The sequence below is a fragment of the Aethalodelphis obliquidens genome, unplaced genomic scaffold (genome assembly GCF_003676395.1).
Source record: "Aethalodelphis obliquidens isolate GAN/ISIS:26980383/991018 unplaced genomic scaffold, ASM367639v1 scaffold20, whole genome shotgun sequence".
NCBI lineage: Eukaryota > Metazoa > Chordata > Mammalia > Artiodactyla > Delphinidae > Aethalodelphis > Aethalodelphis obliquidens.
In genome coordinates, this window is record NW_020837964.1 from 4005551 (window position 1) to 4112350 (window position 106800).

The following is a 106800-nucleotide window of genomic DNA, read 5'->3' on the forward strand; positions in this document are numbered from 1 at the left end:
GGGCTGCCCTACTTTGCTGTGTTATGAAGGGCTGACCTTGAAGGAGGGGCTGCAGGACAGAGCCCTAACTTGGAGATGAAATTGAACTCGGGTACCTTTTCGAAACTTCTTTGCTCAGGGGTCAAGTTGGGAAAAAAATCAAAATGTTCACAGGTCACTCTTTCCCTCCCCGCCCCTCATTAACAATAAAAAAAAAATAGCTTTAGGGCGTCTCATGGGCAAAACATGGGCTTTTTTTTTTTTTTTTTGCGGTATGCGGGCCTCTCACTGTTGTGGCCTCTCCCGTTGCGGAGCACAGGCTCCGGACGCGCAGGCTCAGTGGCCATGGTTCACGGGCCCAGCCGCTCTGCGGCATGTGGGATCTTCCCAGACCGGGGCACGAACCCGCGTCCCCTGCATCGTCAGGCGGACTCTCAACCACTGCACCACCAGGGAAGCCCTACATGGGCTTTTTTAAAGGAGCTCTTTTGGGATATAATTCACACGCCACACGATTCACCCTTTGAAAGTACACAATTGGGTGGGTTTTGGCATATTCAGAGTCTTGTAACCATCAATACAATGACTTCTAGAATATTCCATCACCCCTAAAAGAATCCCTGTACTCTTAGCCATCCCCTCTGATCCCCCCACCCCCACCCCAGCCCCAGCAACCACTAATCTGCTCTCTGTCTCTATGGATTTTCTTCTGGACGTTTCACATACATGGAAGTCTACATGCCGTGGTCTTCCGTGTCTGGTTTCTTTCACCCGAGCATAACGTTTTCAAGGTTCATCCACGTTGCAGCCTGTGTCAGTGCTTCATCCCTTTTTATGGCCAAAATCCTATTCCATTCTGTGGAGGGACCACGTTTTGCTTATCCATACATCCGCTGATGGACATTTGGGTTGTTTCCACTTTTGGGATGCTGTGAGTAGTGCTGCTATGAACGCTCGTGTGCAAGTTTTTTTGTACTTGAGTTTTCATTTCTCTTGGGTGCATAAGTAGAATGGCTGGATCATACAGTAACTCTATAACTTTTTAAGGAGCAGCCGGACTGACTGGGAAACCATAGAGTTTTACAACTTAAACGACCCATTTATTAAAAACTCACTAACACTTGTTGAGCACTTACTCTGGCCAGAGTGTCACATGAACTATCATATTTCGTCCCCACAACAAGCTTATATGGTGTGTACTGTTGTCATCCCCATTGTATAGGGCAGGAGCTGGGGATCAGTGAGGTTGGATCACTGAATAGGGTGGCCCAGCTTCTAAATGTTGAGCAGGGATTTGAACCCAGGTAAGGGGTTCCCCTCCTTCCTGAACACCCCTGATGGGCAGCCTCTATTCTAGTGTCAGGAAAAGGACTGGGCTTCCTTTTTAGCTGTAGACGTTCTCATTTTGGAGAACTGACAACCCGAAGACCACTTTCTAATTCCTCCTCCCGGGAGTGGATTAGGGACTGGGTCACGATGCTGTATGACCATAACTGACCCACTCGCCCTTCACATTAACCACCCACCTGGCCCAGCGCGGGCCGAGTCCTGCCGGGCTGGATCCCTGCTCCAGAACAACATCCTTGCAGCAAACTGGACCAAACTGGGCTTTTCTTCCTCGGAGCAGTATTGACACGTGACTGAACACGAATCAGTGTTACCATCTTGCCTGCTACATTGAAAGCAGTGGTTCTCAACCCTGAGCTGATCAGGATGCCCTGGAGGGATGTTAAAACCCAAATTGCCTAAACAACCTAAATGTCCATCAACAGATGAATGGATAAAGAAGATGTATGTATCCACAATGGAATACTACTCAGCCATGAAAAAGGACAGGATAATGCCATTTGCAGCAACATGGATGGACCTAGAGATTATCATACTAAGTGAAATAAGTCAGACAGAGAAAGACAAATATCATATGATATCACTTATATGTGGAATCTAAAATATGACACAGGGAATTCCCTGGTGGTCCAGCAACTAAGAATCTACACTCCCAATGCAGGGGGCCCGGGTTTGATCCCTGGTCAGGGAACTAGATCCCGCATGCCGCAACTAAAGATCCTGCGTGCTGCAACTAAAAAAAAAAAAAAATGACACAAATGAACTTATCTATGAAACAGACACAGATATAGAGAAAACACCTGTGGTTGCCAAGGGGGAGGGGGTATGGGGGAGGGATAAATTGGGAATTTGGGATTAGCAGATACAAACTACTATATATAGAATGGATAGGGCTTCCCTGGTGGCGCAGTGGTTAAGAATCCACCTGCCAATGCAGGGGACACAGGTTCGAGCCCTGGTCCGGGAAGATCCCACATGCTGCAGAGCAACTAAGCCCACAACTACCGAACCTGCGCTCTAGAGCCCATGAGCCACATCTACTGAGCCCGTGTGCCACAATTTCTGAAGCCCATGCACCTGGAGGCTGTGCTCCACAACAACAGAAGACACCGCAATTAGAAGCCCGCGCACCGCAACGAAGAGTAGCCCCCACTCGCCTCAACTAGAGAAAGCCTGTGTGCAGCAACAAAGACCCAACCCTGCCAAAAATAAATAAATAAAATAAAATAAAAATGAATAAAATCTATCTTAATAAAAAAAAGAATGGATAAACAAGATCCTACTGTAGAGCACAGGGAACTATATTCAATATCCTATGATAAACCACAATCGGAAAGAATAATGAAAAAGAACATATATACGTATAACTGAGTCACTCTGCTGTACAGCAGAAATTAACAAACACTGTAAATCAACTATACTTCAATAAAATAAATAAATAAATAAAACAAAAACAAATTGCTGGGCCTACCCTTAGAGAGTCTGATGCTGTGGGTCTGGGGTGGGACCTGAGAGTCTGCATTTCCAGCGAGCTTCCAGGTGAGGCTGACTCTGCTGGTCTGAGGCAATAGGAAGTCAGCAGTATTAGGGCTGGTCCGTATGACTTGAATAAGGTGTAATGTGCTTCTTTCTCTAGTTGGGCAAAACTGCATGTGAGGAATGAGGTTCCTGATTCATTTGGGACCATTCTGGACTTCCACCTGGGGGATGCTTGGAGAGAACGTGGATTCACTTGGAAGGAAGAAGAGGGGCTGCCTAGACGGGGTGGGCAGGAGTTTCACAACTTATCAAAGTACCAATTCAGACCCCTCCCTTTGTATTTGTAAACTGATCCCTGGTGCTCTGCTGCCCCCTAGTGGTGGGCAATTCTGTACCGCCTCCTTTGGGAGGTGCCCCTTGTAGGTGGGGGTGCCTGCTCCCCCGACCCCAAGGCCAGGGTCCTGGTACTTGCTCTTTCTTGGGAACTGATCTGCTGTCAGTCATTTACACTTTAGTAAGAGTCAGTTCAAGTCCTTGAGCTCCGTGCCACTTAAATCCCAAAGCTTATGCTGGAGGACAGGAAGGATTCCCCACTGGCTTTAAGTTTCATGCAACAGAGAATAAAGGGAAGGGTCCTTCCAAGAACCTTGGAGAGCAGCTGCCTCCTCTGAGCTGGGAAGGTGGGAGAACCTGGCCGAGGCCCTGATTCCCAGCTCTGGGCACTCCAACCTGGAAGGGCGGGTGTGCATTTTACATCTGCCTCGTGAGATGCTCACCTCTGATTCTGGGCGCCTGCCCTGTGCTTAGCATTATTGCTGCATCTTACAGCAGCCCTCCAAGGTCACGGTTACTAGCAGGGGCTCAGATAGGCTCAGAGGCTTGCTACCTTCATAACCGGAAAGCCAAGTGTCTGGAAGACATCTGAGTGGGCAGGCCAGTGGGTGGTTGGCCCTGGAACTCTATGGACCTGGAACTCAGGGAGGCAAAAGCTGAAGGGGGATGTGGGGTGACCTGCACGTTAATGGCACTTACAGCTTTTCAGGAGGGTCGGTCCAAGGGGGAGGGAAGAGGCCCAGGGTCAGGCGTCAGAGGGGAAGGAAAGGAGCTGGCAGGAGACGCCAGGAGGGAGGGGAACGGGGCGGGGGGTGAGGACTGTAGGTGTTGACAGGCAGATGCCAGCTGGAAATGTGTGGTCTCAGAAAAATCTGTCGTATGATCAGCCACTTTGCTGGCTGTAGGGCAAAGCCTGACTGCTTTGAAGAGGGGCCAGGGACCCAGCCTGCGGCTCTGTTCCTGGGGTGGAACTGAACTCAGGCACCTTCCCCATCCTTCTGTTTGAAGTCCAATTTGGAGGGATGCGGCCACAAGCCAAAGAAAGTCTGGGGCCACCAGCAGCTGGAAGGATCTTCCCCTAGAGCCTTCCGAGGGAGGTGACCCTGCCAACACCTTGATTTCTGGATTTCTGGTCTCCAGACTGGGAAAATATATATCTGGGTTTCTTTTGTTTTTGTTTTAATTAATTTATTTATTTTTGGCTGTGTTGGGTCTTCGTTGCTGCATGCGGGCTTTCTCTAGTTGCAGCAAGTGGGGGCCATTCTTCACTGCGGTGCGTGGGCTTCTCATTGCAGTGGCTTCTCATTGTGGAGCATGGGCCCTAGGCACGCGGGCCTCAGTAGTTGTGGCACACAGGCTCAGCAGTTGTGGCTCACGGGCTCTAGAGCGCAGGCTCAGTAGTTGTGGTGCACGGGCTTTGATGCTCTGCAGCATGTGGGATCTTCCCGGACCGGGGCTTGAACTCATGCCCCTGCAGTGGCAGGCGGATTCTTAACCACTGCACCATCAGGGAAGCCCCACGTCTGTTGTTTTAAGTCACTCAGTTTAGGTACTTTGTTATGGCAGCCCTAGGAAATTAATATAATAAATATCGAAATATCTGTATACATATATAGATATAAAATAGATAGCCTCCCTTGCCTATATATATGATATATTGTACAAAATGAGAGTATACCGGCTGTGTCAGTGTTTTTCAATGTGTGGTCTGAGGAACCCCTGCATTGCCTGGGGACCTCATCAAAAGTGAAGAACCCCGGACCCCTCCCAGACCTACAGGACAAGGCTCTCTGGGTGCAGCCCCCAAATGGGCATTTTAAGCCAGCTTCCCAGGTGATTCTGAAGGACCCAGAAGCCTGGAACTCCAGTGGTCTCCTGGATGTGGCCGTGAGGGTGACTTGAGGGCAGGTGGGAGGAGATTCGTCACTGAGGGCCCTGGAAAGCAGAACAGGAGGGACAAGGACAGAGTGTTCTGCTGAGGGGAGGTGGCTGGCGTGCCTTCCGCGAGGCTGGTGTGTGCTGGGGCCAGATGTCCGGGGTCACAGGGACCCAGCTCTTCCCCGTTGCAGCTGCCTGTGGGAGGAGCCAGGAGCACAAGGCCTGCTTGACACGCTCCCTCTGCACGCCTGGCCTTCCCAGACACTTCAGCAGCTGCTGCATGTCAGGATCTTCCAGGAATTCCAGGGCCCAGGAAAGAGGCCGGGGCTGACATCCCAGAAGCAGCTGGTGGGATGGGCCACAGGCCCATCTGGAAGTTTCCGGGCCTCAGGGAACACTTATGTAAGCAGTTCAGAGGGGACGTTTGGACGGTGGATTAGCTCGGGGGCTGAGGACAAAGGAGCAGCCCACACGCTGCGCGGAGGGTCAGGGCAGCCCCTCCCCCTCCCATCCAGTCCGTGTAACGAGGACCATCCCTTATCCTCAAGTGGGAGCCAGGGAACCCGGGAGAAGCCCTTAGCCCAGCCCTGGGAAGAGACCGTCCTTTATCCCGCATGACCCCCGCGTGCTCCACGCTGCCGGGGGAGGAAGGGCGGATGCACGCGTGTAAGCTCTCCTTTTGCTTCATCGCTCAGTTGCTGGAGGGCTTGGCACGCGGTCGGCGTTCGCTAGAGTTTGCTGAGTGAATGCACGGACGCATGGACCATGTTTCTGCCCGGGAGGTGGGATCTGGGCCGAGCAGGGCTTCTCAGAGTGGGGCGCCCGGCCAGCGGCATCAGCATCCCCTGAGAACTTAGTAGAAATGCAGGTTCCTAGGCCCCACCCAGACCTCTTGAATCAGAAAGCCGATGGGTGGGTGATAAGCTATATAACCTTTGTGGGTCCTGCTGCCTCCCCGACGGAGAGAACTAGTGTGTAGCGTGGTGACGGTCAACCCTGGCTGAGTGCCAGCATCCCCTTGGGAGCCTACGGCACGAAACCGGCACCAGGCTCCCCGCAGGCCGGCAGATCAGAGTCCCTGGCACGGGGCGGGGCCTTAGCCGCGTCCCGTGATTCTCTTGGGCAGCCGGATTGCGAACACACACCGGGCCTGGGAAGTGACACGGGTTTGGGTGCAAATCCTGGCCCTGCCTCTTAACAGCTGGGAGACTTTGGGGAAATCAGTTTCTTCATCTACAAACAGAGGACAGTAGTAGCAGAACCCTTCTCATAGGTGCCACGGAGAGTAAGGTGTTCATTTCTGTCTCGTGCTCCCAGCAGCGTCTGGGACAGAGCGACTAGTAAGCGGGAGTTGCTATTATTGATAGTAGTAGTATGACGATGCTTACTATTCCTCCTGCTATATTATTACTACCATGATTACGATCACTACTGTTACTACTGCTACTATGACTCCTGCCATCACTATTAATACTATTACGACCATCATTACCACTGCTATGACTATGGTTACTCTTGCTACCAGTATTCATACTATCATCACTGTTATGACTACCACTGCTATTACTACCATTACTAGCATTGTTATCATTGCTACGATTAATACTATTACCATTATTACTACAATCAGTAGTACATTGCTATTGCTACAGCTTCTATCATTACTGCTGTTAGTATTATTACTAGTAGTATTATTGCTACGATGACTCTTACTACTGCTGCTTTTTGTCAAGGCGGAAGAACGCTGTCTTCCAAAGTTCTTTAAGGAGGGACAGTCACCTCTCATGCAGGCTCAGTTCTGGACTCTCGGATCAGGAACGCAACTAAAAGTCCAACCCTTTGCAGAACCAAAGGGGTCAAGGTCTTCCCGGGCCTCCAGTGCTACAGCACCTGGCTGCACCCACGGTGGGGGAAAGCCCTTTGGCAATCACTGGCTGGAGGCCGCAGAGGCCTGGAGCACGGCCTCCTTCCCCTGCATTTGCATTTGGGGGGTTCATCTCCCCGGAATGGGGCCGCGATCTTCCCCAGACGGTCGGCAGGGTCCCCCTGTGCCAGACTCAGTCCTTCAGACTCACGTTTTAAAACGTTTCAACCTTTTGTCCTTCCTGAGCAAACAGATAGGATTTACGGGGGAGGTTGCTTCCGAGTGGCTCTTCCCCACCCAAATCCTATCTTCTTGGGGTCAGGCGGGAAAGACAACAGTGCACCTCTCCACGTTTTTGAAGCCAGGGAAGGGAACACCTCACTTTTTTAGAAAGGCCCAAGTAGCGCAGGAAGATGTCAAGCACTTGGGGTGTGGTGTGCTTTGCACGTTTCTTTGGGAGAGCAAGGGAGAAAATGTGACACTGAACTCAAAAAAGAAAACTCTTTTAGAATTCAGAATACAATCCACACACCTGGATTTAACAAATGGAGCAAAAATTTCTTGCAGAGATGGTGAGGACAGAGACTGGCTGGCAGCTCCTGGTGGAAATGGGTGAGGTTAAACTATGGAGTCCCAACTATGGGACTTTTCTCTCCCTGCTCTGAGCAGCCAGACTTACTCTCTGGAAAAAACTGAAAAACGACCTCCATCAGAGGCAAGGATTGTCCTAGAATTGATCGAATGCATATCGATTTTCACTTGTGGTTTTCCCTAATTATTGTATTAGTACATGGTCATTAGCGATCATTTGGGAAACAGAAGAAGGTAGAAAGAGGAGAATCCCGTGTTCAGAGAGAACCTCTGTTGATCTTTGGTGAATTTCCTTTCAGTCTTTTTTTTGTACATTTTAAAACAAGGATATTGTACTGCAGATTATGTTTTGTATTTTTTAAATTTACCACGACAAAGATTTTTCTTTCCCCCTCCCACCTGAGTTACCTGGCCAGGCAGACACCACCTGGACCAGTTTCTCTAAGCCAGTCACCTGGAGGTGACTGTGACCCTGCCTTCTCCCTCTGCCCAAAGCCCATGAACCCCCAAGTCCTGTCAGGGTGGCCCCCTCAGTATCTCTCAACCCACCCACTTCTCTCCATTCCCTTGGCCACGCCGCCCAGAAGTGGAGGGAAGCACTTTAGAAATATTTGGCTGTGGGCCTCTCACCAGGGCTGGGCTAAGGTCTCCTCCCGGGTTCCCTGGCTCCCACTCTGAACTCCAACCATCTATTCTCCACACTGTAGCCAGAACACACTTCCAAAATGCAAATGTGATCATATCCCCCGCCCTGATTAAAACCTCAATTGCTGTAGCCCACTGCTCCTAGGATACAGACCGGATTCCTCCTCCAGGAAGCCTCCCTGACTGCACACACGAACGCGCCCACTTCATGGCACCGCCCGCCCCCGACTGCCATTCTCGAGGGTGTTGGCGGGTCCACTGCCCAGCATCCCTGAATCACGGCACCTTTGGGAACCACTCCATCGGCGGTGCTCAGCGAAGAGCAAGCTCTCTGAGAACGCATCTGTGGATGAACAAGCGCCATCCATAAACAGTGTTGGAGCAGCCTTATTATTCACACTGCGATTCCTTAAGTGTTGCCTTCTTGCCGGAAGTTAGGATACGTGGTCACGCGGTGTGGGGCATCTCTACACAGCCACAAAATTTTGGCATTGCCATCTTAAATGCTGAGGATGGTGTGATCACTCCAACTTCATCTGGTTCTTAGTCTATAGACTTTCTGGGGAAATAGCTCGGCAAAAAAGTGGAGACTAGAGACAGTGGTCCCTGAAAACCCTGTTAGTTACCTGCATCCTTGCCTCCCAGGCATGGAAGGAGCGGCCCCAACCTGGGATGTCCCCTCTCCTGGGGTCAGGAGATGCAGTTGTCCTGTGACCATTATACTAATCACTGAAGACCACTGTCAAAGAGAGAGCCTCCTGGGGCCATTCTGAAAGGCAGCCGCCCAGGTGAGCTGAGGCCACACAGGTCCAGCCCAAATGAAAACACTGTTGGAATCTTCCCAGGGGCCAGCTTCTGAACTGTCTCTCCTCGACTATACTTTGGGGTGAGGTCCCCAAGCCCCTGGGGCCCATGTAGCAATGACACAGGAAGAGGCTACTAAGGGGTGAGACGTGGAACCTGAGGTTTGCTGGCACCCATGCCTGCTGACACTTTAGGGTTTTCCCAAGGTCCCCTAAGGTTTGCCATCGCTGTTCTTTTGGTTAAAATAATAATTCTCTTCCAAAGGGGCAGGTGGTGAGGTTTGTGACTCTTGCTCTTGGCAAAGAAACAAGGGGAAAAACAAACCCACACAGTCTGGAAGGAAAGGAGCTGGCCAAACAGTGAGATTTGGACGCAGTTCCTTAGCATCTGGGCCACGAATGGAGAAAATGAAGTGTTTCAGCCTCAAAATCATCGTCATTCTGATCAACATTGCCGCCATCGTCATAAAGTTTGTCCAGCCCTGAGCCAAGGCTGTGGGCACTATTACTGTCTGTATTTTAGGGACAGGAAGGTGGAGGTTTAGACTCAAGATGTCAGGGCTCCTGAGTGGCAGGGCTGGGCCTGCCCCGCACGCAGATTCCTTACCTGGGCGTCCTTGTCTGCGGTGTTCCCCTGCTTCCCGGACATCCAGGCAGCTCCGGCAGGGAGACGGCTGAGAAGTTGAAAGATCAGGTTGAGTGGGGACCTTGGGCCCAATTTTCCCATTGGTGTGATCACTCCAATTTCATTATCAGGGGGAAGAAATCTGGCTTTTATAGAAATTCTTATAGAATTTCTGGGGAAATAGCTCAGCAAAAAGTAGACACTAGAGACAGTGGTTCCTGAAAATCCTGTTAGCTGTCTGCATCCTTGGCTCCTGGGGATGGAAGGGGTGGCCCCTCTCCTGGAGTGGGTTCTGGTCTCCCCATAGATGTCACCCCTCTTGCTCTTAGAAGGGTGTGGCATTGCTCCAGTGTGGATCCCAAGGCCACCATGTCCTAGCCACAGCACCTCGGGCAACTTAATTACACGCCTGGAGCCTCAGTTTTCCCACCTATAAAATGGGCTCAGGGTACCTAACTCACAGATTTGCCGGGAAGCATTTTGCCCCCTCTCCTCCTTTGGGCCTTGGTGTAAATTATTTCCACCTGGAAGCCTTTCCGCTCCCACCCTGCTCCGTACAAGTAGGTTCCCGGAGCACCTCTCCTTGGACCCTCCTCACCCTTGAAATTCCTGTCCTGCGTCTGTTGCTTCCCTGAGGGCGAGGGCGGGGGCGGGGTCTGCCTCGTTGACCCCGGAACCACCAGGGTCAGCTCCAGTGCCTGGCACGCAGTGGGTGCTTTTGGCATCTCTGGAGCTGGGAGGGAGAGGCGAGGATGTCCAGGGCAGCCGGGGCCTCTCAAACAATCCGAGCAATGGGCCACCCCCCTGAACGTGGTAATCCGCGGCAGCCACTGGGGGACTGAGAGTGCACAGGTGTGTTTCAGTGTCGGTGGATGTCGAGAATCTGAAAGACAGGTGCCGGGCCGCGCTGCGACATCACAGATTTGGGGCTACTTCCTTTTTTTTGTTATTTTCTGTAACTTTTTATTTTGGTATAATTACAACAGAAAAGTTGCAATAATAGAGGGGATTCCCGTGTACCTTCACCCAGATTCATTTACAGTTTACATTCTTTCCCTATATACGTTTTCATGTAAATATAATAAATACGTAAGTTGCAAACATCAGCCACTTTTCTCCCTGAACACTCTGGTGTGTGTTTCCTAAGAACACGACTTTCTATTACCTAAATACAATAAAATGACCCAAATCAGGAAATTTAGCATCTTACCAGAGTATAATACAGCCGAACCTCAGAGATGTTGCTGGCTCGATTCCAGACCACTGCAATAAAGCAAATATTGCAATAAATCTCCTGAATTTTTTGTTTGTTTTTTTTTTCAGTACACGGGCCTCTCACTGTTGTGGCCTCTCCCGCCGCAGAGCACAGGCTCCGGACGCGCAGGCTCAGCGGCCATGGCTCACGGGCCCAGCCGCTCCGCGGCATGTGGGATCTTCCCGGACGGGGCACGAACCCGTGTCCCCTGCATTGGCAGGCGGACTCTCAACCACTGAGCCACCAGGGAAGCCCTCCTGAACTTTTTGGTTTCCCAGTGCATATGAAAGTTATGTTTACACTATACTGTAGTCTGTTAGGTGTGCAATTACATTAAGTCTGAAAAAACAATGTACGTGCCTTCATTTAAAAATACTGCATTGCTAAAACATTCTAACCATCATCCGAACCTTCAGCGAGTCGTCCTCTTTTTTGCTGGTGGAGGGTCTCGCGTGGGTGTTGATGGCCACTGACTGATCAGGGCGGTGGCTACTGAAGGATGGCATGGCTGTGGCAATATTTTTTTTTTTTTTTTTTTAAGAGAGCAGAAAAATAATTTATTCCAAAGGAGGGCAGAAATAAGAAACTCATCCTGAAAATATACTCTGGTATAATTCTGATGGGACAGATTTTCCCTCTGAACATGTTCTCCTACTGACTGCCCCCCTGGAGTCTTATTGTCATGTAACAGTTTTTAAAAACTTCGCTGATTCTCACGTTGTGAGCAGGCGGGAGTCATCTTCACATCCACAGTCTCCAAGGAGGGAGTAACGTTATTTCTCAGAAGAACAGCATTTTCTATCTCGGAAGAGTACGTAAACATTTTATAGAGGCAGCACAGTTTAGATTCAATACGCACATCATTCATCAAAGTGCAAAAAAGGCGACAGGAAAAAATACTGCATTGTAGAATAAGATATTCAAATGTGGTGGGAACGTTTAAGGCAGCTGACGGCCAAAGTGGGCGAGGCAAGGAAGGTGGTCTGGGTACGGAGGTGATTTTGCATCTAGAGGAGTTCTCTTCGTGACCTCAATGCCTGAGCCCTGGCGAGCAGGTCTTCTTACTCAAGGCCAATGATGCTTGAGGTACCAGATGGTTTCATTTTTCAACTGTGGTCCAAAGAGAGGGTTGAGTTGGGCCAGAATTGCAATCAGCCAAAAGAGGTAGCCGCAAACGGAACAGGTCACCAACATGGTGATAACTCCCCGGCTGGGACCCTGAGGGATAAACCAGGGCACCGGGAAACCGACGAAGCCCCAGAACACGCTCATCACGATGAGAGGCACGGTGAGGCCGGTATACGCCGTGGTTGCTGGGGGAGGGGCCAGCCCTGCCCCGCCGCCTCACTCACGGCAATTTCTTAAAATAAGAGAACGGTCAAGTGTGCCGCATCGATTGACTTTGGTGACCAATTTCTCTGTAGCATATCGTGCTGTGTGATAGCACTTGACCCGCAATAGAACTTCTTTCAAAACTGGAGTCAGTCTTCCCAAACCCTGCTTTATCAACTAAGTTAATATAATATTCTAAATCCTTGGAAATCCCTGGCGGTCCAGTGGTTAGGACCCCGCGCTTCCACAGCAGGGGGCGCAGGTTCCATCCTTGGTTGGGAAACTAAGATCCTGCGTGCCGCTCAGCGTGGCAAAAAAAAAAAAAATCTAAATCCTTTGTTGTCATTTCAACAATCTTCACAGCATCTTCACCTGGAGTAGATTCCATCTCAAGAAACCACTTTCTTTGTTCATCTGTAAGAAGCAACTGCTCATCCATTCAAGTTTTATCATGAGATTACATCAGTTCAGTCACGTCTTCAGGCTCTACTTTTTTTTTTTAAACGTTATTTCCAGTGCACTTTTGTTTTCTTAATTAATTAATTTATTCTTGGCTGCCTTGGGTCTTCGTTGCTGCGCACGGGCTTTCTCCAGTTGTGGCGAGCAGGGGCTACTCTTCGTTGCGGTGCGCGGGCTTCTCATTGCAGTGGCTTCTCTTGTGGAGCACGGGCTCTAGGGGCGCGGGCTCAAGAGTTGTGGCACGTGGGCTCAGTAGCTGTGGCTTGCAGGCTCTAGAGCGCAGGCTCAGTAGTTGTGGCGTGCGGGCTTAGTTGCTCCGTGGCATGTGGGATCTTCCCGGACCAGGGCTCGAACCTGTGTCCCCTACACTGGCAGGTGGATTCTTAGCCACTGTGCCACCAGGGAAGCCCCCAGGCTCCACTTCTAATTCTAGTTCTCTTGCTGTTTCCACCACATCTGCAGTTCTTTCCTCCACTAAATCCTGAACCCCTGAAAGCTGTCCATGAGGGCTGGAATCGACTTCTTCCAAACTCCGGTCAATATGTGGACCTCTTCCCATGAACCATGAATGTTCTTCATGGCTGTTTCCTCTGCAGTGATCATCTCTTGCTCAGTGCAGCCAGGCATTGTCTTCCCCTCTCCAGCTCGGAAAGTCCTAGAAGGCATCTTCTTCCGGTAGCAGGCTGTTTCCTCCGCAGTGATCATCTCTTGCTCAGTGCAGCCACCTTCATGGACGACCTGAGCCGCAGCTTCCCCCTCAGCACCTGTGGCTTCACCTGGCACTTCCGTGCTACGGAGGCAGCTTCTGTCCTTCAACCTCATGAACCGACCTCTGTTTCAGACTTTCCTCCTGCAGCTCCCTCCCCTCTCTCAGCCTTCGCGGAACTGGAGAGAGTTGGGGGCTTGCTCCAGATTAGGCTGTAGCTTCAGGGAATGTGGCTGGTTTCATCTTCTATCCAGACCACTCAGACTTTCTCCATATCGGCAGTAAGGCTGTTTCCTCTTCTCATCCGTGTGTTTACCGGAGCAGCATTTTAATTTCCTTCAGGAACTTTCTTTTGCATTCACAACTTGGCTGACAGTTTAGCAAGAGAGGCCTCGACTTGGGCCCGTCTTGGCTTTTAACAAGCCTTCCTCACGAAGCTTCATCGTTTCTAGCTTTTGCTTTAAAGTGAGAGATGTACGACTCTTCCTGAAACACGGAGAGGTTGTTGCAGGGTGATTAATTGGCCTAATTTCAATATTGCTGTGTCTCGGAATAGGGAGGCCCGAGGAGAGGGACAGAGGGCAGAACGGCTGGTCTCTGGATTGGTCAGAACACACACGACATTTATGGATTAAGTCTGCCTTCTAACATGGGTGTGGTTTGGGGCGCCCCAAACAATTACGAGAGTCACCTTAAGATCACTGATCCCAGATGCCCACAACAAATATAACAACAATGGAAAAGTTGGAAAGACTGTGAGAATCACCAAAATGTGACACAGAAACAGGAAGTGAGCAAATGCTGTTGGAAAAATGGCGCTGGTAGACTTGCTAGACACGGGGTCGCCACGAACCAGCAATTTGTAAAAAACACAGTATCCACGAAGTGCAGTAAAGTGCAATACAGCAAGGTTGGCCTGTACTGTTAGGGCATCGTAGTATATTCTGTGTACTCTAACATGTCACAATACTACTGTGTAAGCCACAGCTCACTTTCAAGGTCAGCCCAGGGAAGCCTCTAAGAAGGCTTTATTTCCCGGGTCCAGGACCCACGTCTGTGTAGTTACCCCGTTCCTTTGTCTCCTCCGATTTGGAACGGTTTCCTGGACCGTCTTTCTTTCTTGACTTGCTTTTAAGAGTGTCCTTCTTGGACTTCCCTAGTGGCACAGTGGTTAAGAATCCACCTGCCAATGCAGGGGACTCGGATTCGAGCCCTGGTCTGGGAAGATGCCACATGCCGCGGAGCAGCTAAGCCCGTGCACCACAACTACTGAGCCTGCGTGCCGCAACTACTGAAGCCCGTGTGCCACAACTGCTGAGCCCGCACGCCTAGAACCCGTGTTCCACAACGAGAAGCCAACGCAATGAGAAGCCCATGCACCGCAACGAACAGTAGCCTCCGCTCGCCGCAACTAGAGAAAGCCCGCGCACAGCAACGAAGACCCAACACAGCCAAAAAACTATATAAATAAATGAATAAATTTATAACAACAACAAGAGTGCCCTTCTTGTTTTGACACGTAAGTTGGGAACTCTGAAAGCCATTCAGAGCCAAGTTTGGAGAATTAAGTGTGTTACGAGACTGATGCCCACCTTTCTGGTCACATCCTATCACGTGGCCCTGAAATGTGGCTGTGAGCGACCCTGGGTCAGGGATTCCCTCTGAGGGAAACACAAGACCTCCTTTTCTCCGTTCATTTTCTAAGCCCAGAACACCAGGCGGGAAGGACATTCAAACTGTCACCTGAAGCTCCCAGCCTCCAATCCACTGCCTTCCGAGACTCTGGCTGGAAAAGGATTGGTCGCCACTCCCCAGGCAACTCCGCAGGAGTATTATTCCCCTTCACTGTTTTCACTATTTTATCTAGAATCGCTGAACGAGGCGGGCAGGGTGAACGTGGGGAAGGGGGCCTTGCAGAAACAAATCCTCTTCTTGTAGGGCTGGGGAAGCAGCCTGCGGATCCAGCTCACAGGTTTCCTGCACAGGGAAATCAAAGTCTCCCCCTTCCATCCGTGTGGGCTTGGGTTACAACCACACACATCCTCACCTACAGCCCAGGGCTCCTGACACCGGAAAACAGGGCCCGGCTCCCGTGGGCTTCTGCTGGTCTAGTCTGGTCAGTTTCATGTTCATTCATTCACTCATTTGTTCATCCATGTGTTGCTGGTGTGAGCACTTTTGGTTGCTCAGCTATTTTTATAACCATTCACTTATTATTGTGATGCAATCTGACACATTTGCAGGGCTTCCTTTGTTACTGTATTATTCATCAGCCTTTATTAAATAGTCCAGGTGTTGTTTTAAACACCTTACACACACTATCTCATCGACTCCTCGTGACCGCTCTATGAGATAGGTACTATTATTGGGCCCCTTGTACAGATAAGGAAATGGAAGCACAGAGAAGTTAAGGAATTTGCCCAAGATCACACAGCCAGAAGGGACCCCACAGGGACTCTAACCCGGGGGCTCCTCATTCTTTAGTTATACTCCCTTGCTTGATGATACCAGAGATGAAAAAGATTTTTGAGACGGTGAGAGAAGCTGATGGGCACGTGGTTTGAGGATGAAGCCCAGCTCAGGCCTATGAGCTGTGGGACCAGTCTCCAAGGCGGGTGGGTCTCCCACTGGGGCTCAGAGAGGGACCTCAAAGCCCGCCTACACTCAGCAAGTGGAGCGGACCTGGGATCCAGCGCAGGTGTGAGGTGCTGGCTGTGCACCTGGGTGCTGTGTGCCCCGGCGTAGCGGCCAAGGTCACAGAGGGGCAGCTGGGTCTACGGGAAGGTTCGGCTAGCATCTGGTTCTGCCTCTTGTCTGCATGACTTTGGCCCAATGATTTAACTCGGGCCTCTGACAAGTGGGCAAAATAACAATTCTTATGTCACGGGGCTGATGTGAAGACAAGATAAAGCATTTGAGCACGCTCAGCTCAACAAGGAGTAGGAAAGAAGGCCCTTCACTGGGACACTGCACTGTATCTGTTACCTTGAAGCCAGCCAAGGGAAAGCTCCGCAAAGGCAGGAGTGGAGGGGGTGGCAGTGTGGTTTGAATTAAGCTGTTTATGTGCACCCTCGTCCAGTGACAAATGGCTGTAGTGACGGAGCAGCGTGGTTTCAATTTTCCATCTGGGATCAGACGTCTCGTGGCTCTGCCAGCCTTGTCCGGAAGTGGGCAGGTCGTCCTAGCAGCCCTGGGAAGGGGGGAAGGGGGGTCTTGGTCCTCCCGCCTGCTCCAGGCCTGGCCTGCCTGCGCCACCAGACCAGCCGGCGGGGGAAGACAGTCCTCGCCGACCTCGCCTGGGCCTCTCTGGGACTTGCGAGCTGTCCTCGCCGCTGTGTCCACAGGCACCCCTGCGTGACAAGGCCATCTTATTTGGGGGGCAAAACCGTGTTAGCCCAGGTCCACGCCCATCAGTAGAGATGCCTCATCTGAATCCACCCATGGGCCAGGGCTGGTGCTTCCGGGCCAGCCCAGCAGGGAGGGTCGGGCCGTATCGGCAGCCGGAGGGGCAGGCTGGGCTTCTGGTCATTTCTGTCTTGATTTCCGTAGTCCCACGGAGTGCAAGCGCTGGCCAGAGGCAACTCAGGCTGGAAAGAAACTCGTGATCAAGGCAGGTCTGGGACTGAGCTCGGGACAGATAGGCCTGGGCGGGACCCGTGGCCCTGGGGGCCTGGGCAAGGTGCTCGGCCGCACTGGGCCTCGGTTTCCCCATCTGTAAATGGGGTACTGTGGGGTTGTGGCGAGGAATAAATAGGGGATGCCTGTGAGGTGCGGTGAATTTTCCAGCCACCCACACCTGTGAGGAAACTTGACCTTTAGATCTCAAGTCCCCCCCGCCCCTCCCCCCCAACTAATGAACTTGGTAGAATAAAACTGGTCATTCAGGGAAAGGCATCCTCGTTTTCCTTGTTGTTTCAAGTTTAAATCAGTTCATTCGGAAGGCCCTCCTTCCCCCCTTCTCCTTGAGGTGGCTTTTAATGGCCTTTAAAAACAGAAGTCAGAGCCCAGCCCACCATGGCCCTGGACCCACCTGTGGCCTCCATTCCCCTGGAGTCAAACCCCAGTCCTTCCCACTGCCCGATGGCTGTCCCCAGTCTGTCCTCAGCTCTCGCCGCCCCTGCCCGTGCTCTCCCTCCCCGTGGCCTCCGTTGGGCCCTTGGACCAGGCGCGTGCTCTCCCCAGCACCTTGGGGCTCGCCGCTCCCTCCACCTGGAACTCTCTGCCCTCTGACTGCCACTGGGCTCCTCCCTCACCTCCATCCCCCTTTTCAAATGTCACCTTCTCAGGGACCTGACCTCACTTCCTGACCTCTCAGTGTAAAATACCAACAGCCCCAGCCTCGGCACGCCCTGCCCCCTTCCCCGTTCTCTGACCTTTACAGCACTTCTCACCAACTGACATAGAACGTGTGGGACTTGTTTTGTTTAATGCCTGCCTCCCCCACATGAATGTAAGCTCCATGTGGGAGCAGACACACTTGTATCTATTGGTTTTTTTCATCTGTAGTGTCTCTAGGACCCAGACAGTGCCTCACACACAGTAGGTGTTCAATAAATGTCAGATGGATGGAGGGAGGGATGGATGAATGGATGGATGGGTGGGTGGGTGGGTGGATGGATGGATGGGTGGGTGGGTGGGTGGATGGATGGATGGGTGGGTGGATGGATGGATGGATGGGTAGATAGATGGATGGGTAGATGGATGGATGGGTGGATGAATGGATGGGTGGATGAATGGATGGGTGGGTAGATGGTAGATGATGGATGGATGGACGGAGGGATGATGGATGGATGGACAGATGAATGGATGGGTGGGTGGGTGGGTAGATGGTAGATGATGGACGGATGATGGATGGGTGGGTAGATGGATGGGTAGATGGGTGGATGGAAGATGATGGAGGATGGAGGGATGGATGGGTGGCTGTCTTCAGGCTGCAGGCTGGGGAATCCTGCAAGTTCTGGAAGGAAGTGGGGAACTAGCCCCTTCTACTCTCCAGTTTCCTGGAACTGACCTGGGGGATTCCTCCTTTTGTCCCCACCTGACTCCAACACAATGAGAGGCAGGCACAGGTGGCCCTTCACAGCACCCTGTACTTATTTAAGCAAAAAAGGGACTTGTTACAAGAACACTGTGGTTCCCACAGAATATCAAGGAGGGCTGAAGGACCAGGCAGGAGGGTTCTGCAGCCAGAAATGACACCCAAAATCACTCTGCAGAATGGTCTGGTGGGACCTACCTGTGGTGGCTGCCATACAGCCCGCCGGGGAGGGAGTCCAGACTCTCCTGTTATCCCATGCCTAGGGTTGCCAGATGAAACAGAGGTGAGCCAGTCCACTATGAACTGCACAAAAACAATAGTATTTTAGTAAGGGTATGTTCCATACAATATTTTAATGTTATTATTATTATTCTACTTTGTCTAAATCTGGCACCCCTGCCTGCTATCCCTGAAGTCCCACTGCTCCCCCGAGAAAAGTCTCTGGACACCACCTTCCTTGCACCAGGGGCTCCCAATTGGAAGTTACAGAAACACGTCCCATGCATGCACCCTAGCTGCAAGGGATTCTGGGAAAGCAAGTGTCTCCAAGTTTCTACAGCACGAGGTGGGCTCAGCCTCCTGGGGTTGGGGAGCCCCTCAGACCATGGCCGGCAGCTGGGTTTAGGCTTCTGCTCTCCTATTATCTGCAGAGGCTGGGCAGGGTGAAGAACCAGATTCTCCCCAAATCTGCTGTGTGGTCCATGAGATGTGGCTTTTGAGATCTGAGCATCCTTTTCCTCAACCTATTTTCTCCACCAGAGAGTTTCACGTATCTGTTTAGATACAGTCTCCACCAAAAGGAAGTAGGGCTCCTTGGAGAAATGACTGATTCCAAGACTAGGGGAAGGAAAGTACAAGGCGAGCCAGGAGCACCTTGTGCCAGGAAACTGAGCCACAACCGATGGGCTGTGTGAAAAGGACACGAGCCAGCTGGAAGGGGTTCCCACCGCTCAAATCTGGGATGATTTGAGCATCAAAAAAAACAACAACAACATTGTAATGCACTGCATAAAATAAGAATTATTGAGTCCACAACAATAAATGCCTGTGTGTATACATATTTGTATATAACATGTGTGTATATATATTGTATATAACATGTATATTCCAAGTAATACACTTGGAATATACGTTTATAAAATACAACGTGTGTGTGAATAAATAAACGAATACGGGAGAAGGGAAACCTCTTCCTTAGAGGAAAATGCCAACCGATAAATGTGGAAGGTGTAGCATAATTAGAGCAGTCACCATGTGACAGCCGTCATAAAATACTTGTTCCAGGGAAGAGGCATCACTAGAGGGTAAAACCGGTGAGTGAAGGTTTTCTGAGGATAGGAGATTTACATAGTTCCAATATATCTCTCTGCAAGATCATTATCTATTACCAAAAAATATAGGAACTTCACAGCGGAAAAAGCTGGCAGACGCCGCCTTAATCAAGATCTCAAAACTGACATCAGAGCCCACAGCAAATAGACACATGCCCTTGGTATGAGGCACTGAGCAGCTTACAATGTCACTTCTGTGAGATTCCTTCCAAAAACGTGTCATCTGAATCTCATAAGGAAGAAACACAAGACAAACTTGATTTGAGGAACGTTCCACAAAACATCTGGTCAGTAATCTTTTAAAAAATGTCAACATCATAAAAGAAGAACATAAGTGAGGAGTTGTCCAGATTCAAGGACACGAATTAAGACACGAAAACTGAATGTGACTCATTAGCTGAGAGTTTCTTTTGCGATAACGGACATTCCTGGGACAATCGGCAAAATCTGAATAAGGTCCGTAGATTAGATCCCATAATGCATCCGTGTCAACTTCCCTGATGCAGACAATTATACCAGGTGTTGTAAGAAAACGTCTCCTTCCTCAGAAGAGAGTGTCCTTGTTCTTAGGAAATACTGAAGCACTGAGAGATAAAGGGGGGTCTCATGTCTGCAACTCCCTCTTAAATAGAAAAGAAAAAAGGCAAAGAAGATGATCACGGAAATGCAGTAAGTGTTCACATCTGGGGACGCTGCATGAAGGGTAGAGGGGAATTCTTTGGAGTATTTGTGTGGCTTTTCTGCAAGTCTGAAATGACGTCAGAAGAAAAAATTTAAAAAACCAGAAATCTGTCTAGTAAATCAACAGCTAAATAAAATGTACCTCTTTGTTCCTCCTGTTCTGCTGTGGTCTCCCTTCCCTGAGAACAGCAGGGGCTGCTGCCTGAAGGCCCAGGGCAGGGTTTTAGATGGAAAAAAAATGCCAGGAACGCACAACATATTTGTTAAAATAATGGTATCCAACTAACGTGTATACAGCATTTATTATGCACCAGGCTTCCAAATGCTTTAAAAAAACTGTACTAACTTCTTGGAATCTCGTAACAACCATACAAAGTAGCTGCTATTACAGCACTATTCACAATAGCCAAGACATGGAAACAACCTAAATGTAGACAGATGAATGGATACAGATGTGCTACATGTAAACAATGGAACACTACTCAGCCATAAAAAAAACATAATGCCATTTGCAGCAACATGGGTGGACGTAGAGATTATCATACTAAGTGAAGTCAGACAGAGAAAAACAAATACCATATGATATCACTTATATGCGGAATCTAAAATATGACCCAAACGAACTTATCTACGAAACAGAAACAGACTCACAGACATAGACGACAGACTCGTGGTTGCCAAGGGGGAGGGGGAGTGGGGGAGGGATGGAGTGGGAGTTTGGGATTAGCAGATGCAAACCATTATATAGAGAATGCAGAAACAACAAGGTCCTACTGTAGAGCACAGGGAAATATATTCAATATCCTGTGATAAACCATAATGGAAAAGAATATGAAAAAAATATATATGTGTATAACTGAGTCACTTTGCTGTACAGCAGACATTAACACAACATTGTAAATCAACTATACTTCAATAAAATAAATTTAAAAAAAACACAAAGTAGCTGCTATTACTGTTCCCATTTTATATATGAGGAAACTGATGCATAGAGAGGTTGAGTAACCCGTCCAAGGTTTCACAGAGTATAAGTAGTAGAGCTGGGATTTGAACCCAGGCCCACTGGCTCCAGATTCTTTTCCCACCCCTCAAAAGTGTCATATTGGGGCGATTTAAAGGTTCAAACTATGAGGGGCTGAAAAGGGAAAATGGGACACAGGGCACAGACTGGAGACTGGAGCCCCAACACTCACTAATTCCCAGAGTGCTGCCCCAACAGTGAGCTACAGAGGGGCTGGGGCAAAGACCCCAAAGATTGAATGGTGGCAGATCCAAGTGTCCAGGGAGATAAGCTATCACGTGGACAGCCAGCTACCACTGCTCAGCCTGCAGGACTGGTGTCTACCTGTTAGATTGGGTTGAACAGTATCCCTCCCAAATTCATGCCTTCCTGGAACCTCAGAACGTGACCTTGTTTTGAATTGGGATCCTTGTAGATGTAATTAGTTAAGGATCTTGAAATGGCCACGTAAGCTGGGGCAGAGTGATTGGAGTGATGAGGTCATAAGCCAAGGGATGCCTGGGGCCCCCAGAAGCTGGAAGAGGCAGGAGGGACACTCCTCTGAAATCTTCAGAGAGAGCGTGGCCCTGCCCACACCTTGATTTCAGACTTCTGGCTTCCAGAACTGTGAGAGAATACATTTCTGTTGTTTAAGTCACGGGACCTGTGGTCACTTGTTACAGCAGCGCTAAGAAACTACACCTGTGGAAGTTCCCAAGTGAGCTGCATCTTAACTACCCAAGGTCCCTTCTCCCATTCTTCTCCATAGGACCCGCTTTACAGTTGGATTTGCAATGTGCTCAGGAAAAAACATGCACCTCTCCCAACTTCCTTGCAGCTAGGAATGGCTGTGGGACCCAATTCTGACCAACAAGTTGTCAGTGGAAATTTACCGGCTGCGACCTCTGGGAAAGCTATGCTTCCGTTGTTTTTCTGGGTGAGTTAGACTTGGTTTCTACTCTCCCAGTGATGGCAGAGTAGCTACAATCAGACCAACCATTCTATACGTGGCAACCATAAACTCCAGACTAAATATAAAATACAAGTCTCTGATGGTTATTGGGAGAAGCAAAGGCGGGCAGAAACTGCATGGGAGTCAACACTTGGAGAAAGGGGACTGCACTGTGTGAGTCTCCAGTGGTTTTCAACTTTTTGCCTGAACACAGCCCTAGTCAGCATCCTATAGGAGTGGCTAAACGTCTAAAAGAAGCCTTAAATCTTGAAGAACCAGGGGAGGCAGCAGCTGGAAAGTGAGGAGGGAACCTCCAGAAAGGAGAGAGTTGTAGAAGAGGAATGCCAAATTCTGGGTACAAGCTCTGCCCAAGTCTCTGGCTGACCCCTGAACCATGCATGCACACAGCAGACTCCCAGCAGCTCAGCAAAGGCCAACAGCACCGAGAGTGATTTCAGTTACAGGCCACTGCAGTGGAGTAGCGTTGGAGTCCAGACAAGTTAATTCCCTGCTCAAACAAAATGTAACAATCTACAATCTCCAGGATGCCTTACTGACAATGTCCAAGATACCATCTAAAATTACTAGACATACAAAGAAATTAACAAACCAAAAAATGTGTCCATCCTCAAGAGAAGAGGTCAGCACACTATGGCCCAGGGGACGGCCGTCTGCTTTTTCTTTCTTTTTTTTTCTTTTAAAAATGAAGTTTTACTGGAACACAGTCATGTTCATCCACTTACATATCGCCTATGGCTGCTCTCAGACTACAACCACAAAGTTAAATCGTGACACAGATGCTACTACTCACAACCCTAAAATATTTATCAATTGGACCCTTTAAGAAAAGGGTTTGCCAACCCCTGTTCAAGAGAAAAGACAGTGAACGGTGACTGGTCCAGATACACGGATTAGCTGATCTATATCTATGTTGAAGTCATAAAGAAAAATACATTCGAAATAAATGAAAAAATGAGAAATTTCACCAAGAATTAGAAAAGTAGGAAAAGAACCAACTGGACATTCTAGAATTGAAAGATACAATATCTGTAATAAAAGGGGGCAACATCACCTGCCATGTGGCTTCTGCCTTTTGAAACGTCTCTTCCTTTCCGGAACGTCTATGACTTGCTGGAGGTGAACCAGTCATCTTCCTTTTTTAAAAAATTAACTGATTTATTTATTTATTTTTGGCTGCGTTGGGTCTTTGTTGATGCGCGTGGGCTTTCTCTAGTTGCGGCGAGTGGGGGCTACTCTTTGTTGCAGGCATGGGCTTCTCATTGCGGTGGCTTCTCTTGTTGCAGAACACAGGCTCTAGGCGCACCGGCTTCAGTAGTTGTGGCACGCAGGCTCCGTAGTTGTGGCTCATGGGCTTAGTTGCCCTGTGGCATGCGGGATCTTCCTGGGCCAGGGCTCGAACCTGTGTCCCCTGCACTGGCAGGCAGATTCTTAACCGCTGCGCCACCAGAGAAGTCCAAAGCAGTCATCTTTCAACCACAAGGACACATGCCATGTGCTGTGGCTGGCAGAGCAGTAAGTGGGAAGGAACCTGGTCCTTGAGAACTTCCCAAGCACTGCACCCTGCTCATCTAGGAAATGGAAATTTCTCACAGCATCCTCACCCTCCTACCTTCCACTGTGGTTGGGTCTCTGTTACATGCAGCCCAACACATTCCTAGCTGACATTTTGACAAAGAAAATCTAATGAGGATGTGAATTATTATATTTGACAAGTGTATTGAATTAGCAAGTTGCTGATGGAGATGTGTGCTTATTAGATGAGACAGCATGTGTCTGGTGCCCATTCAGTCCTGGCACATAGTGGCACTCGGCACAGGTGAGTTCCTTTGCCATCTTCCTGGGTCAGGTAGGGGCGGGGCAGTGGGCCTGGGCTAGTGACAGCAGGATGGAGAGGAAATATCCTTGGGACCACAGCCATGTTTGGAGTAAGAAGGTGAGAGCAGGTGAGCTGGGAGCCTGCTGCCTGATGAGCCAGCCCATCCCCGTCCAGCGTGGTGGCAGCCAGGTCCCACAGGGAGGCCTTCTGCCCACCTCGGAGGCAGGCCAGGCACTGACAGAAGAATTGGTTTAATGGTCTGTCTCCCTGGTCCTTGGGTGAAGGCTGCTACCAGTTTAGTTGGCCAAGATGAAAGAGTCAAAGGAATGCCATGAGGTTTTCAACACCTGGGCCTTTGGCAACAAATTAATTTTTTTAAGGGGCTAAAAGACTTTTTTAAGGCCCAGTGGTCAGCTAGGACAGGTTTTGGTTTGGTGTGAAAAACTAGAAGGACAATGGATAAAACAAACAAAATCGAACCCGGTAAGACATAACGGCTTCAGGACCACCTACAAAGTTGTAGGGTTTTTGTTTTTCCTTTATAGAATGAAGGGGCCATGGTTGGAGGAGCCAGGATTCCACAGCTCATGTCACCCCTTCCGTGGGTCCCCAGGGCCCTCTGGGCAGGGCGGAGGAGGGAAAGGCAGGTCTCTGCTGGGAGCCAGAATCCGGAAAGAGGATTTAAAGTAGATCTAGTCTGAGGATCCTCCAGCTTCTGCTTGCATTCTTCCAAGGATGAGAAGCTCACTCCCTCTTCACAAGGGCCATTTCATCTTTGGAAGTTCCACCAATTTGAATCTTCTTTTTTGTATTTGGTAGAAATCTGTCTCCCTGTGGCATGTAACCACTGGCACTAGTTCCATGCTGCAAAGCAATACAGTGATCAAATGTGGCAGCTGTGTGTGCCCACCAAGGGCTGAGCATGTCTCAAGTTTGACCTCACTTAATCCGCATAACCACCCCTTGGAGTAGACACTGTTATTATTTCCCTTTAATGGAGGAGGCCACTGATGCTCAGAGAGGTTGAGCGACTTGCCCGGCATCACACAGCTGGTGGAGAGCTGATGTGGGAGTCAAACTCCGGCGTGTCTGCGACCTAGCTCTTAACTCTTACACCGCGTGACCCCTTCTTGGCCCCCGGTCAGCCTCTCTTTACTCTAAATCTTCCTGTTCTATCCCGATTTCTCGTGATAAACCTAGGAATGGGCACGTGACCCATCCGTGATGAAAGGGATTTAGAAACAAGTCTGCTGGGTGATCCCGGGAAAGATCTTCTTCCCTGAGAAAGGAGAGAATGCTGTGAGGAGGACCCACCCCCTCATCCCTTCGTCCCGTCTCAGACTCAGTGTGGGGACAGTTTGCGGCCGGTGGCCGTCCTGACCACAGAGGATGGGGCGAGGTTTGCTGACCAGGTGTCCCGACATCTCTGAGCTGCTGTCCCCAATCATCTCCCTCCTGACTTCTCACGTAAGATATCTGAACGTTTTTCCGAGCAATGATTCTGCAATTGAACCAGCAGCAGAATCCCCCTGAGGGCTTGTTAACTCCCAGAGGTCTGACTCACTGGGTTTAGGCTGGGGCCTGAGAATCTGTCTTTCTGACAAGTCCTGGGGCTGTTAGATGGGGTCTGTGTTACCTGCAGCCCCAAAGCATGCCAACCAGTACGCAGAGTTGCCATTATTAGTCAAGCACCTTTCAGCCTACAGCTCCCCTGTAATCTCTGCACTGCGGTGAGGATGCTGCGAGAAATTCCCATTTCCGAGATGAGCAGCCTGAGGTCCAAAGAGGCAAGAGTGACTTGTCTGAGGTCCCTCGATTGGTAAGAGGTGGAGCTACCCAGGGACTCCCAAGTCCGTGCTCTGTCCCTGTGTCACCTTGTGCCGGCGCCCCCTCTGTCGGGGGTTCCCAAGCAGTGTGGCGCTGGCATTCAGCCCGCTTACAGCACTCCTGCAGACCTTCGCTGCGTCTCAGACGGATTCTGCAAGAAGGAAGGGCCAGCTCCCTCCTCAGCTGCCAGTACATCGTTTGTATGTTGGAGGTTTGGGGCCCAGAAGTTTGGGGCCTGGGATTGTGGCATCCTGGGAGGTCAGAAGAATTTCCAGAAACAGGAGAAAGAGGCACACCAAGGAAGGCTGCAGATTCTGCGGGAGGAAAGCTGGAAGGAAGGCTCCCGATGCCCTGGGGTTGCTGTCAGTGGGGTTGGGGAGGGCATTTCCACGGCCTTGACAATGCATCGTCAGAAACCAGTATTTCCCAAACATCAGTCACTATTCCCCCATCTTCGTGGGTTCTGCGGCCCACCTGCACACCTGCTTATGTAATATTTTAAAATCAACATTTAAAAAGCCTTAGATATACTTAGTAAAAAGGAAACCTGGGAGGGCTTCCCTGGTGGCGCGGTGGTTGAGAGTTCGCCTGCCGATGCAGGGGACACGGGTTCGTGCTCCGGTCCGGGAAGATCCCACATGCCGCAGAGCGGCTGGGCCTGTGAGCCATGGCCGCTGAGCCTGCGCGTCCGGAGCCCGTGCTCCGCAGCGGGAGAGGCCACAGCAGTGAGAGGCCCGCGCACCGCAAAAAAACGACAACAAAAAAAAGGAAAGCTGGGAATCCCATGGTGGTCTAGCAGTTAGGACTCTGAGCTTCCACTGCAGGGGGCACGGGTTCGATCCCTGGTCAGGAAACTAAGATCCTGCATGCCATATGCGCAGCCAAAGAATTTTAAAAACTTAAAAAAAAAAGGAAAGCTAACCCCGCCATCAATGAAAATGAGAAGCACGTGTTATAAACAGAAGGCCCATGAAAGCAAAGGCGGAGGGTGGGTGGCGGGAAGGAAGTCAGCCAGGAGCTCCCTAAGTCGCTCGTAGCTGACAGCGTTCGGAACACGGGGACACAAGACTCAACTGGGCACAAGGGGGCTGATGCCTGGGAAGATGGTGACCGTTAAGGACTGAATTGGGCTCCCCCCTCCCTAAATGCATATGTTGGAAGCCTTAACGCCTGACATGACTGTATCTGGAGATGGAGCCTTTTAAGGAGATAATTAAATGGAGTCTACAGGATAAGGCCCTGATCCTATAGGACCCGTGTCCTTATAAGACGAGAAAGAGACACCAGGGATGCTCGAACAAAGAAGAGGACACAGTGAGATGGTGGCCATCTGCAAGCCAAGGAGAGAGGCCTCAGGAGAAAGCAGCCCTGCGGCCCCTTGATCTTGGACTGCCAGCCTCTGGAAGTGTGGGGAAATAAACCTCTGTGGTGTGAGCTCCCCCGCCTGCGGTGCCCAAGCTGACTAGGACAGTGCTGGAATGAGGCTAAGCCTGTCGTACTCACCACGCAGAGTGTGACGTGGAGGTCAGCAGTCTCAGCGCCACCGGGAGCCCGTGGCAACTGCAGCCCCTCAGGCCCCAGCCCAGACCCGCCACACCCGGAACCTGCGTTTCGACAAGCCCCGCCCCCCGCCCCACGTGATTCGCGCACATCTCAGGTGAAAATACTGCAGCAATTAGCATCTGGACGCCCCGGGCGCCACGTTCCTGGGAGGAGTGGCGTAGAAAATAGTAACGAGCCTGCAAGGAGGTTTCCATTGCTTTATTCCACAGACTGTTGAGATGTGTCCGTAAGAGATACGTCCCAGAGACGTTTTAGAAATCAAACCAGTTTTATTGAAACGACAGCAACGTGGTCCCTGTTCATGCGAAGCACACACAACATTTACAATAAACTTTTGTACATAGGAAGTAGTAAAATACATCATTTTTCATAGAAAAAAGCACACACGTAAACTGCGGGCTGAGTGAGCCTACAGACAGTATGAAAAATCAGAACACGATGGGGAACAAATCAGAAGGACACCAAAATTTTTCATTTTGGGGGGCCCAGTAACACTGTTGGCCGGAGTTATGTTTTTATGGGTTTAGTGCTGAGGGCATGACGGCCCTTTAAACACGCTAAATTAGAAGGGGGTCCCTGATTACAAGGTCTTATACTTTGTAGCACTGTGTCCATTTCCAGAAGATAAATGGTTCCAGTTTCACAATGTCTGTGAAGGTGAAAAAGACAGCAAGGTCTGGTTCTGGGCGAGGAGTTTCCAGCCCATTAGACGGCCGGTTAATGAGGCGTTCAGGAACTCGGGAATTTGATTTCAAAATGAGAGCAGTCCACTCACCCTGGACGTTTCAGATTCTCCCTCCGGCAGGATGCTTCAAAGGCAAACCTACTGAAATTCCCCAGGACCGTCACTAATTCTAAAAACCCAAGCTTGCAGTCTGGACGTGGCCACAGACATAAGGGCCTGGTGACAAGCAAAAGTCCGACAGCGTAATACCTAGCATCCGGACGGTTCCAAGGACTCAGATCTTTGGCAGGAACTAGACGCGGTATCGGACAGTCTGACCAAATTCTTCCGCACTGACATTTGGAGTCGAACAGTCAGTACTTACGCATTATAACAAGCCCACAATGCACGAAGCAAAAACACAGTCCGCGCATCTCAGCTCTGTCAAGCTAAGAGTTTCATTACTTTTACAAACTTCTTTGGGGTGGGGGTGGGGGGAAGCTATCTACCTTCTGTTTCTTCACTAATTAGGGTTGCCCTGAAACAACACACCAACGTGGTTCCCCAGGTGGAGTTCCTTGTCCAGACTATGTTAGGTTTTGTTTGTTTGTTCATTTTAAACTTTCTGCTGGTTCTTCTGCCTTTGAAATATTCTGATGGAGACTGAAATCAACTTTGAAGTCAGCATTCACGAAAGTGATCTACTGGCCAGCCTGGTGGAGGAGGGTGGAATTTTACCTTCTGCAAAGAAATGCTATTTACAAAAGGGTATTTTATTTCACTGTGGGTTTTGGGTCTAGGCTGCTGAAGAAGTTTTGTACAGCGACGGCAGCCAGAGAGCACCGCACTCCTCAGAGCCTCAGGAACATTTGGCAAGAACTGTTTCACAAAAATAGGAAGAGAAATCCTTCCAGTGTGTTACCATCTCCTGTTGTTATGCCGCAGGACGGTTTCATAACTGCAGGCTGTCCCTCTTCCCAGAGCTGCTAACCTCGGCGAGGAATGTACTGAGGAATGAAGCCATTCCTCTCATGGCTAAAAAAATAGGTCATCCGACGGACGGGAAATCTGCACAATTCAGTGCCGTTTTTTAAAGGCAGCAACAAAACAGCCCTACTTTGGCTGTTCTTAGACATCTCAGTGGAACCCACAGAGACAAGGAGTTGGAAAGAAAAAAGTGGGCTTCAAACAGAATTGTTTGCCAAGCAGAGACCCTGGCGGGAGACACAAAAACCAGTCTGGGCAGGGCGTGACCCACAGCAGGGAGGGGATCAAGAAAGGGTCCTGGTTCATTAGTCCTCAGTGAGACCAAAGGTCACGGCAGCAAACAGACGGGCCACGTGGACGAAGGGAAGGACCAAGACAAGACACATCTCTGGAGTTACGGCTGAACTCGAAGGAAACCAGCACTGCTGTGTATAGAACCAGCCTGCACAGAGCAGGACGGGAAGAGGACGGGTGCCAGGGCAGAGTCCCCTTGTTCCGGCCCATTTGTCTGACCAGCAAACATGAAACCCATTTTTCTCCATTGGTAGGGACGGCCTGTGTTTTTTAATGTTTTAAATAGCTACCTTCTACTCCATCCCTGAAACTCCCCCGAGCGTTCTCAGTACGCCCCTTCCCACTCCCCTGAATGCCTCGCAGCGTCAGCTCCACATCCTTTGGAATGCTCTCTGCATCCACAACAGAACACCTCCCAGGGGGAGACCCCCGGGCCTCAGCAGGACGGCCACCGGCTGTCTGCTCAGGACCCCAGGGATGCTCCCCTGGGTGGAGCTGAGACCAAGGCACGACGGATGGGACACGACGCCAATCAAAGGAAGTTTCCCCGGCCCACCCCCCCAATGACAAAATAAAAATAAAAAGCGAACCCCCGAAGCCCTCTTGAAGACGCCCCCTTCTCCCCGACCCTGCAAGCTCACGGCCTGACGGCAAAGATCCGGAAGGCCTTTCCGTCTCGAGGGGTCCTCAAGCTGAAAAAGAAGGGAGAGCACACGTTACCGAAAGATCTGCAGGGATGGAGCGGGAACGGAGTGGGAACGGGGTGTCCCCAAGTCCCCGCGGTGGAGGAAGCATGGCCGAGGGACAGTTGGCGAAGCTGTTGGGAGCAGAGCATGCCCCAGCCAGGAGGAGCTGGCAAAGCCCTCTGCCTCTGCAGACGCGCCTGGGTCTCAACTGAGGTCAGGGTTGTTAACTTGGAATTTGCTGGCCCCTGTCTGCCTGAACTGAACCCAGCCTCCAAGACTTCTGCCTGGTTTTTGGTACCACCTGTCAACCCAGAGAGTGGCCACCTGCTTGACCGATGAATAGGACGGCATTATAACAAGAATGCACGTGCTCCTGTTACTAGAATGGGCGCACCGATCCGACTGGGCTCAGATATTGTGCAAAGGATTTTCTATACGCCTTTACCGCCTTCCGATGAAGACCCATTAGTATCCCTATTTTGCAGGCAAAGGAGAAATTAAGCTTCTGCCAGGTCACACAGCCAGTAAAAACCACCCTCTCAAGATAGGAGCTAAATCCTTTAGCTAACTGAATGCCTTTAAAAACAACAAACAAACAAACACAAACTTCATTAAGATATAACATGCCATGAAATTCACACTTCTGAAGCGTACAATTCGATGATGTTTAGTGATGGGGGGGCGGGGCTTGTGCAATCATCTCCACCATCCAGTTGTGGAGTGACCCCGGCTGCCCTGCTCGTTTCTCGAAAGCTCAGATTCCAGGGCCCTCCTCAGGCCTCTGGGCTACAGGACTTCCCTGGATCCTCTGCCCAAATGACTAGTCTGGGAGAGTCACCCGGAGCTACGAGGCACTCAGCTGTTGGACGTGGTGGGTAAGCCGCACTGGGGACCACTGCCAGGCTCTGTGATGCTGACTCACTACCAGCAATTCTACAGACGGGGCAGTGGGTGCCTCCACGCACAGGGCCCCCCGACAACCCAGGGACAAGGGGCCACTCAGGCTGTCGTCCAGGCAGGTACCCTAAGGTTCCTGGAGGTCCTCCTGCCCAGTCCTACCAAGCATCCCCATTGAACAACCGGCCCACCCGGAAGGCACGAGCGGCCCCGCTGAACCGGGTGTGAATTTCTCAACGCAGCACACAGCTGGCCGACTAGGTATCATGTGACACCAGCTGTGGTCCCTTCCACTGCTTCAGGCAAGGGGGGGGGGGTTCCTATGGTTCAAGCTTCAAACATTTACTGAGCTCTAGTTCTCCCAGGAAAGCTGCCAGTTGTGTGCGTCTGATGAAAAACAAGTGTGATCGGATAAATTATAAAATAATCTCCTTTTCTAAATCTTGCCCTCTGACTCTTTTTAGCCTAGTTTGTAGCTCCCACAGGTATACGAAAAGGAATGTAAATTGGTACAGCATTTCTGGACAATTTTCACAAAAGGTACTGGATGAATTTTCTAAAAGATATTGAACAATTTTCGTAATGGGCATTAAAACTCCTACAAGCACTTCTGAACGAAGAGCTGAACTCAGCGTTTTGTCTGTCATTCAACCAGTGTTTACTGAAGATCTACTACGCACAGGCATCAAGTTGAGTGTCAGGGACACAGGGTTAACCAGACCGATGGGATTCTTGCCTTCATGAAGCTTATACAGTCTGGGGGGTGGGAGATCAACAGCTAACTATGTGTGAGAAATACAATAATTTCAGACAGTGGTGGGTGCTGGGAGGAAAACAGTACAGGGTGACGGGATCAGATTAGATCGGGGAGGAGGGCTACTGGAGACCCAACAGCAGGAGGACGCTTCCTCGGGCAGGTGGCATTTGTATGTCGGTCTGAACGACGTGCGGGCCCAGCCATGGGAGGTATAGGAGCTGGGAGGGTCTGGGGTTGGATACCGGCAGGTGCAAAGGCCCTGAGGCGAGATCTTGGTATCCAGGAACAGAGAGAAGGCTAGTGACAGGCACTGCTGTGACGAGGAGGGTGACGCACCAGGAGGGTGGAGAAGTGGGTGGGGTGGTGGTAGGTGTGCACTGCCCGTAAGGGGTAAGGGGCAAGGATTTTATTCTCAGCCCTAGGGGGCAGGGTACCAACAGGAGAGAGGCACACTGTGCCTCCCAGAAAGAAGTCGATTTGGTAGCTGTGGGTACTCTGATAAAAGGAAGTTACCTAAGAAAAGCGTGGGGAAAGCACATGGGCTTGTGCAAAGATGTTCTTTGCTGTGTTGTTTACAAGAGCAAAAGAGAAAAAGAAACAACCCAGATGCCAGTCAGCTGGGTAAAGAAATGATGGTCTGGCCACACAATGGAATAGCGTGGAGCCACAGGAGTGACGACGTGGCTATGTCAGGCATTGGAAATTTCGGAAAGACACTCACAACCTGTTGCCGATTGAAAAAAAAAAATGAACCGAATGATGCAGAGAGTCTGATCCCTTTTTTTTGTAGAAACAAAAACAAAAAAACAAAACAAACACATAAGAAATAAGTTGTTAGTGTGTAAACAGGAAAAATCTGGAAGGGAACATACCAGAATGTTTACAGTGGGTGTTTCTGGCTATGGGGTTTTCCATGATAGTAATTTCCATGATAGTAATTTCTTTCCTCTCTTTTTTTTTTAATTTAAAAAAATGTTTTGGCCACACTGCGCGGCACGCGGGATCTTAGTTCCCCAACCGGGGATCGAACCCACGCCCCCTGCAGTGGAAGCGCAGAGTCTTAACCACTGGACCGCCAGGGAAGTCCCATGATAGTAATTTCTTAATATTATTTTCGCTATTTCTTGAAGTTTCTCTAATCTTATTATGAAAACTAGGGGGGAAAAAAGGAAGGAAGGAAGGGAGAAGGAGAGAAAGGAAAAGAAAGAGAGAGAGAGGAAGAGAGAGGGAGGGAGAGAGGAATGGAGGAAGGGAGGGCGGGATGGATGGAAGGGAAGGAAAACCAGCACAAAAATCCCCTCGCAGAACTGGGAGAGAACCTCAGCTGGACTGAGAAGCTTCTGGGGCATCCCCTTGGGCTGACTTAGTGCCCAAGGGTCGCTGACCTATTGGATGAGCTGGGATGGGTGCTCTGGGAAAGGTCGAGTGTCTGCAGCCTCGGGCGGTGTCACCAGCCCAGCTCCAGTGAGTGATTCCAGGCTCCTGACGGCCACTCACCCTGCCCTCGGCTCCAGGGTTCAGCTCTTTGTGCCAGCGGCTGTACCCAGCACACACACCACCATACCCCAGACGCTGCCTCCATCCTTTAAGTAATCTTACCCCGTCCGTGCCTCACAGCCCCGCACGAGATCTCTAGGGTTCCTCCCACTTACAGAGAGGGAACCAAGGCTCTGAGAGGGGATGTGATTTGCCCCAAATCCAACACCTGTTCCAGGTACAGCTGGGAGGTGGATGCAGGTCTGTCGATGCTCTGGGACCCTTTCCTAACCCTTATCCTAAATGGGTGGGCTGTGGCCACGCCATCCCTGAGGACCACACTGGCCAAGCCCGCATGGCAGTGGGGGGACTCAGAGGCTGGGAGCCCCTCGCAGGCGGGAGGTCGCAGGTCCTGCAGGAGCCGCAAGCATAAGGCTGCGTCCTGGAGGCTCACTCCTGTCGGTGAAAATTACTCAGGCAGGAATTGATGCGGCAGCACACAACACAGACTGGATTAAAGAGAGAGGACAGCCAGCCATCTGTCCTGGGAGGGACGGAGGGGTTGTCCACCAGTTGGCCGCTGACCCCATGGAGTCACGGAATCCAGCGATAAAAGGATGGCGGAGTATTGCTCTTCTGGCTTTTAAATGTGCAATATCTTGTTTATTATTAATATCACTTATATGTATACACGTACGTCTTTGTATTTATATATGTGTGTGTGTTATACATATATATACAATTTTTCTTTTGAAGATTCTAACCCTACTCTCCCACAGTTGCACCCTCTACTGACCTTCCAGGAAAATTCAAGAGTCAGACACAGTTTCAGATCTTATCTGTCGGACCTTGGGGTGGTCAATCTGTTTCTCTGAGTCTCAGTTCCCACATAGGTAAACAGGGTCCATAAAAGTACCCCCTCCTCAGGGACCCTGTAGGAAGTGAATGAGCTTATCCAGGGAAAGCATCTGAGTCAGTGCTTCGCAGTTAGCAGGCGCTCAAAGCCATGGGCCGTGGATACCGTCACCCTGCTAGGTTTAAGCCTCATTCTCCCATCGGGAGAATGGTGGGTACATGCACGGCGATGAACAAGTTATCCACACAAAAGCCCAATCCCCAACGAATCAGCAAACCTCTTCATCTTATTTCATGAACTATGAAATATTTTTTAAAGAAAAAAATTTCAGAGCAGGGTGTATACACAATCTCCATTTTCATTTTTACGTGTGTTGCCCGGGGGAAAAAAAGGCCTGGAAGAGCTATAAGTAAGCAGTTAACAGAGGTTAATGGGGTGCCTGCGGGAACTCTTTTTTTCTAATCCCTAGACATATTATTTAAATAATAAGTATGTATTTCTTTTCTAATAAAGATTTTTAGGGTTACAAACAAGTATACCTTAGGACTGTAAGGCTCACCCCAACCCCTTCTGGGAAGGGCCTGTGCCCCAAGGTCAATGACTTGTCTGCAGTGAGGAGTCACGTGTGCTGGTTATAAGCATGGGTGCTGGAGCAGGCGTCCTGGGTTCAAGTCCTGGCCCTGCTGCTTGCTGGCTGAGTGACCTTGGGCAAGTTGCTTTACCTCTCTGTGCCTCCCTTTCCTTACTGATAAACTGTCGTCCCTGCCTCATGGGGCTGTTGGGAGGACGAGATGAGCTAATGTGTGTACAGATCTTAAGAGCGCTGGGAAGCGGGAACAGGCAGGGAGGGAGACGGCAGAGGAAACCAGTTCAGCCTTGGTCCAGCTGGCTTGGGGGAGAGTGCTAAGCTCATTCGATCTGGAAATAACGGCTCAATGGTTTCTGCTTCCCAGAGTTTCTGGACATGTCGAGAGATTTTCAGACGTCCAACGCTTGAAACTCCCAGAGCTCACAGTGGCTACCGAGTGCTTGAAATGCAGCTCGCCCAAACTGAGACGTGCTCTGTGTGCAAAATACCGGGTAGGTCTCCCAGCTCTTATGAATAAAGGAGAGTGCAAGTTTCTCATCAATACTTCTATTCATACGTATTGAAGATAATATTTTTGATACACTGGATTAAATGAAATATACTCTAAATTCTCCCATCTGTTTCTTTTTACTGTGATTACTAGAAACTTCAAAATCCCATATGTGGCTCGCGGTACGCGTCTGGGACATGCCGCAGTAAACAGAGGCCCCTGAGGATTCTCTTCCGTCCCTGCCATGGCTCCGGCCCCGAGGACAGTGTCCAGCACACAGGAGCTGCCCCATAAATGCTAGTTCAGTGAGTCTACTATTTGGATAAAGGTCCATCCACATACATACCATCAACCTCTATAAACAGGTTATATCTGTTAAAACCAAGTAACCACGGATGTTATCTGTCATTGGTATATTTCCCAATCTCATTGTAAAATCTGTCTTAAAAAATGGTCCTGGGGGCTTCCCTGGTGGCACAGTGGTTCAGAGTCCGCCTGCCGATGCAGGGGACATGGGTTCGTGCCCCGGTCCGGGAGGATCCCACATGCCACGGAGCGGCTGGGCCCGTAAGCCATGGCCGCTGAGCCTGAGCGTCCGGAGCCTGTGCTCCGCAACGGGAGAGGCCACAGCAGTGAGAGCCCCGCGTACCGCAAAAAAAAAAAAAAAAAAAAAAAAAGTGGTCCTGGTCTCAGAAAAAATCCTGAACTGATATCCATCCAGATGTCCAGCTTCTTTCCGAGAACATCTGGACAAACCCTGGTCCCAACATCTGAAGCTCTTCCACACCCCTCTTCCTTCCCTTCCTTCATGGGCACGTGCGGGAGAGAGAAAGTGCCCGTCCTCTTACATTATCCCAGTTCTGCATGGTCATCTTTCAAAACTTTCAGGAAATCCTCTTCTAAAAACAGACAATTGCTAAACCAAAGCCACTCTGAAGCAGAAACAACTTTTGGCCCGTGTCCTGAGAATTCTGTAGAGGAGGTTTTGTTTGTTTGATGGATTGAAGGATTCCCTAAATTTAGAATGCAGCTTGCTGTGAACGGGTTGCTATATGTCCAGTGTCCACATCTCCCTTGGGACTGCTGTGACCACTCCACGGTCCCAGCAGACACTGGGGACAGAGCCACCCTCCGGTCCCAGGCTGGGTTCCCAGAGTTCCTAATGGGAACAGGCTCTGGGGAAATTTCTCAGCCCTCGTCTCTACGCAGAGGGCCACCGAGGTCCCATCTAAACAAGGGGAGGATGGAGCATGGCCCTGCCTGGGGCATCCAGATATCTCTGCAGGAGCCACGTCACCAGGGAGGCACCTCCAGATAGTAAGGTGGGGCCCCGCTTGGTGTACTCGGCTCCCTGGTACATCCCTCCACAGCCATGATGCCTGTGCCCTGCTACAGATGATGTTGTTATTTCTGCATGGTCTGTGCCCCAACTAGATGATAAGCCCCACCAGGGCAGAGGTCCCAGTGCCTGGGACATCATAAGGGCTCACCACGCATATGCCACCTGATGGGTGAGTGCAGGTGGAAAGGATGGATGCCAGGGCGAAAAAACAATTCCTGTAGGATGCTTTTGTCCTTGTCCAGAAGATAATCCATGCAGGCTATTTCCTACAACCGAGTTACCTGCCCCTACGTGACAAGAACCATAGCGTCTTGAGGTTTGCAACAGGCCTTAGAGGTTATGTCATAGCAACGAGGCCAGCGGATCCATCAGACACTTACTCAGAGCCACTGGGTGAGTGCTTTGCCCATACTGTCTCATTTAATCCTCACAGTAGCCACTGACAGAGGAAGGGACCGAGGTGTGGGGAGACTGCCTGCCCAAGGACACCCAGCTGGTGAGCAGTGCGGCGGGGTCGCAAACGCCATCGGACCCTGTGTGCCCTCCTGGCCTGGTCTCTTCCCTCTGTACGTGCAGGGCGGACTCTATCATGCTGGTGCCCACGGATCCCAGCACCGGTCCAGGCCACCCTGAATACGTAGGAAATCAATGACTCTGCATCACAAACTATCAGAATCATGGGCGGTGCTGACTGTGTGCCAGGGACGTGGTCACCCTGGCGTCACCCTCACAGTAGCGGCTCTCACCCTCCAGTGGGCATCAGGACCCCCAGAGGGCAGGTCCACGCAGCCTGCCCAGCCTGTTCCCCGAGGGTGTGTCCGAGGGGGGCCGGAGAACGTGCTTTTCTAGCAAAGCCCCCGTTGATCTCGATGCTGCTGGTACGGGAGCCACTTGGAGACCCACTGTTTTACCAGCACCCCAGGGGGCAGGTGCTATCATTTTCCCCTCTAAAGCTTGGGAAACTCACCCACACATCACCACAGATTTCAGCACGCAGGACCTACTCAGGGGAAAGGGTTCGAGAAGGAACGGAAGCAGAATCTCCACTTGCTAAAACTTCTCTGAATAGTGTGGTGGGCATCAACCACCCCGGGGCCTAGAAAAGGCTGCCTGGAAGAAGACACAGTCGGCCTCCCGCATCCGCAGGCTCTGCATCCGTGCACCCACGATTCAACCATCCGCGGCTGCGGAGTCCGTGGATGTAGACGGCCTCCTGTACCCTGACACTGTAGGTAAGGACCTGAGCATCCGCAGATTGGGGTATCTTTGGGGGATCCTGGAACCAAGGCCCCACGGATACCAAAGGGCCACTGTACTTATAATGACGGCGCAATTTGGGCGGGTCCTTTGGGCAGAGAGAACTACGGGTGGCGGGGGAGTTAACAGTGGGGAAGAAGATACTTTGGGGGAGCCCCTCTCAGTCCCTAACCCTCCCCAGACACCCACCTGTGTCTCAGCCCTGGGATGGGGGTGGCGGCTGCTGGGGTCTTTTCTCTCTAAGGTGGGGAGAGAAAACAAAGCCCAGCCTACCAGCTTCTCACCAAGACGGTTTCTCCTAAAGGGGCACAAAGAGCTCAAGAGATTGGGGTCCTGGCATTTCTTTCCAGCCTGGCCAGGAAATTCCACCTAATCAGCTGCTTCATTTCCCTCCCATTAAATCAATGGAATTTCCCTTCATTACGCTTTTCCCAAACAGAGGTTGCAAACTTTGCAGGAGAAAATGCAGAAGCTCTTAACTCTAGCTCAGAACCCTGGGATTCTGCGTCACTTGATTCTGCAGGGTCTTCCCATACCTGGGAAGCACCATCCTGGGGCCCAAAGCGCCCCAGGGGGCTGGGAGGGTGGGGACAGCCGAGAAGTTCCCTGGAGCCGTGAAAGCCCAGGCTTCAAGGGACCCGACATATTTTGTATTCTTGATTTAACATTCCTTTTCTAAAGCGCTCCCTCAAACATAAAATCTTCAGCATTCCCCTCTGCTATGGGCTGAATCGTGCCCCCAAGTTTATCTGTTGAAGTCCTAGTCTCCGGTACCCTCAGAATATGACTGTACTTGGGAGACAGGGACTTCAAAGAGGTGATTAAATTAAAATGCGGTCATTAGCGTGGGCCCCAATCCAACGTGACTGGTGTCCTGGCAAGAAGAGCTAGGCGGGCTACTTCTCTGGTGGTGCAGTGGTTAAGAATCCGCCTGCTGATGCAGGGGACACGGGTTCGGGCCCTGGTCCGGGAAGATCCCACATGCCGCGGAGCAACTAAGCCCGTGTGCCACAACTAATGAGCCTGCGCTCTAGAGCCCGCGTGCCACAACTACTGAGCCCGCGTGCCACAACTACTGAAGCCCGCGCGCCTAGAGCCCGTGCTCCGCAACAAGAGAAGCCACCGCAGTGAGAAGCCCGTGTGCCGCAAGGAAGAGTAACCCTCGCTCACCGCAACTAGAGAAAGACCATGCAGCAGCGAACACCCAACGCAGCCATGAATAAATAAATAAATAAATTAATTAATTAAAAAAAAAAAAAGCAGAGCTAGGCAACATTTCCACCAAGCCTCCCAACAGTCCCCTAAAGTGGAGACTATGGTTATACCCATGTCACAGGCGAGGAAACGGAGGCTCCGGCGCCCTGCTCAAGGTCACAAAGCTGGTAAGAAGCAGGGCCTAGGTCTGCCGCACTGCAGACTCAGCTCTTATTTATGTAACGAGATGCAACTACATTCTGATGCAGCTATACATAACCATTGTGTGACTACAATTTGATCCCACTGTTTTGTTGGGGACGTGGGCGGGGGCCGCACACACACATATAGAAAAAGGACCCTTTTTTGGGACACACACCAAAAATCTCAGCAACTCTCCCAGGTGACGGGTAACAGATGCTTGTTTTCCTTTGGGCTTATCTGATGCCTCTAAATTGTCTATAAAACATGTGCTGGTCACAGAGAAAAGTTCTTATTGTGAAAAAAAAAAGGAAGAGAAAAGAGAAGGACAGGCTTGTCCTGGGCGTTCTGATTATTTTAAAGGGCACTGTCTTTGGCCCTCCTCCAATGCCCCTCACTGGCCTTGGGTGTCGAGGGTCCGAGGACGCAGCCGCCCTACCTTTCAGACTGAACTCCGTTCCTGAGAGAGCCCACGTAGATCTTCTTTTTATCCACGGGCATCACGTCCACGTAACCCCCGCTCTTGTTTCTGATGACTCCTGCGTGCACGGCGGTCTTACAGATGCTTGAAGTCTGAAAGCCCAGGAAGAGCTGTGATCAGTGTCAAGGGCAGGTGCTCGGGTGAAGAAGCCCTGCTGGGGTCAACCGTTACTTGGCCTCCTGGCGGGTGGCCAAGGAACCTCTAGGAAGTAACCGCGGCCTAGGAAGTAACCATGGCTACCTCGATTCCTCAGTGGTCTCTCCAGGGAGACCTGGCCTCATCCGTCCATTCATTCATTTGTTCATTTTATCAACAAATATTTTCTGAGCACCTACTATGTGCCGGGCACTGTACTGGATATAGGAGGATTCGGCGGGGAACAAAATAAAGACTGTGCCTTCATGAAGTCAAGGGAGACGGACAAACAAGGGACTCAGGCTATGAAGAAAACAAAACCAGATCACGAGAAAAAATGACTGGTGGAGGGAGCTCTTTTAGAACGGTTAACAAGGAAAGACTGCTCTTGACGTGACATTTGAGCTCAGATCAGAGTGACAACACAGGAACCAGCCACAGCCATGGGAATATCTCTGGCCAGAGCGTCCCAGGCAGAGGGAGCAGCTCGTGCAAAGGCCCTGGGGTGGGAATGAACTTGTCATGTCCAAAGTACAGAAGGAGCGACAGGGTGGCTGGAATACAGTGAGTCCAGCAGAATGTGGTAGGAGAGGGGGAGAGGTGAGAAAGGGCCAGTCACATGGGTGTGTGAGGGCCACAGGGTGGGGTCTGGGTTCATTCCAGGTGCCAAATGAGCCACTGGGTTTCAAGCAAGGGTAGGATGTGTTGTTTTCTACAGTCATCAAATCATCTAATTCCTGGGTAACAAAATTGTCGAGTTAAACTTTCATTAGGGGCTTAACTTATCCAATAGAAAAATGGCCCTCAGATTGGACTGTCTGAGAGTAACTAATCAACATTTCCCAAAGTTGGGGAAATTCATTCAGGGGTGCGATGGCTGGTGCCCGCTAAAGATGCAGCCTCCTGGGCCTCCCCCTGACCTACTGACTCAGAACCTCCTCAGGTGAGGGCCAGGTGATCCTGACACACACTCAAGGTTAAGAACCAGGTAGGTAGCACCCTCCTGCCTCTTCCGCGGTCATTGCATCTGGCCTGTGCTGGAACCTAACACTGGCCCTGGCAGTGACTCCCCACCCTCACTGCAGCTCAGAGCCACCTGCAGCATCTTTATGTGAAGACGATGCCCAAGTCCCCGCCCTTCCCATCCCTCCCACCCCCAGATTCACTTGCTCCGGGGTGAAGCCCGAGACTGAGTATTTTATTTTATTTTATTTTATTTTTTTGACTGAGTATTTTAAACACTTGCTGGGTGATTGTCAGGTGCAGCCGGGGCTGCAGACACGAGCAGAGCTAATCCATCTGTGGGGTGAACAGCCTCCTTCATGGTAAGTGGAGCTATCGTCGACTCTGAGCTTATTAAATACCAGCCTGGGCTGCCTTTTGTTTGTCATCTCATTTAATCTTCCAATGACATGGGTGACTACTGTCATTCCCACTTTACAGGCCAGAAAGCACAGGGTCAGCAAGATTAGAGGACGTTGCCAACGCCCTGCAGACAGTTCAGGGTTTGGGAGTGATTCCAAATGAGGTCTGGCGGACGGCAAAGTCTGTGCTTCTATGGTCGGCAGAATAAAGGGCCCCCAAAATGCCCATCCTCGTCCCTGGAACCTGTGGATATGTGACCTGACATGGCACAAGGACTTCACATGCAATGGGAGAGGATCCTGGATTGCCCGGGTGGGCCCAGTGGAATCTCAGGGGTCCTTACAAGAGGGAGGTGGGAGGGTCAGAGGCAGAGAGAAGCAGCATGAGAAAGACCCAACAGCCTTTCAGACTGTCAGCTCCTGCCACGTCCCTTCCAAATCCAGGTCATTCCAGACAAGTTACTGGTTTTGCAGAAGAAGGAAAAAATGCTCACAGCAGAAGGCCCCGCCCTGCCTGCTCCCTGGGAAGTTAATACTGCTGTTAAAAGGTGGAGAGGCTCAGAGTTGAAAGGCACCCTCATGCTAAAGACGGGAGAACTGGATTTCTCGGTTTCCACCACTAATCAACTTGAGTAACTGAAGGCCAGTTTTTCTAACCCCGCACAAACATGTCTTGTCTTCAGTAAATAAATTAAATGGATGAGGGCAGGGTTCCTTAGCCTGAAGTGGGCTCTGGGGTGGGGGTGGGGCGGTCTGTGAGGCCCTGAGGCTACGGGCATAACTCTGTGGACCTACAGGGTCAGCAAGAACTTTCGAGGTTTTAGCACCGAGCCCAGGAAACCCCGCATCTCAGGCAAACTGGGATGGTTGGTCAACCCTGTCGGCACAAGGAAGCCTTTTTATCCCCCTGGAGGAAGGATCCACAGCTTTTCAGTTCTCAGAAGGGTTTGTGCCCCCAGAAGATTAAGAAGCAATAAATCTGCTGCCATCTAAAAGAGAGGCAGGGAGACCTTGGAAATGAAATGATCATTGTAGAATCCTTCGAAGTTCGCTGCGAGCGGGGCTGAGCTGTGGAAGCGAGCGTGGGTGGGGCTTCTCACCGGCAGGCAGAGCTGGGGTTTTTTTCTGTCTCCCTCAGTATTGCTCACCCTCTGAGTTACCAGCCCCAGGGCCTGCCTGGGGAGGCACATCCTCTGATGGTAGCTGCCAGGAGGTGGGCGCTTTGGTGTTGCGGCCTCTGTGACAGTCCTTTGCCCCGTCCCCGGAGGATTTCTGGGCAGCAGAGGCACAGAAGTTTCCCATGATAACATCCAGCCGTGGGAATGGGAACCACACACGCACAGCCTGATCCTTCCCGCACGGGCCCAGCGATCACTGCACGCGTCTTCCACCGCTGATGCTGGACAAACCCTTTCCTCCCCTTGCCCCCTACCTCTTCCCACCCCTCTCCTCTCCCTGCTTCTTCCCCAGAGGTACAAGTTATCTGCTTTCTCTCCTCAGGACCCAAGGCAACACCGATATCTGAATATTTATTAACCACCACCATCAACAAAGATCTGGTCTCAGCAACACTGTCCCCACCACTTGTTGGCTGTGTGGTCTTGGATGACCTATTTTAACCCCCGGAGCCTCTATTTTCTTAGTATAAAGCGAGGATCAGGGGCTTCCCTGGTGACGCAGTGGTTAAGAATCCGCCTGCCAGTGCAGGGGACATGGGTTCGAGCCCTGGTCCGGGAAGATCCCACATGCCGCGGAGCAACTAAGCCCGCGCGCCTAGAGCCCGTGCTCCGCCACAAGGGAAGCCACTGCAGTGAGAAGCCCGCGCACCGCAACGAAGAGTAGCCCCCGCTCGCCACAACTAGAGAAAAAGCCCGCGTGCAGCAACGAAGACCCAACGCAGCCAAAAATAAAATTAATTAATTAATAAAGTGAGGATCATATTGGTAACCCTTTTGAGCATTTACCAGGGTGGGCCCAGTTCTAGGTGTTTCACATGATTGATATGGTAATCTCCCACTAACCTGCAAGGTAGGTATTTATTATTATTATTATCATTATTCCCTCTTAACAGGGGTTAAATGACTTGCCCCCAATCACTGGGCTAGCAAACAGCAGAGCTGCGACTGCTACCCAGACCGGCAATCCACATTACTGCTCCACAGGGGTCAGTAAGAACCTAAGAGGGCCTATCGAGACGATTAAGTAAGACCAAGGGCTAAATGCAGGCTTGCACACAGTAAGGGCTCGATAGATGTTCGTTAATAAGACAAATATCACCATAATCATCATTCTCACCACCACCATTATCGAAAATTCTCAAGGGACTGTCCTCTCTAACCCAGTGGTCCTCAACGTGCAGTCCCAGACCAGCAACATCAGTGTCACCTGGAACTCGCTGGAAATGCAGATGCTCCGGCTCTACCTCAGACCCCGTGAGTCGGAAACACGTGGGGTGGGACCCGGAACCGTTTGAACAGCCCTCTGGGGGATTCTGATGTATGCACGAGTGTGAGAATTTATCCAGCCACCGAGGGAGAGAGGACAGATAAGAAAACTCAGGTTCAGAGCAGGGAAGAAGGCTGGTCCACCATCCCACGACTGGTGAATGGCACAGCTGGGGTTTCAGTCTGCATCTTCCGACCCAGACTTCATTCGTAGGCTATACCCTGCTGCTTCTCCCGCCTGCAGCTCACCACAAAGCACGGGCTCTGCCAGCCAATGCAGTCCGGGGGAGCAGGCAGGAACTGCAGGCACTGTTAGGCCCTTCGAAGGTCTGGAGACAACGCTCCCAAAATAAATCTCTCCGCGAAACAGACATTTTCCAAAAGGCATCATCATTTCCCAGAATACAGAGTGACCTAGAAACCAAGGCCAGAAAAGAACCTCTGATACGGAGGTAGCTTTCTCTTTCTCCTTTCTTGCTTCCTTCTTTTATTCTCGGAAGCGCTGTTTAAGCACTGACTACTGGAGTATTTTTGCTCATTTGTTGTTTCAACAAACATGAATAGAACAATTATTGGGTGCCAAGCCCTGTCATGAGCACAGTGCTTCCAAAAGCTCAAAACCCTAGTGAAGAAGAGACTGTATACAGGATTTCACCAACAGGCCTGTTCACACCTGTGCATTTACGAGGGTGGGTGCGTTCAAACAAGGCAGAACAGGGTAGGGAAAGAACAGACCCTAAGGCAAGATACACCCTCATTTGCATCTCGCCGTTGCCATGTACTAGCTGGGTGATTTGGGGCAGGTTATTCTGAGCCTCACTTTCCTTGTCTGTAAGATGGGGATAACAATACCTAGAGATGGTGTTTTTTTAAGAGCCTAAAATACAGTAAAAAGTAGCCTTGTAATATTACTAAATTTTCATCAAGTTCTTGTATTTCTAAATATTGTTTCTTTTTCTCTTTTCTTTTTCTTCTTTTTTTTCTTTATACGTTTAGCTGCTACACTGTTTGGAGCATACAGATTTGATTTTCATATCTTCATGAATTGTACCTTTCGTGCCACTGCATAACGAACTGTCATGTCCCATTCAGTATGTTTAACTTTAAATTCCACTTCCTCCGATAGCAATATTGCCACTCCTGCTTTATCTATTTGTTTCTTTGTATTTGGCTGGAATCATTTTGCTCCTCCCTTTACACTTCAAGCACTTGAAAATCGAAGACGCTGTCTTTCAGTAGCAGATTTGGGTTCAAACATTTACTATAACAATGGATGTACATTATTTTACTCCTTCATTAAACTTTTAGAACTCAATTTTGAATTAGCAGCTTTCAAGGAGAAAAAAAAGACTCATTTAATCGGGAAAGAAAAAAAGATGGGGGTGGGGGGCAGGTAGCCACGAAGGTTGCTTTGACTTGGCAGAACTCAATGACCTCCCATTTACAGGACTCCAGCATAAATGAAGGCAGATGGGGGCGAAGGTGATGGTCGTGGGGGAGGGAGAACGGTACAAATGAAGGCTGAGTAAAAATGTCAGCTGGGGATGAGCGATGCTGATCTCATCATGGACTTTTAAACCTAGAAGATTTCCTGGACTAGAAAATCCCAGCTCTGGCTCGTTCTACGGAGAGATAAACAACTTGGCAAGAAGATCAAATAGTCTGTTGGGCAGAACTGTGACCACAGTCACATCTTCTGGATCACCATGTCCCTAAAGCCTGGACCACCGGAGGGAGCAGACTACTTTTTGAAGGCCTCACTTCAGAAAAATCAGCCTAGGCAAACTAAATTATTATATATGGGACGGATCGACAACCAGGTCCCACGGTGTAGCACAGGGAACTATATTCAATATCCTGTGAGAAACCATAATGGAAAAGAGTAGGAAGCTATATATGCGTAACTGAGTCACTCTGCTATACGAGAGAAATGAACATAACACTGTAAATCAACTATACTTCAATAAAATTTTTAAAAAAGGAAAAGAAAAAGAAAAATCAGGCTAAAGCTTCCTTGCTACAGTTAGGAGGGAAAAATGGAAGAACAGGCTCCAATATAATAAGAGTGGTTATTGACAAGTAGTAAATTGGAGGTAGCTTGTATTTTCTTCCATGTGCTTTTAGCTCCGTGTGTACACAGCCACAAAGAAATGCAGTGAGTACAGTGGACGAGCAGCTTATAAATGCATCAGGAGAGCCAGAAGGGTGGTTAGGTATCTGGGGGAATGATGTGTGTGATGCATGGGAGCCTTCATATGAAAAAAGCACGTCAGTAGAGAAGCAGAATTCAGTTCACCAAACTCTGAAGCCCTCTGTGTAAGAGGAGGTACACCTGTGTCCGTATTCATGAGCACACATTGGTGGAAGTTCAAATATTTCTGTAAATGGAGAAACTAGGGCAATGGTAGCAAAAATGAGTGATCTAAAATTAGCCAGAGGCACAGGAATGGCATCTCAGGTTTCCGGTGTCCAGACCTTGGAATGTGGTTTCTGTGGGGTGGCAGTGGCAAAGGCCAGAATACTCACGTCTGCATAGATGTTGGTGCCAAGCACGGGAGCCCAGTAGGACGGCTCATCTTTGCAGTGCGCCGGACAATGTACTCTGGAAAACAAGCAGCATTTAGGTGATGGTTAGAATCAGCAGAAAACAAAATTTCTTGAGAAAAGCAGCTGGCCCTCTGTATTTGAACATCAAGATTTAAGCACTTGGGTGAAAGGCAACTACCACACGGTTTACTCTTTAAGAAAAAGATATGCCTCTCCTACCCTAGCAGTGATAAAGATATTCTTCCTTAAAAGTGCATATAGAATTTTAAAACCCCGTATGGGGAGGCATAAATTGGGAGACTGGGATTGACGTATATACACTGCTATATATGAAATAGATAACTGATAAGGATCTACTGTATAGGGAACTCTACTCAATACTCTGTGATGGCCTATATGGAATAGAATCTAAAAAAGAGTGGAGATAGATGTATGTATAACTGATTCACTTAGCTGTACACCTGAAACTAACACAACACTGTAAATCAACTATACTCCAATAACATTTTTTTTAATAAATAAATAAAATTTTTAAAAGCTGTAACTAAAATGAAAGGAATGAAAGGTTTTTGGGTCATTTGCTGGTTGATTACTTGATTAAAGTTGCCGGTTTACTCAGTGTACCTTAGTAATGCATGCTTTCTGTTTCTTTTTTCTGACCAGTCACTTATTAATAAAATGGAATATATTTATGGGGAAAAAACCTCCATACAACAAGATATGTACAAACGGCAAAGGTGAAAGGAAATAAAAATCTAAGAGAGGCGAGTATGGGATTGTAAGGGGTTGTGCCTCCCATTCTTGGATGTTGGCTGGTTCATACTGTGGCTACATTATGGAGATTACAATCAATAGATTTTTGGAAACGCCACTTCCCTGTGTAGGGGAGGAAAGGGTGGAGGCCTTCACCTCCGTGAGTCACAGAATATTCCAGGCAGGGGGCACTGATAACCCGGGGCAGGAAGGGTTGGCTCACCGCTGCGTCAGTCAGCACATCCCTGCCATAGGGGATGAGGAGAGTGCCTCCAACTGGAATCTCTCACACCGGGAAAGAACATGAGCTTTACTTAAACAAAGGTCTTTTGTCTTTAACCGGAACAGGTGCACCATGGGCTGGAGCCCAGGGACCAAGGAACCAAAACGACATCTGGAAGTCCTCTGGCTTGTGAGTAGCAAAGGGGAGGATTCAGGAACCCCATCTGGTCCCCTCACTGGCCCCCTCCCGGGGCTCTTCCCTGCTCACACCTCAGGGTTCTCCACCTGTTAGATTTTTGTTTTGTTTTTGTTTTGGCCATGCCGCACAGCTTGTGGAATCTCAGAGCTACATGACCCAGCTTCTGACAGGATCTAACGGGTACTTTGGAGATACCCCTTCTTTTGTTCTGATGCAACATCCTCCCAAAACTCAGCCAATTAAGGTTTGGGCAGATGCATGTGAAACCCACTCCTTAGACAAACACATTGCGGTACATCCACAGAGTGCAACGCCCACCACTCGGCAACATGAAAGGATAAAGCAAATCACCGATTCCCTCCACAACACGGATGAATCGCAAAGCACTGTGCAGAGTGGAAGAAGGCAGATACCCAAGGCTCCGTGCTGTGACGGCTCCACGTATATGAGATTCCAGAAAAGGCACGATTACAGGGACAGAAAGGAGGTCAGTGGTTGGCAGGGATGTGGGTGGGAGCTGGAGGGAGGGGTGCGGACAGCAAGAGAGCGCGCTGGGGTGATGAAAATGTTCTCTGCCGCGATGGTGGTGTACATTTGTCAAACCACCTCGAACTGTATACTTGTAACAGGTGGATTCTGTTGTGTGTAAATTACACCTCCAAAAAGCTGAGTTTTAACGAGCTAGTTCTAAAGTGACCCACGGAAAGCGTAACAGATCAAGTACAAGAATCAAGGAGCTGATTCCAAGGGGACCAGTGGCACCCAGCTTCCAGAGCTCTCGACGGATCTAAGAGGCCAAGAACGACAGGTCCCAAGGTCTGTCTGGGGGCTTGGGAAGAGCCTGGGGGCAAATGAAGTCAAATACTCTCTCCTTCAAGTGGAGGTGACATCGAGAAGGGCAAAGCCATCTTTTCAGTTAAGTTCCCAGAGCGGGGCCTACACACGGGGCTCACCCAGAAGCTTCTAAAGATGTGGCTGTCCTGCTGGGCCACGCCCGGAGATTGGGACTTGTTCTTTTAATGCCTCTCAGGCAATTCCAATGTGCAGCCAGGGTTGCGAACGAGGGGTCTCAGGGAGAGGTCAAGTGGGTCCTTGACCCGGAGCACAAAGCGACTGACTTCCTGGGTGGACACACACCAGGGCCACGTCTAGAACTCAGCTGCGCGTGGCTCCGGGCAGTGACCCGCCACCCAACCTGGCCCTTCTTCTCTCGGCCCCCATGTTTGCCAATCCAGATGCCAGGGAGCCTTACCTTGGGCAGTGGGTCCCCGGCTTCTCATATGGGCAGAGCTGGGCCACGGTGGTGTAGCAGTCCAGGTCCTGCACTGTGAATAGGAACACGTAGGGGAAGGGTCAGGTCACGGGCAAGCCTGGGCCTCAGGCTACTGGCCTGTGAAACAGGCTGCTGGACAACGGGTCCTAGGGGTTCCTTGGGCCCCCGAACCGGGATGAGAGCTGGGATGAGGCCCCAATGCTCCTGGCACCTCCCCCAGGGGCACTCTAGGGATGAGATAAAACCCAAGGCCCAAGCGTTTCTACAGGTCGAAGGTGTGATCACCCTAAACAGTTGCTCTGTGGGGCGAGCAAACTTTTCATTTGCATCGTGCTTTTCCACCTTGAAGCCTCTGCCTCTACTTCATCCTGCTGGAGCCTCATGGCGGGTATTATACTAATTATACAGATGGGGAAACTGAGGTCCAGAAAAGCTAAGAGACCTCCTGGGGCTGCACAGGACATGGTTGAGGGTCCACGTTTCCGATTCCCAGCCTAGAGCTCTTTGCTCACACCCTTCCCAAGGGGCAGGTGACTCTTTCCTTCAAGGTCACATGTTGTGTTTTAACAACAGATGTAAGAAAGCGGTTCTACTACTGGCCACCTGTAGTCTCTGACAGCCTGTCCTTGTCCAGTCCAGGGCTCGGCAAACTCTTCCTTAAAGAGCGAGAGGGTAAATATTTCCAGCTCTGTGGGCCCTATGCCATCGTAGCAGGAACCAGCCACAGACAATGTGGGAAGGAATGGGTGCGGCCAGGTGCCACTAAAACTGTATTTACAAAACAGTCAGCAGACAAGATTGGCCTTGAGGGCTGTAGTCTGCCCACTCTTGGTCCAGCCGATCACTTGGACGGGCCAGGGGTCTATGCAGCAATCCAGCAAGGGGATTGGTTCACTACCCCAAGGGTCTGCTATACAATGGGATGCTGGGGAAATCACTAAAATGAGGTTTAGAAGTCCACTTAAATGTATAGAAGACTATTCTTGATATATTATTATTTGAAAAAAAAAATCAGTTTACCAATTCCATTTCAATTTTTAAAAACATATCAATGCATACGTTACCAATGTATATACTCTTAATGCAGAGGGAAAAGAAACACTACAGCTATCCACCAAAATGTTCAGAGCAGTTATCTCTGAATGGTGGAATTTAGGTCTTTTTTCCAACAATTCTCTGTATTTTTAAATTATCTGGAATAAACAGGCATTACTTTTGTAATAGGGGGAAAAGCTGCTATATGCTTTTTTTGTTTGTTTTTTCTTTTTCTTTTTTTTTGCAGTACGCAGGCCTCTCACTGCTGTGGCCTCTCCCATTGCAGAGCCCAGGCTCTGGACGCGCAGGCTCAACGGCCATGGCTCACGGGCCCAGCCGCTCTGTGGCATGTGGGATCTTCCGGGACCGGGGCACGAACCCGTGTCCCCTGCATCGGCAGGCGGACTCTCAACCACTGCGCCACCAGGGAAGCCCCTGCTATATGTTTTTATAAAGATATCTAACCAGATATTCTTGTATCCAGGGCAAATGACAAGAATTGGTTTCCCAAAAGAAGAAAGGGTCAGTTGGCAAGAATCAAGGACAGGGCCCAGGGGAGGGTGCTGGGTGGGGCACCCTGGCATCCCCACCTGCCTGAGACTATTCCAGTCAAGTGCCCGGTCTGGGCAACCATAAACCAGACCCCAGTTCTGGTTACAGTGTGCTCTCCCGTGGATGCATGCCACCCTGCCAAATGAACATCCTGGAGGCCATACAAAAATCTGGGCCAGAGACAGCAAGTATGGGCCACGGACTTCCCCACGTTTCCCTCTCTTGTCCATGGCAGACATTACTAATCTATCAAGCTCCGTGCTCTGCTGAGCCCAGAATGAGGCCTCAGAATCCTTCTCAAAACGACGCTCCAGGTAGCCACTATCGCTCACTAGAAATTGACACTCCCTATGCAACCTATTAGCTACTCTAGACCCAGGCATTAGTACTTCTGTGACAGTCAGCTGGGAACCCATGCCTGTGTTTCAGGTTAGCTATCTAGGTCCATGGCCAAGTTCAGATTTTTTTTTTTTTTCACCGTGCCCCACGGTTTGCGGGATCTTAATTCCCAAACCAGAGACTGAACCTGGGCCACAGCAGTGAAAGCGCCAAGTGCTAACCACTGGACTGCCGGGCAACTCCCCCTAAGTCATGATATTTAAAAAAATTAGTTAAAGGATCAACCTCCTCAGGAACCTCTTAACCATCTTTACAGTGCTGAGAAGAGCAACATCAGCAGACACGGTAAACATTAAATCAGTAACTAAGAGGAATGCAGTTCCAGGGAGACCCAAGATAACCTGCGTATTGCGGTCATATGAGAAAAGACTGGCCGGCTTACCTTTTACCTTCGACACCGTGAAGGAGCTGGAGGCCTTGTATTTGCTGTAAAAGGAATCATTGGGTAAATGCAAACAGAAACGCGTCTGAAAGTACACGCTTGTTCCTGCACTTATTTTATTTACGGCCTCAACTTTACATTTTTCTACTTGTTTCCCATCAGCCTGAGAGCCCTTGGGACACTCTAGAGCAGGATCTAGAATGAGAAGGTTCTAGAGCAGGGCTCGTTAATCTTCTTGGTGCCAAGGGTCCCTCTAGCAGCCTGGTACAGCCTACGGACACCTTCTCAGAACGATGGTTTTAAAATGCAATGATAAATTGAAAAGATTAGAAGGAAATCAGGTATTAATATCATCATCGAAGTATTAAGACAAACGTGTGTTAGCGTCATAGCTCTGCACCTTTATTAACGTATTGAAAACAGAACCTAGCGGCAGGTCTTCTAACTGCTGTCATTTGGGGATCATGACAGCAGAGGCTGTTTCAAGGTGCCTCCGTCACGTGGATGCCTACCCGTGAGAAAGTCGCTGGCCCTACGAGTGCTACTCAGATTGGGGGCTAACACCCATCAGGGAAGAAAATACCACATTTCAATCAGAGGTGAGTGAAACTAAAGTTTCAATTTGCTTTGCATTCACACACTCCCCGACTCTAATTCTAAGACGTGAAGAACCCCACTCTAGATGTAAAGTTGGCCATTGGAAGGGACCAGAAATGGATTCAGGACAAGGGTCCCAGGCAATGCAGGACCTGAACCCTTGGTCAAGCCCACAGCTCCACCAGTGGTGGGGCGGAGCTTCATCAAGGCTGGGGTTGAGGTCACGCAACCGATCTCTCCATGAATATTTTCTTTGCTTTCGTTTAAACTTCCTTGCTCTTTTTTTGTTTACATAAAATCCCCAGCTAAGACAGAAGAAGGAATATTGCAACACTGCCCGAAGAACCAGGCCTTTCCAAACAGAATGACTCGTGTAGTTTTTGAAATGTTCTGAGTGGCCTCGCTATTTGGAAGGGACGTGGACGTGCCACCTTGTAACTATCACAGGAGCGTCTGCTGGGTGCCTTCCTGCTGCAGACCCTGGGATGGGCACTGACACGGGGATCCCTGACATGCTGCCTCGTGGTGGGTTAGCTGGGTGTCAGCCCCGGGTCCTGCCGTGGTCCTCATTTATAAATGAGAGTACTGCCACCCCGACGGGATGAAGAAGCCAGCCCAGGTCACGCAAAGGGAGAAGTCAGAGCCGGGTCTGTTTGACCCTAGAGCCCCCAGTGGGTCCCACCAGCTCCTGGTCACCTTATGCCTCAGATGCCATGGACAGATCAAGACATGATCTCCCGCAGTTCTTCACGGTCCCCCCAACCCCATCAACCCCCAAAAGTCAGAATGGCGAAGGTGGTCTGCCCCGTCAGCCATCCACATACCTTACATGAAAAACACCTTGCAAAAACAAGAATTTTAAGTATATTTAAAAAATGAAAGCCTCGTTCTCAGGGGGAAAAAAAGTGCCAATCAAGAATTAGCCAACGGGGTGGGATACGGAGGGTGGGAGGGAGGCTCAAGAGGGAGGAGATATGTGGATATCTGTATATGTATAGCTGATTCACTTTGTCATACAGCAGAAACTAACACACCATTGTGAAGCAATTATACTCCAATAAAGGTGTATATAAAAAAAAGAATTAGCCTACAAACTCAAAGATACCATCAGTCATTACTGATGTGTCTGAAGAGTTCTCAGGGACAAGGAAGGGAGAAAAAGCAGGATTCAGAACTCAGATTGCAAGGCTATGCTTTTGAAGGTCATGTACGTAGATTATCTCTGGGAAGTGGGAATGAAGAGATTAGTATTTCTTTATTTCCGTTTTTCTGTATCTTCATGGCTATGTGTACATTTCATAATTAAGAGCAGTGTTCATTTTAAATACGCAATAAACTTTCCTAAAACCTACAAAAACAAACAAACAAGAAACAAAACTCAACCACATTAAACACACACCGAAACCCACTGGGATTAAATAGGCTGAACGGCCAATAGGGGCGATTGCTGAGTTATGGGATTAAGGTCACCTTCAGTGTTTTCCTCCTTCTTTATATTGTTCAGTACTTTTCAAAGTTTCAACAGTGCTCTCATAAGCAGAAAAGGAGTCTTCGGGAACCCTGATCACCGCATAGTTACCTCAAAGACTGCACGCCGTTTCTCTCAGACTTGACGAAAAAGGGGACCTTCCCATTCCTGGTGACGTCCACCAGGCCTCCCTTGTCGTCCAGGACCCCGTAGTGAATGGCGGCCCGGCAGATGCTGGACGCCTGCGGGGGACAGGTCAGACTGTAAGTAAATCTGAATTCATCTTTGTCTGCGATCATTTCCCCAAACATCCAAGATGTTTGTCCTCAACCCACAAAACGCCGGGCCAAGGCTCACCCCACTTCTCACTCTGGCTGCGCTCTATAACACGTCTTTGTTCCAGGGGGCGCTTATCTCTAAGAACTCATCTGAGTTGCGTTACAAACTAAGAACAGGGACAAACAGCCCTTTCTCCCCATCCAGTGGAGCATTTAACGCTCGGCCTACAATGGAGACTGGCTGCTCGAGGGTCACCCCCAGTTCCCAAAAGTGGCTTCACAAGTTTGTGACCCCAGAAACACACACGGATCCGCTCTACAAAAAGGGGGGGCTTGACTAAGGAGCGGAAAGAAAAGCTGTTCACCTGAAAACCAGCCACCTGCTTTTAAAACAGAGACACGAGTCCACACAAGCCATTCAAAGAAATGCTGGCCATACTTACGCTTTCATAAAAGAGAGTCCCAAAGATCTTTGCCCTGTGGTGCAGGCAGCCTGCTGGGCACTGGTACCTGATGGAGAAGAAAGAAGATGATTTTCAGAGGTAAACATGTTCATGAAACCTCATCGTGAATTTATTGGGGGTTTTCCCTTCTATATTATTACATATAGAAAAGCGTCAGTGATATAGCATGCATTGTTTTGGAGCAACTCACAATTCACCCAGGCTGAAGTTTCTAGTCACACAGACACAATTAGATTCAACTTGACCTCCTTAAAGACTATTTTCATGTGCTTCAGGTTCAAATTGAATAGATGGACAATTCTATGAACAGATAGACAATCCACAGAATAAAGACAAGTGGCTTCAAAGGCACCAGAAAAAAAAAAAAATCCTCAGATATCAGTCACCAAAGATGTGCAGACTGAAAGGAGTTGGCATTTTCCAGGCATCAAGGGTTTTTTAATCGAATAAAACTAAATGATGGTGATCATGTTCACAAACAACAGTTAATCTTTCCGGAAAGACTTCAAAATTCATATCCCTTAAACCATAAACAAAACGAAAAGACAACCTCTGCACTGGGAAAAAGTATTTGCAAATGATGCTACCGACAAGGGATTAATTTCTAAAATATACAAACAGCTCATACAGCTTAATATTTTTTAAAAAACCACAGCCCAATCAAAAAGTGGGCAGAAGACCTAAATAGACATTTCTCCAAAGAAGACATACAGATGGCCAAGAGGCACATGAAAAGATGCTCAATATTGCTAGTTATTAGAGAAATGCAAACCAAAACGACAATAAGGTATCACCTCACACCAGCCAGAATGGCCATCATTAAAAAGTCTACAAATAACAAATGCTGGAGAGGGTGTGGAGAAAAGGGAACCCTCCTACACTGTTGGTGGGAATGTAAATTAGTGCAGCTACTATGGAAAACAGTATGGAGGTTCCTCAAAAAACTAAAAATAGAGCTACCATATGATCCAGCAATCCCACTCCTGGGCATATATCCAGGAAAGATGAAAAACTCTCATTTACAAAGATACACGCATCCCAATGTTCATAGCGGCACTATTCACAATAGCCAAGACACGGAAGCAACCTAAGTGTCCATCAACAGATGAATGGATAAAGAAGATGTGGTACATATATACAACGGAATACTACTCAGCCATAAAAAAATAATGTCATTTGCAGCAACATGGATGGACCTAAAGATTATCATACTAAGTGAAGTAAGTCAGACAAAGACAAGTATATGATATCACTTATATGTGGAATCTAAAAAAATGATACAAATGAACTTATTTACACAACAGAAGCAGACTCACAGACATAGAAAACTTAAGGCCGCCAAAGGGGAAAGCGGGGTGAGGGATCAATTAGGAGTTTGGGATTAACATATACCCACTACTATATACAAAACAGATAACCAACAAGGACCTACTATATAGCACAGGGAACTGTACTCAAAATCTCGTAATAACCTATAATGGAAAAGAATCTGAAAAACAATATATATATGTATAACTGAATCACTTTGCTGTACACTTGAAACTAACACAACACTGTAAATTAACTATGCTTCCATTAAAAAAAAATTCATATCCCTTAATTCTTGAATCTCCCAAGTAAAAAGACAGAAAGTCAGACCTCCATGTTACTCCAACCATTTGTAATAGGGAAAAACTGTAAATAAGTCATCAGGTGTCAAAGGAATAACCAAATATACTTTTGTGTGGCCAAATGTCAGAGTATTATGCAGCCACTAGAAATGAAGTTTTTGAGGAATAGTTATTGACTTTGGAAAACCTTAAGTGAAACCAGTAACACACAAGATTGCATAACAGTATAGAGTAATCAGTGCATAGAAACTACATAGAATGGTTACTGACGTTCACGAGATTGTGGGACACTTATTCTTTCCTTTATACTTTCTTTTGGTTGTTGTTTTCCTGAATTACAATGAACAAGAATACCTTTTAAAGTCAGAAAAAAAGTCCAGTAAATATTATTTTTTTAAAAGCACCACGTACAGAAAACTGATGTGACAGATGGCGGGACGGCTTCCAGGAGCTGCACCGTGAACGTTCTTGTGGTCGCAGGTGGGCTGAGTTCCATATCTTGACTGGAGGCATCTAACAGTCTTCATGTGGACAGAGCCCTGCCTTTTCCGTGCTTGGGGAGGGTCCCATCTACCCCCAACCCTGCAGCTCTTTTGATGCTAACAACGAATGTTCTCCAGACCTTGTCACTTTTTCCCATTGAATATTCAGGCGTGATGCTCTTGTAACAAGCCCGCGGTTCAGAAAGGCACATCACCACCAAGGGGCAACTTGGGAGCGTCCCGGGAATCCCAGACCTGTGAGTTTGCGGAGTGGAGACCCCTTCCGGTGCGAGGGGACAGACGGTTATTCCACCACCCTCATTGCCACGTCTTGCTCATCTCACCAACGAAGTGCCTGGTTCTACTTTCGTAGTACTTGCTGGCCCATCGCCAGCTGCTCGTGGGATGACGTATGAGCCCCTTGAACATCTGATCCTGGGCTGCTCTGTCTGTCCCAGGACACTCCTGCCAAAGTCTGAGTGATGCATTGTCCTGGCAAACCAGATCACAAAGTCCCCATGGTATAAAATAGGACCCGCTCTTTTAGGTAATACCATATACCTTCTCTTTTAGCGTGTGCTTTAAAGAACACGATTCACGGTTTCCCTGGTGGCGCAGTGGTTAAGAATCTGCCTGCTAATGCACGAGACACGGGTTCGAGCCCCGGTCTGGGAAGATCCCACATGCCATGGAGCAACTAAGCCCATGTGCCACGACTACTGAGCCTGCGCTCTAGAGCCCGCGAGTCACAACTACTGAACCCGTGTGCCACAACTACACTACTGCCCGTGCTCCGCAACAAGAGAAGGTACCGCGATGAGAAGCCCGCGCACCGCAACAAAGAGTAGCCCCCGCTCGCCGCAACTAGACTAAGCCCGTGTGCAGCCACGAAGACCCAATGCAGCCAAAAATAAATATAAATAAAATAAATAAATGAAAAAAACATAAAAATGCAATTCAGCTTTAGATGAATGGACGCCAGAATCCATAGGAAGAAGAGTAAGGGCCCCTCCACCGATAACACAGTTTCCTTCCGTGCACCTGAGGACCCATGTAGGGCCGCTACACCTGTTGGCCACTCACTGCCAGAAGGCGCAGCCCAGCAGCTACGTTGCCAAAACCAAGCTTGTTCTTCTTGGCAGGTGTTTTTCAACATCTGAAATGGACGATACTAAGTGACTCCGTCAGCTACATGAATTTGTTCAACGCTGGGCGACACGCAGGCCGCTCTTTGTCTGGTGGGGCCCCTCGGGGAGCAGGCCGACTTGGATTGCACAGCAGCCGTGCTGGACCCGTCCACGGTCACACCTGCCCTAACGCTGCCGCAGCCCCAGTCGTCCCCGGCACAGAGCTCTGGGCTAGCCTGTGCTAGCTCTGGGTAACCCCTTCATGCAGAGAGATGGGAAGGAGCCCCCAGCCTCACAAAAACATCGGTCAGGATCTCCCTGTCGATAGCACATCTGCTGCAGGCACATCTGGCATTTCTACAGATGTAGATCAGCTGACAGATCACGATGTGACCCAAGACCGAGAGCAGGTGCTTCAGAGGGCTGTAGGCAGCGAGACAGGGATGGGCCAGGCCTTACCTGTTGCACGTGGACCCTTTACACTTGTCCTTCAACTTGGTGTCACACCTGACGACTTGGGCTAGGAGAGAAATGCAGAAATACTTGTCAAGGCAAGAAGCGGGAGGATGAGTCTGAGTTAGAAGACCCCATTCCCTGCCTCTGAGGAACTCTCTGGAACATTCTGGAATCCATGTCATAATGAAAGCAAGAGCATGGCCCAATGGCTGCAGGCTTAGGGTGAGGTTCAGATCCCAGATCCTCTTTCTAGTAGCACTGTCACCTTGGACACCTTACGTCCCCTCTCTGAGGTTCAAATTCTGCTTACTAATGGGGATAAGCACAGTATCCACCTCCAACGGTTGCTGTGAGCCTTAAATGAGAAAGTAAATGTAGGCTTGGAAGGGAGCCTGGCACACTAAGTGCCCCATAGCCTCACAGGGCTCTGGAGGGCGAGCCTTGTCCAGCCCGGTTGGCGGGCACCCAGCCATTCTCACCAGTGTCGTCTCCCCGCCCCCAGCCAAGATGACTTTGCCAAGCTTTCCTTTTTGGTGTATTTTATAGGGACATATCAGAATCTTGCAGTAGTGTCACAGTTTGACAAAAAGACATATTACTTTGTAACGTTACATTATTAAAGAAAAAAAAACAACTGAAGCGTTTGGAATTTCTGGACAGACAAGAACACCAGCGTATTTCCTGGTCAAAGAAAGCCACAGCTGACTAAACAGGCAGGAAGCCCAGGAGAAAGACATCTGAAGGCCCAGAGGATAGAGACTAGTGGGGGCTGAGGGCAGGGCAGCTGACAGAATAGCAGAGGATTTTTGAGAAAGGTGGGCATGCGCTGGCCTCCTCACTCAGGGGTGAGTCCCGTTTTATGCTGTGTGAGGTTTGGAGGGAAAAGAGAGACACCGGTGGGCAGAGAACCCACACTTGGTGCCGTGTCTGTAAGAAAATGCCCTCCAGAGCCTCAACCCTTCACTAAAGGTGCCGCATACACAGGTGAGCAGCGGAGGGGGTAAGCGGAGCCCGGCAGGGGAGGGCAGAAAGAAAGGAGCGAGCCCTAGCAGGCGAAGCGTCTTGGGAGACCGGGCAGAAGAAAGCATGACACAGGTGAGCGTCAGAACACTAGGCATTCTGGGGACTTCCGGAAGTCTCTGGGAGGACATCCAGCTTCCGGCCTTGGGGGGGGGGGTGTCGGAGGCAACTTGATGGTGAGCTCAAAGCACAGCTGACACTGGGTGGCCCCCGTTTACTGCATATAATCCCCACAGCAAACTGACAGAGCTGCAACTGCTATGGTAAGATGTGTGAGAGTAACAGATGAGAACGTTGACATACAGCCCAGGAGGTTTGCCCCAGGTCTAGAATCCATGGCCTTGTTCCCTAGTAATTGCTGCAGTTCTCCTTTGTCAAGAACATGATGCCAGGCTTCCCTGGTGGCGCAGTGTTGAAATCCACCCGCCAGTGCAGGGGACATGGGTTTGAGCCCTGCTCCGGGAAGATCCCACAGGCCACGAAGCAACTGAACCCGTGCACCACAATTACCGAGCCTGCGCTCTAGAGCCCGCGAGCCACAACAACTGAGGCTGCGCACCACAAGTACTGAAGCCCACGCGCCTAGAGCCCGTGCTCCGCAGCAAGAGAAGCCACCACAATGAGAAGCCCGCGCACCGCAACGAAGAGTAGCCCCCGCTCACCACAACTAGAGAAAGCCCATGTGCAGCAACGAAGACCCAACACAGCCAAAAATAAGTAAAAAAAAAAAAAAAAAAAAAAAAGAACCCAATGCCTCTTGTAAAATATGGACATATGAAATGCACAGGTGCATATCTCACTGATTTAAAAAAATGCTGACAGAGGCATCACTGCTCCCACTTTATGGACGAGCACATCGACTCTCAGAGTCGGGTGACTGTCCGAGTCACAGGGCTGGTGCATGATGACCACGGGAGCCGGGCTCCACGCTGCACGTTCATTCTCCCTTTGGGAGCCAGGCACTTCCAACAGGAACCCAATTTTAGCCCAAGTCCTCTCTGAAAGGACAAGAGAAGGTCTAACCTTAAAATACCTGCCAGGGGGGAAAAGGCCACCCAAGCACAGCTCCTATAATGCTTCTTTTGAAATGACTTAAAAATATCATTTTTTAGAAACATCTTCAAGTTGTGCTTTTTGCAAGCTACACCCCACCCTGTTCCCTGCTGTTTGTCGACTTGGAGACCTCTCAACCCACCAGTTTCCCTCCTCTGCCCACCCCAAAGAAAACTGCCCCCTCCAGAGGCGGCTGGCAGAGGGCAGAGCCCCACTCACTCATGTGGTTCACGGCAGGGGCTTTCTTGGGCTTCGTGGGTCTGATCACCCTCGGCGGGACCCAGATGTGCTTCTCTTCAGGAATGGGGGCCACTTCCACCTCGTTCATCTCGTCCGTTTCAGGTTTCTGGTCGTATGTCTCTTAATAGTGAAGAGGGAGAGAAAAGCAACATGCTGGGATTCAACCAAAATGCATTTAGGAAAAAATAAAGAAGCAATTTGGAAACTAAAGTTGTTCGAGGTTTGGCTTCACAAAGGGTCATTTCAGTGGCAAAGAGAAAGTTACCTTTCAGGACAGTGCTGGCCAGGTGGAATTCTCCCCGCCAAGGGGCGGTGGATGGCTCTCTGGTCACTGTGTTTGCTTTTGACACAAGAGCGGCTGGGCTGACCAGAGGTTAGAAGGCCCTGGCGCCCACCCCTGGATCATCAGAATGGTTTCTTGTCCCGTCTCTGCCCAAGGAAGCAGCTTCAGGAAGCCGCCTCATCCTCTGACCCCAAACCGTAGCTGTCTCCGCTGAGGTGCCTCTGGCCCTAGGTTCTCACTGGAGGAGGGGTCCGCCTCATTTACACGCCGTCATGGCACACGAAGACCCTCGTCAATGGTCTTGGACCCCAAAGCCCCTCACCACCAGCACATTCTGCTTCCTTCCCCACTCCTGCAGGCCAAGATCACTTAACCTTTCTCTGCACTGAAGTTTCGAAGCCCAATAACATTGGAACCATCATCTAGAACGAGCCAAAGACCCAACTCTTGGTTAAAACACTTAGTTCTTCGGGCCCCAATATTTTCCCCACCCAAATATTATTATTTCTCCAACCATGACCATGACCTTCATGTTTCAAAACATTCTAATTCACCGAATACACTGCATTTATTAAGCATCAGTTTATCTTCCAGTTTTCGTCATGAAAGTCAACTATTAACCACTCACTGTGATGTGTAATCAGGCCAGCTGGATACCAAAGCATAAATTCCAGCCAAAGTAGAGCAAAGTATTGCTGTTTGGGTTTCCTTGAGCACCCTTATCAAAGATGAATCAGTGCGCATCTCTGCTGGGGGACCCCCGCCCCTCCAAGGATGTCTGTGGACCCGAGGTGGAAACCCCTGCCTTCCAAGCTCCTCCAATGAGAAAAGACAACAGACGTGTTTGGGTAAGAACGGTTTCAAGGAGCAGGAATGAAGCGCCCTTGCAGCCTCTCTGTGTCAACGGATTAAAACTCAAGTCCCATCACGTGTTCACCAATCCCCAGCCTTATCCTTACTTCTGAAGAGCAACAACTTTTCTCCAAAAAGCAGACCAAGGGTTTGCGTTGATACAAGACATTCAAGAATATGAAGGGCAAGTGACACTTCTCTGATGCTTTTCAAGGCTGGGATGCTCTGCAGCTGTTTCACTGGCCGATTCATCACGGCACAACCACTACCCTGACTCATAGGAGGACGGACAGGATTTAAGCCGGAGGAGAACAGCAACCCTGAGTCCCAAGTTCACTATCAGAGCTCATGGACCTCCATGTACTGCTCCTGGATGGCGTGCTCACCACCACCCACCTCCCCCACCAGCTGGAAACTCCCTGAGGCCAGCAGCCAGCCTGCTTCACACCACACTACACCCAGCTCCCAAAACATAGTAGCTGCTCAACAAAATGTACTGAGTGAAGGATGATCAAAATGCCCAACAAATTCTGTCTTGGAATTCTTTTGGGGAAAAAAAAAAAATAGTCCCAGCAAAGCTTAAAGACATCCAGGAAGGGAATTCTGAACACACCATTTGTAGCCAAACGCTATAGGTGAAATCTTTATGAAGATGCTGGGTTTGCAAACACCACTTGGGACCCAGCGGCCGTCTCTTGTCTGTCTTCCCGTCAATGTGGCTATTCAGGTTTGTCCTTCACTGAAAGCCAGAGCTGTCTCTGGAATAAGCTGGGTTTTCTTCCACTGGCCTTTAGGATTTTTATACCTCATAATCGTGGCTTTATTTAGCCAAATATAGTTGGGTAAAGCAGTCTAAAGCATTTGAGGGCTCACTATTTAAGAAAATGGGTAGACGGTCCTCGCCCTCAGACACACACATGAAAAGTGGAATGCTTACCCAGAGGACGGGCTGTATTTGATCACATCCTAATTAAGATCCCCTGTGTGGACCAGCACAGGCCTGGGGAAATTCCGTGCCCAAGTTCGCGGCAAGGTTACCCCGTGCACCGGCCAGCTCCGGACCGGGGGTCTCAAGGCGCACAGCATTGCTCCATCATTCTGCAGACTCCCGCCTGGTTCCATAAGTGGGGATGAAGCTCTCACCTCATCCTCTCGTTTCCCTGGGAGGCATGAGCAGCCCCATTTTACAGACGGGAAAACTGAGGCTCAGAGAGGCTATGTGACCTGCCCAAGCTCACACAGCTGAGAGTCAAATAAATCACCTTTCCCCAAAGTCCACGCCCTTCCTCGCCACACAGGGAAGGGCTGGAGGGATGGAATCTTCTCTTACGGTCTATCCTTATCCCTGTTCCATCTCCATTAGAGGTCAAGGCCTTGCCAGGAACCTCAATAAATGCTTATTAAGTAGCTTACGCAGATAAGCTGCTTTAGAAGAGACTTTCTGCACGGTTAGCTAAGAAAATCGGGACGCCCACCAAGTGAAGTTGGGCATTTTCCACCAAAAATAAAGAAACAAGTCTAGGAGGCTTCATTGGGTGGGTTAACCAGCATCTAGGCTATCTTTGTGTGCATTTGTTCTTCGAAAATGACCCTCTGTGGATATCAGGGGTATATTTGTTCAGACAACATGCAGAACACACCTGCTACGTGGCCCTGGAGGCCCGGGAGTGAACCAGCCGTTGTAACTACAGGTGAATCAAGTGCAAGGAGAGTCTGGGTGCAGTAAGAGCACGGAGGCAGGTGGGCTGCCTGTCTGTGGACTCAGGGAAGTCTCCCTGGAGGAGGTGTGACACCAGAGCTGTGTTTCCCGAGAAGAGAAGGGGTCTGCCAGGATCCTGAGATGGATGGGGCCCCCAGGCTGGGAGAGGGCCCCCAGTACCTCCCAGGTGAGGAAGAACCCCACGCCAGGTGATAAGCGCAGTCATACCTCCCCACTCCCACCTCTCCAAGGAAGTAATGAGCTGTGTTCATAAGGCACTAAGGCTGCTGTCCTAGCAACTCACATCCTCCGTGTTGCATCCTCCCAGCAAATCATCTGCGGGAGAACGATGTCATCGCTCTTACAGATGGGGAAACCGAGGCTCAAAGAAGGCAAGCGGTGTGCCTGAGCACACGCGTCCAGGAACGCAGAGACGCCCCGCTCTGCCTGCCCTGCACCCTGACAGCCTGCCTTGTGCGCACGCGGAGCCCCCTCCCAATGCGAGAACCAACGGGGATCCCCAGTGGGCATCCCTCCCTCACGATCCCCAAATCAGCACTCAGGATCTGATGGGGGGATTTGCCCCTCTGGGTGACTGGACAGCAGCCACAGGACCTGCCTGAATGGGGATTTGCGGCCTGATATGCCTGGAGTGTCAGCCTGCATTCTTCTCAGCCCTCCTACGACCCTCAGGGGCTGACACATCACCCCATTTTCACACAGGAAGACTGAGGCTCAGAGAGATGAAATGCCCTGCCCAGGTGCTCACCGCTGGGACACGTAGGGTTGATATTCCTCAGGCAGGTGTGCCGAACTCTAACACCCACGCTTATCCCAGGAATCCAGGAGGCAGAGTTGGGCTGTCTGGGAATATTTCACTAAGGACACGTGTGGGCGCCTCCCTCTCAAAGAGAGTGAAGAGGTGTGTTGCCTGAGAGGGGGTGGGAGGGCAGGAGAAACTCCATCTAACAAAAGCTTACAGAGCCCCGGCTGCGTGGCAGGCACTGCCGGGACCTGCACATCCCTGTGGGCCCTTCTGCCTCACAGTCTCGTGACCGCGATGCCTCATCTTCCAGGCCTTTGCACATGCTGTTCCGCCTGCCAGAAACACCCTTCCCTTCTCTCATTACTAGGCCATGTCCTCTGCCTCAATAGCCGCCCGCTTGGGAAGCCTTCCCTGACCTGGCTGATGGTGGATACTCCTGCTCTTAAGCCCTGAGGCATCCGTTACGTCCCCTGAAAGACGCGTGTCCCTCCTCGGGGCAGTGGTCCCGCTGGACCTCACGTTCCCGAGGGCAGGACGGTGACTGTCGGGTCCCCACAGGCATCCCCACCCCCCCTATCCCCTGGCAACGTCCTGGCACACGGCAGGCGCTCAATACACTCGCACCAGACGCACCGACTCTCTCATCTGAGCCCGAGATACGTCACGGAAGGCTGGAGTTATCATACCCATTTCGCTGATGGGTAGAGTGATCAGCTGGCTTGAGCGAACAGCCTCCAATCATGCAGAGCCAGAACCAGAAGCCTAATGTCCAGACTTTGGGTTGGGCCTCCTGAGTTCCCCCTGGGGGCTCAGCCACCCGCATATAACTCATGACCCAGGGGACCAGCACGGACTGGACTCTCATATCCTTGCTTCTCCCCCCGGCAAGATCCCCACGCCCTCCCCGCAGTGCGCAGAATCAGTAGCGAACAGCGGGCCTGGGAGGGTCTGGGAGCCCCACGCTTCACCCCGGAGCCCACGGGACTGATCCTGCGTTTCCCCCCCAGTCCCACCTCTCCTGAAAGACCCCTCTCAGCCATTACGAGACCTGTTAATGGAGCCACGGGAAAAAAAACACACCTCAACCTCAAAAACACGGTCAGCCCCTTGGCGGGCTCTGCTCCTTCTGGGACGGAGCCGGAGGAAACAGTCCCAAATGCGAGCAGCACTTGAGGCACGAAAAACGCACATTATTCACAGGAGCGGGGAACGTGGGAACATTCTGAGCCGCAGGCAATAAGCAAATGCTGGCATCGCCGGAAAACACGGCCTTTGAGAGCCTTTGAGAGCTCGGCTTGGCCTGAGCTGTTTCTGACGAGTAAGGGCCGGACGAGCTGCACACACGGCTGGGTGGCCTGCGGGGGACAAGGACCGGCAGGAGGGGCTCTGACAAGCCGCGGAGGCGGCCCCTGCCCGGCCTGCAGCTCGCCCGGACCATTAATCACGTGGCCGTTTTAAATTCCTTGTTTGTTGTCTGTTTTATACCAAACTCTGAGCATCAAGAGAGCAGGGATGCCTCCCACGGGAGACGCCCACTGTGGGGAGGTCCCAGGGGCAGCCGTATCCCCGGGGAGCTGGGGCTGAACCCTGAGTCCAGAGATGGGGAGGCGAGGAGGGGAGGGCCGAGGGGGAGGGCAGGAGGGACCAATTTCCCCCCCAAATTGTCCAACTTCCCCGTTTCACGTCAGCCACTCTGTGACTCAGGGACTGGAGGGGACGCCCATTCCAAAGGGTTTTGAAGTCGTTTCCTACCTCGGTAACACAAGTTGTTCCTGCAGCTGCCTCCGTACCTGGGCGGGCACTCGGAGCAGGGCCGGCCAGCTCTGTAGGGGGCTTCTCCGATCCAGTTCCCCCTGAGGACAGACCAGAAACCCCGTCAGGGGGCCGCCACGCCAGGGCCCGGGGGGCTTCTCGCTCCTTTCTGGAGCCTTTCGGGACCCCAGACACGGTCAGGGAGGAAGGAAGGTGTGAAGGGGGAAAGGCACCTGCCCTGAGCCCCTCCTGTGTACAGAGTCTAGAGAATTCCAGAAGAATCCCAGTCGGGAGCTACAAAGCATCCTTCTCCCTGCACCTTTGTCCTGTGGCCTCACGCAACTCTGAATGCTGTCAGCCACCCGCAGTCCCAGCCCCGATGCCTCTGCACTGGAAACGGCTGGGATCCTCTGAAGCCATTTCTCAAATGAGTAAAGGTCAGCCTGTTCCAGGGAGTGCCTCGTGTTTACCACGTACCTACCTGCTCACGCCATCCTTCCAACACCCCAGGAGGGACGTGCTGGAGTTCAATCCTTTTTCAGAAGAGGAAACTGAGGCTCAGAGAGGTTAAGGGACTTGCCCAAGTTCACACAACAAGGGAGTGGGAGGGCTGGGATTTGAACCCAGGCCGTGGGCCTCAGAGCCTTTGACCACACTCTGCTCTCGGGGCTGGGACCAAGGTCCCTCCGCCATCCGCCTCCCTTTGAAGTTCCCAGGGCAGGAAAACCAGAGGCCGGTCGGTGGGATTTCTCCAGGGGCCAGGTTGCAGGCGGTGAGTGCAATTCCCAAACCCTTCTCCCAGCACCTGGGCCTTTAGCAGCACAAGCCGGAGAGGTGAGTGACTGGGAGCCAGTCTTCGTGATCTGTTCTAGAAACTTCCTTCATGGGTGCCCTGTCACCTGTCTGTCCACTCAGGAAAGAGACTGGCGGCCCCGATCCTGGGCCAAGCATGGCCGAGCGGTGATGAGCAGACTCCCGGGGCTGGACGTGGCCCTGCCAGCCGGGTGAACCCAGCCAATGCCCCTCGACCCTGAGCCTCTGCCCCCTTCTCTGTAGTGGGGTAACCACGGGGGGTGGTCATGAGATGAAGAGGGCGTCTGTGTGGATGCCCCAGACTGGGGCCAGCCCCTGGTGAGCATTTGCTCAATCAACATCCTCATTGGCTGACGTTTTTGACAGCTGTCCAGGGTGGCCAAGGAGGGGTCCTGAGAGTGATGGCCGGGAGACAACTGCAGAAAACACACTCTCTGTTTGGCCCCGGACGGCTCAAAATAGCGGAACGGCATCACCCAGGGCCACGCGGGCATCGGGCCTGGGGATGGTGGGAGGGCGGCTGGGGGGTGCTGTTATAGTCTGCACCCGTGGATGGAAAATAACACCCCCCACCAGGCTGCCTCGCTGAGCACCTCGGCCCCACGTGCAGGCTGGCTAGGGGCGCACGGGGGGCTTCGGGATGGCCCTCCCAAATGGACCATCACCCGGCGGACCCAGGGGACCCCAGCACCTGCCCTGTCACCAGGTGGGGCTCAGTAGGTTTCTTCAGACACTCCGGGCCTCCCAGACAGGCTCCTCCCCTCCCCCAGCCAAGTGCACCAGCACAGGTAGGTTCCACATTTCCTCAGCGACAAACCAAGTCTCCCACACAGCTGGAGCAGCAGCTCTCCGGGTTACCGGTCGTGGATGCGGGCTGGGGGCTAGGCGTCTTGTAGACGGGCACCCTCCCCGCTCCCAACAGCCCCAGGAAGTGAGCACCCTACCCCCAGCCATGAGGCCGTCAGGGCGCAAGACCACCCCACCCCACCCCCTCCCAAAGAGACCTGAGCCCAGACACCACCCCAGGGCCCACCCTCTCAGCCACTGCCCCCTGCATGGCCAGGGGCTCAGACTCTTGAAGAAAGAGGCTCGTGGACATCATGGAAAACCACAAAGACATCTGAAAAAAAATGCCCACCGAACACACAACACCACGGACGAACCTCCCAGACACGGTGTTGAAAGGCAGACGGCAGGCACAAGAGGGCATATCTGTCCATTCACAGGAGGGTCCGAACCAGACAGACTGACCGATGGGGAGGGGTGTCAGAATGTCAGCCACTCTGGGGGGCATGAGGGAGCCCCCCGCTTCCAGCCTGGGGCCCTGGAAATACTCCCTCCCTTGACCTGGGGACTAGTTACACAGGTATACATAATGCATATACACATGCATGGACTGAACGTGTGTGCCCAGCCCCCCCAATCCGTATGATGAAACCCTAACCCCCCAACGTGGCTGCATTTGGAGATGGGGCCTCGGAGGAGGTGATTAAGGTTAAATGAGGTCACAAGGGTGGGACTCTGATAGGATTAGTGTCCTTATAAGAAGAGACACAGAGAGCTCAATTCCCCCTCCCTCTCCCTCCCCCTCCAACCCCCAGCACACGCTGAGGAAACGCCATGTGGAGACACAGGGAGAATGTGGCCATCCATGAGCCAGAAAGAGACTCCTCACTAGAAACTGACCCTGCTGGACCCTGATCTGGACTTCCAGCCCCCAGAGCTGTGAGAAATAATGTGTATTGCTCAAGCCACCCGATCTGTGGTATTCTGTTACGGCAGCCTGAGCTGACTAATACATGTCTATATGTGTGAAAATTTATCCAGCTGTGCTCTTAGGATTAGTGTACTTTACTGTACACAAGTCATTACTTTTTCAAGAAAGCGGTAAAGACTAAATAAGGGAAGAATGGTATTTCTGGTTGGATCTTCTAGTGTATTTTTTAATATAAAGACTTAAATCAAATGATTCCTCACTCCCCACCTGCCACTCTGCAACGAGCTCCACCATGGGGACCACCTTACTGCTCTTCCATGGGGCTCAGGTCCCTCCCATGGATGACGTAACCCCCCTGCCCTCATCCCCGTGGGCTGCCTGAGACATCATTACCACAGGCGTCCCAGATGGTTTACGGAGAGTTTCTATTTTCCTCCCAACCTCAGCGATTCCCTCTTCATCCTACCTTCTCACGGCCACTCCTGATCCAACCCAGTAAATGAGGTCATTCCTGTTTCATGCAGTCATGGAGAAAACATGCCTCAAGGGCACACTGCATGCAGGGCCCAGTGCTAGGATGGCGGCCAGCCCAGTGGCCAGTGTGCAAACCATAGGCTATAACTGGGTGAGCCGGTCTCTGAGAATCAGCACACACTTGTCTGATGAGCAACGGAGGTGAATGAGTAAAGAGATAAGGGACACACTGATGACATCAGGATGCTGTCAAGAGGAAGTGGGACTATGACCTAAAGGTGTGACGAGGTCCCTTCTGGGAGGGGAAATATAAAGATGCAAAAACTAGGGCTAGCATGAATACCTATTTTCTAGAGTGCTATCTGCTGCGTATTTTCAGAGAAAAAGAATCTCTATGACAGACCCCACTGGTTGCCCAGCCAACTACTCCTGCTTCTGACTTATTCAAGTAGCCCCAGGGGGTGACGTGCAAAGCCAACTGGGGCGATTTCATTGGTCAAAGCCAACTGGGGCAATTTCATTGGTCAAAGCCAACTGGGGCACTCTTGTTCTCCCTTGTCCATGAGTGGTCTAGTTCTGGCCAATGACATAAGGAGAAAGTGGGCCAGGGGTGAGAAAAGCCTAAGGAGACAGGCCTTTTCTACCATTCTCTTCCCTTCTGTTTGGGAAGATGTGATGCCTGGTGCTCTGCAGCCATCTTGGGACCATGAGGAGAGGACAATACAGCAAGAAGACAGAAAGTTCTCATTGACATGCTGAGCTATTACGCTAACCTAGACGCACCAACCTCTAGATGCCTTGTTATGTGAAATAATAAAGAGATTTTACCACTGAAGCCAGTTTCAGTTGGGTCTTCCATAGCAGGCGAACACACCCCAACCCATAAAACCACGTCACTTGTTCTTACTTTGGAGAGTAATTGCAGACGAGGTAGACCGCATTCTCCCAAACATCTCCCCAGACATTCATCCTCTCGCAGGTGTTCACAGCACAGCCAATCTTGGTGGTTGTGGCCCAAACTATCTGAAAAGATGACATCCATACATCTGAGCTCAAGGGACCAATGACCAGGGTGATATAATCTGGTCTGGATCCACAAGGTGCTGGCACTAAAGGGGTGTGTAGTGAAGAGGTGAAGGACCAGATTCTTCCCCTGACCCCATTAAAGAGCCACACATTTCTTTAAAACAAAAGCAAACAAAAAAAAAAGAACAAAAAAACACACAAGGAAAATTCCCCAGCAATGTAAAGCTGCCATAGAAGTTTCCAGCGCTTACTCTCAGTTTCCATATTTGTGAACTGGCCACAAACAGCCTGGCCCACCAGCTATACTTTGAGTAGTGCTGAATTAAAGGAAAAACTTAAGGTAATGATAGAGCAGAGGTTTTCTGACTGGGCAACAGTCCCACAGGGCCAGGTGAGTGACAGTGTTTGGGGGTGCCAGGCTGAGGTCACACCTGATCTTCAGCCTTACCTGTGTGTAGTGGGTGCACATGGCCCCAGAGCACCTCTCTGGACACCAGGGGTTGCACTCGTGGGGGTAGGGGTAGGTGTAGTCCTTCACCTCGTCATACCAGGACTGCACGTGGAAGCCAGGAGAGCGATACCTGCAGGGGCAGATCAGCTTGTTACGTGCCAGCCACCAAGCACCCAACGACAGAGACCCCCGCTGGCAGCAGTGCCACCCATGGGGCAGCTGGAGGGGGTGCTTCTTTGGGCCAACAGCCCCATATCCCACCCAGTATCTGTTAAAAGTGCTTAAAACCCGAATTGGCCTCCTCTGGGTTCCAGGAGTGTCCCTGGGTGACCTACAAGCCACCAGTGTGTGTGGGAAACTTTTACCTGGCTCCTGGTGAGTTCTTTTTTATGTTAATAATTATGTATTAATTTTCACGTATGTTTGGGGAATCCCATATTTCACAGATATTACCGCTTAAGAACAAATCCCATATTTCACAGATATTACCGCTTAAGACAAAACTGAAGGTGCAAGTCCATTTACAGTCAATGTAGAGAAAAACAGTAAGTAGATAACTGAACAGATCCTGCCCAGATAACTGAACGAAGTTGGGAAACAGCTGGCTATGGTGGACAGGGCAGACAGGTCCCTGTCTCACACACACACACACACACACACACACACACACACACACACACACACAGAGCCAAAGAGCAGCCTAAAGCCTCACGTTTCTGTAACGTCATGACCAGCTTCGTTCCTTGGCTGCCTGGGGACCCGAGGACTCAGACTCAAGGAAGAAAATTCATTCAAGGCACAGGAACCCACAGGTGTGCAGAGCCCTGCAGTCAGCTGGGCAAACCCTTGTACCAAGCTCCCCTTTGGGATTTTATCACCTGAGCCCTCCCTCGTCCCCAGCCCTGAGGAGCACGCCCCCAGCCACTGTTGGTGGCCACCACCCCCTCGCTTCAGCCCTGTCCGCCAGGTTGGCACCGGGAAAGAAAATAAACCAGATTGGAACCCCCCGTCGCTGTCACCAGCAAGTGTCAACAAAGCGGTTTCAATAAAGAGAACAGATGTGGTGGCGACTGGTGGCTTCTGAGGGCACCGTGGGGACCCGGGTGGTTAGAGGTCTTATAACGATTACTGTCAGGACCCAGGGAATGGTGGTGGTCAGTGCCGTGGCTGGAGAAGCAGCCTCCCTTCCTGGAGCCAGCTCGGGGAAAGAGACACACGCAGCAACAGAGCTCTAGGGACACAGGGAACCCATCACCAGTCTGTCTATTTCCCTGGAACCTCACAGCCAGGCTGGGGTGGTTTTGGAAAGAGAACGGTTGGCTGCAGAGGGGCCTTCAGAAGAGGCTCTCTTCTGTAAAGTGAGTTGGCAATATTCATCCAGAAGGGGGACAGTCTTTGTGCCCTGGGACCCATCAGTCCTACCCCTCAGAGTTTTCCTACTGAAATCATTCAAATGAGCCAAGGGGGAAAAGAAAAAAAAAAACAACCTAGCTACAAGAATGGAATGGCTTGGGCTTCCCTGGTGGCGCAGTGGTTAAGAACCCTCCTGCCAATGCAGGGGACACGGGTTCGATCCCTGGCCAGGGAAGATCTCACTTGCCGCGGAGCAACTAAGCCCGTGCACCACAACTACTGAGCCTGCGCTCTAGAGCCCGTGCTCCACAGCAAGAGAAGCCACCGCAATGAGAAGCCCGCGCATGGCAACGAAGAGTAGCCCCCTCTTGCCTCAACTAGAGAAAGTCCACGCATAGCAATGAAGACCCAACATAGCCAAAAAAAACCCAAAAAACAAATTAATTAATTTAAAAAAAAAAAAGAGGGGCTTCCCCGGTGGCGCAGTGGTTGAGAGTCCGCCTGCCGATGCAGGGGACGTGGGTTCGTGCCCCGGTCCGGGAAGATCCCACATGCCGCGGAGCGGCTGGGCCCATGAGCCATGGCCGCTGAGCCTGCGCGTCCGGAGCCTGTGCTCCGCAACGGGAGAGGCCAGAACAGTGAGAGGCCCGCGTACCGCAAAAAAAAAAAAAAAAACGAATGGAATGGCTAAATTCCAGTCTGTCAACTTCATGGCCCAAAGGCAGCCTTGACGAGGTGATAACCATGGCAACTATGTAACAGAAAATTGTTTGATATCGTAGGAGAAGGAAAAAAAAAAGAATTAACAGCTGTCCTGGCCACAGTTACAGCTACGTGAAAACATGCCGGCCCACAGCCAGATGCAGCCCAGAAGCCCAGGAACACGCAAATTGCTGGACCAGGGCAGTGGATCGATGGGTTTGGTTCCCTTTAGACATTTTCTCTTAATGCTGTCACAAGACTGACTTCATAAAAAGCAGAAAAGAATGCTGGGTTGCTGTGGTTCCACGAAGTCACACCTCTGGACACACGGTGACACCTGCCCAGGTCCTTCCCGGAAGGGCACTGGCTAAAGGAAGATGCAGCTACTCGTGGCCCCATTACACTCCCCGCTTAAAGAGCTGGAAATAGAGTAAACAGGTGGTTGAAGGCAAGCACACCCTGACGTGTACTTTGAGGGGCCGTTTCCAGCCCCGGCCAAATTTTCAATAAGTGCGGCTCAACGAAAGCAGACCCAGGGACCCTGGGCCCCCGTTCGGAGGACTCGTGTGCACAGCACGTGGTCAGTGAGTCTTAACCGGTCAGAAGACATTTTGCTCATTTCCTCTAAGGCAGCCAGGCCCTAGCCCAGGAGGGGCTGCCAGCTGGCTTGGGGGCTCGGGAATGTGGCCCGGTTGACCTGGGGGAAGGTCCGTGGACGACATTTAACAGACACCGTCAAGGCCTTGGAGGTCTGGCGGCGTGAGTGAGACCCTGTTCACGAGTAGGGGGTCACAGCGGCTCTTACCTGCCCCAGTGCACGGCCAGGTTCTGCCCGATGGACACCAGCAGGCTGTTGGGCCCATGCTCCCAGATGCACTCCTGGGCCCAGGCCACCGCCGACTTCTCCAGCTCTTCATCCCAGGTCTGCAGGGGGACGAGAAATGGGCACCAGGAGGTCAGGGTCAGGGGTGGGTGTAAGAACCCAAACCGCAGAGACGCCCCAGCTCAGGCCCTGGGAGACCCCGAGGGCCGGGCTTCGGCTTCCGCGACACTAGACACAGGGCCTTCGTGCATGTCTCCGATGGGTTCCTTGCTCGGGAGGTGGGAAGTGGCCGGTCAGCAAAGAACCTAGAGGAGCCCCGATCCTCAGAGCACCTGCTCGGCCACTAACTTGTCGGGGACACTGGCAAGTCCCTTCTCTCAGCCTCAGTCTCCTCATCTGTGAAATGGGAGGATGAATAAATCCTGGAGATGAATGACGGTGATGGCGGGGATGGTTGCACAATGGTGTGAACGTAGTTAATACCACTGAATAGTGCATTTAAAAATGGCTGAGATGCTGAGTTATATATTACGTATACTTTACTATTATATATGTGCATATACGTATTTTTTTAGGTAGCAAGAAATGCCTTCAACTCGCCCAGTCCTGTTACCCTCCAACACAGCCCTCCCTGAGTCAGGGGTCTGGGCCAAAGAATCTGCAGCCCTCTTGCCTCCCAGCTGGCCCAGGGAGCACACGTAACTCCTCAAGAAAGAACACGGTGAACAAGGCAAGTAGGGTCACTTCTCTTCTGAGGAGGAACAGATGCCAAGCGGCCCTCCCAGCTGCGAGCCAGCGGCTGTCCCGCCCCCTCCCGGAGTCTTGGGGAAGATGCTGCAGCTCATGGGCAGCCAGGGGCTGTCCCTCGCTCTGGGAAGCCCCAGCCCTGGCACGCAGTAGTTGCTCACTGAAAGCCTATCGAGGCAGAGCCCCGGGACCATCCAGGAACAGGAACAGGAGACTGGTTGAACCAACTGTGGGACCCCTGAATGGAAGCTGCCCACTGCCCTCTCCTCCTCCTGTCTCGCTGTCTCCTTCTGGCCAAGATAACTGCGACTCCTCAACACCCAGGGGCAAGTCCTGCCCCAGGGCAGACGCCTGGGGAGGGGAGGCAGCGTCACACCTCTGGACCCACCGCCCATTTCAGCTGCAGGGGACATTCTGGGTTTCTCCCCGACAGTGCCCCACCTTCAGTGCCCACCAAACCCTGTACCACTTCTGCCTCGGATCTTTCTCCAGTGCCCAAGCACAGCCTGAAACAGGGGGTCAACACCCTCCGGGGGCCACACTCAGTCAGTGGGAGACAGGCCTGTTGATAAGAGCACGCACCTCCCACCTTCAGAGGGCGGGGCAGTGAGGTGCTCTTGTTAGGTGAACCTGGGTACGGTGCCAGGCTCTGCCTCTTGCTGGCTGTGTGACTTCAAGCAAATGGTTTCACCTCTCTGTGCCTTTGTTTCCCTATCTCTAAATGGGCTAATGGTACCTGGAATAGGATTTGGGGGAAGGCTGAATGACAGCAGGCATGGAGCCCCCAGATGAGAAGCAAAGGAGCTCTCAGTCAATGGTACCTGGATATTAAGGAAGTTAACTTTCTCAAGCACCCGCCAGGGCAGTCATCATCTGAACACCTGCCCATTGCAGGTAACATTAGAACCATTTTCTTATTTAACTCCCCCAACAAGCCCTGGAGGTATGTTTTATCTCTCCATTGTTGCAGATAAAATGAACAAACAAACAAAAACCTCTGAGTTTAAGAGAGGTTAAGTAACTTGCCTAAGGTCACCCAGCTAGGAACTTGTTAGAACTTTAACAGCCCAGCCTCCAAGGGGGATCTTCCATCTTCCTGCTCTGCATGCTGCCACCAGGTGCTGGTCCCACTCCACTAAAATAATGGTTACTAAAATAATAGCAACAGTCTAATTCACATTTATTTAGTATCATGCATTGTCTTACTGACTCCACCAAACAACTCTGTGAGAAAGGGACTTTTGTCGTCCCCCGTTGTGCTTGGTGAGGAATTATAAACACAGAGAGGCTAAGTAACCTGCCGAAGCCACACAGCTGGCACGTGGCAGCTACCTAACCCCAGAGCCCGTCCGCTCATAAAACCTCAAAATGGGGTATCTTAACTTCTGGAGTGTTAAAATCCACCTCTCAGTGCTCAGCCTGTTTCAAAGGACTGTGGCTAGAAGCCCCAGCAGGCAGGGCCGAGCAGGAAGCCATGACTCTGAGACACTTTCTCAAATCAGTGTCACTTGTCTGGGTGGAGACGGGCCGGGCAGCACTGCACCGAGGATGCCCAGAGGGAGGGGACGGTGCTGAGGCTCGGACTGCCGGCCCCGCCCCGAGGGCCCCTGCGCAGAGGCGGCCTCAACAACACCCCTAAAGGCTCTACTTCCCCCACAGGGGGGCTGTGGAGATGGAAGGAGCGAGATCCCAGCTCCAATCCCGAGATACCATGAAATAAACAAATAGGAAAACACAGCAGGCTAGTCACAGGCTGCCCAGGGCCTGTCCCTGCCTGCTGCGTACCCAAGCTCCTTTCCGCTGCCCTGAATCTCCCCCACAGGCACCAGACAAGCACAGGGCATGAGGAGAAGAGCAGCAGAAACCCAGCCTGCTCCCCACGGGAGGCAGGAAACAGCCAGGACCCCGGCGGGGCTGGGGCTCAGGCAAGCTTCAGGCCCAGGAGAATGCCTGCTCCCTGGTAGGCACCACACAGGGCCTTGGGGTGGGGAGGGGCACAGGATGGAGGGCGACTGATCCAGAAAGAGGCGGACAGTGTCTTTTCCCCACAGGGACAGAAGCCAAATGACCAGTGGCTGGGAAGGAGCGGGGAGGAGTCCGTGCCCTGAAAAGAAAATCTACCCTGACTCTCTCCATCCTTAACCCTGTAAAGGTCTGCGCAGCTGCCCCCGGCGTTAGGCGCCCCACGTTGAAAGGGCGCCCACTCTGCCTCCTAAAATTATCACAGCCCCTTCGGAATAAATGTCTGGACCATTTTCTTCAGAGAAAAAAGAAATGGTTTCATAACGAGTTCCCAGAGGACTGGGGGCTTGCTCAGGGCTCTGCGCGGACGGGCATCCATTCATCCGTCCCACAGCTGGTGATGGGCCACCTCGCGCAAGCACAGACGCCGAGGGACTCACAGGCACGCGGGCAGGGGACCGACCGTGAGGGTGGCCGAGGTCGGAGCACAGGCCACACGGAAAGCGGCAGCTGAGAGTCCAGAGGAAGGAGAGGGCCCGGGGGCAGGCCTGCAGGGAGGTGGATACGGGAGTGATGAGGGTGCAGCCCTCCTGGGGGGGGGGGGGGGGGGTCTGTAACACACACAGCACCCAGAGGCCTCTCCGGCCAAAGGCAAGGGAGGGAAACAGGCTATCCAGACAGACAAGGGCTTGTGATAGGAGGCCTCGGATGCCGGAAGGAAGCACAGAGGGCCACCGAGGCTCCTGCCTGGGCAAAGGCTGAAAGAGAGTGAGATTTAGAAACTATAACGCGATACCAGGATGCAGAAGGGGCCGGAAGAGGGCAAGATGGGAGGTGAAACAGCCCCTGCCCCCACTCCAGGGCTGAGGCTGCCCCGATAATCAGGGGAGGATGGAAAAGGCTGGTGGGGTCGGGGGAGGGCGGGAGGGGTTCAACTGAGCGTGGAGAGGGGACAAGAGCACGGGTCCTGGACTCAGCCAGACCCAGGTCAGCATTCGCCTCCGCCTCTACAGCTGTGTGACCTCGGGCCTCGGTTTCCCAGTCTATAAAGTGGGGGGATACCACGGCGCCCGTTTCACAGGGCTGGGGGGATGGGACACGGAGACACATGAGTGAGGGCAGAGCTGGGGACGTGCACCGGGGAGCTGGCTGCCCCTTCTGCTCCGAAATGCAGGGCTTCTCCAGACGCACCGGGGACCCTCCACTGTCCCTTCTCTACTCCTTCCTCCCCAGCAGACACCCCATCACTCACGGACTCGGCCACCCCTCGCTACTCAGACGGAAGGCGCAGCTAAACGGTGGGGTGACGCTAAGGGTGACACAAGGACAGCGGTAACAGCACAGCCCCAGGGCTGAGCATCTGTGCCAGGCAGTCAACACACGTGCCGTTAGATGGTCACAGGGCGGGGGGTGGGGGGTGGGGTGGGGGTGGGGGTGGGGGCACATGAGGTGGGATTTCCAAAGTAGACACTGAGACTCAGACTAGCTAAGGAGACGTCAAGGTCACACGGTGAAGACGTAGCAGAGCTGGGGTCGGACTCACCACAGCCTGGCCCTTGACCCTCCCCCTCCCCCTCCCCCTCCAGGAGGGCCGGGAGCTTGGGCTGAGCTACAGAGAGGTGCACCCTGTGCTGATCGGGTAGGGCATCCAGAACAGAGGCAGGGGGCCCTCTCTCACCAGACGTCCCCAAGCCTGCCATCCCCCCCTCCCCCCGCGGATGGGGCCAGCCCCTGTGGTGCCCCCGCGCTCACCATGTACTCCATGTTGGAGGCCGGTGGTGACACCTGGCCCCGCAGCCTGTTGTGAAGCATGAGGATCTCCTCCTTGTCCGCCCTGGGGATGGCCCTCCGGACCCGGGAGTGGGGTCTGTCCTGCTGGTACTTGCTGAGCAGCTTCTCTAGGTGTGTGACATTGGGCAGGAAAAAGCCTTGGGCTCCACAGAGCAGTAGCACCAGCCCCAAGGGCACAAGGCCGTTCGGGACACAGCTCATGGCTCCACGCTGGCAGCAAGGGCTGGGATGACAGGGGGGCCTGGGCTCCTGAGGCGCTCGTGTGCTCTGAAAAGAAGCAGAGGGCGGCAGGAGAAGTCGGTCAGTGTCAAAGCCACGACGGCACTGACCGTGCTGGACGTCATTCTCCCCACTTTGCAGATGTGGAGACTGAGGCCACAGAAGCTGAACCACCAAGGTCCCGCAGGCAGGAAGTGGTGGAGCTGGGACTCAAGCCAAGGGTCTCCAGCAAGGCAAGCGGCCTGATGCCACACGGGACATCCTGGCTGGGTCTCTCCTGGACTCAGCTTCTCACGGTACCATCCATTCTCACTCGGAGTCAGCATTTGGACTCATTCAGGAGTCTACGGCCTGAATTAAGTTCCATCTCCCGCCCCCCAAAGAGATCGCTAAAGTCATTTCACATCACGAAAGGATGTGCCGTGAACCAGCGTGAGTGGCAAACTTCCTGGTCCCTGTGAAGTAAGACTCAGTTCCCAAAGCGATTGTCAGGCATCCCCAGACCCATCACCGCATGAGGCCCCACCTATCACGGCCCTTCCACGGGGCACCACCCGTGTAACCATCACACACTACGACACCATCTCCCAGGACCCAGCCAGGGACCCAGCCGCGCACTCTGCCGATTTGCTCCTTGGAGAAAGTGACAGTAGAAAGAGAGAGGACCTCCAGGGGTATCTGTGTACCCACTCTCATCCCATCCCTGCCTGGCAGAGCCCCTAAACAGCCTGGCGTGCAGCCTCCCTCAGGCAGCTTCTGTCTGACAGTGAGCCCGTTACAGGCACTGCCGGGTGTTACCCTGTTGGCTGCTAAGTTAGTGGTTCATAGGGGTTATTAGTACCCAACAACGGCATCAGTAGGGCCGAGGGGACAGAAGATGGTGGCTGGGACTCCCGGTCCTGCAAGGCCCATCTTGGAGCTGCACTTCCCAAGGAGTATTTCTGGAACCCTAACCCTGACACGTGCCGGGCTGGGGGCCGTGGCGCACGGCCTCGTGGTCACGGCGGTTGGGATTCGCCCCTCTCAGAGACCCCCGGTGCCGACTGCCGAATCCCTCACTTTAGGACCCAACAAGGATCTTGACGATCCCTCCTTGCCTTTGGGCGACAGGCCCTTTTCCCAAATAACGCCGCCTACTAACCTTTCTTAGTGTCTTAGGAAAAGCTGCCTTAGTCTTGGAATACACTTAGTAATTTTAAAATTCGAAGTTAGTTTATGAGGTGAACTTCCGCTGTGCCTTGTGTTCCTTCCCAGAACCCTTCCTGAGCATCTGCGTGGGCCCACCACCTCATTATGCCGTTTCCAATCCTCACGACAACCCAGGAGGTTGGCCTGTTATCGCTCCCATTTTACAGGGAGGAGGTTGAGGCTTGACGTGCTGGTCCCAAGGCCGCTCCACGGGTAAGACTCGAACCCAGGTGTGGTGTCTCTGAGGATCCTGGATTTCCCATCATGCTACCCTGGTTCCCCGGGGTCACACTAAAGGTCACAAAGCATGGTCTTCCCCCTGGCTTATTGTCCGGTCCAAGAAGACAAGGCGGGGCTTGAATGAGTGTGTTCGTTCACCCTCTCGCCTCTGCTTTACTCCCAAGGAGAGCCAGTCAGTCACCCAATGACCTTTATTAGACACCTACTTTGTGCTGGGCGCCGGGACACGAAGATGAAGAGGGCCCTGTCCTGGCCTCAGGGAGCTCCCAGTTGGGCGACAGGCGAGGAAACCCACAGCCCCTACCCAGCGGGACAGGCCTGACAAGACAGCGCGGGGAGCTGGAGGGAGGGGCTCCAGGGCCCCCCTGGATGGGGGGGAGGCAGCCAAGCCTGGACGCTGACCCACCCGGAACCCCGGGTGGCCCCTCTGGTCTTCTCCTATACCGGCAACAGCTGCGTTTTCACCGGTCGCGTGGTCTGGGGCTGCAAGCTGGCAGCTGGAGGAGGACATCCTCAAGGGCGCATCTGGGACATCCCAGGAGGCAGAGCTGCAGCGGAGGAGCTATGGGAACGCAGCAGTTCCCATCTCCAACCCTGGAAACTCTCCAGGGTCCTGACCGAGCTTACGCCATCTAGGGGGAGGCCTGACTCCTTGGAGTGGGTGAGATGTGGCCTCCCTCCCGAGGAGTTCCCTTTGGGGCAGAGCCTCAGGGACCTGGGTGAGGGTGGGGGACTTCTGAGTGCTCGCTCGCCCTGTGGGCATCAAGCCAGAGACGCAGACGCTCTCAGGGTCCCTGACGTCTCCCTGCTTAGTCACACCACCATATACGAGCATTTCCCAGCGGCAGAGGCCAGGCTGAAAAGGATGCCAAAACGCACTGACACTGGGTTAAGCTTTAGGACAAAGAAGGAGCGGAATCGACATCACGGAGCGTCCACTCGGGCATCACGGCCACACCCGACTGGCTTTTCAGCATCCCGAGGGGCAGGGCACCCCAAAAGGCATGAAATAGGAATTGCTTACATGACTCAACTAAACTGGCTTTGGTTTAAATCACCAACGGGCACAACTCAAACGACTCTCAGCAGGGGGATGGGTAAACGAACTGTGAGTCCGTGCGGGTGGAATATTATACAGCAAGTAAAAACGATGGCCTGGGGCTCTGTGAGTGTTGGCATAAATGAAGCTCAAATCTAATGTTGGGCTAAAAAAGCAAGTTGTAGAATACTATGCTCATGGTACTATTTGTGTGCATTTTAAGGCATGTAAACCATACCTTGTATAGTTTATAGATGTGTGTATATGTACATACATCTGCGTATACGTGTGTATTACATACACACGTACTATACGTGTATGTACATATATGTATACGGCGTGTGTGTGTGTGCGCACGTGCACCTGCATGTGCTTGTATGATAAAACCAGGACTGAACAGACCAAGTTCATGGTCGTAGACGAAGCCAGGGTGAGGTAAATTGAACCGGGAAGGAGAATATGAGGGAACTCACCTTGATGTCTAACATATTGTTTCTATTAAAAATCTCGGGACTTCCCTGGTGGTGCAGTGGTTAAGAATCCACCTGCCAATGCAGGGGTTTGAACCCTGGTCCAGGAAGATCCCACGTGCCGTGGAGCAACTAAGCCCGTGTACCACAACTACTGAGCCTGCGCTCTAGAGCCCGTGAGCCACGACTACTGAGCCCGCGTGCCACAACTACTGAAGCCTGCACACCTAGAGCCTGTGCTCTGCAACGAGAGAAGCCACCGCAATGAGAAGCCTGCGCACCGCAATGAAGAGTAGCCCCCGCTCCCCGCAACTAGAGAAAGCCTGCGCACAGCAACGAAGACCCAACACAGCCATAAATAAATAAATAAGTAAATTTATCGAAAAAGCAAATTCTCAAGCAAATATTGCAAAGTGTAAGCTCTGTTCATGCTGAGTGGACAGGCTGAGTTGGCAGGAATGTGATGTAGTCACCAGAGGAGGGTGTCCTCGGGGGCCGGACGTCGGTGGTGAGCGCATACTAGCCTTTGGACTTGTCTACTTTAAACTTTTTAAAATATTAATGAATAAAACAAAGCAAAATGCCAAAGCATGAAAGGACAGTGAAACCACTGCTGGTTCCAAGTGCATTCTCCTGGCATGTTCTCCTGAACAAGGGTGACCTTACTCCGGAAGACTTGGTCGGCCGCCTTCACTCTGAACATTCAAGGGCCTTGCTTGGTCCATGGGCCGCAGGGTTCCCTCCAAGGGTCCAGAGACAACTGATAAAGCCTCAGCTGGAGCTTCAGAGTTGGGAGAACCATGGGGTTTGTTTGTTTATGGCCACACCGCGTGGTTTGCGGGATCTGAGTTCCCCAACCAGCGATTGAACCTGGGCCTTCGGCACTCAAAGCACAGAGCCCTAACCACTGGACCACCAGGGAATTCCCAACCATGGGGTTTAGTCAAACCTTCCCACGGGGAGAAACACAAGTGAAAAGAGGCGTTTCTCCAAGTGGCTTCTCCACCTTGACACAGTCGCTAGCCTGGACCACACCAACTTGTCTTGGGTTGGGCCATGCGGGACATGGTGCTGGGCGGCACTACTGGGTCTGAAAACGGTCTGGCCTGGCTGCAGCTCAGGGAGGGTTGGTGGGGTCCACGCTGGGGAGGGGCAACGCCTGTACCTGGATGGCTTCCGCTAAGTGTGGGCCATAGGAGAACACTGAAGATTTAAGCAGAACTGTAACAGTAACAGGGCTGGCATCTCACATCTACATTCCAGAGCACAGCACTGGGCTGGCACACAGGGAAAAAAAAACAGAATCTTGGACTGAGCTGTGTGGCCTGCAAATTCCTGTGTCGAAGTCCCAACCCCCAGCACCTCAGACTGTGACTGTATTTGGAGAGAGGGTCTTGAAAGAGGTGCTTAAGTTAAAATGAGGTCATATGGGTGAGCCCTGCTCCAGTATGACTGGTGTCCTTATAAGAAGAAGGGATTAGCACACAGACACACATGGAGGGACGAGAGTGTGAGATACAGCAAGGAGACCGCCGTCTACACGCCAAGGAGCAAGGCCTAAAAGAAACCAGCCCCGCCGACACCTTGATCTTGGACTTCCAGACTCCAGAAGCGTGAGAAAATGAATTTGTGTTGTTTAAACCACTCAGTCTGTGGTACTTTATCCTGGCAGCCCTAGCAAACTAATACAAGCATCAGATAATAAGCGAGGAGAACTGTGTTCTAAGTATCCCACTGGCAGCTGTATGGAAGAGGGTAAGGGAGGAGCAGAGAGGCAGATGGGGAGGCCAAGGGTGGGATCGTGGCTGGAACCTGGGCAGTGGCGATCGGCGCTGTGTCACAGCACAAGCCCATCGGCCGAGGCGACTTGGCCGGGGCCCCGCCAGCCTGCCTTGGCCTTCAGCCCCTTGGCATTCAGCTTCCACTGCCGAAACAGCTCGATAAGAGCCTAGGGAAAAAGCACTTCAGCCCCCTTTCCATCTACAATTTAAAAGAAACAGACTCACAGACATAGAGAATAGACTAGTGGTTGCCAAGGGGTAGAGGGGATGGCGGGTGGGGTGGAGTGGGAGTCTGGGGTTAGCAGATGCAAACTATTATATAAAGAATGGATAAACAACGAGGTCCTACTGTATAGCACAGGGAACTACATTCAATATCCTGGGATAGGGCTTCCCTGGTGGCACAGTGGTTGAGAGTCCGCCTGCCGATGCAGGGGACACGGGTTCGTACCCCGGTCCGGGAAGATCCCACATGCCGCGGAGCGGCTGGGCCCGTGAGCCATGGCCGCTGAGCCTGCGCGTCCGGAGCCTGTGCTCCGCAATGGGAGAGGCCACAACAGTGAGAGGCCCACGTACCACAAAAAAATATATATATATCCTGGGATAAACCATAATGGAAAAGAATATGAAAAGGAATATATATTTGTATTACCGAGTCACTTTGCTGTATAGCAAAAATTAACACAACATGATAAACCAACTATACTTCAATAAAATAAATTAAAAAAAAAAGTTTTCCCAATGAGACACACACACTGCCCACCACCACCAGGGGCTTTCCAATGATACGTACAGGCCCCCACCAGGGAGGCCAGCGGGGCTTACATGGAGGGAGATCTACCGCAAGCCCGTTGCTGCACTTCTCACTTCACCCTCCCGATGATTCAGAGGTTTGGGCTCTATTGCTCCCATTTTACAGGTGAGGAGACTGAGGCCCCTGGAGTGTCAGGAACCTGCCCAGGGTCACACAACTGCAAGCAGAAAACCTGGGGCTGGAATGCAGCTCCGTCTGACCTCCAAGCCCCTTCCTCAATGCCACAGTGCCTTCCCAAGGGGTGGGCTTCCTTGGGGATTTCCCGTCACTACCCACACAGGGGAGGGCCGCCCACAAACAACCCAGCACTCACTGCGACCCTCCCTTCCCTTCTCTGCTTCCTGCGCGGACAGTGGGGCTCAGTGGAGACAGGCACCGTGCCCCACCCCAGGTAGTGACTCTGTCGAGAAGGCATCCATTTGTCGCCCCCAGGGGAATGAAACCTTTACATCATGGTTACATCTCACCAAGATACTCCCCGTCATGGGGCTTGGCACCCACCCAGTCTCTATCTGCTGACGTACCTTTGACTAAAATATGACGCCCGCACCGACGGACCCTCTCTGCCGGGCACCCTCCAGCCGTCCTAACGTTCCCGAGGGGCTCACACTTCAGGGGGTCACCCCGAGCTCCCTTCTGTTCCTGGAGACGGAGGCCCACACTCCCCAGCTCTGCACTTTTGTCCCTGCTTTCTCCTAGGGTTGCCAAAGGCAAGCTTCATTTCTAGAGAAGCCCTTCTCCACTCTCTGTCCCTGGCCTCCTGCCAAAAGCCCGAAACACCCGCGTGGACGGCCGTACAATTCACAGAAACGCCGTCTGGGAGACATCGTCTCCTTGGCCCTAGTTGCAAAACCCAGCCCGGAAGACCACAAACAAGATAACGGCGCCAGGGTCCCATAAGCACATACCAGGGGGCGGGGAGGGGACCAAGAAAGCTTTCACGCCCCACGGTCAATGTCCAGACCCAACCTGGGGTCAGATTCCTGCAGCACGGCCTCAGCTTTCAGATGCACTTGGACCCTGGCTGTTTTCTACCCCATTTTCTGGAAAACAAAAACTGAGCCCGGGAGACGTTATGTGGTATCTGTGAGGTCGCGGGTCTGGTTTGAAGTGAAACCAAGGCTTGAAATCCAGCTTTCTGGAAGCGTGGGGAACTCTGAGCACGTGGGTGCTGCAACGTCAGCTCTGCCATCACCCCTCTACCCCGGCTAAGGCTCTGGGGACATTTAGGGCATCCACAGCCCCGCATGTCCGCCATCTAGCCAGGGGTCTCCTCAAGGGCTAGCTCCTGGGGGACGCTGCCGCCAAATTCAACTCTCAGGAACGAGAGAAAGAAAGAGAACGTGGTTGGAGTTCGATGTCATCCCGCCTGGGCTGCCTTCGCCTATGTTTAAGAAAGCCTGCCAGAAAGATGACTCGTAGGACGGAGCCCGCCAGCCATCAGCCCCGAGACCGTGCCAAGCTCTCTGCTTCTGCACATGCTGTTCTCGCGGCTCATCTCATGACCCCAGCCTGCCCCTCCCCCGCCCGGGTCCCGCTGATGAATGAAGTCCTGCTCGTGGGTTAAGACACAACTGCAGGGTCGCTGCTTCATCACGGCCCCAGACCTGTCTGCCTTGTTCACCGCTGAACCGTCAGTTTCTGACCTCGTTGGGACGAGGAGATCCGCACATTCACTACGTAAATATTTATTGAACACCACTGGCGCCTCTGTGGGTGAACAAGACTTGACAGGTCTGTACGTGTGATTCAGCTCCAGGAGGCTTCCAGAAAGTGACGACCCTTCAGCTGAGTCTTCACTGCTGAGCGGGGACGGATCAGCCTGCAGGGGAGGGGGCAGGCCAGGGTCAAGGGACGAGCCGTGGTACGAGGAATGATGGAGATGAGGAACACGAGTGTTACAGTATTACAGGGCTCGCTACGAGGTCTATGGCTAATAGTACTGGCTATGACGATAGCGATGGTGATGCTAAATGCTCCACAGATGCACGGTGTGGAGGGATGTGGGGAAGGCTGGGATTAATAATGGGGAACACAGTGAAAAGGCTATTCTCTCTTCACCACATTATTTCAAAGCCCCACCTCTGGGCTTCCCTGGTGGCGCAGTGGTTGAGGGTCCGCCTGCCGATGCAGGGGACACGGGTTGGTGCCCCGGTCCGGGAAGATCCCACATGCCGCGGAGCGGCTGGGCCCGTGAGCCATGGCCGCTGAGCCTGCGTGTCCGGAGCCTGTGCTCCGCAACGGGAGAGGCCACAACAATGAGAGGCCCGCGTAACGCAAAAAAAAAAAAAAAAAAAGCCCCACCTCTGCTTTGAGACAAAATCTAATTTTTAAAACTCCAATAAATGTCTTAATGCTTGTCGGGGGCGGGGGGAAGCCCACCCCTAAACTTGAAACATGCTTCGGCTCACTGCATGCCTGGGGCCTTGGACACGTTTCCCAGCTTTCTGGGGAAGTGGGTTCCGAGACGTCACAGACCGGGTCTGCAGCGTGAATGTGACCAACTGGCCGGGACCTGGATTCACAGTGGTGACAGTCAGCCGGTTCACAGGCCAATGCGGTTGCAGTGCTGGGTCCCCTTCCAGGGCTCAGCTCGGCTGAGTTCACCGGCTGTGGGTGTCAAGGCCTCAGCAGCCTGCCTCCTGTCTGCTCACACTTGCTGCCTTGCCCGCTAAGACTGGGCGCTTCTAGATGGCTGGAACCACTGCTGTGCTGGTAAATGTTTAACAACTGATGCTCGAAAAACCCCAAAATACCCACCCTGATCTGTAGTGTCTGCCAATTCTCTTGGTGTAAATATTCCCACCACGGCAACTTGAAGCCACCAACGTGGGGTCACTGAGCATGGAGTTTCTGGCAAGAGCCTCATGATAACACAGAATGATGTCGTTTTTCCATCACATGCACAGAATAGACATCAACCACCCCAAGGGCAGAGAGAATAGTAAGGCGAGGTAAAAGAATTAGGATGCGCTAAGTTTTGAGTATTTATTACCTTTGTTTTAAATAAGACTTATTTCACTATAAGTTTATATAACATTTAATGTTGGTGGTGTTCACGGGGAGTTATACTCAACATTTTGTAATAACCTATAAGGGAAAAAAAAGTATCTAGAAATACGGGTATATATACATATACATGTGTATATAACTGAATCACTGTGCTGTACACCTGAAACTTACACGACATTGTACATCAACGATACTTCAATTAAAAAAAAACAAAATGACGGTTGGGTTGAACTTTTCAGAAACTTAACCACAACTTTTCTGAATACTTAACCATGGGCTCTCACAAGCCGGGACAAGCCAGCATGACCCAGTCGGCCAGTTCCAGCACAGCCCTGGCCAACTGGGTCTTATTCAACTTGAATCCTCAGCGCGTATTAACTGCCCAGCAAACACTTATCCTCAATAACCCAGCCAACGCTTGATGAGTGAGGGCGAAGCGGCAGATGTTGTTCTGGGTCCTCTACTCCCAGAATCTCCTCTGCACAGACTGATGGGGTCACTGCAATTATGATCCCTATTTTACAGATGAGAAAACTGAGGCTCGACACAGACAAGCGGCTTGCTCACGGTCATACAGAGTGCCTGCATACAGGAGCCTGACCGCCTACCCATCCTGCTCTCCAAAGAGTCAGGGCAGTTCTGACCTGTGCCCCGACGTCAGCCGGACTCAGCGAGAGACCTCGAGGCTAACCCCCAAGCCCGGGGTGCCCCAGGCTCCTCTCTTCTTCAGAAGCACAAGGGAGAACTCAAAACGTGAGCGAGGCCAAGGGCAGAGCAGAGTCAGACCCACAAACCACCCAGAAATTCCAAGAATGAAGTGGTGGCTGGGCGGAGGGGGGCGGGACACCCCAGCCTGTCTCAGGCAGATCCCAGGACTGGGTAAGTATCAGACACCCCAGGGGTGGGGATCTCCCTCCTCCATTGGAGCCAGTTTTCCTTAAACCTTTCTCAACAGAATTAGGGCACGACAATGGAGGAAACAGGCCTTCCCTTCCCTTGCCAACTGCTCTGCCCTCAACCCCACAAAGAGAGACACTAGGCTTAACAAAAATGCTCCCCTCCACCCCGCCCCGCTGCAGGCACTCTTTCCTCCTGTCCCCTCAGACAGAGATACATCCTTATGGGACACACAGGGCAATATCTCGGGATGCTTACTTGAACAAATACAATATACGAAACCCATTCAGTTTTTTAAATACTATGCTGAGAATATACACAATTCTGAACAAAAAGAGAACACTCCCTCAACAATCATTTACTTAATCTACTCTGTGTGAAAAAAAAAAAGAAAAACCAGGTTTGTTCAGTGCAAGCCAAGATAATATGTGAGAAGCCACTTTAAAGTGACCAGATAATAAATTAATATGTTCTTAAAATACCCAGTACATAACTCCTGGGGCCCCTTTCTCCCTTCTTGCAGATGTGTGGATGCTTCCTTGGAAACAATGCTCCCAGCAAAGCTTTAGATAGATGGCAGGAAACCTCCACCTCCAAGGGACAAGAAATCAAGGACCCCCAGGAGGCAGCGTCGATAAGCGTGGACATGGGGTCAACCCCAGTTCGAATCCTGACTCCACATCATTGGGCTGGGTGCTGCCCAGAGGGTCCCTCAACCTCGTGGAGTCTCCAGTTCCTCATGGGCAAAACGAAGCCCTGAATTTCTCCCAGGGCTGGGGGAGGATGTGCAGAGTATAGAGATGGTGGTTCTAAAGAGCCCAGCAGCAGAGTCCCAGGATCTACCGGCGCTTAATGACTGTTCCTTTCCTTCCTCCTCCTGGGTGAATTCGGGCATCCCAGATCATCTCTGCTCCAGGCTACGAGACTGACAGCACCTGGACCAGCCTCCCACCTGAAATGCATGATTCACTGGTATTGGGTGGTACCTGCAAGGATGAGTCACAGCCTTGAACCAAGCTCAAGAATTCTATAGCAGCAGGCTATGGAATCTCCACACTGCTTCACAGATGAACATCCCCAGGGCAACCCTCACACGGCCACGGAGTCCCTGGGATAGGCCAGTGAACAAGCCTCTGTCCCCAGGAATCGGGGGGCGGGGAGAGAGGGAACATCGCAGCAAATAGATGATACAGAGACTGGAGGAAGACAGCCCCGGGACACGGGATGGTGAGGCTGGGCAGAGGGAGGGGCAGGGACCACTCTGGCTGGGGTGAACTCCAGGCAGCAGGAACCGCAAGCACAAAGACTCTGAGATGGTCACCACCTTGGCTTGACCAAGGAAGGGTGCAAAGCCAGTGTGGCCGGGGAGAAATGGGGTCACAGAGGCGAGCAGGGCCAAGCAGCCAGGGGCCTTGGGGGCCATGACAAGGATTTTATTCTAAATGCGCAGAGGGGGAACTTCCCCGGTGGTCCAGTGGTTAAGACCCTGCGCTTCTACTGCAGGGGGTGCAGGTTTGATCCCTGGCTGGGGAACTAAGATCCCGCGTGCCATGTGGCATGGCCATAAAATAAAAACAATAAAAAATTTAAAAAATAATTGCAAAGAGGGGTGTGTGTGTGTGTGTGTGTGTGTGTGTGCATGCGTGTGTGTCGGGTGCAGGGCAGATGAAGCCGATGGTGACAGGGTCTGATTTATGCTTTGAGAGCCTGGCAGATGTAGCATTGCAGACGAAGCTCACAGACATAACACTGAACCAAAGCCAGACTCCAGTGATGAAACATGCATGGTTCATTTACGTAAAGTTCGAAACCAGGCAAAACCAACCTATACCGTCAGAAGTCCGGAAGTGGTTACTCTGGGAGGTGGGGCCATGGGAGGGTTCCTGGGGGACGGTCAGGCTCTGTAGCTCTGGGGCCACGGCACGGGTACGCGCACTTGGAGAAAATTCATCCCCCGACGCACGAATGCATGTGCGTTCTTCTCTAGCATGTTGAACTTTAATAAAAAGTTTAAGAGAAATTTAAAGAAGTTCTGGCTTCTGTTGGAAGAACGGCTCCAGAGAAGCTGGAGAACAGATTATGCAAGAGAAAATCCTCCAGGGCTCCCCCAAGGAGGCTCCGCAATGAGACAAGTCCGGGGCCGGGTCTCCTACAGCCCTTCAAAGTGAACTTGAAGGTGCTGGAGCCCAGATAAAGCTCCGTGCTGCCAGAGCCTCCCACTTGGGCCAGACACCGACTCTCCCAGACAGGGCCCAGTTCATCCCCCGTCTGAAGGGCACTTTGTCCAGCGATGCCAAAGCCGAAAATATCTCAGTCCCCGGGAAGCCCGGCCTTGAAGGTTCCCGGGAATAAACAGTGTTTTTACAGCAGCCCGTGCTTCCCCCATGAGAACAGACTGGCTGTGTTGGGAGCCGGTTTGGGGGCGGGATGGAGAGGTGCAGCGCACACGTGCATACACACAGATGTATTTTAAATGCTGGGAGGGAAACAACCCATTCTTTCACAGGGGCCGCTTAGGGGTTACAAACAGACGGACTTCACAAGCTCCTGGGCACGCGGGGCTCTAAATACAGGCGGAAGGAAAAGGCGGGAATCCTCAGGACACTTGCTCGGGCCCCAGAGCAACGGGTGCCAACGCCGAGCGCTCTTCCAGGAGAAAGTCCTAGGCGCACGTCAAGAGCTTGTTCTCAGGGGCCTCGGCTCTGGACAGAAGAGGTCATTCTAGCTCCCAAGCCACTGGCTCCATTCTCGCCACGTGATCTGTTTCTGGTCATACCAGGTCCTGTAAACAGAACCTTCTGCCCCCATCAGCCAGCCCCGCCCACCCCATTCTGGGGCCGGGGCCCAGGGCAAGTCTTCTCAGCTTTCCAGGGCAATGGGTCCCACCCTGGAGCCCGCACCAGAAAGTGCTGGAAGCCGCGTGAAAACGCAGATTGCCGCCCCCCCCATAGCTCTAGGAGGCCTGGGGCAGGGCCTGAGAATCGGCATTTGGACGAGCTCCTGGGAGCCGCTGCTGGTCCGGGGACCCCACTCTGAGAACCACTGCTCTAGGTGGTAACAGCCTCTCAAATCTTCTCACGCCGCACCTCAGTCCAGTGTCTCCCGAACTCCAGCCCTTGGCACACCCCCTTCCCCAAGCTTTGCCCACCTTCCTACCATCTCCCTGTTCTAGTTCACACTTCGTATTTTATTGAAGTTGGCTTGCTTTGGGGGTTCAAAGAAATTTACTTTAAAAAGGGAACCTTCTCTCAGCAGCAGGGGCAGAGAACCTGAGGCTAGAGGAAAACGGAGCACGAGGAAAGCAGAAGAGAGTTGGTGCCAGGGGCGTCACTGTAGAGGGCGCTCTCTGTTGCAGCGAGGTCAGGGTGGGGAGGCATTCGGGGCAGAAAGCACCCCCTGAGACGGTCGCCTCGCTGTGACACAGAGGAGAGAACAGCGCCTGGGTGGGAGGCCTTTGCTGCTGGGTCACTAGACACGCTCAGTCACCTCGGGGACCAGCAGGATGGGCTCCCCACACTTTGGGGGATACTGCTCATCCCACAGTGATCTGTTCTCAAGTACAAAGGCCACCCTGTGACTCTCCTGTGCCCCGCAGCCCAGAGCGGGAAATCCAAGCTCAGTACCGCTGACCCCACCGCAGGGCAGGCTCCTCCGCCCTGAGCCTGACCCTTAGACCCCAGACACCATGAGCTTGTCATTCTCAGGGTGCCAGGACCCTCCCCTCCTCCAGGCCTTTGCACATACCTGGTCCCTCCCCTTGGTGTACCCCCCAACATCTCCCCCGCACAACGTCACCTTTCCTTGCCAGAGAATACTGCCTCCTTGCTCTAAAAGGACTTCTAGGATCTTAGCAAGTCAGCCTCAGCAGTTGCCGGCTGAATGCCAGTTCCCAGTTCTAGAGAGAGCCAGGAGGTTTTTTTTTGTTTTTTGTTTTTTTTTTCCAAAATGGCATATAATCAACTTTATTCATAAGTTTTTGGAAATTTACATCTATCCAGGAGTTTTTCAACACAAAAGAGCCTCAGGGCGGGGTCCATTCTGGGACACCTGACTGCAAACAAAATGGAAGCTGGATTCTTTTCCCCTTCTGGGATTTCACCATTCTGTATTCACCGTGGGATGCGATCCAGAAACTTGGACTGAAAATGTGGGATTTCATAATTTATATTTTTAAAAAATGATGGTCCAAAAGTTGCATAATCCTCATTAGGACTTTCCTTTCTCCCCTAAATCTGTGGTTTTTGTCTAAGCTGACACAGCATTTGAGACAATCAGAGAAGATATATCTCCCTCGGGCTGTAGCGTGAGAAACTGTCTATCCCCACAGCCTTGAAGAGGGGGTGTCTGTCGGTGAGTACCCACAACTGCACAGCCTGGGGTAGAAAGCTGAGCTCCCCCAGGGCAAAATCTCCCACACGAATCTCTGTCAGTTGCTCTCCTGGTGCAGAGGCAGGGGAACTGTGGACACCTCCCCCCAAACACCCAGACGCCAGATTCTCATTCCTGAATGAGATGATCTCAGTTGATGTTTCTTCAAGAGGGAAGTCAAGAAAATGGGACACGTGTTCCTTAATACCATGTGACCCAGCTATTCTGCTCCTAGGGGTAGACCCAAAACAACTGAAAACAGGTGTACAAACAAGACTGTGTACACAGATGTTAACAGCAGCATTATGCACAACAGCCAGAAGGTGGAAATGGCCCAAACTTCCATCAGGGGAAGAAGGGATAAATGAAAGATGATGTATCCATACACTGGAATAGCATTCAGCCATAAAAAGGGATGCAGCACTGACACAGGCTACATCATGAATGAACCTTGGCAACGTTGTGCTCAGTGAGAGAAGCCAGACACAAAAAGCCACATACTGTAGGATTCCATTTATATGAAATGTCCAGTATAAGCAAATCCAGAGAGACAGAAAGCAGATGAGGAGTTGCCAGGGGCCGGGGAGGACAGACGGGGAGTGATTGCTAATGATGGTTATGGGGTCTCCTTTTGGGATGACGAAAACGTTCTGGAATTAGACAGTGATGACGGTTGCAGAACACTGTTAACGTACTAGATGCCACCCAACTGTGCACTTTAAAATGTAAAATTTATGTTGACGAGTATTTTACCACAATAAAACCTTTTTTTTCAAGGAAAAAAAGAAAGAAAGGAAAAAGAGCATGGCTGGCCCTAACAACCACGACCCAGATCTGCCTGACCCTCCCTGTTCCAGAAGAGAGTGTGCTCCCTTTGGGACTTTATGAGGGGCTCCAGATGCCCTATCCCGTGAAGGTCTGAGAAGCTATTCAGCTCAATGGACTGAAGATGAAATGAAATGACGCCTGTGTTATATTTTCCTTTCTTGACAAGCCATGAGCCCCTTTGAGTGATGCTGGGTTTGCACATCTGGGACTGATCAAAAACCAGTGAGTCTGCAAAAAAAGGGGGGGAAAAAAGCTTCCTAGGTCGGGAGCAAGCAGACACAGAGGCACCTCCCATACGCAGTAAATTACTCTGGTGACAGAGAGAAGAAATGTTCCAGCTCCCACAAGCCCAAAGAGGTCGGCATTTGGGGGTCCTGCCTTTAAAAGCCAGTTTTCAAATGCAACCTACCACAAACCCCAGATATCCAACGTGAGGTCTCTGAGGGAGGGATGCAGTCTGGGGGCTTTTCAGAAGCTCATGCTCTTCGGCTGAGCTCCAGCCCCTCCCCATCAAGCCAGCTCTCCTTTCCAGACGCAGGACTGTGGGAGCAGCTGGCATTGCTCCGGGCTCCCCAGCGGGGCCCTCTGCACGTTGATACAGGTACCTGTCAGCAGAGTGGATCCCAAGCCCCTCTCCAGGCCCACCCTTAACCGGGGCCAGGGATTCAGAACCCACATGGCAGAAGCCTTGCGCAGCAGCGTGCTCCGCGCTGACAGTCCTGTGGCCGGCCACCGGACAGGCATCTTCTTCCAGAATCTCGGGTGGGGTCCAGCCAGGATGGCAGCTCTTCCCCGCTCTGGCCGTGTCACGTGGGGTACATACCTTAATCCCTCTGAGCCTCGACTGCCTCCTTGTAAAAAGCAGGACAGTCCAGCTCATAAAAAAGCCAGCAGGATAGGTCATCCATGTAACACCCCAGGCGCGTCTGGGCCACGGTGTGCGCCAGATAAACGTCAGCTGCTGGGAGGATTACAGATGCTCTCGTTACTATCCGTACTCCTATTTTTTAAGAGGCTGTAAAAATCAAACTCACTCTCTTCATTCTCCTCCCTGGCTGCGTCACCAGGGACGAGGCTGGGGCTCAACTCTGCTGCTGTTTCACGCGGAGCCCCTCTCAAACGAAACGGTTCCTTGTTGAAGGTCAGGTTCAGACGCAGAGTCAGCAGTTGGGCAGAGAAGTACCTTAAAGGAGGCAGGACCCAGCCGCTAAGCGTGTAGGGTAAGTGGACAGAGAGACCTGGGGTGACAGCATCACACACAAGCCAGGGGACCTTGGGCAAGCACGTCACCTCTTTGAGCCTCGGTTGCCTCATCTGTAATGAAAACCTAGAGGCCTCGTGCCCAGGTGTGTTGCAGGTAAAGACGACGGCAACGGCCCTCAGAGCCAGCACACCAGCAACACAGCTCCCACACCTTCTGCTCCTTCCCCCACGTGCAAACAGCCAGGTCAGGGGCAGAAACCGAAAATCAGGTGCACAAGACAGAGAGCCCTGAGAGCTCCCCTCTGGGTCTATCTGGAGAAGGGGGCACGGCCTTCACCTTGACCTTCACATGGTCTCTCATCTGTCAGGCTCCAGACCCTTGGTGTCCTGACCCCACTGGGGAAGGCAGGCTCACCCTATTCTGCCCGGGCAAGGAGACCAAAGGTTCAAGGTAGAAACTCACAAGCCCACTCTTGGTTGGAAGTTGAGCTGGGCGCCTGTCAGACTCCCAGCTGCTTCTCTTGACCAGAGGAGTAACTCACCTCTGGATAAAAGACACCCAGTTCAAATCGGACTGCGATGAGCAGACGTCAGCTAAGCCCTTCCTGGCTTGTCCACCAGCCCAGCCCTTTCAAGGGAGGTTCTGGGTCTGCACTGCACGAGGGGCTCGCCCTGGCTCTTCCACCTGGGGCTGCAGATCTCCTAGACCCCAGAGCTGAGCCCTCAGCTCCCAGCCGTCCCCCCACAAGAAGTTTATGCAGATATCCACTCTGGTTGAAGAGACCCAGGAACTCTTCCCAGACCTGTAGGAACTCTGATATGCCCCACGCCTGGACACATCCACAGCCACATGGAGCTTTGGAGGCAGACAGAACTGGGTCCCAGCCTCCACTCTGCCTGGACACTTCACCTCTCTGACCCTCAGGAAGACTACCTGGAAGGTTTGTTCCAAACAAAATCATAAAGGGGCGTGGCCCTGTAAACTTGCCAAGCAGGACGCACACGCCCTTAGGATCACCCCGGCCCTCCACACGTGGGCAGGACACATTCGAAGTCCTGCCACGTACACACCATCAGCTTTCTATTTATTGACGCCCACTGTGTACACAGGAACGCAACAGATGTTAGCGAACTGCACAGGTGAGGGAGGAGTACACAGCCTCAGGGAGCACGATTCTGCGGTCAGACGGCCTTTGAGTCCTGGCTCCCTAGCTTGCAGCATGTGAGGTCTCAGCCAACTTGCCCTCGCTGAGCCTCAGTTTCTCCATCTGTGGACGGGCATGCTGCCGAGCACGGTTCTGAGATACAGGTGGCGCGCTCAGCTAAGAGCCTGCACACAACACAGTAAGCCCTAAGAGACGGCATCTGCTCTGGCTATTTCAGCTTCTCGGAGATTGCGGGAGCGGATCGTACGGTGCAGAGAGGAGAACAATTTAAGTCACACTTACCTCCCTCCGCAGGGCTCCAGCCACCTCCTCGCCGGCGTCTTCTGAGTGGAGTGGCGGCAGCGACAGCAGCAGCACAGGCACAGCGGCCACAGCGGGCAGGTCGCGGGATACGGGACACCGGTGCCGCCGAGAGATGCAGTGGGTCCGAGGACCCTGCGCGCCGCCTCTTGTAGGCTGCCCGGAGCCCCAGGGCCACGCCCCGCGGCGGTCGGCGGCGCTCATCGCGCCGCGCCGTCGCGGCCCCGCCCTTGTACTCCCGGCCTCGCCCCGCCAGGTCCTCCCCACCGGCCCCGCCCCTCCCGGCCTCGCACCACCCCGGGAGCCCGGAGGACACCCGGAGGCGCGGGCGCCCGGGGTCGGATGGGGGGCGTCGCAGGGAGCGCGGGACCACCCGCGCCCAAAGAACTCGGCTTGACAAGAGGAGGACGCACTCAGGTTCTCGTCATGACCATAAAAGTATCGTTTCCATTGACAGCTTAACGATGCACCCAGCGCGATGCCAGGCACTTTCCACCAGGGGTGTGCAAATTTACCAAATTCCACTTCTCTGCGGCTCAAGTGGAAAATGGGAAAAGGGAAGCTATCTCCTGTGGATTGCAGCAAATGAAATCAGGAAGGGCGGGGGCTCCACCAACTATGGTGCAGAATATACACTTGCTAATTTATTTCCTTCCTCTACGCGCGGATAGAAAACTTCACTCTTGCCACCCCCCCCCCACACACACACACAATTTCCAGGGTGCGAATGAAGACAGGAAGACCTTACTGGATGAAGGCAGTAAAGCTGAGGTCCAGGCTAAGCACTTTACCGTCATTATTCCAGTACAGGTTCACAGGAATCCAGTGAGATGAAAATGATCCCATTTCACAGATTGGGCAACTGAGGCTTGGAGAACAGAGTGCCCCAAGTCCCCAGAGGACAGTGCAGTTTAACACTCTAATCAATTGAGAGCCAGAAGCAACTGCCTTTGAGGGATGTAAACCCAAGGCCCTTGTTGGCAAGGGAAGAAACCAAGGCTGCAGGAGCTAAAGGACTCCCCCGTGCTCCCCACTCAGTCACATAGTGTGGACCTACTGTGTGCTGGTGGTACCCAAGGGCGAGATGGAGCCTGTCCTCACCACGTTGCTTATTCCTGCATGAAGACACCGAATCAGCTCACTCAGAATCGACTCCCCACACACAACCTCCATCCAGTCACTCTGCACCCGCCCCTGTGCTATGCGGGGCGATCTCAGAGTCTGGGGCACCCGGACAGGTCAGAGCACACGGGGCGGGGAGGGGGTGTGGACAGGGATAGGGCAAAGATAAGGGAAGAACCTCAGTGATTGGCCAGACATGTGTGACTCGGATTCAGAAAGCTGGAAGCTCTTGGAAGATTTTGGTGCAGCTCAAAGGCAGATAAAAAAGTTATCTTTTTTAAACTCATATTACTTTCATTTCTTTTACTTTTCTTCCTTTTCTTAGTTTTCGAAGCATCATTTTCAGCTCAACATGCATTCATCCAATACTTATTAAGCACCTACTATGTGCCAGACTCTGTCCCAAGTACTGGGGCATTTAGTGGTGAGCAAAAGACTGCTGCAGAACAAGTGTCCTCGGTTTGACAAAGAGCAAATCCAAGGGGAGAAGAGATTTGTATTCTTTTTTTTTTTTTTTTACTTATTTACTTTGGCTGCATTGGGTCTTCGTTGTTGGGTCTTCGTTGCTACGCGCGGGCTTAATATAGTTGCGGTGAGCGGGGGCTACTCGTTGTGGTGCGTGGGCTTCTCATTGCGGTGGCTTCTCTTGTTGCAGAGCACAGACTCTAGGCGCACGGGCTTCAGCAGTTGTGGCACGCAGGTTCAGCAGTTGTGGCTTGCGGGCTCTAGAGCACAGGCTCAGTAGTTTTAGCGCACAGGCTTAGTTGCTCCGCGGCATGTGGGATCTTCCCAGACCAGGGCTTGAACCCGCGTCCCCTGCATTTGCGGGTGGATTCCCAACCACTGCGCCACCAGGGAAGTCACAGATTTGTATTCTTGACGGATGCCTCTCAGGTACCCAGCCTCATACCCATCATCCTGGCAAACTCCCCACTCCCAGCGGCCCTCTGAGGCTGCTGCTGTTATCATCAGGAAACTGGGCACAGAGAGGTAAGCAGCTTTCCCAAGGTTACACAGCTCCCTAGTGGAGGAACTGGGATTTGTTTTTTTTGTTTGTTTTTGTACTAGGGGAGAAATTTTATTTCACATTTACAATTTCAATTAAACTTTGGTAGAATAGTGACTGTGCATCTGAATCTTAGGAACACTGAGCAGCTTCTTCAGGCCTCACTCACCTCTCACCTACCAGGCTGGTTCCCTGCTCTCACGCACACTCCCTCCCATCCCAAGGAACTGGGATTTCAACTCACGCTCACCCCCACTCAGCGGCCACCACCTTGTGTACCATGAAACCTGGGGTCCGGGGGAGTGGGAGAAAATGGTCCCTGCCCCAGCAGAGGGGAAGGGAAGCCACACAGAATCAGATTTCTCACGGGCGCAACATTTGGGCTGGGGTGGGGAGGTGTGGTCAGCACCGAAACAGCCACAGCTCAGCTTGCTCGGGCCTCCGCCTCCTTTCTGTGGCAACTCTGCAGGCTCCTCACTGGTCCCGGATGGCTCTGGGGACACCTTTCCCAGCTCAGGTGTTCCAGGGGGGCTGTTGGCAGAGCTGCAACCTGAGGGCGCCTCTCTACCATGTCGCCCCCCAGCCGAGCTGCCAACTCCTGCCCAGACTGGCAGCCGCTGCCCCAGAGCCCTGCACCAAGGAACTTCCAGATCCCCATCTCCCGTTTCTCCTTTCCTCTCCCTCTCTGGTCTCCTCTTCATCTGTCCACCTGCTTCTCGTCTGCTGTGCTGAGAGACGGGATCTGACCGTGCCCAGCACTGCCTGCTGACTTCCATCCAGCAAGCACTCACGCCTGTGACCTTGGCCCTGAACCAGGTGGTCTGAGAACAGGGAGAAGGACTGCCCGCAGTGTGAACCCGCTGGGCATTCTGAGCGACTTCATTTCTCTTTAACATCTCAGTGGGGTTAACACTTCTCAGATGAGATGTTATCACTGGTGCTGTGTAACAAAACATCCCAAAATGCAGTGGCTTAAAACCACCATCTTATTTTGCTCATCGTTTTGTAGCTCAGGAATCTGGGATGGGCCCCGCTGGATGGTTCTTCCTTGCTTCATTGTGTGGTTGCAGTCAGAGGTTGGCTGGGCTGCAGACGTCTGAAGGTTCCACTGGGCTGGTCGTCCGAGCTGAGTCACCCACGTGGTAGGAGAGCCACGTGGCCTTTCCAGGAAGGTAGTCTCAGGGTAGCCAGACTTTTTACTTCCCCCAGAGCAAGGCTCCCGAGAGAACCAGGCAGAAGATGCGGCACCTTTAGTGGCCTGGCAACGGAAGTCACAGAACATCACGGCTGCCGTGCCCTTGGTCAAGACACAGAGCCTGCTTGGAGTCAAGGAGAGAGGGCACGGACCACACTTTTTAACAGGTAGAGATCAAAGAATCTGCAGGCTTGTTTTAAATCCTCTCCAAGTTTCAAAACGGACACGATAGGGAATTCCCTGGCAGTCCAGTGGTTAGGACTCTGCACTTTTACTACCACGGGCCTGGGCTCTATTCCTGGTCAGAGAACTAACATCCTGCAAGCTGTGCCGCGCGGCCAAATTTATTAATTAATTAGTTAAATAAATAAAACAGACACAATATGTGAAAACACACAGACAGTGCCAAGCACCGAGCAGACACTCAGTGGAAGATAATCAATCCTTCTCAGGGAGCTAACTAGTTAGTCCAGGGGAAGGAGGGTCTAGACGGATGTTTGAATCCCGACTCCACCAGCTTTGTGTCTTTGCTCAAGTCACCTGGCCTCTCTGAGCTGCAACTGCCTCCCAGGCTGGATCACCCCACGGGCAGCTTGAGTCTGAGTCTGTAGCTTGTGAATCGTGCCACCTTCTGGAACCAGTAGAGCTGAGTTCAAATCCTGGCTCCTCTACTTCCAAGCCTGGCCTGTGTTCAGCTGCCCATCTGTAGAGTGCGGTGATGATAACAGCATCTTCCTTCTTCAGGGCTGCCATTAAATGGTTAATATATGGAAAACAGAACACGGCCTGGCACTTAGCAAGTATTAGTTAATATTATTGTTATTAGGGGCCAACAAGGTACAGAGAGAGGGGTTTGCTTTCCATCAACTTTTCCATCATTGTGCAATCTTAGACTCTAATTTCCAAAAAATAACATTTGAATTTGAATAAAATGGTGTGTCATGGGCAAATGGGCTCCTGGGAGGTCCCGGATAGGAAAGAACCGAGAGGCACCCAAGAGTCCTCCTGAGAAGGGACTGGCCACTTATATCCTTGGAAATCCCAGCAAAGGATCCCGTTTGTACTCAGGCAGGAGTTAAGTCATGGAGAGTCTGAGACCAAGGAAAAGGCCCTTCTGGTCATAATGAAGCACGATCTGGAAAAAGGAACGCTCCGGCCTGGAGAGGTTCCACCCCTCTCTCCACTCGCTCTCTTGGAACCAAGGTGGGCTGATGGGAGGACCACACACGTCTGCAAAACGGTGGGGTTGCGCCAGACGGCCTCAAGGGCTTTCCTTCCTATCTCGTGAGGTGGTTGCCATAGAACTAATGGGTCTTGAACTCACACCAACATCTTCTCACCAGTTGTTTTGATTGGCGCCTCTGATTTGGACACCAAGAGCTAAGGCTGTGGAGTTCCAGCTTCTCGTCTGTTCCTGCCACACCCATTCAGCAGCTGCACTGAGCCTCAATTCGGCATCAAAGACCACTAACAGTTTGAGTCAAGGAGACACAGGCGTACCATCTTGTGATGGGCATGGCTTAGAAAGAGGAACGAAAAGGACGGGGAAGATGATGACACCTCTGTTGACAGGTGCCGATCACGTGGTCCTCCGGGACCTCAGTGGGGTGGATTTGCTTGACTTGTCGGAGAGGAAGGGTACAAGTGTGAGCTCCGCATCTTACATTGGCAGGCAACTCTTTGGGGGAGGGGGTGTAAATCTAGGGTAAGATCTTGATCAATTGAAGTTGCAAGTAACAGAAACCCACTCAAGTTAGCTTAAGCACAGAAGGGGGGCTCTTGGTAGGATACTGGGTTATTGGGGAATTCAAGCACTGCCAAGACCCTCAAAGAACTAGCATGAGTCCTGGAAGGGTGTCAAGCACGCTGGCAGTACTGTCTATGTCTCACACTCTGAAAGGGGTCCCTCCCTTCTCCCTCTGCAGCCAGGCCTTGCCCATCCCCTGCGGACATGACCATCCCACCAGCATGGGAGTTATCATCTCCCTTGTTCCAGGTTCCAGCTCAGGTTATGCCCAATCATCTCCCAGTTCTAACTTCGTAGAGAGAGAATCTAACGGGCCCTGTTGGGAGCAAATGTCAATCCACGGCCAATCAAATGAGACCAAAGCCCCCAAATGCCTGGGACTTACTTAATGCCCCTGAGGCATCGGCTGACAGAGGCTACCAGGGCTGGGGGTGTAAATACCCCAGATCCTGCACTCTCGGCTGAGATGATTCCGAGGTGGATGTTTCCCAGAAGGATTCTCCAGCTGATCACACAGTTGTCGGCTTAATGCTGTACACTTTACCACGTCCCTTCCCTTCCCTGTATCTCTTTCCTGTATTCCTTGCATCTCTCAAATAAGCTGCCTGCCCTCAAATCCTCAGTTCAGGGTCTGCTTCTGGGAACCCAAACTAAGACGAGGACCCTGAAGTCTAGGGAAGGAAATCCAGGAGTCTCTCTCTTCTCTGAGGATATCTGTGCCTTCATTCTTCTATGCACTGAATATTAGTTGAGCACCTACTATATGTCAGACAAAGTGCGGGCACATATAGGAGAGAAATAGGAAAGAACTGAAAAAGTCTAGCCATATAAAGAGGAAGGCTTTTTACAAGAAGAAATTGGGACGCCAAAGGCTGAGCTGTGGTATTATTTAACTATATAAAAACTATGAGTGAACACCAAATCCCAGAATATGATGAACACCCCCTTAAAGTTTGAGAGAGGTAGTTTAGAGCAAATTAAAGGAATTCTTCAGCCAACAGTGGAAAGCAAGTTTATCCACCTCAAGTTACCCCACAAGAAGTAATACAGGCAGAAAATGTAAATGTATTTTTAAAATAAATGAATGCTGGAGTTCACTTTTTATTCTATTTGATGACATTTACTGAGGACTTCCTTTGGACCAGGCATTCTGGGAATAAAGAGATGAATAAGGCAGACATGAGACAACCCTTGTGACGGGGGGACCCCGGCTGGACAGTCAATGCATCCTCTGTGCTGAGGGCAGTGACAGGGATCTACAGGCTTCCAAGGAGCCCAGAGGGGGCGGGTGTCTGGACCGAGGGGTGAACAGAGGCGTCACGGATAGACGTGATGGGGGGCCAGATGCAGGTTATGGAAACGTAACTAGGACAGACTGAGGAAGAAATAGAGGTGATGTATCGGCTACTATGAGTGGGAGGCCCAGAGGAGAGACAGTTTCAGGTACACCTGGGACCAGGGCCTCAGAGAAGATGGTCACATCCCCCTCCCCTCCCCTGACCTCCCCCCGTCTCTCTGGGCTCTGCCTGGCTCCTCTGTTCACCCCACGAGGCACAGAAGGTGGCCACTGGCAGCTATGATTCAACAGGCCACACCTTCCACCTGGCTACAAATTGAGAAGTAAAATCCCAGGGAAAGACACGATTGGCCCTGCTCAGGCCACATGTCCACTTTAGGAGATGCTGTCATGCCCCATCCTGGTCCTTAAACCCTGACGGCTGCAGTGCCCGCCTGCCTGACTTCCAGCTGCCGGCACAGACATTCCTTTGCCTCTGGGCACGATGCCCTTGGCAGGCCAAAACTGGCATGGAATCACACCCATTGGAACAGCATCAACCAATAATTTTTTTTTTAGATGTTGGGGGTAGGAGTTTATTAATTAATTTTTGCTGGGTTGAGTCTTCGTTTCTGTACGAGGGCTTTCTCTAGTTGTGGCAAGCGGGGGCCACTCTTCACTCCAGTGTGCAGGCATCTCACTATCGCGGCCTCTCTTGTTGCAGAGAACAGGCTCCAGACGCACAGGCTCACTAGTTGTGGCTCACGGGCCTTGTTGCTCCGCGGCATGTGGGATCCTCCCAGACCAGGCTCGAACCCGTGACCCCTGCATTAGCAGGCAGACTCTCAACCACTGTGCCACCAGGGAAGCCCTCAACCAATAATTGAATAAGACCTGGAGTATAGGTACCCCAGCTCCCTCACCGCTCAGGGGATGACACTTGCTCCCAGAGAACCCAGGGGACTATGCTCCAGGTGCCCCAGTGATAGCTGACATGATGCCCACTCTCCATTCGCTCTTTCCCTTTTCCCCCTCCTCCCGGTATTTCCTGGGATCATCTCCCCAATAAACTACTTGCACTCACATCCTGTCTCACAGGCTGTTTTGGGGGAACCCAAACTAATACACCCAGCCATCACCACAAGCCTGTGGCCGGGGGACAGGACCCGGCACACGTGTTCACCCAGTGGCCGGGGCAGCCAGAGCTGTTGATCCGAGTGGGGAAGGATCCAAGGCAGGGGGGCTCGGCAGAGAGCTGGCCCAGAGAGATGGGTCTAGAAGGATGAACAGGGAACACAGGGACATACTGGGGAGGCGAGGCTGGGGGTGGGAGCCTGAGCGAGCCTGCTAAGCAATGTAGATGTGAACCTGGGGGGAGAGAATTAGGAGTCCCCAAAAGGCAGACTTGCATCTGGGGAAGATCATGAGGCAGCCATGGGGAGGATGGCCCGGGGCCAGGGGAGCTGGAATGGATGTCTTGGGGGGAGCTCCTGGCACCAAAGAGGACAGTCAGCCACAGCCCCCCAAACAGCTCCCTTTCTCTCTGGACACCTGGGTGCTGGGTGAACCCCGAGCCCACAAGAGGGAACTAGGAACCCCAGCTCATCATCTACCGAGTGCTTTACATGAATCCTGTCTCCCATCCTCATGCCGGTACTGTGAGGTGGGATCTGTAGCATTCCCATTAAACTGAAAAGAAAACTGAGGTTCACATGCATAAATAGGTGGCCCAGGATCTCACAACAAGAGATACAGAGGCTGTGAACTCAGTGGACCCCAAAACCTGGGCTTTTAACAAATCTGTGATGTGGTAATTGATCACTAATAGGTCCAATGGGGGGCTCCCTCTCTGTCTTTCTTTCCCTCCCTCCCTCTCTTTCTGAATCTATTCAGGTCCCGAGTTCCAACTGTGAGCTTCCAGGTAGCAAGGGATACCTGTTGAAGCAAGGTGGTCATAAGGGAGTAACCTATTAAATTCTTTGGTTAGAAAGTACTGGAACATTCAGGGAGCTTTTCTTCACAGGATTTGGGATGGACACGCTTTAATGGTTTTGAAGTACAAACAATTATCCTGGAACACTCATGAATCCTTCCTCCTCAACCGAGGAAAAGCTTATGAAAAGTGATAAGGTTGCCAGATCATCAACACCCAGGGTGACACAGTTTGTGGCCACCCTGGGACAATAATGCCAGCTTCCCAATGCTCCATCTCAGTGCTAGATCCCTTTCACCACAAAATTCCGCAGCAGCGACACAGAATGCTCAAGTTGCCTCCAGACAGCTCATCTCTTTTCTTCCTTAAAAATAAGAAGATTCTTGATTTCTAACCGAGTGCACTGTCACTCAGCTAAAAAATGATACTTCTCAGCCAGGCTTGCACCTTCTCCTTTCTGTAGAACTTCATCTAAGTCAAGGAGGAGTGAGTGGAATAGTTTTGTGTGGCTTCAAGGAAGTCTCCCTAAAGGGAGGGGGAGGTTTGCCCTTCGCGGTTCTCCTTCTTCCTTCCTGCCTAGAATATGGGCATGATGGCTGGAGTGCAGCAGCCACTTTGGACCATGAGGTACCTTGGGAACAGAAGCCATAAATGGTGGCACTCGGGTCCATGACTCATACAGGTCTCTATATCAGTTCTACTACCTACATCGGACTTCTTTTATATAAAAGAGAAATAAGCTTCTATCCTTATTTAGGTGGGGAGGAGGGGTGGGGTTTTTGTTCCTCCCTAGTAGCCAATCCTGATAACGTCTTTAGTTTAAAAGTGATAATAAATCTAACGTCAGAACAAGGGAGGCTATTTTCTGCTGTTATTGTTTCCTTGTCTTCTCTTTTGTTTTTTTGTTTGTTTGGTTGGGTTTTTTGGGGCTTTTTTGGGCCGCACTGCGCGGCATGCAGGATCTTAGTTCCCAGACCAGGGATTGAACCTGAGGCCCCTGCAGTGGAAGTGCAGAATCTTAACCACTGGATCTCCAGGGAAGTCCCTGTTTTCTCTCTTTTGAATCATCCGTCTGGAACCTCTTCATTCTTGGAGGCAAACAACAAAATGGAAGTATGATTATATCTTCATGAAAACAGGAAGACTACGTTTCACAATTTCATGAGACTCTGCTCACACTGCTTTGAAATCATTAACCTGAAACATGCCTGGGTTCCCGCCATCACCAGGGTTTCTGCCCGCCCCCCCTTCTCTCCAATATCCAAGGAGAAGAGCCAGAGAACACCGATGACTGTGGCTGGGAACGCCTCAGGAAACGCAGCTCTTTTGGCAAACGCTACAACGGTGATTGCTTTCTCCCCGATGACGATCAGGCTGTTCCAGAGGAGGCTGGGCCCTGGGTTTAACACCCAGGGTGTGGCATTTCTGGAAGATCCTAAACCTTTCTGCCAGTCTGGGGGGAAGCCAAGCATCCCCATGCTGCCTGTTCTCTCACGAACGGCACCCCCCAGTGTGTGTGCTGGGTCCTTATGTGAGCTGGACCCCTGCACACCAGCCGGGGGAGTGACAGATGAACAGAATGAAAACTGGTCTCCCCTCCAGCCCCCAGGAAGGGAATCACAGCACTGCACCCTCCTGCTAGGGAGGGGCCCTGGGCCTCTAGATCTCCTGCTGGACCTTGAATCCAAGCTCTATCCCTCTTGGCTTGAGACCCTGGGCAAGTGCTTTGACTTCCCCGTCCCTTGATCTCTCCATCTGTGAGATGGGAATAGTAACAGACTCACTTTACAGAGCTGCTGTAGTAACGAGTTAATTGTCAAGAGTTCTCAGTATCATCCCTCTCACCCCTGTCCTCTGAGTCGTCAACACTCCTGTTTCTTTTTTTAAATATATTTATTTATTCATGGCTGTGTTGGGTCTTCGTTGCTGCACGTAGGCTTCCTCTACTTGTGGCGAGCGGGGGCTACTCTTCGTTGTGGCGTGCAGGCTTCTCATAGTGGTGGCCTCTCTTGCTGTGGAGCACAGGCTCTAGAGGCGCAGGCTCAGTAGTTGTGGCACGCGGGCTCAATAGTTCTGGCTCACGGGCTCTAGGGCACAGGCTCAGTAGTTGTGGCACATGAGCTTAGTTGCTCTGCAGCATGTGGGATCTTCCCGGGGCCAGGGCTTGAACCCGTGTCCCCTGCATTGGATTTTTTTTTTTTGCGGTATGCGGGCCTCTCACTGTTGTGGCCTCCCCCGTTGCGGAGCACAGGCTCCGGACGCGCAGCCCCAGGGGCCATGGCTCACGGGCCCAGCCGCTCCACAGCATGTGGGATCCTCCCGGACCGGGGCATGAACCCGCATCCCCTGCATCGGCAAGCGGACTCTCAGCCACTGTACCACCAGGGAAGCCCTGCATTGGATTCTTAACCACGGAAGTCCTGTCACTCCTGTTTCTATAAATACCGTCCCTCCCAAGCACTATTGCCTATGGGACACCCTCCCTAATCTCCCCCACCCCAGAAAACTATCAAATAAATGGAGTGTGCGGTCAGAGTTTGAAAAGCAGGGTAATGAGCATGCCCGTGTCACAGGTGCGCCAGAACAATGACCACAAACTGGGTGCCTCAAAACAACAGAAGTTCGTTCTCTCACACTATCCGAGGCCAGAGTCTGAAATCAAGGCGTCGGCAGGGCCAGGCTCCCTCTGGAACCTTGGAGGGGACGATCCTTGCTCTCCTCTTGCAGCTTCTGATCTGCCGTGTCCCCTCCTCTCCATATAAGGACACTAGTCACAATGCATTAGGGCCACACTAGTTCAGTATGACCTCGTGGTATTACACCTGCAAAGGCCCTTTTTCCGAACGAGGCCCCATTCTGAGGTTCCAGCGGACATGAGTTTTGCAAGGACACTATTACCTTGACTCTGAACTGTGTGACCAAGAATACGGCAGAAGTAACGCTGTACTAGGCCTTAAGAACCTGGTAGCTTCCACTTCTTCCTCATGGGGCGCTTGTACTTGGAAGCCCACCGCCATGCCGTGAGGAAGCCCAAGCTGCCCCGGGGAGGAGAGCCGGCAGCCAGCACCAACGTGCAGTTGCAAGTGCGGGTCCTCCAGACGCAGCTGATGCACGAGCAAAACCGATGACTGGTGCTGTCCTCAGGTGGTAAGTTTGGCGGTGGTTTCTTGTACAGCAGCGATAGGTAACAGGGACGGGAAGGGTCAATCCGCTCCTTGCTCTTACCGCACAGGGCCAGGCACACAGAAGGCGGTCATCAAATGTTTGCTGACTGTAACAGAATCATCTCTGACTCCCAAGAAAGCACTCGACAATGGCAACAACCGAAGTCATTAATACCCCGTGATCTACTGAATAGAACGTGATAGGGCTCTGTCTTCCTTCTTGTCTAAACCAAGATAAATTGAGATTCTTATTTCCAAATGATGGGGCGGCCTCTGTGTTCCTATTAAATACTGGCCCTAATGGAAGACAGACTTCTGGAGTCCCTGGCAGGCTGTGGCGGGGTGAGTCAGTGGATTCGTGCAGATGTGCAAGCCCTAGCGGGTCTCCGACCCGGGAACAATTGTGAGAAGGGCCTCTCCCTGCACACATGTGTTCCCAATCGTCAGTTGAATGACCTGGGTCTGTTGCTCACTGGGGCTTGCTGTCAACCCAAGCCAAACCTGGAATCGTCTCCTCAGGAGAGTCATGACCACGTGGCCAATCGTTAGCATGACAGCTCCCAGTGACCCCCGCCTCCCCGTGTCCTCGCCCCGCTGTGGCTCTGCCCCTCAGCTCCTTACCAGGTGGAGTCTATTCTTCGGCCCTCATACCTGGCTTGGCTGTGTGGTTTACTTTGAACAATAGATTACGGTGGAAGTGATGGGGCACCTGCTCCAAGCTTGGGACCCACAGGGTCTGCAGCTTCTGCTGTCACTCCCTCAGACCCAGAGACAACTGTGCTATAAAGAAGCCCAGTCTAACCCACTGGAGGATGAGACGATGGG

The 106800-nt window shown here is 51.7% G+C and overlaps 1 protein-coding gene and 2 long non-coding RNA genes across 6 annotated transcripts; 2 read left to right on the top strand and 1 right to left on the bottom strand.

Moving 5' to 3' along the window:
* Positions 1 to 10473: 10473 nt before the first annotated feature.
* On the bottom strand, positions 10474 to 94667 carry CRISPLD2 (cysteine rich secretory protein LCCL domain containing 2). Of its 4 annotated transcripts, XR_003435381.1 has the most exons (18): positions 94515 to 94667; positions 76969 to 77274; positions 72490 to 72608; positions 69627 to 69759; positions 69060 to 69175; positions 65149 to 65249; positions 59776 to 59916; positions 57487 to 57547; positions 53788 to 53854; positions 53178 to 53308; positions 51002 to 51045; positions 48613 to 48685; positions 46166 to 46241; positions 39655 to 39788; positions 18533 to 18637; positions 16588 to 16883; positions 16282 to 16486; positions 10474 to 10807 (listed from the first exon to the last, which is right to left on the bottom strand). XR_003435381.1 is itself a non-coding variant. In XM_027119090.1 (15 exons), the coding sequence occupies exons 2-15, from the start codon at positions 77206 to 77208 to the stop codon at positions 30108 to 30110; spliced, it is 1491 nt and encodes a 496-aa protein (XP_026974891.1). In that variant the 5' UTR covers positions 77209 to 77274; positions 94515 to 94665; the 3' UTR covers positions 27775 to 30107. The 4 variants fall into 4 exon arrangements, 1 of the variants encoding a protein (XP_026974891.1); XR_003435380.1 differs by lacking the exon at positions 16588 to 16883 and having other exon boundaries at positions 10477 to 10807; XR_003435382.1 differs by lacking the exons at positions 16282 to 16486; positions 16588 to 16883 and having other exon boundaries at positions 10479 to 10807.
* On the top strand, positions 55368 to 56394 carry LOC113626997 (uncharacterized). The gene is made up of 2 exons (XR_003435385.1): positions 55368 to 55898; positions 56070 to 56394. It is a non-coding gene; the product is annotated as an uncharacterized LOC113626997 (long non-coding RNA).
* LOC113626998 (uncharacterized) lies at positions 59927 to 64858 on the top strand. The gene is made up of 2 exons (XR_003435386.1): positions 59927 to 63410; positions 63764 to 64858. It is a non-coding gene; the product is annotated as an uncharacterized LOC113626998 (long non-coding RNA).
* Positions 94668 to 106800: the final 12133 nt, after the last annotated feature.

Bases quoted from the DNA above. Each gene is read 5' to 3' on its own strand.
- CRISPLD2 (XM_027119090.1), bottom strand. From the start codon at position 77,208: ATGAGCTGTGTCCCGAACGGCCTTGTGCCCTTGGGGCTGGTGCTACTG. The intron at 57,548-59,775 runs GTGAGTGGGGCT...TTTCTCTCCTAG, and splicing joins CCCTGCCGTGAACCACATGA to CCCAAGTCGTCAGGTGTGAC. The intron at 48,686-51,001 runs GTAAGCCGGCCA...TCCTATTCACAG, and splicing joins CACGGTGTCGAAGGTAAAAG to TGCAGGACCTGGACTGCTAC.